At 32.4% G+C, this 115,010-nt stretch overlaps 7 protein-coding genes and 1 pseudogene across 12 annotated transcripts; 3 read left to right on the top strand and 5 right to left on the bottom strand.

Moving 5' to 3' along the window:
* The first annotated feature begins 3,572 nt into the window (after positions 1-3,572).
* LOC114420682 (BAG-associated GRAM protein 1-like) lies at positions 3,573-7,371 on the top strand. The gene is made up of 9 exons (XM_028386514.1): positions 3,573-3,626; positions 3,906-4,003; positions 4,446-4,533; positions 5,019-5,123; positions 5,621-5,749; positions 5,969-6,015; positions 6,145-6,226; positions 6,389-7,168; positions 7,264-7,371. Exons 1-8 carry the CDS (start codon positions 3,573-3,575, stop codon positions 6,539-6,541), a joined length of 756 nt encoding a protein of 251 aa, XP_028242315.1. The 3' UTR covers positions 6,542-7,168; positions 7,264-7,371.
* Positions 7,372-21,677: 14,306 nt separating this feature from the next.
* Positions 21,678-26,819, bottom strand: LOC114419643 (transcription factor bHLH153-like). Of its 2 annotated transcripts, none has more exons than XM_028385380.1 (7): positions 26,623-26,819; positions 26,312-26,492; positions 23,914-24,039; positions 23,354-23,419; positions 23,010-23,069; positions 22,472-22,519; positions 21,678-22,163 (listed from the first exon to the last, which is right to left on the bottom strand). In XM_028385380.1, exons 2-7 carry the CDS (start codon positions 26,351-26,353, stop codon positions 22,008-22,010), a joined length of 498 nt encoding a protein of 165 aa, XP_028241181.1. In that variant the 5' UTR covers positions 26,354-26,492; positions 26,623-26,819; the 3' UTR covers positions 21,678-22,007. The 2 variants fall into 2 exon arrangements, with proteins under 2 accessions (XP_028241181.1, XP_028241180.1); XM_028385379.1 differs by having other exon boundaries at positions 23,004-23,069.
* A 15,670-nt stretch (positions 26,820-42,489) lies between these two features.
* On the bottom strand, positions 42,490-47,068 carry LOC114419645. Its single transcript, XM_028385381.1, has 7 exons — positions 46,598-47,068; positions 45,977-46,048; positions 45,821-45,885; positions 43,930-44,065; positions 43,761-43,844; positions 43,231-43,326; positions 42,490-43,107 (listed from the first exon to the last, which is right to left on the bottom strand). The coding sequence occupies exons 1-7, from the start codon at positions 46,862-46,864 to the stop codon at positions 43,102-43,104; spliced, it is 726 nt and encodes a 241-aa protein (XP_028241182.1). The 5' UTR covers positions 46,865-47,068; the 3' UTR covers positions 42,490-43,101.
* A 2,511-nt stretch (positions 47,069-49,579) lies between these two features.
* LOC114419646 (eukaryotic translation initiation factor 2A-like) lies at positions 49,580-55,241 on the top strand. Its single transcript, XM_028385382.1, has 13 exons — positions 49,580-49,755; positions 49,833-50,187; positions 50,795-50,981; positions 51,668-51,902; positions 51,994-52,062; positions 52,540-52,641; positions 52,854-52,894; positions 53,392-53,525; positions 53,845-53,908; positions 53,997-54,093; positions 54,171-54,292; positions 54,488-54,510; positions 54,609-55,241. The coding sequence occupies exons 1-13, from the start codon at positions 49,716-49,718 to the stop codon at positions 54,691-54,693; spliced, it is 1,554 nt and encodes a 517-aa protein (XP_028241183.1). The 5' UTR covers positions 49,580-49,715; the 3' UTR covers positions 54,694-55,241.
* Positions 55,242-57,039: 1,798 nt separating this feature from the next.
* On the bottom strand, positions 57,040-63,032 carry LOC114419647 (something about silencing protein 10-like). Of its 5 annotated transcripts, none has more exons than XM_028385387.1 (16): positions 62,785-63,032; positions 62,530-62,618; positions 62,245-62,323; positions 61,345-61,484; positions 61,089-61,235; positions 60,791-60,903; positions 60,498-60,585; positions 60,123-60,302; positions 59,413-59,583; positions 59,225-59,302; positions 58,930-59,069; positions 58,724-58,850; positions 57,945-58,204; positions 57,751-57,811; positions 57,591-57,659; positions 57,040-57,475 (listed from the first exon to the last, which is right to left on the bottom strand). In XM_028385387.1, the coding sequence occupies exons 1-16, from the start codon at positions 62,900-62,902 to the stop codon at positions 57,344-57,346; spliced, it is 1,992 nt and encodes a 663-aa protein (XP_028241188.1). In that variant the 5' UTR covers positions 62,903-63,032; the 3' UTR covers positions 57,040-57,343. The 5 variants fall into 5 exon arrangements, with proteins under 5 accessions (XP_028241188.1, XP_028241189.1, XP_028241186.1 ...); XM_028385388.1 differs by having other exon boundaries at positions 58,930-59,066; positions 59,410-59,583; XM_028385385.1 differs by having other exon boundaries at positions 59,410-59,583.
* A 1,159-nt stretch (positions 63,033-64,191) lies between these two features.
* On the top strand, positions 64,192-75,739 carry LOC114420683 (DNA polymerase I, thermostable-like). The gene is made up of 16 exons (XM_028386515.1): positions 64,192-64,226; positions 64,557-64,827; positions 64,940-65,162; positions 65,806-65,885; positions 66,803-66,841; positions 66,975-66,993; positions 68,660-68,713; positions 70,332-70,459; positions 70,552-70,620; positions 71,640-71,725; positions 72,537-72,646; positions 73,245-73,295; positions 74,288-74,346; positions 74,572-74,616; positions 74,738-74,812; positions 75,149-75,739. The coding sequence occupies exons 1-16, from the start codon at positions 64,192-64,194 to the stop codon at positions 75,266-75,268; spliced, it is 1,464 nt and encodes a 487-aa protein (XP_028242316.1). The 3' UTR covers positions 75,269-75,739.
* A 667-nt stretch (positions 75,740-76,406) lies between these two features.
* Positions 76,407-83,481, bottom strand: LOC114420684 (annotated as a pseudogene).
* An 808-nt stretch (positions 83,482-84,289) lies between these two features.
* Positions 84,290-103,807, bottom strand: LOC114419648. Its single transcript, XM_028385389.1, has 15 exons — positions 103,375-103,807; positions 102,417-102,819; positions 102,151-102,328; positions 101,926-102,065; positions 91,766-92,597; positions 91,499-91,599; positions 91,042-91,186; positions 90,898-90,966; positions 90,717-90,762; positions 89,172-89,641; positions 88,271-88,350; positions 87,224-87,359; positions 86,529-86,718; positions 84,955-85,037; positions 84,290-84,824 (listed from the first exon to the last, which is right to left on the bottom strand). The coding sequence occupies exons 1-15, from the start codon at positions 103,463-103,465 to the stop codon at positions 84,717-84,719; spliced, it is 3,072 nt and encodes a 1,023-aa protein (XP_028241190.1). The 5' UTR covers positions 103,466-103,807; the 3' UTR covers positions 84,290-84,716.
* Positions 103,808-115,010: the final 11,203 nt, after the last annotated feature.

A 115,010-nucleotide genomic window follows, 5' to 3' on the forward strand; every position in this document is an offset into this window, starting at 1 on the left:
ATTATATTCATATAATTGGTTATGTAAGTCATTAGAACTTTTGAATTTCATAGACTTGATCTCTAATTGACAACATAATCAATTATACTTATAATATAATAGGTATGACACTAGATTGAAATAACATGTCACATAATTAATAGGTTATGTATCCACTAAATTGTTAAAAATTAGATACAATTGATGTCAAGTTTGTAATATAATCAATTATGTTAATAACATAATTTCTGGTCAGATGAAATTGTATAATTAATTATGTAATTTGCATAATCGATTAACAGTATAATTCTAAAATAAAAACTTTATGACCTAATGGGTAGGAACCATTTTATTAGATGGGGTAAAATAATCATTTGCTCCATCTCTATTTTAAAAAAAAATTCTTTTTATTATTTACTTACTATTTTAATTCAAAACATTCATCTATTTTTCACTCTCTCTTATTTCTTTTCATTTTTCACATTTTCATTCATCTTTACCGAACACTACCTTAGTGAAAGAATGCCGATTTTCAATCTCAAACTTTTTTATTTTACCTTTTAAAAAGGACTTTGCCGCCACTAGATTTTGTATATTTTATTAATTAAGAAACAAGCGGTGAGGATGAAAAGTGCACGTAAAACCTTAACTAAAAAATGCCCGTCAATCAACAGGGTGTTGTTGCACATGACATATAGTTGGACGCTTTTAATATGTTACTAGTTTAACCTCTCAAATCAAAGTGACACTTTAAGTTAAGATCAAATAATACGGCGTATCAAGTATAATAAAACCTCGCTTTTATTAACTTAATTATAAAAAATATGGGATATGTATGTAACTAAAATAGGATATGGTACACGTAGGGATTATGATAACAGTGTAATAATTATGATAGAACATGATTCAATGGTTAAATTAATAAAATTTAATTTCTATCAAAAAATCATTTGAGTTTTGACCAAGTTTAATTCCTAGTATCATTTGATCATGTCTTATTCCCCTTGTTTCGTCAACAAATTTAATTATTAAACCTGAATAGACAACCTTTCACGATTCAAAAAGGAAACATTCAAGTGAAAAATCAATTTGATTAGAAAAAGGAAAAGGATAAGAAGGAGAATTGAAGAAGAAATGGATTTGATTCAGAAATTCACAAAACAATTCCTCTTTTCCTTCATTTTATTTCAGTTCCCTACCCAACATCTAATTATCTGTGTCCTGACCAAGGTTTACTTCATATTTTTCCTGTTTCGAATCAATGGAAAAAGTCTTAGCTGTTCTGTTGCTGCCAAATCGAACACATTATTCATCCCATTTATTTAACGTTCAAAGTTTTGAAATAAAACTAAGAAATACTATAATTAGTATTTTAAATTTTATAAAGATTATTGTGTAATTTTTTAACATACGTCTTATTATTTATATTAATTATATTCTCTTTTATAATAAATTGTTAAAAACATAATAATAAAAAACATTGAATGCTTAATTGTTACAGTACTATTAATCAAAATAAGACAAATTTTCTTTTACGTCAGAACTGAGTTGTGGAGGTTGATAACTAGTGTAACAACTCAATGTCCCTTGTGTTTGCTCATCATGCTTTTTTTTTACCACGTTATTATGGTCATGTCATGTCACTAGTGATTGTTACATAGGAGTCTTTCAAATCTTTGAAGCGAAATTAAAAAATTAAGATTTATTTTATATTAAAAAATATATAATAATAATAAATAGAAAAATAAATTGTGTATCTTGATGTGCGTTCTAATACTATAAATATTCACACCGAAATCAATTATCAACTCTTTGATGAATAGAAATTAAACTATTTTCTTACTTTTCAGGTCTAACAAACTTTTCTAGGTTATTTCTGTTTATTTATAACTTTAGAGATATATATGATATATGGAGTTGAACATTTTTTCAAAAAATGAGAAATTTTATTTAAAATAATTTCATATATCTTTATCTTTGTATTTGAAAATAAAAATTATTTTATATCTTTTTTTTTCTCAAGAAACTTTATGATATAATACGATAATTCTCAAATAATCCTGACTAATTACTAATTACATGATCTGATACATTTATATAGCAATAAAATCTTATTCTTATTTTATGGACAATTTCTACATTTATAAAATAATACTCTATGTTTATATTAATTATATTTTTGGTGTTAACAAAGAATATATTAATATTCCACTAAAATATTTATTTAATCAAATCAAATTCTCTAATTTAATTATGAAATAAATTATTTTCTTTTGCAAAGATTAAAACACCCGTTTGTGTGTAATTTCGTATATTTAATACTAAATTGGTAGTAAATTAATAATAATTAATTTAATAAAGTAGGCATCTAATAACATTTCTTGATGTTCGGTAGCATGTAGTAACATCTTTTGTCTTCAAGAACCAATAAAAGAATAATGCAACATTTATTTCTATCATTTACAACTCAATGTTTACTCTAGAGTATAGTATTACTATCAAACTCTAATAAGTTAATACATTATATATAATCAATGAATGACTTAAGAAACTATTTTCTTCTTTCATTCAATTGTCTTGACCAAGCTTAATTCTATCATAGAGCTTAAACTCATTATCTAGGGTTAATGAATTCTTCTTGATTAATCATTAATTCTAGAAGTATTTAATCGTATTCAATATTCATCCAACTAGTGTCATAAGACATTAGGTGTTTGAAATTAAAGTATAATTATTATGATAATCTCATGTCAAAGGAAATTATTATATTTTTGCTTGAAAACTTCCTATTGACATAACAAGGTAATATTTAGAAATTCTTCATTGAGTCAGTTCAATTATCAATGATGATATTCACATATACATCATTTATATATATAATTTATTAAATGAGATATATTAATTTTTATCCAATAAAAATTATTACATATATATTGATCTATCTAATTATTGATGTCCTATTCATAATAATCCTATGGTCAAGAATAATTTAGATTAAAATTAAAAAGAATTTGTTTCTAATTATCATAATCTCTATCATGATAACAAGTTTTTAGTTTTAATCAAGAATTTATCAAATTAATAATTTAATAAATCAACGAATATGATAATGAAATAAAGAATAATTCTTTAGTAGTGAATTAGATCTTGAGCATACACATTTATTCCCAACAATTAGACTAGCCATACAAAAAGTCAACGTAACACTAACTTGAGGACCGTGAATTAATGTCTCTGCCTTTGGCACGCACAAAGTGTGAGTTTCATTCATTTATGCTTACTCAGTCTTAATGACTTCACCACTCTCCTTTTCTCACAAGGCAAAAATCAGCATTCACTATATTCATTCTCTGTCTTTCTCCTTCTTCTTTTTTTCATATTCTATAATTTGGATTCTATCTTGTCTCTGCTTCCAGTTCGTTAGGATTGTGGATTGTGATCACTAGTTCGTTTGCGTTTGTTGATTGTCAATAACGAAAAACATTTAAACACCGGTCGGGTTTATAACTTTGTTGTTCGAAAAAATTCATGCTAGTTGCTTCATGGAGCAATTTATAATTTGTTGACATGCAGTTGTGCACTTATTTTTGTAGATGGGGCAACAGCCTAAAGTGGATTCTCATACCAGTTTGGTCTATCTGATTAAGGTATTTTGTTTTTCTACCAATGTTTACTCTCCGAGCTCTCCTTCCCCGGAGAAAGAAAGATTATTAGGTGATCCAGGATCATCATGATTCCAACTAAATTGAAAAACTTGAATACATGTGATGTAAAGATTGTTAGAGACCATAGACATGTGATGATCTAGACTACCTGATAATTTCTCTAAAGAAGAAAACTTGTCTTGCACTAAGGTTTTTGTGTGTGTATAAATGCATTGGAAGATATTGATGATATTTGGATATCTTCTTAAATTCTCTTTCAAGGTAGAACTATTCACTGCTAAGGATCTCGTTGGTGCTAAGTTAATTGGCAAACCAGATCCTTATGCTGTCATTACATGTGGCAATGAAAAGCGATTCAGGTTTGTTGATCTAGTTTTTTTCCCTCCTTTATTTGAATTTATCTCTCCAAGAAATGGTGGAGCCAGAGGAAAAAAATTGTTAAGAGTTTTGGGGGATGCTTTAGAAAAGAAATTCTATATTCTTATATATAGAAGAAACACACACACATATATGTGAGTAATTTTGCAGAGATTTTGTATATTAAATGGTATACGTGTACAATCAGAATTGACAATAAAGGAGATATAAGGTGGATTGGATGATTAAGGAAGAAGGAAAGAGGGAAAAGATCGTGGGTTCAATCCTCTCTACTAACAAAAACTAACATTTACCGATAAAAAAGAATCGCAATAAAGAATGTGCACTGTCAGAGACTCAGCATGTTTTCTTCTTAGATACAAGTTTTTGCTCAACATTGTTCATTGTGTCCTCATAAGTTGATATTCTGGTGTGCTGATGCAGTTCCATGGTCCCTGGTTCAAGAAATCCAATGTGGGGTGGGGGCAAGGGTGAGGTGTTCAATTTTTCCGTTGATGAACTTCCTGTCCAGGTAGCTGGCTTATCATATATGTTTTGATTTGGATTTTGGAGTAATTATACCAAGTGTTTGCAACTGCTGAAAATGGTTTCAGTGGTTTGTGAGGTTTAATTCTTATCTTAGCAGACTGATGTTGATGTTCAAGCTATTATTGCCATTAAGCACCAAGATTTTATCTTCTAAGAACTTGCTTAGTATTCTTTCTTTCTTCTTTTTTTTTACCTGGATTTATGTTCTCTTAGAGAACAAATAGTTTTATCTACCTCTTAGCTGTACATTTCATGCAATAATGTACATTTTTGGCAGTCAATAATGCTTTATGTAAACTTTTCCATCTATGAATGAATTTTATCTCATTGGCAATGCAATTTATTTACTACCAGCCCTTTGTCTCGAAAGCTCTGGTGTGTGTTATTTCAATGTCACGGTACTATTAATAAAAGAGAGAATGTTGGGGTAGCACCTATTCTGGAAATGATGGTGCAATCTCATCTCAGATGGTTTGGGCATGTGGAGAAGGGATCGGGATTCTCTGCAGTCGGAAATTACCTGCATTCATGCGGTCAACTAATGGTGATCATTTGATGAAGATCAGACGGATGGTACTTTAACTCATAAGTCAGACTTCTGACTTGCAACTGCGTGAATGCGCCAAATCTACCATCTGAATTTGTAGTTTTGTGTTTTCATAATAAATTTAATGCAGCAATACATTTTCTTTTCTAAATTCTCAGACAAAGAAAACAGATGAGAAGAATAATGAAAACAAATATATCTATGCAAATGTAATAATCTTTTGAAGCTAATTATTGTGATCAAACATAATATTTTGAGCATACACTTGGATTGATATCTATAAAGGAATATCAGAATATTTTCATGCCTTTTTTTATTATCAGCAAATGTTAGCTTGTTAGAATGTTAGTTTTGTTAGCAGAGAGAAATGAACCCGTGAGGCTGCGACCTTTCCCCTCTTCCCTTCTTTGTTAACCATCCAATCCACTTCATGCCATACGTCAGTAAAAGCTTCTCAATTGACAGATTAAATCTGTTATGTAGGTTTTCGTTAAACTGACTTCTTTCCCTGCTGGCGTAGCAGATCAATGTCACAATTTATGATTGGTATAAATGTCGGGATAATGCTATTCTTGGTTCAGTGACTGTTCCACTTAAAAGCAATGGTCAAACTGGTCCAGTGTGGCATACTTTAGATAGCCCATCAGGGAAGGTAATTCCTGCTGTTAGAAGAAATTTTGTTTGGTTTCAAAGTTTTTGTTTGTCTTGTTTTTTTATTATTGGCAAATGTTAGTTTGTTAGAAATGCCGGCGGGAGATTCGAACCCTCGACCACTCTTCCCTTCCTTCTGTTACATAGTTTTGTTTGTCTTGTAGTTCTAATACTTTTTTATGTCGAAAAATATCATTATTAATATGTAACTGAATGTCAGGTTTCTCTTCAAATAGAAACAAAAAAACTACCTGCAAATGTTTCTAGGTGAGCCTTTTGGTTTCATATTTGTTTTTCAAAAAAATGTGTATTATGTTGGTCCAAGATATTTGGGTGCTGTTATTATCATCATATATTGGTCTATTTCTTATAGTCATTGATTGACTGGACTGATAGGATACATTGTTATGGAGAAGCCACTGTAGTCCATCAAAAGCCAGGGCCTCTTCAAACTATATTTGATCTTCATTCTGACGAGGTTACTGACAGAAACTAAACTTGTTTATTTCTGGTTATTGATTACCAATGTGCAGTTTTTTTCATAGGTCATATATACACAGAAATAAAAGATATGAATGTGTGCAACTGTACTTTTGTTCTATAGTGTTTGCAGATCTAACAAGTGAAGTATATTTATCAGGTTATTGATCATAGATATATTTGTGCACTTGAGACGTCATTCTTGTACCAAGGTGATATGTATGTCTCAGCATGGAACATTTGTTTCTATTCCAATATGTTCTCAAAGGAAATGAAGGTCAGATTATACTTCTGTTTTGCCCAGGTTCAGTAGTCAGTGAACACCATAGCATACATAGTTTCTTGTATGAGGTTGTTGATCAATCACTCCTCTTGGCTGTTTTAATTTTAATATTTTCTGATAATTTTTCTGAGAGAGATTGATAAAAATTGGAGTTGGAGTAACTTAGATTTCATGTGAAGTTTCTGGTTTAGTGAAACAGTGGTATTATTAGTCATAGGGTCTTGCCTGGACCTTTATTTACTGAAACTGTATCACTTCAGAAAAAATAAATATTCCCTTTATTATTAATAGGTTTAAATATATTTTTAGTTTTTCAAATTTAGAAGTTTGTTGTTTTTAGTCCCCAAATTAAAATTTGTATTTTTTTGGTTCCTCTTGCAATGAAAAACCGTCACGGGACTAAAAAAAAATATTTCGTGAATTTGAAAAATTAAAATAACAGACCTTCTAATTTGAAGAACTAAGAATATAATTAGGCCTTAATACTTATTAATATATAATTATACATGACTTTAGAAAGAAAAATAAAAGCCCGTTCTTACTTATCAACACTGACAATCTGTTAGTAAGTGCCTTTTTATTTTTCTACATTAGTTATAATATAATTTTTTTTGGGACATTTGCCTGGTGGTTATTCCATTTGAAGATATAGATGAGGTACAATGTCTATTGCTTTTTCTCTTCCCCTCCGCACTAAATATTTCAGTCAAATGAAACTTACATCTAGTGTAACCATTCTACTTTTTCTTAAGATTCAAAGGAGTGAACTTGCATTGATTAATCCTGCTATAACAATTATTCTTCGCAAGGGTGCTGGTGGACATGGTGTCCCTCCTTTCAGTCCTTTGGGAAGTCCTGATGGTTAGTAATTTGTTTGAAACACTTTAGTCATTTATTTTCTTGGAGGAGTTTTCAATTGTACTTTATGATACAATTCAATGCTTGTCCAGATTTTTTTCATAAAAAGATTCAATCAAATTAAACTTGAGCGATTGCATCAGCTTACTTCCTCTTTTTGTGTGTCGTACTGTGGCTCTACATGTTTTCTATACATATCACAATGACTATATCCTTTATTGTTGACTGACTTTCATGTTTACATAAATACTGGCATCGTACTGTATTGATGGTTCTCAATTTGTTCAAAATATATAAGAATGATACTGTCTTTAATGTTATTCTAATATTGGTTATATTTCTCTTACAAAATAATAGTGAATGTTCTTATTTAGTGAATAAAAGTGAGCACTACATGTTATCACAGATGATGGCCTTTGTCAGATGATTTGATTAGATCTGTATTTTTCTTCTTTATTTCAGGTAGGGTCGGATGTATGTTTGCATCATTTGTGGACAGGAATAAAGCATTAGAAAATCTACAGCGTGCATCAAAGAATTTCCATGAAATTTTAGAAGCTGGGAAGGTCACAGCTCTTGCTTAATCAATTTGTTTTTTTGTTGTCTATTTTACAAGTTCAATTATAGAGATTTATATATATACTTTTTGAATAAGTTGCTTCTTATTATAAGATCTACAAGAGATTCAAATGTAGAACTACGTGCAAGTATTCGGAAAGATTAACTGTTTTTGGATCTGATTCTTTTTCTATCTTTTTATTGTTTTAATTTTTAATGAAAAAAATTCCCTGACATTTTTGGATAAATAGAGAACGATTTCAAGCGATTTAGTGTTTTCATTAATCATTATACAGGAAAATGCAGAGCCAGAGCTACGTGCACTTAGCGATTCTGCCAGAGGAAGTAAGGCACTGGATAAGGCTCTTGAAGAAAGCATGCCAAAAACTGGAAAACTTCAACCTTTTATCAAAGAAGAGGCTTTAGTTGGTATGAACGATGTATGCATCTTTTTCTCCTTTTATCTTGTCTGTTTAACTATCACCTTAATTGTTTGTATATAACTAGTATCCTTCAACAGGAAGTTCTTCCCTGCATAGATGAGCAGTTTTCTAACTTATTATTGAATGATGATGGTTCAAATTTTTCTAGCAAATCGTTCCATATGGAAGGATGCTAATCTTGTAGTAAGTTTTCTTCAATTACTATTGTGATTCTTCTTAAAAGATGTCAATTTCTCAAGTGGTTTATAATGGAAATCAAATGTGAAAGAATAAAGCTTACTTATTGTTGTATCACCCGAGACTGCTATTAATTATTGTGCAAGCTAGCTCCAATTTTTATCCCCAAAGTTCAAGTTTAGAGTTAAACTCTTCCCTTGATTCTTCAATTAAAATATATCATTCACAAAAGGAATGCATTTAGGGATAATGTTTTTTATGTTCCTGGTAAGCACATCTAAGAGTTCTCATACTAGTGGTTACTAGATCTTATTAGAGTTGATGCTTTCTAACCCTTGTATGATCTTTTCTCTCCTTTTCCTTAATAGATTATTATTTTATTAAAAAAAGGTAGTTTTCTTGTGTTGATAATGTTGTCTATAGTTTTTTTTTTTTTAATGTTAATAATGTTCTATTGTGTATCTTGTCCATCGAAAAATCATTTGTGACACCCTCAATCCCAACATGCATATAAATAGAAAAAACATATATAAAATATGGAATTTAATTAAATCAATTTTATTCAATAAAATCGTAAGTAAATCCACGTGGGTAAAAGGTCCACATTCGTTTCACTATTAAAAAAAAACTTCTCAGAAACATTTTCAACTCAAAACAAGGTCTTTCGAGTTGAAAAAAGTTTAGTTAAGCAGCTGAATCAAATAAAGTAAAATGACATGTTTGAAACATCATGCAATTAAAACAAAAATTCATGCCCCCAACGTCACATCCTATCAGAGCATTGTGTCTTGATGTCTTCCAACACAAGGTTCCTTAAAGCAATTCACCTAGTCATATGCTCCCCCAAACACAAGGCTCGAGATCATCACAGAATTCAAACACAAACAACGCACGGGGAGTGAGTTATCACATTCCTAAACAGGTAGAGATAAACGAATGCATATATATATATATAGTAGAAGTATCATAAGCTCAACTTAACACAATTCGTTTCATTTTATCACTCATTGCATAACATCACTTGTTCCAATGATTTAATCACAAAATCATATTCCACACTTTTACATTAATCACGTGTTCAAAACAAGATATGTCAAGTACAACACAACTTCTCACACTCACAATTCATTACCCACTATCACATAGCAAATGACAATGATCATTACACAGACATTATGCAACAGATATACTAAGACTCAATCCTATATACAATATGGTACCATGTCAGTGAAAAAAAACACCAAGGCGCCTAAGAGTACATAACAAGACACGCCACACAATGGGTATGTCAAGTCATTCTCACTAAGTGAAATTATAAGGTGACCAGTCAAGGTCACTCTGTTTTGCGAAAATGCTCCAATCATATGGGATCAACATAGGCTTAAAGGAGCACTCAAATCGAGTGTATTTACCCCCAAGGCCTAGACTCTGAAGAATCCATGAGAGTCTCACCTTCCTGATTCAGGTCCAATCCCTAAAACAACTTTTGCATGCAGACACTGCTCATAAATTATACAATACCCATGACTTCACGCTTATTTTCAAACACGTTTAACACAATGCACTACAATTTAACACCTTAGATTCTTAACTTAGAATCCTACACTTTCCTTTTAATACCTCACGCATTGCTCTACAATTTAACACCCCAGGTTCTTAACTTGCAACCCTACACTTTCCTTTTAACATCTCCCGATTGTGCTATAATTTAACACCTCAGGTTCCTAATTTCAAACCCAACACTTTCATTTTAACACTTCGCGCATAAATATTTTTCTCGAGGTGAACACCAATCAGATTATTGTATAATTCATAAGTCAAAACACAAGTAATACCACATCAAATATTGACCACACACTTATTCACAACCATATATCATGTTCACAATTTAACATCTTCCAACATCGCAATCCACCATCACATGTTTACATGTATCTCACAAACTAACACATACTCAACTTACCACTTATACTCAATCTCAATCACAATTCATAATATACAAATAGTATTACATATATAAACACACACAATATATAAATAACTAAACACATAAATATTTTAATCATGAATTTACAAAGTGAAATATAATCAAACAAAACTGCACCAAGGATTCACTAAAACTTTTGAAGGACCTTATATTTAAATAGACTTTGGCCAATTTAAAAGAATAACAATATGAAACAATATATAAGCTCATACTAAATATTAAAACTAAAACAATAATCGAAAATGTCATTCTGTTAGCCTATTCTAATTCCAAACTATATATAAAATACCCTAAAAAGTACGAATAGGGAAAAAATACAAAATCAATATCTTATTCCCTCTTACAGTAAATCACTCCTTACTTAATTTCATCAATTCACGCTAATTAGAAAAGAATCAATTTCTAGGTTTCACACTCAATACAAGAACATATCAATTTCATAACAATTTCGCATCGGGACATCAATTGGTTCGTCAAACACAGTCAATTCGCGAAGAAAAGAATAAGAACAAAATTGAAATTCATAAAACAATCCAAAATTTATCCTTTAGGGATCCCTACACATGTTCATTTTAATCCTCAAGCATGAGTAACTCATCCCTTACTTCTAAGTGGACTCACGTGTGTAGTCCAACAACGATAGCAGCTTCTCTAGCGATTTCCTAAGATTCCTCAAGCTTTTTCTCTGGTTGTTTTGTTAGGATTTTCAAGCGTTAGAGAGAAAAAGAAAGGATTAGAGTCTCAATTTTATTGTCTCCGTGCGAGGGATATTTCTCTCTTTACAAACATTATTTCAAAAATCCCAACGGTGAAAATGTGAAAATTTGAGTTCCATAGGTGGTGTCCAAATTTCAGGATGATCCAACAGTTAACGAATCCAAGATCATAGTTTTACTGTAATAAATTTAGGTGTATGCGAAAAAAAAAGGAATTTTGAGAGAGGAAGGAAGAAGAACGAATTTATGAGGAAGTGAGAGTGTAGATAAATATAAAAATTGACCTAATATGTTTCTATTTATAGTTAGAGTATTCTGAACTTATTATTTACTCTATTATTTTATTTTATTATTTTATAAAAAAAAGAACTCTATTTTACTATGTCATTAAATAAATAACCAATTAAAACATCTTTTTATTTTTTTTAACATCATTTTATTCTCCTTATTTTCTAATATTATGAAATCTTATTTTAATTAACAAGAAATATTTTCTCTTATTTATCTAATTTCTAAAAACTCTATTAAATTTTTTAAAAAAACTCTTTTTATTTATTTTTGAAAAATGGAATGTTGCACCATTGAGCTCTAAATCATTCTTAAAGTTTTCACCTATAGTTTTTCTTTGACTCCACAATACCTCTAGCTATAGAATTTCTATCAGAAGCGCAAAAAGACAAAACTTGGATTAACATTGCAGAAATTTTGCAAATGTTTTAAGTTGACTGGAAAATAGTCATTGCATTTGCAACTACAAGGTTTTCTAGGTCTAGGTAAAAAAATACTCATTATGCAATTGATGAGTTACACTAAGCTTGTGGATGTGAGTGTAGCATTTTCATTGAAATGAAAGAATCCAGTAAATTACTATTTGAATTATCTACCAAAGAGTAATAGGCTAATAGCTTATTGAACTTTTGGTTGATGGCTATGCAGATTGGAAACTAAAGCATAAACTAAAATAGCCACAATGGCTTTGAAATCATTCTTGAATGTTATTTAAAAGCTGTTATGTAGCTGCATTCTCTTTACAAAAAAGCAGTTGTGAAAATTATACCTTTTGTGTATTCTAGGAGTTAAAATAGTCTCTCTTTTTATATAAAAAAAATGAATTTAACTTGTTTTTTATCTTCTTTTTTTTCCTTTTTGTTTGTTGCAGGACTGATAATTGGAAAGTGAGCATATACTGCAGTTCCTGCGAGAGAAGGTGAAGTCATTGGCAGCTGATTGAGAATAACCCATTCTTTGGCATGCTTTGAACTCATACTGTGTGATTTGGACATATGAATTAAACTTGCCCTGGTTGAGTGACCTGAATAACATAAATGATGATAAGTCAGTTTTAGATAATTTTGAGTTTTGTGACAATTGATTTCAATACGACGGTTACTTTTTCCAGATTTTATTGCAGCTGTAGAATGATGTATTAACTGTAGTCTTCTAATGTTTTTTTTATTGGTGACAAGAGAGTTGATCAGTGATAAAGTGTGAATGGGTCATGTATTTAAAAATAAAAAAAACATATGAACTGTGATGTGATTTTCTTCGAGTAGACTACACTGGCATCTCTTAAATTTTTGAGATTACACGTAACCCCTTTAGTTTTTACTATTTACTGTTAGGAATTAATTCCTAATTAATTAATTAATATGGGTTACATATTATATTTATCATTTATATTAGTTATTTATATATATGAACTTAATAAAAATGATCTAATTTAATGAGCTTATTGGACTATCATCAAAAATTAATATGGGCTTGATAAGTCAAAACCATTTTGACCCATTAGGGAATAATAGGAACGATTTGGTTGAGGAAGAACACAAAACCAACGGTTTCTCAAACTCATCAATTTCGCTCCTTATCATAGATCCAGGTATTTTTTTCACAACCCCTCTTGATAATCTAATGTAATGTGTTTTTGATGATTATTAGTATTTTATTAAGATCCCTAAAATACCAAACAAGTGGTACCAGAGTCACCATTATTGTTAGATTATTGAGAATTAAAGTTATTTGATTTGTGTTATATCTGTATTATTTTATTACATGAACCCTAATTTTATTTTGGGATTTTATCTTTGCAATTATAATTATGATTGTAAGTTTCGGAATTTTTTTTTCTTTTCGATCACGATATAATAATCATCATATGCGCATTCATGTTTTGCGTTCGGATTCCATGAGAAAAACTATTTTTTCTCGCTTCAAAATAGTCATCCATTTTTATTTCTCGTTCACGTGTTTGTTTTTTTTTTTATGGTTGTTGGTTTTGTTTCCTTATGCATGCCATGAATACATGCCATACATGTCATGACATGATATACATGTGATACATAATCTTTGACTTTATTATATCATCATATGAAAATCCATGTTGTGTATCGTTAAATGCAATTTGGCTTTTACATTTTTTTTCCTTGTTTTTATTTGTGAATTATGTGTATTAATTGGTAATTCTCATTATGATTTGGTGTAAATTCAGAAATTACAAACCCTCAAAATTATTCTTTTTTTCATCTCTGGTAATTTTGATTGAGTTGATTGAAACAATATATTGTTAAAGCAATCTCTATTGCGTAAATTAATTTAATTAAAATTGCATAGATATTAGTATAAAATTATTTATGCGAATTGTGCTCAGCCCAAAAGAAGACACAATTTGGCCAAATAATTTTGTACTTGTGATGATAAATGTGTAACAATTATAAGGTATTTTCATGTGAATTATAGTCGGTTCAAAGAAAGGCTATGATTTGACAGAATTTATTGTCAATATTTGATCATTGCATTGAGAGTACCAATTACAAATTGATTTCTTTGTCCAAAGACTATGAATTAATGTTGTGATGGGTATCTTGTGATAGGTTTGTTATGTGAACTATTTTGCACATGTCTTGTTATATATATTTTTTATATAACTTATTGGCTTATTTGTGAGCATGTAATTATTTTTATTTTTTATTATTATTATTCAATTTTTGTTGCTAGTGTTGCAAATGTATCTGCTCAAGTGAACAGTATTCCTATGTTGAATGGGACAAATTTTAAGGTCTGGAAGGAAGCCTTAGAAATTATTCTCGACGGTATGAATTTGGATTTGGCACTGAGAATGGAACGACCCACTTCTACTCTGGAAGCCTCCAATGAGGTAAAAATTGAGAAATGGGATCGTTCCAATCGAATATGTATTATGATCATGAAGCACTCTATTTCAAAAGTGTTTCGGGGCTCTATTTCAGAGGGTGAAAATGCAAAGAAATTTATCGATGAAATTGAACAATACTTTGCCAAAAAAATGAGAAGGCCGAGACGAGTAACCTTTTGGCAAAAAATGATAAGGGCAAAAGTAATATAAGAGAGTACATAATGGAAATGTCTAACTTGGCATCTAAACTGAAAGTAGTTAGAGCTTGGTGAAGATCTGCTCGTGCATTTAGTTTTGATCTCACTTCCTGCACACTTTGGGAAATTCAAGGTGAGTTATAACACTCAGAAGCACAAATGGTCCCTTAATGAGCTTATATCTCATTATGTGCAAGAGGAAGAGAGGCTGCAGAGAAACAGATATGAAAGTGCTCATTTAAGTTCCACCTTTCAAATAAGAAAAGAAAGAAAACTAAAGGTGCTGCTGAAGGGTCTTCTCAGCAAAAGAAACCAAAGAAGGATGAGGAATTTACCTACTACTTCTGCAAGAAGTCTGGACACATGAAGAAAAAGTGTCCCAAGTACGCCACATGGCGTGTAAAGAAAGGTAAATCTTTTGCTCTTGTTTGTTTTGAAGTTAATTTAGCTTTTGTACCTAAAGATACTTGGTGGGTAGATTCTGGTGCTACTACTCACATAAGTGTAACCATGTAGGGTTGCCTGTGGAGCCGACTGCCAAGTGATGATGAAAGATTCATATTTGTTGGCGATGACAAAAAGGTTGCAATGGAAGCTATAGGAACTTTTAGATTACAGTTAAAGATAGGATTTTATTTGGATTTGTTTGAGACTTTTATTGTACTGTCTTTTAGACGGAATTTAATTTATATTTCTAGTTTGGACAAATTTGGTTTCTCTTGTTCATTTGGAAATAATAAAGTTAGTCTCTACCAGAATTCGAATTTGATTGGTTCTGATTCCTTAATTGATAATCTATATATGTTGGATGTTAATTGTTCCTATAATGAAATGCAAACAAATTCACATGGCACAAAAAGGAAATTAAAAGAGAATTCAGCCACTTTATGGCCCAAACGCCTAGGTCATATCTCTAAATAGAGAATTCAGAGACTTGTGTCAGATTAAATTCTTGAACCTTTAGATTTATCAGACTTTGAAGTCTGTGTTGAATGCATAAAGGGAAAACGAACAAACATAAGGAAATTAGGTGTCGAAAGAGCTAAAGACATCTCAGAACTGGTACATACGGACATTTGTGGTCCTTTTCTAACACCTTCTTGGAATGGGCAACAATACTTTATCTCGTTCATAGATGACTACTCTAGATATGGTTACCTTTATTTGATACATGAGAAGTCTCAATCCCTGGACGTTTTTAAGAGTTTCAAGGCTGAAGTTGAACTTCAACTTGGAAAGAAAAATTAAGGCTGTCAAATCTGACCGTAGTGGTGAGTACTATGGTAGATATGATGGATAAGGAGAACAACGTCCAAGACCTTTTGCGCTTTTTCTCAAAGAGTGTGGAATTGTTCCGCAATACACTATGTCAGGCAAACCTAGCATGAATGGTGTTGCAGAACGACGAAACCGAACTCTTAAGAATATGGTGAGAAGTATGGTTAGTCATTCTTCCTTGCCAGAGTCACTTTGGGGAGAAGTCTTAAAGACCGCAGCTTACATCCTTAATAGGGTGCCGAGTAAAGCAGTTAATAAAACCCCTTAAGAAGTTTGGACTGGAAAAAAGCCAAGCATTAAGCATTTGCATATTTGGGGTTGTTCGACTGAGGCATAGCCTTATAGGCCACATGAAAAAAAGCTGGATTCAAGAACAATTAGCTGCTATTTTGTTGGCTATGTTGAACGCTCTCGAGGCTATAAGTTTTATGTTCCCACTTTAAGATCAATATTTGAAATGGGAAATGCAAGATTTCTTGAGGAAGTTGAGTTTGGGAAGGAAAAGACCATAAGGAAAGTTGTCTTTGAGGAAAAACATGTTATTGACAGTGCTCAAGTTCTCATACCTATTGTTGTTCAAGAAACAACTCCAGTAATAGAAAACAATGTTCAAACTATTGTTGATGACATTGTTCAAGAACAAGACAACGATGAGGTTCTTCCTCAAATACCTACACAACAACCTCAACAATCTCAAGAAGTGTCATTAAGGACATCTAATAGAGAGAGGAGAAGTGCAATCCCTGATTATTATATTATCTTTCTCTAAGAACATGAGGATGGCATTGGTTTAACAGAGGATGATTCGATTAACTTCTGTCAAGCCATGTGTAGTTCTAACTCTCAAAACTGGATCAATGCCATGAAGGATGAGATGAAATCTATGCAAGACAATGACGTTTGGGATCTTGTCGAATTGCCTGAAAGTGTGAAACCTATTGGTTGCAAATGGATATTTAAAACCAAAAGGGATTCAAAGGGCAATGACGAGAGATATAAGGCTCATCTAGTCGCTAAAGGATTTACCCAAAAGGAAGGCATTGAGTATAAAAAAATAAAAATAAAAACCTTTTCTCCAGTATCTTCAAAGGATTCTTTTAGAACAATAATGACACTGGTAGCTCATTATGATTTAGAGCTACATCAAATGGATGTTAAGACTGCATTTCTAAATGGTGACATTGAAGAAACAATTTATATGATGCAACCAGAAAACTTTGTATTAGGTGACTCAAAGTCTATGGTTTGCAAACTAAATAAATTCATCTATGGATTGAAACAAGTTTCCCGTCAATGGTATTACAAGTTCCATCAAGTCATTACCTCATATGTTTTGAGGCAAATGCAGTTGATGATTGTGTATTCCACAAGTTTAGTGGGAGTAAATACTCATTATTTGTGTTATATGTCGATGATATACTGCTTGCTAGCAACGATATAAGCTTCTTACAAGAGACTAAGAAATTTCTGAGGAAAAATTTTGAGATGAAAGATCTTGGGGAAGCCTCTTTTGTATTAGGAATCAAGATACTAAGAGATCGCTCTCAAGGTATCCTAAGGTTGTCACAAGAGAGTTATATCGATAAGGTCCTAGATAGATTCGGCATGAAAGATAGTAATTCAGGAGATACCCCGATAGCTAAAGGAGACAAATTTAGTCTCAAACAATGCCCCAATAATGACCTTGAAAGAATAGAGGTGCAAAAGATTCCTTATGCATCAGCAATAGGAAGTCTAATGTACGCTCAAGTTTGCACTTGTCCCAATATAGCATTTGTTGTAGGAGTTCTGGGCAGATATTTAGGTAATCCTGGAATGCAACATTGGAAAGCAGCAAAACGTGTGATGCGTTACCTAAAGAGAACAAAAGGATACATGTTCACTTATCAAAAGCCTGAGAATTTTAAGATCATTGGGTACTCAGACTCTCATTTTGTTGGATGTCAAGATAGCAAATGCTCCACATTTGGATACATATTTATGCTGGCTGGAGGAGCTATCTCTTGGAAGTCTGCTAAACAAACTCTCATAGCTTCTTCGACCATGGCTGCGGAGTTCATTGCTTGTTTTGAGGCATCCGACCATGAGATATGACTGAGAAATTCTGTCACTGCTTTGCGCGTGGTTGACGGCATTGAAAGACCATTAAAGATTTATTGTGACAACAACTCAACAGCTCTTTACTCCAACAACAATAGGAGTGCAACCAAATCAAAGTTTATTGACATCAAGTTTTTGGTTGTTAAAGAAAGAGTTCAAAATAGACAGATTTTCATAGAACATTTAAGGACTAATGATATGCTAGTTGACCCACTTACGAAAGGTTTGGTACCTAAAGTTTTTCATGAGCACACTACTCATATGGGAGTGACTCCTTATAGTACCTTAGTTTAGTGGGAGTCCCATTTATGTTCTATCTATGCCTTATGTTTTTCAGATATTTGTATAGATTGATTTTCTATAAAATAAAGTTGAAGGTTATCATTTCATGCTGAGCTTGTTTTGTTTACAATATTTATATTGTGTTTGGATTGATCTCTATAAAGAATAAAGTTTGGACTAGTTAGAAATGAACATGAATGAGATCACATTGTATGTTATTTTTATGTCGCTTATCCATATTTGATCTATGTCATCAAGTATATGTGACATTGGTGATCATTGTGGCTCAATCACGTTGGACTGTGAGGAAAATTGCAATGGTTATGTGTTACTATATAAGATGGACCAGATTGTTTAAAGAAAGTCTAAAAGTAAATAACATACGATTGCGCGCCTAAAGACTTTTGCAATATAAATGATTGAGGTTAATATGAAGCTCAAGTGGAAGATTGTTAGGAATTTTATAATTCCTAATTAATTAATTAGTGTGGGCTACATATTATATTTGTCATTTATATTAGTTATTTACATTTACGGGCTCAATAAAAGTGATCTAATTTGGTGAGTCTATTGGACTATCATCAGAAATTAATATGGGTTTGATAAGTGGAAATCAGTTTGGCCCGTTAGGGAATAATAGAAACCCCAACAGGTTAAAACCTAAAGCAAGATTGTGGTCCCCAATACACCAAAATCAGAAATTGTATTCTCTTCTCCCATCTGATTGAGGAAGAACACAAAACCAACAGTTCTCGAGACTCATCAATTCCGCTGCTTATCATGGATCTAGATATTTTTCACAACCCCTCTTAATAATCTAACGTAATGTATTTTCGGTGATTATTGGTATTTTATTAAGATTCCTACAAGACCAAACATTTACAACAACTTCTCTTGTGGGAGTATAGGATGTCATGTCTTTCTAACAATTAAGGAGTGTGAGTGTTTTTCAAACAATTAAGGGAAATTCTTTCTAATTAATCAAAAGAACAATTAAGGAGAATTAGTGTAGGGTAGAACAAAACAACTCAGGGAAATTAATGTAAGGTAGAACAAGGAGGAATTTCAAGGGAAATTTAATTTAACTAAACTTCAGGGAAGTTAGTGTAATGTCATGTTAGTAAAATATTCGAACTCATCTATCTTCTTATTAGGGATGTTAGTGTAATTTATTATTTCTCTGTTAATATTTTCATTATCGTTTAATTCATGCTTTTTGATAAATTGGTGGGGCTGGACTCCTTCTAACCAATCATATTGTCCACTTTTGAACAAATTGTAGGTTTTTAGTTGTAGCGTTGTATTGCGTGTTGATTTGGAAATAGCCTTTTGGAGTGTAATTCATGTTGGCCGTTACCTAATGAAAGATGCTTCATCTGAATAACATATTAAACTAGGTTGAAGCAAATTTAATAGCGAACGGGGTTTCATTCATTGGTATTGAAGGATTCCCTTTGAGAGGCTTAGGATCTTTATTGTGATTATAAAGTGTAAACCAGCTGAAGTTTGCAAAATCCTCCTCATATATCATTAAACACTTATTTGACCACTTTTTTTTCCTCTTTATATCAAATCATATTAGGTATCATACATATTTCTCTTTCTTTATCTTCTAAAATAACATTGGTTATTCATAAATTTTTATTCAATCCCAATTGCATCTTTAATGATGATGTTGACAGTGAGTGACAGGATCCTAAAATTTATTCTTAAATATTTTATATATTTCAATTTCAATTTGCTCACTTTAAAAAGCATACACCAACCTAAGACCTAATGGGGGAGGCTATGGGCCACTTGACTTCAAGAAAAGTGAAGGTGAGTTTCAATCTCAAGTTTTTTTTTTTTACTTTAAAAAAGGACACTGTCCTAACTAGTTTTGTATACTTTATCAATAATAAACTAGAGAAGCCACCAGTATGAAAGGAAAAGTGCTCATAAAACTAACTAAAAAATTGCCCATCAATAAAAAATGATCGAAATGTCATTTGGAGGGAAAAAATAACAGCATGTTGGTACAGGACAGTTAGTCGGACACTTTTTATTATATATATATAACTTAATTTAACCTCTCAAATTAAAATCGCACTTTAAATTATTTTTTTAGAGGAAGAAGTTTATTGTATTTCATTCAAAATAAGATCATTTAAAAAGGTTCGAATGAAATTAAAGACACGACGATTAACATAAAAAGTTGATGCTCTTGCAAGAGTAAGCAACAACATTAAAAGATGTCTACATTTAGACAATATAAACACGAATTCTATACAAAGTATCAAATCTTATACCACCTTTACTAACTTTTTTATAAAAAATTTATGTTGAAAGTTAAACTAATTCTATAAAATTTCATATTTTAAAAATTAATTGATACTTTAATATACAATTTTATTTCTTACGTATTAAATAATAATATAATATATTTTTTCACTATTAAGTAACTTATTTAAAAATTTCTTAATTATTTAAGATATGGTATATGTAATAATTATGATAATATAATCTGATTCAATGGCTAAACAAATAGTAACATTTAATTTCTATTAAACTTATTTTAATACTTAGAATTATCAGTAAATTATATATATTTTTCTTGAAATTTAAGAAAATTATATATGTTTCTCCTCCTTTTATAAAACATACACATATTTTCTAATGATGTTTAAAGAAATTATACATGTCTTCCTTCTATTTATAAAACCTACAGAAACTCCTTAAATGTTGTTTAAACATTTGATAGTAATAAATCATATGTTAATAATTTTGATTAAAAAAAGTTTAAATATATTTTTAAATCTCATAAATATGAAAATATTTAGAATTCATGACTACAAAAAAATTTATCTATTTTTCATACTAGCAAAATTTAAATGTTATTTTTTATCCAAAATTAAATTCAAATATATTTGAACCTACATAAATATTTTTGTAAGAAAATGTCAGATTTTTTAACTTTTTTACATCGTCCTTTTAGTCTTTTTTTAATTAAAATTGTTAATGCACATTATTTACTATGGTTAAATGATTAGATAACATTTAAGGAAATTTGTGTGGATTTTTTAAAAAAAAATATTTGTAATTTCTTTAAACCTCTAGAAAGATATAATTTTCTTAAATCTCAGAAAAAATATAAATATATCTTAAAAAAAAGAGAAAAGACATTTATATTTTTCCTAAACATTAAAAGAGATGTATGTGTAATTTACTTTAGAATCAGTTGATCATGTTTTATCCCCTTGGTTTCACGCTTCAAAGAGAAACTATATTCAAGTGAAAATTCTGCGACGATACAGCTAACTATTTTGTTATTCTCTAGATACACCAAACACAAACAGCATTGATAAATGCAGGTTCAAAGGCACGTTGATGAAATAAAATCCGATGTGTAAATTAGCACAGTGAAACATTGACATTCGTACTTACATCAAATCTAGAAACGACTTTCATTAAGCTAATCAGTACATGGAATCATTATACAACTAGAATTTTTCAAATATACACTTAATAATCAACACATGGAATTAATTAGTTAAGGGCACATATGGCTAATTGGAAGCTTAGCCGCCCCATCACCCGTTTAAAATCTTAGAGGTGTGGGACAGCTTCTTGACTAGAGTTTTTTTTTAATGCTATAACTATTATATATATATATAGCTACTATGATTCCATCTAGATGTATGATCATAATCATTTTCATGCTAGTTTAGCAACTTTAGCAACCTTTTAGGCTGTAAAGGTGAGAAAATTATTCAATGAAATTGGGAGACATCCTTCTCAAATTTAGGAGAAGTAGTAGTCTTAATGGGAGCCCAGATATCTGCACCATTGGTCTCAGCAACTCCAATAGTAAATGACACAGGAACAAGACATAACCCTCTACTCCTCAGGCTGCATGGCTCCATACCCTGAAGTAGCAACAATTCAAATTATAACCCAATTCAACACCAGGAATAACACTAGTCACATAAAGAGAAAATAATTCATGCCCCAACATCTAAAACCATAAATTGACATACGATAAATTTGTTGACTTTTACAAAAGGACCTAAAATCATGATTTCTGATTGGTTAGTGCATAGAAATTAAACTCGTCAATTAAATTATACTGATTACCACGGGTACATTCATGATTGTAGAAAAGCTATCCAGCATATTATATGAAACTTAATCCTACTCCATGGTGGATTGGTGGTAGAGTTCATGTTATGCTCACCTGCATCTTTGCTGCTGGTGAACTTTCAAGGTATGGAGCACTAAGCAGCTGTTAAAACAGGAAGAAAAAAGATATGCATAAGTTCAATGTCTTACTAAACATAATTTAGAATCTGCAATAGTACAATGTCTTTCTACAAGCATGCATGTATTTCAGCATATGAAGTAACGATAAACCTAGTCATTGATGATGTAATGTGCATTTCCACTTCATGACAATTTTCTTTTTACTTCATCCAGTCCTATTATACTGCCATTCTATATTACCACGTTAAATTTTTTAGTTGGGCAGGAATGACCAAGGAGAATAAAAGAAACCAGAAAACAGAAACAAATTTAATGAAAATGAAATGTCTTATTTCATGTCTTGATAGGAATAATATATTATTCAAGTATGTTATTACAAAATTTACATCAGGACCGGAGATCATACATAATTTAGGTCCAAGTACAGGTGCTCAAGGCATATGAAACCAAATTAAAAGAAAATTAACGGTGATAATTTCAGCATAATGTAGCAAGAATGGCCAAACCTTAACTTGTTTATGAAGGAATCCTATGTATTCCATTGCCTCCTTTAGAACAGAAGATGTATCTGTCTGCAGTGAGAAGTCTAGAAACTTTAGACTCACAGAAACTTTGAATAATTCATTTGATCGAAAACAATAGCAGGTAAGATATCATATGACTCAAATAAGCACTTTTTAAATTCCTTTGCTATTCAAGCCAAACAAGCATGACAAGTATCTGATATATCTTACAGAAGATAATCAATGGAGCTTTAAACAGGAAGCTAAGATAAGTTGCACTAAACACCACCGGATATAAAACAAGTATTTGTAAGCTGTTGAAGAATACATTGTGTCTGGAACGAGTTGTATACCTTTCCATATGGTGAAACAAGCTGCTGAAGAGCAACAATTCGTTTGCCAATCTTTTCCTTCCTCTCCTATTCACAGAAACAATAGAAATGTTATATAAAAAAAATATATTAAAAAGGAAAGTTTGACTTCAATGGAGAAAATCAGATATCATAATTTTGAGCATCATGGAGAGTTTCACACAACAGGTTGGTTGAACACTTTTAAGAGAGAATGAAATATCAAGTACATTGGGAGTAGACATTGATCTCAACCTGAATAGGCTTAGGCGATTAGCATTAAATTAGACTTGATCTCAACCTGAACTTAGTTTATAATTACTTACATAGAACAAATTGAAAATAATCATATGCAATCCATGATATGAACCACCAATATAATGAGTCAAATCATTGGTTATATACTATGAACCAGAGAAGTTTAATAAAGAAGAGGTACCTTATCATGTTTCTCAAGAAATATTTCAAATAGTAAAGCTTGGATGTCTATAAAATACATGAGTGGATACTGAAAGAAAAAGAAAAAAGAAATATTAACAACAATAAAAGGAGAAAAAAGAAACCTTAGTGCTGATCGATAAATCAGCCTTTTGCCTTTTGGAGGCAATAGAAGTATAACTGCTTTGGTCAACAGAGCAGGGGCTCCTTTTATGTTCCATCATCTTTCTAACATCTATCCCCTCTTCTCTCTGGTGGCATCAACAAAGAAAAATCTTGTATGAGAATGATGAGAAAAAGGAATACAGATTATAAAAGAAACTATGAAACCATCAACACTTTCCATCACTAGAGTAGCAAGTACCAAGTGATCTAAATCAGTTAAAAGGTGAGAGTTTATTTTGTTCATAGTTGTAAAACACACAATCATAGTGCATATGCATATGCAACACACAATAGAAACTCACTTGTTACCAAATGGGTCACCCCTATGGTGAAGTCATGATGGCAATCCACTGATTTAACTAAACTAGCTATAGATATATTTTCAGTTACTTTTAAGTTTGAAATATGTTCAATAGAACTTTGGAGAAGTCAAAAGCCACAAATTGAGGAAGTATTGAATGCAAATTGGAGTCAATGTGGGTTGGCCCCACTGGCTCCATTGTTACAGTCTACAGCTTTGAATTTTTTTCTTGGCCTTCCTAAGGGGATGAAAGGGTGGGAAAATCTATTGAGTGAGCACACACAATTCTTTGAATGAATCTTCCATCATCACCCTCACATGTTTTTTAAAAAGGGTCCATGGTTGCAATTTCAGCTGCAACATAAGAATTTTGGGTTCACTATGATCGCAATTGTGGCCGCATCAGTTACATTTGCTCACAATGCCAAAATTTTGTTCAAGATCGCGATCACAATTTAAAACCTTGTTATCCCATAAAAAATGGAAAATTGTGAAAAATAATATTATTATCTCCTGAAAAAAGGAAAAAAGTCTAACAAATGCCTTAGTTTGATGGAAACTTATCAAAATATAAACACCTCCAAGGGGAAAAAAAAAATTCCCCCAATATGGTAGTGTTTGCTTTTGCTCTAGGGTCCTGCCTTGAGTGCAGCATGTAACACACAAAAACACTTACATTTGATAGGACTCAAATCATCCATTCATATTCCATGTCCTGTTTTCTCTCCCTTCGATTAATAATATAACATCTCAACAAAAAAAAAAGCAGGAGAGACAGAGAGTACTACTTTCTAAAAGAAAGAAAAAAATTGTTTAATCACCTGTCATATTTTAATTAGAGAGACAAGGAATTAGAACAAATGATTTCAATCCATATGTATGTATTGGACTTGGCATGCAAAAAATAACTAGTACTAGTTATAAGATTGATTTTCACATTATTAATAATAATATATATCATAAACACATAACAACATGCGATGCTTAGTCAGAATAATAATGCTGTCAAATCAAAGCCAAACAAACGATGTCATCACCGTTACCCTCCCCCGTAAAAGAGACCATTAAAAAATATTAGATAATCTCAGAAATACAAACTGGTAACAGCTACACCACAACCCAAAATCAAAAGTGGCCCCATAGTCATGATCCATGGAAAACAATTGCCAAGAAAAAATGAACCATCCATGCATAATCATATTCAAACCACATAAGGCACAAAAGCTTCTTCTAATAAGCCAAGGGTCATCACTAGTCACTGTCACAGACATTGATCGCCATATTCCTCGGTTAACAACTAATCACACTTTATCAATAGTCCAAATATCTTAATCTAAGAATAGTCAAGATTGTGATTTTTTTAGTTACCACACCAAAATTATTGTTTAATTACTACTAATTTCTTTTGTTTTTGGTGATTTAGTTTCACTAAATTATTAATTAATTTCTAACTTTGTGATGTTGTCAAATGTCAAGAACCTCAAATGTGTGTGGTGGCCCACCATTTGATTTTTGACAAAAGAAAAACACACTATGTATACACACATATACACGCATTCACATACACACACATAGACCTTGCTGAACGAATCTAACTTGCGTACAAAATCTCCCCAACCACCTTTGTTTAATGTTAAAGGATATCTTAATTGATAACATGCATAAGGACACAGGAGTAATTAATTAATTTACGGAAAAAGACAATGATTGATTAATCCAGTGAGAGAATCACACGGTGTGGTTTTGGGCTTGGGTTTTGCAAAATCATAAATAAAGTAATAAGCCCAACCACTCATTTATTACAATATGTACTTAGAATAAGAACAATTCTGATCATAATTCTCTAGGAATTGGAGTGCAAGGATGAGGATTAAAAAGTTGAAACAACATCAATTTTGAACACAAATTCTCAAAATTTCCCATGACACCATCCAAGCACAAGAACAACATTGAGAAAGTCCATTCACTAATAGCCTTCATGAAAAGTGTGAGCACAAGATAACACTTGAAAGACCAAAATAGACAAATGGTACTAAATTTTAGTTTAAAAAACTTACTGAAAACATAGAATCAGCATTGCAGAAGGAGCTGGCTATCATCTATGATGATCCTTTTGAAGCTAAAAGCAGAAAATGGTTGAAACCAAAAGAACCCTCTTCCTTAGGCAAGTGATGGCTGCAAAAAATGGTTTGATGGGTGTCTTCCAAAAGTTGTAAAGCTTGAGACTTTAAGCAGTGCCTGTGATTAGAATTTCATTTTAATACTTTGGAGTACGAAAATTCAAAAACTTTATAAAAAAAAAAAAAGTAGCATGCAGTGCTACAACAAAAGCACAGGCACATATGGGAAAATAAATGAAGTGACGTACAATTAAGTCCTTGAAAGAAAGAAAGAAAGAAAAAAAAACTAGTGGAAGCTCAATAATGGAGGAAGAGAAAGTGTGGAGCAGAGAAAGAAACAGAGGTGTGTGTGGCTTCTTGTGGAGAAGGAAGAAGAGGAAGGAGGAGCAGGTCAATGTCAATGTGATTTTATAAAGCTAGAAAATGAATATAATACAATAATTCCTTACGTAAGAGTTTTTAAATGTATATTGTCATTAATATACTTGACAGCTAATATCCAACCAAGACAACATCTTGGTTTTTCGGATTAATGTTTATACATGTATAAAACAGTTTTATATTTATTATTTAATTATAAATTATTAATTGAATTATTTTAAAAATTAATAAATTTATCATATATAATTAATTATAATTAAATAATTATATAAATTTTTTACGTTTTCAATGCATAATTTTTTTTTCCACTATAAACTTTTTGTATAAATTTTGTATATAAATACTATCTCAATTTTTTTATCTTTTAAGTTTATTATGGAAAAATCAAGAAATATGATAATTTTTTTATTCTATTAAAATAATTATTGATTTTTTTATTTCATCCAGCTTTCTCATTTCAGAATAAATGTATGTATTAATTATTTAAAGATAAGAAAATAGGTAAGAATATATTTCAAAAATAATCAATGTAATCTTCAACTTTATAAATAACAAATAAATAAAAATATTTTTTCTTAGAGAATATGATAATTAAAAAGAAACAGGAAGAGTATAATATATTGTGGTTAATAGAATACAAACGGTTAGTGATTAATGACAAATGTAAAAATTGGTGAATTGTTTATGAATTCATATATGTAAAATGTTTAATAATATTTTTAAATATAATTAGTTGTTGTATTTTTCTTTTCTTTTGAATAAGACAGGATACGAATAGCGAAACTAATTATTTTTCAAACTAGTAACATTGTTTTTAAAGCAATCAGCCTTGGGGCTGAAAATAGGTGTCTCTATTAATTAATAAAACATTTTTTGGAAACTAAATTTTATTAGTCTACGTTAGGAATCCCCTATCTTTCCCGAGAAGACAAAAATTTGTGACATAACCAAGAGTGTTCAGTTCATTTATAAAATACTACTGTTATAATTCAGAAATTTTGTTACATAATCTAATATTTTTTCAAACAAAAAATATATAAAATTTATTAAAAATGATAATAAAAATAAAAAATAGTAAAATTTAAAAAATAAGTAAATAAAATTAGTAACAATTTATTTTTTTATCTTTTATAATTATTTATGTTCATCTTTTAAAAAAAATGAGAATAAAAAAATATTTATTTAATATATTCAAATAATAAAATTTATTTTGTAGAAATAATTACTCTCATTACCATGCATATAGTTCAAGCACTGGTTATAGGCAAATTGACCATATTGGGTTTAATTTACAAACTATTTCCCAACAAATGTCTATTTTGAAACATATTACGGGGGGATTTGTTTTGGTAAGCATTTGGTCAACATGATCAGAGAATCCGTTCACATGACACCTTAGAGTGCATTTTGCCATTGGGATTCACGAAACAGTCAGCATTTCGCCATTAGGGTTGGTGAAACAATTAATATTTGAAAAGGATTTTTAATCAAATCTCTTAATTGATGCTGATAAATATATTAAACGATTTCAGCATCAATTTTGCCAATGAGGATGACGAAATCCACTATCAGTATCAGGATAAAAAAAAATTCAATTATGATAACAAATTTGGAAAAATTAAAAATTGTTTATAATTATAAGATAATTGATGCTAATAAATGTATTTATTTTATAGCATAATTGATGCTAAAATCGTTTAATCAAATCTCTTAATTGATGTTAATAAATACATTTACTTTTTTTAGCATCAATTAATATTTTATTTTATAATTGAAAAGGATTTTTAATCAAATCTCTGCTAATAAATACGATTTCAGCACCAATTTCGCCAATGAGGATGGCAAAATCCACTCTGCCAAGCCTGTTTCGCCAACCCTAATGGCGAAATGCATTTCAAGCTACCACGTAGATGGATTCGCTAATCGTGCTGACGAAATGCTTACCAAAATAGACCCCATGCAATATGTTTCAAAATAGATTCTTATGAGGAAATAGTTTGTAAATGAAACTCAGTGACGTTATAACATTAACAAAAAAGAAAAAAAAAACTTGTAAGGTGGGCCAAGTTTCTAATAGTTTTTTGCTTTTAAAAAACGGTATTGGTATTATTTTGTAGATAAGCAATTTGTGAAAGTTATTGTTTTATAGTAAGTTTCTAAAGTATTTTAATTAAGTAAAAATATTAAGAATGTACCTAACAGTAATTTTTCCTCACAAAACTATTATTGAAGCTTTCACTTCCGTTTTTAAAAGAAACACTAATTCAAATTTTAAAAAAGAATAACGCTAAAGAAGGTTAAGATCTCTAATAACATGATATTAATAAGTATCATAAAGGACACACTATTAATCACGTGTAAATAAAGCATCCCACACCCAACATAAATAGGTGTGTATCACAAGACTTACAGTCACTTTGACTCAGTTATTCATCAATTCTTAACTCATTAAGATAATCAAGTTGATTTTTTTTTTTCTTCCTCACCTGTGTTTTTTTTGTAAAAGGTACTTTACTCGAGATATAGACAAATATTAAATGAAATTGTCTCTCTTTTTTTTTAGAAATTTAGGGCATAATTCATTGCTATAATTGAGTCGAGTTTCATGCATGAACTTTAGATCTTGTGTTTTTTTCTTTTTATGTCAGTTTAGATTATGATGAATTAATTTAACTTTATATAATATTATAAATTATTTTAAAAAGTTAACATTTTAAAAATTGATTATAAATTATTTTTTACAGAATAAAATATATATATTATCTTTACATAGATATAATCTTTTTCAAAAAAAATTATATTTCATAAAATATCCTAAACTATGATTACAAAATCAAGAATATACCTAAAATATTTTTTCCATAAATATCTTATCATTAAAGCTTTCACTTTTGCTTTAAAAGAGAAATCAACCCATCAAAAAAAGAAACCAATGCAAATTATTTTTGAAAATACTTTTATTTGTGGTAAGGAGGATTAAAGTCTATAATAACAATATTGTGTCAATAAGCGCACACTACCAACCATTGTCGTATAAGAGAAGCATGCATGTACTTAAGATCGTATCTATCCTATCTATTGGGATATCTTAACTTGAAGAATGAAGATAATTGAATTAGATTTCGGTCTTAAACTTAGATCTTTTGTATTTGAGTCAAGTTAATTAAGATTATAATGTGAGTTGTTGTTGTATATTAATTTTAACCCATTCTATTCTAAAAAGTAATTTAATAATTCATACTTTCTCATATCCTATTTATAAAACTCAATTACTAAATTCATTAGAATTTAATGAATTAAGGAAAGTGATTAATTTACTAGATCACTATAAATTTATCTTAATTTTATCTCTCTTCTAATTATTTGTCATTACAACCTCTCTTTTAATTAGTTGGATTTTAATCTAAAAATAATTAATAAAAAAATATCATGAGTTAAGTCTCATAAGGACAAACATTATTTTTAGTTTGAGTCTTATAAATAGAATAGAAGGGAGTAAAATTTTTAACTTGTATTTATATTTCAATTTAATATTAATCTTATATTAGCATGACTTATTTTAAAATATATTCAAAAATATTCGTTAGCTCCCATTTTAAACCTTAAAACTTAATTATACGTAGCATTTAATATTTATATTTAAATCTATATTTTTTGTTGAAAAAATCTATATATTATATCTAAATATAAAGTCAACTCCTGACTTAATTTTGTTTCTAACCATAATCAAATCATTGTTTAACAACAACAACATTAATAATATTCCCTTTAAACTATCCATGAGAGATGAGACCATGGAGCATTTCAAGTCCCATGTCATGTTTTGTATATGTGTACGTGTGTTGTTGGGGAGACCCTTAATAGAAGGTACTGTTGTTGCTTACGGATGGGACTATGACCCTTCGTGTTCAAATTTAGCTTACACATGTCTAACTAAAAATAAGGTACCTGCTTCTGCCAAGCCAGTTTCAGAAATAAGGAAAACCCCAAATTCAGTGACCAATTTTCATAGCTGAGCCAATCCACAAGAGTCATCCACATTTTTTTTAAAAAAAAATTGGTCTTTGAATAGGTTGTAGCCATAGGTTACTACTTATTAATATTGATGACTAATATTATAACTCATGTAATCAAGAATGCAGAATCATATCCAAAACTCTATTTTATGTGAAGAATCTCATCTAAAACATTTAAAGTAATTAAACAAACATGCATTAAAAGTGATTATAATATTAATTCTAATAATTAACATTGAGATTTCATAAAAAGTTTAAAGAAATAAATAAATGAATATTCTTTTATATTTTAACGCGTGAATCTAAATTTATTCAACTATCTATGTGTTTTATATCATCAAGAAATACAAGTATTGTTGTAATAATTGTTTGTTTTATTTCTAATATAAGCATGTAACAATATCTTAAATAGTAATCAAGCCAATGATTTTCCAACAAATTCATGTTCGGGTCTGTTTCACTTTATATAAAGATCCAATGAAGTTCTGGAGGAAGCTGAAGTCTATGCTCTTCTGGAGGCTTCAAAATGGTTACTGGAGCTTGGACTTGACAATGTGATGAATTAATATATTTTTATCCTAGTTCATAAAATGTTAAAGAATATGTTGAAAAATTTATTACTAATACCAGTTTGGATAAAAATTTATTTTGGTTTTTAAAAGTATAAAATATTGTTGCAATGGTCCATGAAATAAAAAAAAACAAGTTTTCAAGATATCAAATAAGTTCTTAAACTCAACTATTTATTATCACTTTGATGTTTAAATATATATTAATATTATCATTTAAATCATATAATTTTTAAGTTTAAACTAATGTGATTGACAAATGATATTATCAAATACTTTTTAATTTTTTATTTTCAGAAATTAATATAATAACTTTATACACTTTCAATTAATTACCATTTTGTTAAAGGACAGTTTCAAGTACCTAAACAATGTTTTACCCTGCTTCTTTCATAAAGATAAGAGTTTAATTTTAAAATTTTATACTAATTATAATTATTTTTCCTTGTGTTCATGTTAAGCAACAAGCATGAGTAATTAAAAAGAGCTTTAGTCTGTTTTGGCGGGAAGCCGGTGGGGTGTCATGTCAGAGCAGTTTTTCAGCATCGGATACGCTCTTTCCGACACCCGGTCCCACCCTCTTCTCTTTTTGTTTTTGGCATTTTTCTCTCTAGAACTAACCTAATCCGTGACCCCATAATCTTCACGCGCGCCTCCGTCTCCGTGCCCCCACGCGCGTCCCGGTTTCCACGTGTTGCCACCAGAGCGATTCGCGTGCTAACAACAACTTTCTCAAACGTCGCGAGGTGTTATCTGGGAAGGTGGGCCCCACGAGACGCTTCATGTTTCTACGACCGTGCGCCTCAAAAGTCCACGATCAAACCATTTTCGTCTTCCTTTTCTGACCCTCCCTTTCGTGTGGGACCCACGCGCTTTTCTTCTCTTTTTTTTTTTCTTTTATGACTTGCTTGACTTCTCTGTTTGTTCACTCTACCTTCTTCTCCGGCTCTTTTTTTTTAACACACCAAAAATAAAATTATTTTCTTTATTTTATAATCATTCTTGTTTATGAAAAAACATTTTAAAATAATTATTATTTTAATTTTTAATGTAATATTATTAAAATTATTATTTTTATTTATATTTTTTTAATATTAATAATATTAACTACAAAAATAAATTAATAATGATAAAGTTAATTTTATAAAAATTTTATTTTTATTTATTTATTAATTTACGTAAAAACAACTTGGAACCACAATTATTAGAATGAAACGGCAAAAACAAAAATTAAGTCGCGAAAAGTTTCCTTTTTTTATTGGAAGTGTGTATAGTTGTCTCCTTTTGTTTTTGCCTCGTGCTTTGTTAATTTATGATTGTTAGTAGTGGGTTTAGCTTAACCAACCAGCCTAGTTATTATTCAAATAAGAAAGGTTGAGCGGATTAGTCTTTTGAAAAAAGTGAAACTGTTGGCTTTTAAAGTAAATAGAGTATTAATGATGCAAAGATTCAACGACTTAGTAAATATTTACTTTCTTTATTCGTTTTTTTGTTTGTGACATTCTATATTAACCGCGGGAGAGAATTTGTTCTACAATTTTAAAACGCGTCATTGATTAATAATTGTTTGTCAGAGACGAAAAAAAATATTAATAATGATGTTTTTTTATATTTTATTTGAAAAAATAAAAAAATGACAGAAGAAAGAAAATAAAAACTAGAGAAACAAAGTTAATTTCTAAAAATATAAGTTTGCTTCTTTTTTTTTTTTCATTTTCACCTACTAAACAAAGTACTAAAAGTATCACATCTAAGTTTTGTTATACAAACAAAACTTATTTACATTTTATTTGATGGTTTTGGCATTATTTTAAAATTAAAATGGACTTTTACCTTAAAATTAAATTTTTGATATTTAAATGTCAACGCTTATTTTCCAGGTTATTAAGTAAAAATCAAATTTTAATTTAAAATAATATTAGAAACACTTAAGATGTTGCATCAAAATTTTATTTGTATTGAATACAAGATAATTATAATATAGTGTTTATGCTAATATAAATAACATTAAAAAAACATCTAAAATATCTGTTTGTGGTTAGATAGTAGGAGTACATAATAGGAGAGTCTTTGAAAATAGTTGATGGACATTCTATTGGGCGGCTAACTAACTTGCCAATTAATGTCCAATTGGTGTCATACCTTTGGACCATATGTTTGTTGTATCATCTGCTTGTTTTGGTTACATTATTAAAAGAAAGAGAAAATAAGGGTGCTGCATGTGAGAATAATTTGTTGCATTTATCCATAATCAGATTAAATAAAACTTGTGTAAACTATATATGAATCAAATTAATGGGTTGGCCACTTGGCCTCATCATCGATTCTATTTCACCAAGTGAGCATGAATAGTTCATTGGTTAAGAAAAGTAAATTCTAAAGTCAAGTTGTGTAAAAAGAGCACTGAAAATTAAACGAATCTTGGTTAAACAGGAATAAGATTAATTATATACAAAATAAGCTTAAGAAGAATTAAGTTGACGATACATTGTACATTGTAGATGAAAGTTGAGAAATACTTTACACTGGTTGCAATATTTTAAGCATCTTAAATGGATCGTATACTCATTTTGATTTTGTGATGTTAAGGACAATTTGCATTAATTTTAACTAATTCATGCATGGTTGGGATTTTTCAAAAGCAATAAAAGAGTTGTTTCTGCTTTTGGTGTCTCGGAATACATAAATAATTGTTTAAATAATCTCTAACGTTAATTCAAACATATTGTTTACCTCCTTGTCGAGGACTAACACTTGATCTCTCAAATCAAAACTAAATAATTTAAAAGGATAATCAATTTTTTTTATAAGAAAATTTGTGTTAAGATAGTACTACTATTTGTCGGATAGGCAATAATGGTTCACCATTTTCTAAATTTTGCAAAATAACATACAAACTTTGAAATTAATTAAGAAGGGAATGCTTATAACTGAATTCTTATGATTAGAATGTTATAAAAATATAAAAATTTACCATTCCATTAAACTCAATGGGAAGTGATTATAATTTTATTAAATAGTAGATTTTTTTTAATTTCTCATATATATATATATATATATATGAGACAATTTTATTCAACAAATGTGAACATTTTCTCTCAACTGAAAATATTATAGTCTTGATTTTCTTACGTTGTGGTCTGTTGAGAGACTAATTCATTCTACCAAAACTAACTAACTCGTTGATATCATTTGTAGATATTTAACTATTTATATATCTTAAATCCATGATCCATCACCTGTCTAGTTCATGTGAAAAGAAAAGAGAGAAAGAAAAATAAAAACAAGAGGGGAAAAAAACAGAAGCTTAAGGTAAGATGGGATTCATAATATTCATTTGATTATTATTCCGAGCTTAGGCTTAATATTCTTTAGTTGGTGGTTGATCCATCACGCTTGAGTCACACTACGGATTAGAAGGCAACGGGAATTATGGCACTAAACCAGGAATCTTAAAAATAAAAAATAAAAATAGAATCCAATTTCTAGTTAAATTAGTAGAAAACGACATGAAATCTTCGACACTATATTGCTATATAAAGTCCAACTATCCTATGAAGTATGAACCCTCTGTTTTCTACTCGTTAAGCTGTATGTTTATGAATATGATTAGAAGTAGGAACGACGTTTACCTACCCACAAACAATACCACCAATTGAATAGAAACACACACACTTTTTGCTCCCTATCCTCCTATATGATATTGATAACTAATTGAATTGAACATATCATATATATATATACACACACACACAAGTATCAATTCTTTTATAGGAATACGAGGAATTAATCCAATATCCAATTTAGTAAAATAACATTTAATAAGTTTTAAAAAAAAATTAATGTGATCATATAATCAAATAATATTATATAGATAATTATGTAACAAAAAATTAAGAAAAGAGATCAACTTATACCTGTATAAGTTACACTTACTCTAAAATCATTTACTAATTTTTTAAGCAAACCATATTCATTAACTTTTAATTAAATACTTTTATCATATAATTCAGTGTTAAATTCAAAGAATATTTCAATATAGATCATATTTACAAAATATTATAATTTAGCAATTAGATTGATAAAAAAACCATTTTATGTAAAGTTATTGAAGGTGTAAAATATATGTATAAGAGTAAGAAGCTAAAAGAAATATAAGGGAATGCACAGATTCTGGTTCTTTTTAATCTCAAAATTTTAACCCAAATAATACAAATAAATTAATCATTTACTTAAATAATATATTTTCAAAAATATTTACATAAATGATACATTTTACTGTGACATATGAGAAATCAGTTCTCTAAACTAATTTCTCACTTGAGTCTTTATAACATTATTTTTTTAAACTATGTTATGAGATCAATTCTCGAGAACTCATTTCATAATGTTTTTTTTTTTTTGTAAAAAGACAATTTTCTTAAAAACAAAATTATCTATTTTTTTGTTTTAATTTTTTATTTTACTAACTTATATATATTAATTTATAAAAAAATATAATTTATCTAAAATAGTATTTAAGAAAAATGTATATATTTAAATACTCAATATAAATATAATTTAGTTAAATATTTATAAAAATGCATATATTTAAGTGATCTAATTCTTTTACCTAAACAAATTAAATAAATAAAACATGTTTAATTTTAATAGTATGCATTGATGATTGATGTAAAATTATGAGTACTTAAATATAATTTATCTAGAATAGTATTTAAAAAAAATCCTTAAATGAAACCAAGTTTATCTAGATTGAAGAAGATAGAAAAAAGGAAGAATTAGATAAATAAAGCTTAGATAAACATCATAATCCTCTAGAACTAACACAATTAAAGTAGAGAATTTTTTTTAAAAAAATAACAGAATTCCACTGATGAATTGCAAGTTTATTCTAAAAAAGTAACATCAAGTAGTTTGCGCAATGACTACCTAGATTCATCACGCATTAGAGCAATTATCTCATCAGTTGTTCTAGTTTTCCTTGGTTTGTGCAGTAGGACAAAGATTTCATTAGGAGAACGTTCAAAAGTTACATTCAACTCAATTGTACCTTTGATACTAAATTTTGGATAGATGAAAAACATTTTTCCTACATCATCTTTGTGTTTGAGCTTCATACAGTCGTATGCAACACAACCATCACCTATATAGATTGATTGACCGTAAAAAAAAAATCTATTACAATTCTACTACCTCCGTTGGCGTCAAAAATTGTTTTTCTTAAGACAGCAAGCAATATGTCCTCATTTATTGTGATGACTTTTGGATTAGTAGGACATTTAAACACCACCCCTTCATCTGTTGGAATCATGTCACCATCGTAATACACAAGAGTGGATACATTTTCCATATTTTAAGCAATAGGGTGAATATCAGACAAAGGTGTTGAGTTGTATCTAACCCGCCTACTACTATATATATTGGGTGATCTATTGTTCTTACGTGACTAATACCAATGGCTGAGATCACACCAACAATATAAATGGTTTAGATTGAGTCTTAAGTTTGGTTTGTGATATTCAAAAAAACAATGTTTAAATAAATCGTCCCGTAGAAATCATGGTGCAGTCACATCGTCTCAAAACAAGCAATGTGAGGTCAAATTGTATAGGGGAAAACAACATGAGGTCAAATCGTCTTGAAGAAATGAATGTTCAATCAATTTGTATAAGAAAAGTACAGTGCTTAGTCAATTAATGCATTATTCAGTATTCATTCAATTAACAAGGGTAAATTGACAATCAACATAATAAGACACAATTAACAAGGGCAAGTTTGTGTCCACCAATTCCATATATGGGAGGTTATTTGTTTCTTGTCGCTTGTCGACGTACTCATCTATGTACTTTTGATTCAAGTTGTTCATTAGGAACAACAGGTTGTTCTTCCTAGATGAAGTCATTAGTGGAAGAATTATCGGCAATACTTTGGTGAAAGGATGCAAACGAAGGTATGGGCATACTTTGCATGTATGCATAAGCAGACATCGGTGTTCAAAGATTTGTACCCATGAGATTGCTCATAAATTCTTCTCCGCTAGCATTGAAGAACTGCTGATTGTACTCATAATCTTCTTAATGATGATGAGGTTGTGGCGTGAATTCATATGATTGAACATGTGGTTGTAGTCTTTTATTATGCATGCTGACAACGACTGGTGGACTTTGTTGTGGAGAATGTTGTTCAGTTTCCATGTTTGGAGCTAAACGAGATGTGACAACAATGTTTACATAAATTGCAAACTATGTTAGGCAAATTTTTGAATTTGCTCGATACCGATTCATGTAGTGACTCATATGTTCAATCTTTCCTAGAATTAGTTGGCCGATTAACATATTTGTATCTTTCCTTCCAAATTGTAATCCACCATTGATGTTTCTCTGCCAAATTTGTGTCACTATGTCCTTTCATATTAGTATGATGAACTTTGTCAAGATTATGTGGTGGATTTGGTATGTCTTGACAAAGTTCAAATTGGAGCATGCCCCTGCTAATTTGATGTCATACAACCACTGGTAAACAAATTAAAGCCACACAAGCAATCCATATTTGGGAATACTTGTATGCATTTTCTGACAGAAATGACTCAAAACCTCTATAAAGCATCCAATGGAACTGAAAAAATAAATTGCATTAGTAATTTTAAAAAAACAATGTGATTGACGTTTGAATAAATGAAACAAAAACAAATGGTTCAACCTCCTTGTTACGCATGTTATCGAATCTTGACCTATAGCCTATCACATCATTGTGTGAGATTCCAGAAAATTGTAGCCTTCTGTCGCTCCATCTAGTGAAATATAACATGTTAATGTCAAATATATCACCAAAAATGGACTTTGTTTGAGTGTGAAATTTTTGTTTATCTAGTTGCAAGTGAGTATGACAGTTGGCGCTCGACCCTTGATTGAATGAACGATATGTGATACCATGCCAAGACTATATCAACATTATACATCTTTCCATTTTTTGAATGTGGGATAAATAGTCCTACGCATTTCTCTATACAAATGTGCTAGACATGTTGAACCCTAGTTGTACTGACCAGCGCGATCAAGATCTGCTAATAGGAATAGATACATCAAGTGAACTTTATTCCCTGACTTGTCTCGCATTAACACCCATCAATCAGCCCTAAAAGGTATGCCTTACAATAGGCTGCTAATTGTTGTTGTGTGGGTTCTGCTGGGAGAGTCAACATGTTTTTTTTAACCATTTTAGTTTAGGTGATGATCCCACCAGTGCATTCTCTGGGGGAACAATACCTATATATTTTGTGCACATTTGTTCCCAATCATAATATGTTGGGCCAATAACTGGTCTTCCATCAATGCATAAACTCAATTAAATAGTAACATCTTCCAAGGTGATTGTGCACTCACCATCAGGAAGATAAAATTTGTATGAATCATGTCTCCACCTTTCAACCAAAGCAACCACTAAAGCATTGTCGATTTTAACTTGTTCGAGCTTTGCAACATCTGAAAATCTAACTTTAACCAACAAAGGTTCAATTCTAGGATCTGGAGAAGGCATAGCCTAAGCATATGACTGGATTATATCGTTTATTACCTACAAAAATTAAAATAATAACAACATCATTATGTGTGAATCAAACATAATTAACATTCAATTAAATAGAATGTATTATGTACTTCTCCAAATCTATGAAGGTGTTGTTTCCAAAGAAAAGGAGCAGTTGTAGATGCCATGGTTTAGGCTTTGTTACTAACATCAAGAAAAAGTTAAAGAAAGATATATGAGAATGAAAGAAAGTGAGTTTCTGAGTTTGTGTATATGATGGCAATACATGCATTGTATTTATAGAAAAATCTAACAGTAACATAATTCATTTAGTGGGATCTTGGTTCTTCAACGTGCATTGCTTCAATCGGTGATATTTAGGTCGTTCATTTTATCTGTGGGATCTTGGTTGTTCAATGTGCATTGCTCCGATCAGTGATATCTAGGCCTTCATTTTATTGGTGGGATCTTGGTCGTTCTTTTTGAAATGTATGTGACAAGTCATTAAACATTATAAATATGGTACAATAACAATGTCATAAAAAAACTAATTATCAATATGGGTGAGTGTCAAACTTCTTTCTCTTCATATTAAATATCATTTCATTTTGTATTATTCATAATATTAAAATTGTATGTTTATAACTACTCAGCATATGCAAAGACAGAGCATACGTTCAATCACTACTACAACATTTTGAGGGAGGAAGCAGATGTTGATCGGGCAATTAATTGACTCAGTGAGATTCTGCTAGAAAAATGGACTCTCGCATGGGATGGTGGCCAACAATAGGGGTACATGAGCACCAATTTTGCTTATTCGATTAATTTGGTAATCAAGAAATCTGTCAATAGGTGTACCAATAAAATCAGCATATCTAAGGTGTAATGCATTGTTCAACAAAAGAGGGAGAAAAGCCACAACAATGCTTGCATCTGGCCAAGTTTATACGCAAGTACTAAGCAAGGCCATCAAAGATGCACAAAGAAAGGAAAACGCTCAATTCTTGAGTTCAATCAATGCAATAGACAGTTCTTGATCCAGGAGACGATAAACCTGAGAGAGGATCGGCCCACTAAAGATTTCACGGTCAGATTGGATAAAAGGTGTGACTGTGGCAAATTCCAAAAATTACACATGATTTGTTCTCATGTTGTTGTTGCTTGTAAGCATGCTCACTGTGAGTATAGGAACTACATACATCTTGTGTAACGAAGCGTATTGGTCACCATGTCATGAGCCAATAATTTGCCTTGACCCAAACAAAAAAAGAAATTCTAAGGGTGGTTTTGTCTCTTCTCGCATCCACTCCAAAATTAATATCTCAGAATCGTGTCAACCAAAGTGATGTTTCATGTGTCGCATCCTAGACCATTCAAAGAAAAACTCCCCCCACCATGTAGGCCTAAGCCAACAACATTGAATTTATGTCATGTTCTTTGTATTTTAAAATTTTTGTTGTATTGTTTCAAATTTAAATATTTTGTTCTATTGTTGATAATTTTAAAATATTTTAGTTCAGTTCAACTTGCTTAATTACTTTTAAAAGTTATATTATTTGTTGTAGATTTTATTTTTAGGCTTCATTTAATCTATTTAAAAGTTTAATTTGATATATTAATCTATTTACAAATCTATTTTATATTAAATTTTTTATATAAGTCTAATTTTCTTTATATTGGACAATAGACTCAAATCATTAAGAAAAATAATACAAAGAAATAATATCGTAGGAGTATCATCTTAAAATTGTTTTTTAACATCACTTTCTTTTAAATCAACTTTATTTCATTTTAAACTACAAATATAATTAAAAGAAATAACAAAAATAATACAAAGTCTTCTCATATTGTACATTATTTTCAGTTCAAACAATTTAAACATAAATGTAGATAATTAAAAAGAAAAAAAAATTAAAAACAATTTATGAAAACAAAAAAATTAAAAAAGAAATAACAAAAAATAAATATCGCGTTATGAAATTAGTTCCTCATGATTCCTCGGAAACCAACTTCTTAAGGTTGATTACAAAAAAAGTTAAAAACACACGTTATGAATTTTGGGGAATCAATATCAAAACATGCGTTTAAAAAAAACCTCAATTTAGAAATCAGTTACCGAGAAACCGATTTCTAAACTAAGACAAAAAAAATGTTCACGTTAAGAAATCGATTACTCAGGAATCGATTTCTTAACATGAACATTAATTTGTATCATTCATGTAAATGATTTTTCAGTTCTATTATTTGTGTAAATAATTAATTTTTTGTATTATTTATGTGAAAAATTCTTCTAAGCTCTGCATAAGCTTTTTAAAAGTAATTTATTTTTATATTTTATTATTTAAAATAAGTTATTTATAACTTAAAAGAACTTTTAAGCTTGATTATAGTTTTAGTTCCTAAAATTTGGAATAAATTCGGTCTTGGCATCCAAATTAAAGAGAAAAATATATATTTTTAATCCTTAAGCACTAAATTTAAGGGACTAAAATGAATTTTTTAAAACAACTTTTAGTCTCTAAACGATAAATTTGAGAAACTAAAACTGTATTTTTTTTTTCAAATTTCAAGGATTAAAATGATTTTTTCTTTTTAAATTTAGAAGACCAACATCGGGCTTCTCTTTTTTAGGAGAGAAAAAAAAACCCAGACTAACCACACTATATCATATGACTATGTTGATAGTTATAAGGTTATCGTAGTTGAGGGTAGAAGTATTAGAGTGATACGGAATTAGGAGATATTGGGTTTCAATACCCCCACTAACGTAACTTACTAACATTTAACATTTGCCTATAAAAGAAAATCATATGACTATTTTTTTTTAAAAGTATCTTCTTGAAAAAATCCATGACTTGAGTTGCATGTTTTATTTTTTCTATTTGTAATAATATCTAGAACAAATTATAGCAATAATTTTTTAAGTTTCGTGTAATTACAGGTAACCCCACTCTTTTATTTTCTTACACTAATCTCTCTTTAAGTTTGAAAACATTACATTAACACTCCCTTATATATTTAAAACATACACGGATACTTTCTTAAACCTTACACTAACACTTCTTATAAGGGAACAAAAGTAATACCTAAAAAAGCAGAAGATACTTGTGCAATTACAATAAACACTTCCTGTAATTGGTTCTAATATAATATTATCTTGTGAGAAAGTCTCTCTCACTACTAAACACATCCCCTCTCTAGATAACCACTTGATCTTAGTGAAATGATACTGAGATAGGATAACGACAAGAAAGATTACTAGAGATTCTCTTCCACCAATATGAAAAGTAAAGTATATGTCATCACATTAGGCAAGACCCAATTATGAGTTCAATGAAGCATGTAATTTACTCATGAAAATCGAATAACCATATTCAGAGGTCAGCCATAAAGTACCTATGTTTTTCCATATAGAAATTTCATCCTACTGCTTATACTTGACTCTACAAAACAGTTATCTGATTCCTATACAAACTGTCAAACCGTAACACCCCCAGCTGAAAAATAAATAAATAAATAAATAACTACACTAAATTCACTCAGGGTGATATTTTTTTTATGTAAGAATTAAATAGTCAATATTCTTAATGAGAATTACTTTGTATGATATAATTGGTCCTCGTCATCAAAAGAGTAGAGCAGTAACATTAGAGATTTTTATAATGTTTACAAATTATCAATGGAAAGAAAATAGTAATTTCAATATACATAAAGCTTCTTACACTAAGCAAAACTATAAATTCTAAATATTCCTACTACGACAAATCCTTTAGCTCAGATGATATATCTGCTATTGCAGAACTTTATTCATGATTATGCCAATGATGATGATGAGAAATAGTAAATTGGTGCATCGTGTTTGATGAGCGAAAATTTAAAGGCCTGAAATTTTGATACCATTCCTATCGCTGTAAAACATATAGAAACTAACAGCTTTTTGCCCCTCATAAAAATTTCTGACTTCCACCCCTATCTAAACGCTAATGTTCACGTTTGTGTGTAGTGCACGACACTAGAGACATGCTGCTACTTTATTCCTTTCCTTTTCCACAGGAAGAAATAGGAGCAGAAAATTGCGTAGAAAGATCGCTTCATTTTGTGATATTTTACCATGGCATGGTCTATGCATACACACAACTTCAATACATTTGACAAACAAAAGCATGTAGCATCTATATGTAACTGCTCGATTTTCGTGACAGCCAGCCAAGATAACATCTATGTTCTGCATCACTCAGCCCTGCAAAAGATATATCTTATATGAAGCAATGAACCTGAACTTCATTTTTTTTTCTACCTACAATATATATATATATATATATATATAATTCACTATGCTCCAATAGCATCATTAAAGCCATACCTGTCTTCTCCTACGGTTCTGTATGGCATACCAGGAACGTGCCATTGCAAAGCATGGCAAAAGAACACCAGCAAATTGAAGGAGTGACACCTCAAACTGCCATCAACCATACCAAGTTAGCATTTAGTACGCAATAAATCTAGAAAGAACAGATGATATGAAAGAAAGACTGAAATCATTTGAGTCCAGAGTCAGCACATTGTTTCTTAATCAGAATTTTGATCTACTATGGTGAATGACAATATTAGGTGCTCTCCCTCCTCTCACTTTTCTCAAATCCCAAAAGTGGCCTACACTTTTCACCTAACTGTCTTATAACTACCATATATTCACAATAACTCCAATTACAGTTATTCAGTTACTTGTTATTAATACTGGTGGTTTCTATTACTATTAATAGCCATAATGTTCCAATTTTCATCTCTCATTCCTATTCCTCCTAACATAGACCCTCCTAATCAGAGGTATCAAACACACATGAGATGATGTGGACATGCTGAGAAAGGAAGTTGTCAGAACATGCTACTTACATTAAAGATTATCGATGCATCTTGCCCAGTTACAGAGTTCTTTGTGACCATTAAAGCTTCACGTACAAGCAAAATCATCAGCATCTGTATAATATTATTATCATTAGCCATATCAACTCTCAGAAAGGATGAAACAACACATGCTTTAATATTAAATCTGTTTCCTTACAATGAGAGTCACAGAGCGAAGGAAAGCAATGCTACTGGTTTGTGACATGGCATAATCTTCATATTCAGTTTGCAGCAACTGCTGCTCTGCTGAAGCTAGAGCCACACGGAGATCAGCATTGTGCCCCCATTCTTGCCTGTATATGGGAGTGATATAAATCTTAATCGAGGAAAAATTGATCATGGATATGAAAAGAAGCATTAAAAAAAGGTGAGGGCCAGAGGGATATAAATAAATTAACAAAAGCTTTACACATCTTGAGTTGGGAGTAGCAATAGCAATTGGGATAAAAATAGTGACACAGACCCTACATTTGGAATAGTGGCAACAGCTTGCATCAATTAATTCCTATTTTTTTGAAATAAGGGAAGAGGGTTAGAGCCTTAGAGGGTAGACAATTAGGAATGACCAATATTAGCTGTTAATGCCAGGACAAGGATAAAATCTTGCAAATTAGCTCCAAGGAATGTCCCTCAGATTTCTGATGAGTTAACAACATTCCTCATGAACTCAGTACCTGTTGATTGAGACTGAGTTTTATCCAATCACAATACTGAGACTGTTCTGACAACAGAAAATGAGAGATAGCAAGCATCCAAGTGACATGGATGACCTACAGTTAATTGTTAAAACATCTAAAATGGAAAGCCAATACTTATGTTACTAAGACCACTAGCTATGATGCATAACTTAGTTAAGTAGAAAATAATCAAATTGTGGCTGGCTGCATGATTGAATTGAAAATTGACACTTCAACCATAACAAGATAACCTTGTTAAACTTGCAATGAATAATATCTAATGCAAAAACCAAGTTATTCATTATCACCTCTCCAGAATTCATTGCTGCAGATTGAGGCTTTATAGTTTTTGGAGAGAGCAAGATATCTATATATTTCCAATGTAGGGATATTGTGCTAAATGCTTATCCAAGGGGAAGGTGCAGAAATTGAGAAGACTTTGAATTTTCATATCTAAAGATGGGATGAACCATAGAGCAGAATTGTGAATGATCAAAAAGGTATCATACATGATTCTTTTTTTATCAGGTGTATAAGAGTTTATAGAGAAGTAAGATGAAGGAGATTTTAAAAAGTTGAGGTATATGAGTTGATTTAACTTATGCGAGAAGTTTGATTTATTTTACCTTCTTAATTCATTTTATTTTCTACTCATATAAGTGTTTGTTGAGAAGTTTATCCAAATTGTCTCCTAATATATTTGTTGATATGATATGCAATTTCTGGCATCAAAATTTAGAAAATAATTTGCAGGGAAGTAATTCTAGACAGTTTTAAAATGCATCCAATTTTGTTAGTGCAACTTCTTTTCCATTCATCAATAACAATTGAGTTTGGTTAAAAACCAAATTCTCAGGGATATTCACTATAAGATCCCTTTTAATTTTCTCCAATGTCCTTGGTCTAACCATGCGAGATCATTTTATTCCAAAGCCAAATCATTTATTGGAAAGTCAAAGTTCTATAAAATTCCTTTACCATAAAAAACTTCGTACCCCATTGCCCAGAGGCTCTTCGCTATGCGAAGGTATGGGGGAGGGATATTGTACGCAGCCTTACCCTTGCATATGCAAAGAGGCTGTTTCCGGATTCGAACCCATGACCAACAAGTCACCAAGGCACAACTTTACCGCTGCACCAGGGCTCGCCCTCTATAAAATTCCTTTACCATATTGAATCAATTTTCTGTACCTAGTACAAGATCATTTTCCTAGTCATATCTGAGACACAAGAATGAAGAATAAACAGCCAAAGGCTTACATAGAAAATTTCAGCTCACAACTCGCAGGCATTAAGCAAAACCTTTCATAAGATGGAAATTAAGAAAAAGTCATATATAAATCAGTTAGTCCAATACATGTTCAAAATTACCTAATATCATTCGTCATAATTGCATTGCTTCTGACCGGTGGAAGAGAATAATTTGGTGAAAATGCCTAAAAAGAGTGAAAGGATAACTCATCATTTCTAATTTAGGCAACTCTTGAAGGAAAAAAAGATCATGAATGAATTGAAAAAAGCCCCAACCTGATTACAGATTTCACATATTGTATTTCCTTTCTTATTGCACCATCTTTGGATACACTTTCTATGAGCAAACTGCATGCCAAGAAATAGTGAGCAAACAAGTTCATAAGCCAACTTGAAGTCAAAACTCAAAACCACTACACCAGACCAGTATCCACAAGGAATCACAAAAACTTCACTGAACTCCCAACCCTCTTCCTCTTCCTCTTGTACAGATGCAAGTGATGCAACACGAGTCAACATGAGATGAAACAATATAACATGATCGTGAATAATTGAAATGCTTTCAATAACAGCAATTGAACTAATTCAAGAAGCCATTGCATTGAGGCAAGTAAAGACTAAGGACACTACATGCCTGCAGACTCGTGCTACTTAAAAGGAGGGGCATGACAAGTAAAAACAGAATACCAATACAGAGAAGGGTATCAACTCATAGTCCTATAAGTTGCTCACTAATATTAAAACTTTCTCACTTTTAAGAAACATGACAACCCCGACAGCCACTTGGTGTTCCTAATTCTTAACAAGTTACATTATTTCCAACATGTAGAGGTAGTTAGTTATTTTGGGTACTGGGATTGAGAGTGAAAAAGAGAGAAACTTTATGAAAAGGACCACCTTGAGAGTGCCATTGCAAGAACAAGGTGCCTCCATGGCTTGTGCTTGGTCTTCTTCCTGGCATATTCTGCACTCAACAACAACAACAACATCATCATCCTTGTTTGAAGATGAAGAAGAAGAAGAAGAGGAGCACACTTTTCCACCATTGTCAGAGACGGGGATTATAACTGGGTCAACACCATCACAGTGTTTTTCATTCACTGATCCAAAACAGGTCGTGGAGGCTATGATCCGGTCAATGCAGACAATGAAGTCGTTCACCATTTTTTGAGTGAGAGAGACAGACACCGTGGAGAGGCTGTAATGTAGGTTTTGTGTTGGGAAAAAAAGAGAGAAGGGAAAAGGACAAGGGAAGAGTGGTGCAGTGAGTGTGCAGGCGTGGGTTCCAAAAAGGTAAGACCACTATCAAATGCCAATGGTACGTTGACGGAATTTACGGAACAAACCGCTTCTCTGGCTTGTCTACGCAAGGAAAATAGCCTTATGCTTGATATGGTTTTTTTTAATATATTTTTAATCCTTATATTTTCAGTAAAAGAAATATTATAGTCATACTCTCTAACTCACTTTTTTGAGCATATTTTTTTTTCATTTATTGACATAAAATTTAATCAGATTCACGTCTTATTTAATTTAATGACTCTTGACCTTAACTTTGTAATTTTTTATATATTTTAACTAATAAGAAAGTATGTGTTAAAAAATGTATTGCTAGCCGTGCTCTTTTAGTTAAGTTTTGTTTTAATTCTAATAATTTTAAATTAATCAATTTGTTACTTATATTTTTTGTTCACATAGGAAGGAGGTAGTGTCCCAAGGCTCTACTTAGCTCATGAACATGAGGTATAACATGGAGCTCACCTCTATTTATATGGAGCGTCTCACGATAATACTTTACATGTGCCTTATAATATTAACCCTCGAGGGGCACACGTCTCTGTACATACAATCTTATTGGCTCCGCATACGGTATTAGTGCATTGATGTGCACCTTAGACATGTCATATACATAGTGTACTATATGTCTTATCGCCATGTTTAGTCATGACTCAGATGACCATTAGAGATGGGTAGGATCTATTGCTGGCATTGGTGTGAGTCGATCTCTTCGAGAGAGTTGATTAGGGTGATGGGTAGGTTTTTTGTCTTTAGCATCATCGGGTCAGCCTCGTTAAGAGAGTTGACTAAGACGATGTACAATCCTTCAAGCATTAAGCCTTGTGCCATAAATGCTTATGGGTAAGACAATTCTTTAGGATGAGTCGACCAAGACGATGTACATTTTTAAAAATAGGTGAATTTAGTTTTTATTTGGTTCCTTGGTCGTCAGTGATCAAAAACTAAATTCACCTATTTTTTTAAGTTTAGAGATCGAATTGATTGATTTGAAATTAGAGAAACTTAAACCAACTTTGATTGAAAGTTCATGAACCAAAAACATATTTTACCCTATTTTTTAATCAACTATGAAGTATTTACAGATTTTGTTAATAAGTAAATTTTATTAAAGAACTTGATTGACATCTTTAATGAGGTCTCATCCCTTAATAACATTTTTTTCGGACACAATAGTCAAATTGAAATCCTATTTAAATAGATCGAACTCAATTTTATTTGGACCAACAAGTTATTGATATGTCAGGATGATATTATTATTACATAGGAGACACTTGTTTCAAGTCATGTTCTTTTATTCTCAAGAATATGAGGGTAAGAATAAATACTTTCATGATTGTTAGAAGATTATGACAATATATTCTTAAATATATTTTACTGTCATATTGTAAGCAAACTCTATTCCTATGAGAAGGAGATGTGTATATGATATTCTTATGGGAATAGAAGTTATTTATTTTTTATAATAACTACCTATTCTCATAAATTAACAAATTAAAACCTAACATTTATTGAAAATACTACCTATTGTCACGATATTTTTCTACCTATTTTTTTCAATTTTATTTTTTAATTAGATAAATTTTAACTTTATTTATGAAATTACTAAATAATAATCAAACATGTTAATGAGAATAAAATTCTTAGATATATTATTTCGGAAAACATGATTTATGAGAATATAAAATTATACTATGAATCAAACACTACCATAAAAAAATTATACAATAATGTTAGTTGTTATTATTTAAAGATTACAAGACTAAAATTTAAAGTTATAAAAATTGAAATAAAAGAAACACATGGGGAAGGAGGTTAAATAGTGTATTAGTGAAATCTCTCATAAAAATTATTTTTGAAGCAAAAGTAATTTTGTTAAAGAATCATTACTTATTTTTGTTTTTTGTTTTTATCCGTTGGATTTGTATTAAAACATGTACTGGAACAATTTCAACTACCAAATAGACCACTCAATCAATTTGACACAAGTTTGAAATCTTTAACGAGAACAAAATCAAATTGCGGTATTAAAAAAAAAGAGGTATTATTTGTGGTAATTTTTAATTAGGATAAATAAACATTTTGGTTCATGAGAGTATGAAATGGTGCTAAAGTAATGTTTTTAAGATGAAAAATTTAAATTTAATCTAAATAAATCATGCCGACAATCTAATGACAAATTGATCATTTAATTTTATAACTTAATGTCAAATTAATTATTAAAAAAATATAAATTATTATCAAATTGATACTTGATTAACTTAATAATAAAATTGTTTCACAAATTTAATGATGAGACAAATCAATTGCACTCTTTATACATTACTAAAGTTAAATTTTTCCTTTTTCAAAAATCAATATCTCATCGGTTCATGTTTTTTGAAAAAAAAAGAATATTTACCCTTTTAATTATCATTACGATAATACTATTAACAAAATAAAGAACTATTTTTTTTAACTCAAAGGATCAAATAGCATATAAAAATAAGATAAATGATTAAAAATATATGATTTCACCTAAAACGAATAAAAAAATATTTTTAATTTTAAGCACAAAATAAATTTGTAAAAAGCATAAGTGAACTGAGTTCCCTTCCTAGAATAGCAGAGTATAGTAGCAGTAGCAGCAGCAGCAGCTTGTCGCGTGCGTGCCTCTCCGGCGAGGCCGTAACAATCCACAAACAACAAGCTTTTAAATTTCTCCTTCGTTTCGCTTCCAATGGCATCAAATAGCCATTCACCATCTCTCGAGATATTAGGTATCTATCGATTCAATCGTTTTTCTCTCTCTCTCTCATTTTCTCTCTAACTTTTGATTTCCGTTTCGTTCTCTCAGTTCGAGGACCAGAGGATTTCTCGCTCTGGACCGGACCCCCCTTCGCGAACGATCAACCAAGCGTCAAGCTCGAGAAAGTGAACTGCATCAATGCGAAGTTCAGCGACGACGGATCCAATCTCATGGTGACGAAATCGAACTCGCTGATTAGCGTGTACGATTGCAGCACTGCCAAGGAGATTAGGGTTTTTGAAGTGCCCAATGTCGTTGCTGCGGCCTTGTCACCCAAAGGAACTTACTTGCAAACCTTCCAGAAGCCTTCGGGGCCGCAGGAGAAGAATGTAACGCTGTGGAGCATCGAGACCGGTGCTGCGGTTTACCAGCAGTCGCAGAAGAACATGACGAAAGCCAATTGGTGTGTGATCATTTCGTTATTTGTGGAAACCAAAGTGTTCTTAGTTCTTACCAAATTTATGCTTCTGGTTAACATGACCTTGCTTCTGTTTAGATAACCTTGCCCGTTAAGGACCTGTTTGGGTAAACTTATCCAGAAGAACTTCTAGGAGAAGAAAATAAGAAGATAAAATGAAATAAGCTAATTTTAGCTTATTGATAAGCTCATTTCATTTTTTTCTTCTTCATAAGCTTACCCAAACTCGTAGGATGAAATAAGAAGGAAAAATGAAATAAGCTATTTTCATAAGCTAAAATTAGCTTATGCATAAGTTAAAATCAGTTTGTAGAGAAGCTAAAGGACAGAGCTTCTATAGATTAGTATAGGAGAAGGAAATAAGAAGGACAAAATGAAATTAGCTTTTTCCATAAGCTAAATTTAACTCATGCATAAGTTAAAATCAGTTTATGGAGAAGTTAAATGACAGTTATAGATTTGTATACACATGAGCTGATTTTAGCTTATAGGAGCAACTGATTTCATTTCACTTTTTTTAATTTTCTTTTCTTATAAGTGTTTATAGAGAAGTTTGTTTAAATAACTGTTACCGTGTCTGTCTGTTGTTCAGGCCTGCGATTCAGTTTAGTTCTGATGAAGCTACTGTGTGTCGGTTGGCCACTAATGAGGTACAATTTTTTGATACTGGGGATTTTTCGAAGGGAGTTGTCTGTCGGTTGAGAGTTCAGGGAGTTGCTGCTGCTGAGCTTTCTAGTTTACCGGGATCTCATGTAGCTGCATTTGTTCCAGAATCCAAGGTTTGTGTCTCTCAATTTAATTCTTATCGTGGAGGCTTAGTTCAGTTTTTTGCAAATAAATCAATGAATGGTAATTTGGTATTAGATAATTTGGCATGCTGTTTGTTAGGTTTTTAATATATGAAATATGAAATTCTATGAACTGCTGATACATAGAAGTTGAGTATTTGGAGGACAAGCATCTTTCATTTTCTTCTAAATTCTTGGCTGACAGAAAAATTGTAAATAGGGTATTTATATGTTGTATACTGTTATGTAATTACAATAATTAGGGTAATTGTAAAACTATACATGATATTTTCCACTGTGTCGTTAAGACATGGATTCCGATACATGTTTCTCATTTTTCTTCCTCTCTATAATTTTCAATAATTGGTGAACATTCAAAGAATGGAATTATTGATTATTGATTTTTTTTTGGGGGTTGTTAGATCAGATTGGTAGCCTATGAATGAATGACTGATGACTGTGTCTTATGAAAATATGTTGCCCTAAACACAGATCATATAATAGGAAATCTAATCTGAATTTCTTTGCATATGCAGTCTTCTTTGTTCATTATGTCTCATTAAATAAAGGTTTAAATTTCAGGTTTATGTCCTGTGTGGCAGGCATCTAGAAATAATGATTATTTATCACACCTTTTCAATTTTGATGGGAATATTATGAAGTTTTCTACCTTGTAGGGGATTCCTGCTAGTGTACAGATATTTGCTTGTGGAAATGCGTCTCAAAGTCAACCTGTTGCTCGACGTAGTTTTTTCCGATGTTCAACCACCCAACTTAAATGGAATCATGGCTCAACTGGGCTTCTAGTGGTGGTGCAGTCAGACGTTGACAAAACTAATCAGAGTTACTATGGAGAATCAAAATTATGCTATCTGACCACAGATGGGATGCATGAAGGACTTGTGCCTCTTCGTATGTTCTTGCTGCTACTAAAAGAACTGATAATTGGTTATATAATGTCTATAAGAAGGGTAATATTCTATTTTTTTAAACAAATTGGCAGGGAAAGATGGGCCCATTCATGATGCTCAGTGGTCATATTCTGGCCTGGAATTTGCTGTTGTATATGGGTGTATCCTTTTCTCTATGATATATACAATATGGATATAAATAGCATGCACTAAAGTTACCACTATTTGATATTTGCTGAAGATCTGCTAACATGGTATACTAGGCTAGGTAAGGTTTGATACGTTATACAGAACAGTACTTATGGTAAAGTCATGAACCCCATTTTGGCTGAAAAGCACATTTATTTTGAGATGATTTTATATTCATGATAGGAAATGCTTTCAAAAATACATTAGAGCTGCTTCTTTCTATCTTCTCTATTTGAAAAACCTAATCCCTCTTAAAATATGGTTTTTGATATGCCATAATATACCAAACTGGATTACATATTTTCTGCATACTTTTTGATGCCTTATGAGTTGTACATTTTTAAGAAGTCAGATGATGAGTAATTTATGTCCTCATTATATTAATCACTCTTTTAATGGTTTTTTTTATAGATCTCTTGAATGTTTCACTTTTCCTTAACTTGTTTTAGTTATGCCTGCTAAAGCAACTCTGTTTGACAAGAAGTGCAATCCTCTACTAGAGCTTGGAACTGGTCCTTACAACACTATTCGCTGGAACCCAAAAGGGAAATGTATCCTCTGCTGATGAATTGGCATTCTTTGTATTTAGTCAAATAAATTTTAAACACTTACCTGACATAAGATTTCTTTCTTTTCTTTCTCTTTTAAATTTTTAAAGGCCCTGTGGCCTGAGGGTTTTTGGTTGGGATTGGAAATTTGAAGTGGCTCTATATTCTTATGACATGAGCATCTAAATATGGGCTCCTTGATTGTTAGCTTCCAGTTTTGTGTTTGGCTGGCTTTGGTAACTTGCCTGGTGATATGGTATGTTCTGACTATTTGAATCATTATGCTCTGTTTTGATTTTTCCTTTCTGGTGGAAAAGATCTGATTGTAATGACTTATCTAGGGTTACTGATTAACCTTGTTGAAAAACAAATTATGACTTACAATCACTTTTAGAGTATAAGAATCACTTAAAATGTTATATTTTTTGTGCCTTTGGTCTTTAGTACTGAGTGAATTCCTTGTTCAATTTATTTTGAAGAAATAATCACTTGATTTTGATAGCTTCTCAGAAGAGCTTTGAAGGAAGTGATTATTTCCCAAAAATAGTGGTTCCCAACGATTCACGTAGCATTTTTTGTTAGTTATTAAAACAATAATTGAAGGAAATAAGAAATTGCAAGTATCTGCTGTACTTCCATGTCTCATGCTCAAATGCATGCAAGATTGCAAACACATGTTTCTTATGTGAACTTCATATGTGACAATTTGGAACCACTAACAGATTTCATATGTTTCGCACGTTTATGTGCTAGGTATTTTGGGATTACATAGATAAGAAACAACTTGGAGCCACTAAGGCTGAATGGTCTGTGACTAGTGAATGGTCTCCGGATGGGTGTTATTTCATGACAGCTACAACAGCTCCAAGGCTTCAAGTTGACAATGGGTATGTAATATTTGGTCATTAGCAGGATCTTGAATTACTCAATGCCTAAAAATATGCAATCTTCTACCCATGGGCACATTATTTTGTTGTTAAGTGTACAATGTCATCCTGATTTTCTGTTTCCACTTTCCATTGATTTGATTATAATTAGTCAATGATTACTTTGAACAACACTTATGGGCTTTTATAGGACGATAACTCAGATAATTTATAGAACATTTTACTGATTGTTATATTATATGTTGATTTCCACTTTTTTGGTGGTCATAGTCTTATTCACACATTTTTTTTTGTTATATTTTATTTTCTTGTATTGAAGGATCAAGATTTTTCACTACAATGGGTCATTATACTTCAAAAAGATGTTTGATAAATTGTACCAGGTCAGTGGTGTCTTAAACTTTTGCTGATTAATTGTTTCTTTGATCATTTTTCACAGATTTTATTGAATCGTATGCAAACTATTTGCAGGCTGATTGGAAACCAGAGTCACCCAGTAAGTTTGGTGATATTGCTGAATTAATTAAGTCTCTAAATTTGGTACAACTTGAAGATAAGAAACCATCAGGTTCGTTATGATGCTTATAAAATTTCATTTAGTTGAGTTATATTTTCTGCTCATTGAAGACCATGAACTAATTTCAGGTCAAGGACCACCAAAGTCAACCCAGACTTCTACAAAAGCCTCCTCTACCAACCCCCCAACACAAAAACCTGCTGCATATCGTCCTCCACATGCTAAGAATGCATCTGCTATTCAGGCAGAGGTACACAATGCAGAAACTATGCTGTCATTCTTTCTATTTTTAATTGTCAATATAATTTTTCAGCTATTAAGCATGGCATAGCATGTAGTCAAATTGTTCCAGTATATCTTTATGCATCTTGTCTTGAACCCTTGGAGCTGAGTTTCATTTTTTAGTTTATGTCTCTAATGATGCTAAAATGATTTGTATTTGCAGTTGTTTGGAGAGACTCCTGCAGAGTAAGTACCTTTCCTCCTCCCCCTTTTCCTTTCTTTTATTCTTAAGTTCTTATGATTTATATTCTGTTATTAATGACTATATTTGTTGATTAATTTAGACCACTGAGCAAGAATGCATTACGAAACAAGAAAAAGAGGGAAAAACAGAAGGAGAAAAAGGCTTCTGATGCCAGTTCTTCGTGATGGAATCAATGTTCTTCCTAATGCATTCTAAATTGCTTTTCGACTACTGCACTCGTGCACCTGAAAATTTGAGGCTTCAGGTTTTGCTTTACTAGGTTTTAATTGTATTATGTCCCTGGCAACCAACTTTGGGAAGTTTTGATTTGCTCAGATTTTGAGGTTGCTTGAAGTCGTGTTGTAGGTTTATGCTTTCAGCTGGGATATAAAAGGTGGGAGAAGATAAATCTCTTTCTCATGATAAAAGAAGTATTCATTGTAAGAGAAGTGAAATTATACGTAGGTCACAAACATTCTTTTGTTTCCGGTTGGGATATAAAAGGTGAGAGTAGAAGATAAATCTCTTTTCTCCTCCTGATAAAATATGTATTTGTTGTAAGATAAATGGAATTATAAGTAGGGTGCGCACACGCGTGTGTACGTACATGCACAAGATTATGTATAGACAAGACGTAATTTCTAGTACATACACACACGTGTGTACGTACACACGAGCACCAAAGTATGTATGGACAAGACAAAAGTATGTATGGACAAGACGTAATTTCTAATACATACATACAAAGTACAATAGTAAAAAACAAGGGCAAAACTTAAGTGTAGCTTTTAAGTTTTCTAGTGTTTCTCTTCAGAATTTGAGTCTCATCTCAATAATCCATGCAATAAAAGTTAACGGGAAAAGTTTTAATTTCCAGTTGAAATAAGTATTTATTGCAAGTGGAATCATAATAAGTAGGGTGCGCTCCCTTTTTTCCTTTAACACACGAGTACAAGACTAAAAATAAGGACAAATTTTGGGTTCAGTTAGTTTTTTTTTTTTTTTTTGACTAGTAATTCTTCAATCAATCTGAATTTTTATTAGATATTACATATATAAAGGTCAGCAAAATGTTGGTGTGAATCGTTAAGGTAAAATTTCAATTCGATTGAGATAAAGTGCAAAATATTTTAATACACAAGTTTTGTCCTACAATTAAAAAAGACTTAAATGTTTTTGTCCCTATAAATATGTTTTTTTTTTAATTTTAGTTCCTTTAAATTCTTTTGTTTGTTTTTAGTTCATGTAAGTGCATGTCTTTTCAATTTAGTTCTTGTAAGATTTTTTGATTTTTTCTTTATTTTTAAGTTTACTTTTTTTATTCATTTTGGTCCTTATAAGCACATATTTATGAAGACTAAAAATAAAAAAAATAAAATCTTAAAGAGACCAAAATTAAAATTGTGTAAACTGACAAGATGAAAAATGAATAAATTTCTTACCAGCATCAAAACTTAAAAAACCCAAATTTACTAAGACTAAAATGAATAAAAAAACTTAGATGTGATTTGCTTTTTATTTTCTGTTTTTATTTTTTGTTTTCATTTTCTAAAAGTTGTTTTCATTTTCAAAAGATTAGAATTTTAAAAACATGTTTGGTTTGACTTCTTGTTTTCTGCTTTCAAAAAATAAAAACACTGAAAATGTGTTTTCAAAAGAAAATGTATTTTTAGATTTGCTTAAAATTATATTTCTTGTCACCGCATTTTCATTTTACCTAAAATAAGGTTCCTGATTTCAACTGAAAACGAGATTTTATTGTTTTTAGTTTTTTGTTCGTTTGAGAAAAAATATTTTCACTGAAAATGTTTTCAAAAATCCAATCAAACACATTTTCATTACTTTTTTTCTATTTCCAGTAAAAATGAAAACAAAAAATAACCAAACCAAACACCCCCTTACATAAACTAAAATTGAAAAAATTTGAACTTCGGAAGACTAAAAACATTTAAATTTTAAAAATAAGCTTTGAAGTAAATCCAACAAAACTTATTATAAAGAATCACATGAACAAACCATAAAACCCTCATGCCTGATCTTCCATTGTTATTGGTTCGACTAACTTGTATACAATGAATAATATAAGAAACATTCTACCGGAGCACTCATCCTGGGACTGCACTTTCTCCTATATTATCTTACAAATCTATGGCATTCAAATTCCCTATTTAGCAGAAAGAACTAAGAAGGCTAGGATGAGCCATTAAAATTTACTTAAATCTCATGGTTAATACAAAAGAAATAAACCTCAAAAAATAAAAAATAAAGCTAACGTTAGTGCTATATAGAACTATTCACTGTGTAATTGTCATTCTTTCTCTAGTAGTCTCTTTTATTTTTTTAAGCTTCCTCTAGCGTCTCGTTGGTTGGCTCTGCTAAAGCCTAAAACTAGAACAGAACATTGAATGACAAATGATTCAAACAATAGTTTACTAAAATGGTATTCAGTTCTTGTATTTAATTTTTCGTTAAGAAAGATCTTAACGTATGTCTGTCAAAAAATGTTATTACTTTTTCTCTAACACGCTTAGTCAACGAAAAATCCAACACTATTATAATTTTCGCCTGTTAGAATTCATGTAAAGCTCATTCCAGCACTCTGGAACTCTTTTAGTGTCACTTACAAAGTTGACAAGTAAAATACTAAAACATTACTCTGAAAATACAGGATCAAAACTGGCAAAATTGCAAATAACTTAATATGCCATATATGCTTATCTCCCAAACAAACACCTACAGGCTATACTTTCGCCGAAGCAAACAAGATACTTCCATCTACGTATATGATTTAAAATTGGATAATTTTGGAAAGATATTGTAAAGCTAATAACAATATCAGCTCTTGAATCTGATGCTTCTACTGATAGCCGCATTAATTCCAGAGGATTCTCCACCATAAGGAGCAGTCGGCCTCTTGATACTCTGAACTTGCCCCTTGCGGTTCTTAACAGCCTTTTGATGCTTGAGCTGCACATTGGGATAGCAAGATAAAGACAAATGTCAAGCAAGAAAGACACCAGCTAACCAACACAATTTGAGGAGTTTGTTAACCCCAAAGAATAAATGCTTCTAGACAGAGTACCTTGTAATTCTTTCTGGGATTCTTTTTTGCCTTGTTGCGATTGCGGGTTAGTCCCCTATTCTTCTCAATCTACAGCATATTGGCAACAAGGTAAATGCTTGCAATTTTGTAAGAAATGATGAACAATTCAATTGAAAACCATAGTAGATTGAGCAAGAACCTGAGAAGAAATATGGCGCTTTCCTTCTACAATCTCTGGCAATGAAGAGACTGAAGTGTTCCTGCAACAGCAATCAATCTTTATTACCAAATTGAAGATGGTCGCAACAATAAAATTGAAATAGCCAAGTCATATTAAAGCATAATATATCCAGAACAAGTTACAAAAGAGCCAAAAGGCTAACAAAACTTCACCTTGAGTAAGTCTCAGCTTTTGCTGCAAGTTTTGCAGCTCGCAGTTGTTCCACTTGTTTGTAAAATTCATTTTCTGAGTCCCCACTTCCACCGTCATCCTCTTCATCGGTAACCTCATTAGGTCCAAGATCAGTCATCTGATCATCACCATCATCATCCTCAGTCCTAATTCCAGCACCAGCCAACACCCGAAGCTCGTGTTTCCTTCGCCTTTCACCAATATCATCTCTCTTTGGTAAATCATCATCACCAGAAACCACCTTACTCAAAAAAAGGATCAGTTAGATGTTTCAAAAGCAGGTGATATAAAGAGTGAATATTTTGTAGCCTAAAACAATGGAAAGATTTTATTTCTTTTGCATCATGAATAGCACAAACTGCAGATACTGTACAACCTTTTACACAAACAAAATGAACTAACATTGGCAGCAGGCCGGGTCATAGCTCAATAGTCAATCTAGAAGGGAGAAAGAGGGAAACTATTTCAAAAGTAGTGGGGCCCACTAGTACTATTTCTCACCTATTTCTACTCATCTCTTCTCTATTTCTCTTCAACCAAAACCTTTACTTTTCACTTTATTCCTCCCCTATTTCCACTCCCTTTTTATTTGCATCTACACTATTTCTCTCCTCTCTACCAAACAGGGCATAAGGGATCCAAGTCCTTCCATACAGTGGTTAAAATGACATTTTAAAGTAGCCTACAATGTGCACGCCACTATGAATTGCAAAGGGAATCAGACATCAAATTCATCGTGCAAAACTTTGAAGTTCAGTACCTTGGGCTTCTTCATATTTGCATTAAGGAATTGTGAAACTTGTTTTGAGCCATAACCATTAATCAATCTAGCTTCCCCATTGGCATCCATGGTATCATCATTAAAATCATCATATGTTTCGAGCTGGCTGTGAAATTTGTAAGTGGCTAATAAGTTCCAACATGCTTGAAACAAGTAGTGTAAAGGATAGAAGAGTGAAGCTATACCCATTAACTGGTCTCAAACGCTTTAATGCATTACTAGGCTTTGGAGCAATGGAGCTGTACAGACCCTTGTTTTTCAGTTTTTCCTCGAGGGAAGCTCTAACTTTTAGCATTTCCAAACTCTGTGCGCCAATGTGATCCTTCTGCCATGTTAAGGTTTATTTCAGTCAAATTAATAACCTTTTACACCAACAAAAATAAATCAAATATAAAGGTACACTCCCAGTATACTATATTGAGATTCAATAGAAACAAAGTAAAAGTAAAAAAGCATCACATGCCATGATCTATAATTTACCTGAGGTTTAACTTTTCTTGTTTTCTGTACACCATCCTTTGAGGATTCCAATTCTTGTATCTCAACTTGCTTGTTAGGCTGCATCAGTACATAAAAAAATGTTGACCATTGAGGACATTTTCTAAGGTTGCCATTTGGATGACAGATAAATATAAAAGCCAAGATTAACAAGTGATGAATACCACCACTGTTTCTTCTGTTGATTTGGCAGAGACAAGAGGCTGCTCTTGGTTTTTAACGATAGAATCATTTGTCGTTGGAGCGTTCTCAATATCTGAATTTAGTACTGTTTCTAACCCATTATTTTCTTTAAGAATGTCCTCAAGTTCAAATGGAAGTTTTGTGTCAAGTTGTTTTATCTGTTGAGAGAGGCACACATTAAAAAATTGCAAAAACCAAGGAAAACAAACTTCATCTCAAATCCAATATTTGTGTGCAATTGCACATCAATGGTGTAAATGTCAGCAGATAACTATGCACAGTTGATGACATCATGTTAGAGAGTTCATATTTCATACATTAATCTAGCATGAATTATACCAGTTTGTATACTGTGTAAGCAAGGCTACCAATATAGGTGTATGCAATATAATAAATCATCCAATATAAGCATACATATTTCCAATAAAGTTAGTTGAAACACTGATTATCTAACAAAACAGGACTAATGAAGCAATGTCATTGGCATATATTTTTACCCTTACATCTACTTCCAGGTTATTGCATTAATGGACAATCCTGTATACAAGAAAGCTAAGGCATGAATAAGTGATATTGGGGCTCTCCATCCGGCCAAAGCTCTTTATGTCACTATGCTAACCATATTCATAAGACAAATGATTTTGGAAACTAGATCCTTATAGTCACAGATATTTAGCTATTTTGAAAATAACAAAACCTGATCCAATAATTTCTTGATCTCTTCAAGGCGAGCTATTATGGGATGATCATGGACTGGCTGCCCTTCAGACTTGAGGAGAAGGAAGAACGTTATTGCTTGGCAATAGGACAGAAAAATAAGCTGCTTCAACTCAAAATAACGCACTTCTCCTTTCATAACTATTTCCCCCTTTTTAACCTTCACAAAAGATAAAAATAATGATAAAATCAAAGGAAAGCCTCTTTAGATATATTATTGATAGATATAAATTGATTGACTCTACTCCTATACAAAATAAGCATTTTTTTTTTATATTTATACAGGCCAAACTCTTTTTACATGGTTTGCATGACCATGGATCAGGGAAAAAAGAAAAACCACAAGAGGAACAACCTTGCTTAAAAATGGGTTAATTTCACATTCGAGTTGTCTGTGCACCTCATTTAGTTCTGACAACCAATCAACTAATTCTGGAGCAGACCTGCAAGGAGAAGATAGTCACTAGTCAAGAAGAAGCATAGGACAATGACAGCATTGACATAGACTTAAGATAAAGACAACATCCTAACCTATATAAAACATTCTTTTCTAATGTCAGATATTAAGCTAAAGCAATGCATGAAAAGGTAACATCATAATTTATAACTCATAATCAATAGGCTTAAAGATAAAGACAACATCCTAACCTGTATAAAGCATTCATTTGCTCCTCCTTTGACAAAGCATTCAGTTCATCAACAGTGAAAATTATATCTCTATCCAGTGATTTTATTGCTTCGTTTCCTTTATCAGACACATCCTGTAAAGATATACAAGTTTACTACAAGTTTGATGACAGATACCATACCTCTATACCTCAAAATATATGCCTTCACCATATGTTGAATTTCCCTATTATTCCTTCCACCATTATGTTTTTCCTCTAGTAATATGGAAATTGACCACACTTGGCAATGAACCAATGAGATAATCAGCAGCACTAACCTTCAAAGTTAATTTTTCGTTATCTTTGTCTTCACTTATATCCACAAGGTCATAGTCTTCCATTGTTAAGGATTTTGCCTTCTCCCTTTGTATTTGTAATGCCAATTCTTCCTCTTCTTTTGGGGCCTCATCATCACTTGATTGTATCTTAAACCAAAATTTTACAATTACTTAACAGAAACAATAAAATGCACCAGAAAAATCTACAAATTAATGGTTTACATATGGAAACATTTTTTTTTTCATGTGTACTCACCTCAAAATTTCGATTCTCAGCACCGTGTGAGAATTTTTTCCCACCTAATGTAAGTTTATAATCTTCCTCATCATCAACATCATGCATTTCATCATCTCCTCCACCAAACTTTGCCCGTAAATATTTCCTTTGCCTAATCACTAAGCACAGCATATACATAGGTTTAGTGAAACTACATCTCTTGAATAAATTACACTTCAAAAATTTGCACAAGTAACAAAGGCATATTTTAGGAAGATTTTTTTTCATAAGCCTAAACTATAAATACATGCTTAAAAACTGAGAATTTCAACAAACACAGCAGGAATGCATAATGTACAATACGATTTAGCTAAATTTTTGTCACCAACATGGGAACATATGATTCCATTTATTTCTATAAATTATCTACAACTATTTAAGTCCAAGTTTTCACTAATTTTTGCTTGATTTAAGACTAACTAACCATTTTCAAACCAGCCATAAGGTTTGATAAAAACAGATTCATTATAGACTGTGCTATGTACAAAAATATATACTAACAAATGGAAGACTTGTAAATTTGTGTCGTTCTAGTTGCTATTTCAAAAACAAGTATAAAGATTAATGATAACCTTGAAGTTATTTAAGGTCAACTGCATATGGCTGAATAAACATCAATAGAAGTTGTAACAAAAAAGGACCGTTTAACATTCAGATTTCAAAAATACCAGTATATCTATCCATTCAGGAAATGGAGCAAAGTACACAGAAGAGCATGCATTGTGATTCAATATCATGGTACAGCAGTCTCTTTGACTACAGCACTTGGATAGGAATGATACATTTGCATAAAAAAGATATATACACTTTGTCTTGACTAATAACCTCAATTATATATGTATATCTATATCTATATCAAATATAAAATATCATACTTACTCTTCGCCACATCGTCATCCCCATCATCATCATCATCATCTTCGTCATCCTCATCCTCATCCTCATCTTCATCAACATCCTTCAACAGATATTTGTAAGAAAAAAAAATGAGACAAAATATACAAATGAAATAAAAATTGTCATCAACAGTCCTGTTCCAATTGTCAAGCAAACAAATTAAACATAAAGATTTAATGTTTCAAGTTTCATTGAGTCAAACAAAAGGATTTACAATATTAAAAAAAATAAGCAATGAATGAGCTTATAAGTTATAGTAACCAAAACCTGAACATCAAAAATAGGGAGCTCCTCGTCTTCCGATTCTTCAGCATCATCATTAATGTCAAGGGGGACAATGTCCCTCTGCTTATGAACTGCAAAACCCAAAGCATCACACAAGTGAGTAACCAGCAAGCAAAAATCATAAGAATCAAAAGTATAACAAATCAAAATGCTGGTCACAGTAAAAAAAAAATCACATAAATAATTATAACTGGAGGGAAAAGAAAAGAATAATAAAAAGGAAGAAAATAGATTTACAGGCATCAATTTCGTCGTCCATGTCGTCACTGGAATAAGTAGCATGACGAGAACTTGTTTTACTTTTAGAGCTTTTGGTATCTTTCTTCTGATAATTTGTACTTCTTTTCTTCCCCATCCTGTGTTCTCTGTTCTTCACCACCAAACCCTAGAACTGCACCTTTGTCTCTTCACACTCACGAGTCTCGCACCAGTGCAGTGAGGGCGCGAAAGGTGAGGGTTTAAGGCCAGAGAATGGGAAAACCTAGCAGGGATGCGAATTAAGAAAAAGAGAAAAGAAAAAAGAGGTGGACAATTACCTAACGCACCCCATTTTGTGCTTGGTGCACCCCATCAGAAATAATAAAGCCCTTGAGTGGACTCTTTTACCCTTTATTAATTTTAGCATGAACCCCAACATCTCTAACTTTCATTGTTCCAGCGCTTTTGCCTTCTCCCCTATTCTCTTTTAAGCTTCTTTCTTACTCTCCCATCCTCCCAGCGTCGCCACGCTCCTAATTTTTGTTGATCCCATTGCCACTGCACCCTATTCTCCCTTGTCTGGTTTGCACATCGTGCCCCCACAACTTTCGCTGTATAAATTTAAAATTCTTACCTATATTATGGATTGATCAATCCGTAAAAGCATATACATTGCAGATTGTTGAATCTGTAATCAATAGTATTAATAAAACTATTCAACAACCACTTACTCATCCATGTGTCACCACCTAACTCCTTTGCCATGTGTTATACTGTTATAGTTTCCTATACTATGGCCTCACTTATTTTTAAATTTTTGTACTTTCTTTTACTATACTTTCTCTCCTGTTTTATCACCATGCAAATATACAAATACCGTAGCAAAAACAATTTTTTCCTGTCACTTCCAACAAGCTTTGGTACAACTTTATTTTAAAAAATTAAAAAGAAAACTTATAAAATTAATCAACAATATTTTTGTTACTTCTATCTATTACTCACTTTCTATTTCTTACTCTTTAAAAACCCTGCAATTGTAGGGTTCTCATTCTAGTTGTATTAATAACATCACAGAATAACTAATCCATAATGCGATCAATACAATTATGGATTGTGAAATCCAAAAATCCATAGTGCATATGTTGTTACAAATTGCTGAATATGAAATGCAATTTTTGATATTATGAATTTCACAATTAGTAATACGAAAAATACATTATGGATTCAACAATTCATAACAACATATACATTACAGATTGCATAGTCCATAATGAATCACTTCATTCGACCTTTCCTTCTTCACAATCCATAATACACTCCAGAATTTGCATCTAAACCCCTCACCTTGTTTTATTGCCTCTCCTTACACTCATGTGTTGCACACTTCACTTGAAGACTCTCTCTGGTGGCAACATGCGCAAAGGAAAGAGGGGTGCGTAGATCTAGATGGTGACAGCATGCGCAAATTTGGGTGGTGCGAGGTGTGTGCGCGAATCTGGGTGGTGTTGGGTGGCGGCACATGTGGAGGAAATATGTGAGAGCGGTAGCAAATCAAGACAAACTCTGAATACTCGATATGACCTCAAAATAAGAAGGGTCAAACGGGGGTAGTGGTGATGGTTTAGGGAGGAGGAGGGAGAGAGGAAGAGGGGCAAAAAAGGGGTATTAGAAAGTTTTAAGGTGCTTCAAGCAAAACATGGATGTGTTTAGTAATTGCCGAAGAGGTGCAAATATAATGGGCCACCCACTGTTTGGGCCCAGACCATCCCAAAATTGATATATTTGATATTTAGCACCCGGTTCCGACACAGGAACAGCACAAGGTTCGTTTCTCTTCCATTTCTCTCGCGGTCTCTCTTCTTCCATGCCGTGACTTGCTTCAACGTCTATGCTGTGACTGTCACTGCTATAGCAACAAACCTCACACAAATGGCGTGTTGCTATAAGTACCATAACCTATTTCTCCACTCTCATTTCTTGTTGAGAAAGCTTCCGTTCCCGAGCCACGTCTACGCCACGAGTTTCTCTCGCAATCTTCGAACCCCGTGGCTGCTTCGTTCTTCGCGCGCGCCACTCTCTAAGGTAACACACTCACCTATTATATATTATCATTACACGCTGCACTGTGCTGTGTTTTCATTCTGTTGAAATTTCTCTTTCTCTTTCCTTTTTTTTGGTTTGCTTTTATCGTTAGGGCTATTGTAGTGCTACTTCAGAATCGCCGGGAGCTGTTCCCGCGACTCCGCCAACCGCCGCGGCGACGTTGGTTCCCGGCGCCGGAATCGGAACCGCTCGGGCGATGCAGTTAGGTTCTGCTGTCAATGCGGAACGCGTGACGAACAGCGATCCTTTGAACGGCAGAGTGATGATCATTGACGGTACTTCGATTATTCACCGCGCGTACTACAAGCTTTTAGGCACGTTTCGTTTTCTTTACTCGTTTTAGTTCACGCTGAATTAGAATTGTGTTGTTCACTTCCTTTTCTAGGGCGTGGTGAGTGTTTTATGGACCACCAGCTACATCGTTATCTTATCCAATGGCTTTTTAAACTTGTTATGTTGGCTTCGTTTCCTCTGAACTATTATTAAGTGAACCCTGAATTCGTGAGGCCTTGTCATGATAGTCTCTTTGGAATTAGAAAAATGTCAAATAAATCTTTGAAATTAAAACTGCTGCCCTAAAATTATTATTGACAGTAGTTTTAATTTCTAGGATTTATTTGACAGTTTTTTTATTCCAGAGACTACTATGATAGCGTCTTACAAATTCAGGCACTAAAAGGAGGCTCTACTTGAATTATCTTCTATTTGGAGTGTATTTGCTATGTTGCTATAGGTTTTGAAGAAGAGGATTTTAATTGTGCCACGTGTTCAATAAAACTTGTACAGTATGCTTTATTGTGTAAATTTTGCTGTTTGATAAAATTAAAAGTTGTTTTGGATAATTGGCTTTCTGTTGTTCGCTCTCTTTGTTTTTTATTTTTTTTTTTCATTTTTTGATTTGGGGTTTTGTTTGAGGAGTGTAGCTGATTGTTGTTAATCTTTTTCATGGTGTGATAGCAAAGTTGCACCATGGCCATCTAACACATGCTGATGGAAATGGAGATTGGGTTTTAATGATGTTTACGGCACTATCGCTTGTAAGTTATCTGTATAGACGTGTATGTAGATGTTTGATTTTTTTTATTTTTTATTTTCTCATTTTAATTTGTAGAATTCATAAACTTTTTATGCTCCTGGCATCATTTGTTTGTCATCTTGGTGATTTGTTTCTTTCTTGTTTCTACATTGGTATCTGAACAATAAAGCTATAGATGAAGGAATTTTGCCGCTCAACAAGATTACTCTTGAGTTTTATGGAAAAATATGAACAACTAATTTTAATACCCATTGAAAAAAAATACTTTGGGATAGACAATGAAATATAAGATAGTTTGAAGAGCAATTGTTCCAAGCACGGAAAGGTAAAGGGTATTGGCTTGCAGTTTCTTGGGGTAAGCTGATCAGTGTGTTTAGAGTATAAGATTAACTTGTTAAGTCGAATTGCTAGTTTTTTTATTTTTTATTTTTAGTATGCCTATAAGTATAATCTCTTACATTCTTATATTATTGTCACCTGACTTACATTTATTGTCGTGTGGGCATTATTGTTGTACTATAATATAAATATAAGCGCCTTTATAATCATTTGTCTAATTAAATAATGCTGTTTGTTGTGTCAGCAAGTGCAAACACATGGTCTTATAAGAGCTATAATTTAAACTTTTCTGCAGCATTTTTCACTTGTCTTGATTAATCTTATAGACTTAATGAGCAATAATTTTAATTTGCACTGAAGAAACTTTGTAGTGGCATTTTCTTAATCAACAAAGAAGAAAAATAATGCAGATTTCTTGGAAGTTATTCAAATTGAACCACAATTTTTTTTTAATTGACAATGCAGTATTATATAATGATTTTAATTGCGGTTTAATAATGAACACACATATAAGTTTCATTTTGTTTAACTGATTTGTTGTTTTTATCTTCTAGTTATTCTTGGTTATCTTTCTTGCAGATAATTGATGTTTTGGAATTTATCCCTTCCCATGTGGTGGTAAGTTATTTATGTTATAAAGCATGTATTTCCATACAAAATTTCATTGTCACTATTTTTTTCCTATTATTTTAATCTTATTCTTTTTGTCGTGTTTACAATCAGTTAATCTTTTGGTTTCTTTTGCATGCAGGTAGTGTTTGACCATGATGGTGAGTGACTACCTCTATATTTGCTTGTATGTTTTTCTAATTTTTTCCTCTGATATCCTCTATGCTAAAAAAGTAAACTTTTTTTTAATCATTGTGATACTTCTTTTCTCTACTATTTTACTTTTTTTGGGTGTATGCAGTATGATTACATTGATGATCAATTATGAAATTAGTTTTGATGCAGCATTTTGCTGTGCTCCTTATGTTTTGATTGAGATAGTATTGGTTTCCTTGACTGAATTTGGATTGCTCTATTTACAAAAGGATATAAGAGAAATTCTATTGACTCCAATGACAATAAAAATGCTGGGAGGCAAAACATGGAATACAAGGATAGCATGATGGGCATAATGGATGAAGCCCTAAATTAGAAATGTAGTGTGAATGAAACAGAAGAATGGACACCTACATAACTTTGGTACTGTTTGTGTGGTCTTAAACTTTAGGAGATCTGTTTAGTTTGGTCTGCATTTTCAAATGATTCCTCCGTAAGAAAATTGAATTCATATTACATCGACTTGTGAAATTAATGAGAAGCTTTTTTTTAAAAAAAGGAAATAGAAAAGGAATGTGTCAAACTGGTTATACAAATAAAAATAATTTGTTGTTATTTTTTATATTGTTAAGTTTGATTAAAACTGTGCATCTTTTCAGTCTGTATTCCAGATTGGCCTTGAAGAATTCTTTTTGTCATAATATTTAACCTTAAAGTATAACATCCCTCCCCCATACCTTCGCATAGCGAAGAGCCTCTGGGCAATGGGGTACGAAGTTTTTATTTAACCTTAAAGTATCCTCTGCTAGCAATATTGGTCATACACTATTTACATTTGTTTTCTATGAAGTATATAAGGTTTCCTGTTGAGCATAAGACTAAAACATCCTTGTGCTACCTGCCTCACTAAAACATGGAATATAGACTTATGCCATTGCTCTATTTCTGCTGGACTACCTTTGCAGTTCCTGCCAAAGTATTAGCCTTTTGTTTTAACATGACAATAGGAATTATGTAGTGAGATGGAGTTGAATGCTTTCATATTTTTGCAATCTTCTTGAGTTTCTGTTTTGGCATATCTTGTACTAATGGATTCATATCATGGTTTACCATAATCATAAATAAAAGATCAAATATAACAGATTAGAAGTAATTTGATGTCTAATCGTTAGCATTTAAGGAAAACAGCATCTTATCTTGTACTAATGGATTACCATAATCATAAATGAAACAACAAATATAACAGAAATTAGAAGTAATTTGATGTCTAATCATTAGCATTTTAGGAAATAGCAGCCTTTAGTTTGATCAGAAACTGTAGAGAAAGGAAGATTTTTGCACCTGGAAAGCATAAATAGATAAATAAACAATAAAGTAGTATTTGCTGCATGGTTTCCCACCAAATTCTTGCACTGATAATCTAGGATGTTGTATTTAGGTGGAACCTATCATGATCTGTGAAGACAGTAACATAGGAGGAAACTATGTTCAGTCATGTACAAATTGCTTCTCGAAGCTGTTGATGTACTGTAGTTTCTGGGCATATTAAGGATTTGAAACATATCATTTTGCGTCTCTTTCTTCCTAGCAGCTAACTTCATTTCTCAGGTTCATTGGCTTGTAAAGCCGCTCTCAAACACAATTTTAATAGAGAAAACCTTTTCATTTCAGGAATTCCTATTGGTCATACATATAATTCATCAAAAGAAAGTTTTACTGCAAAAGGTATGTTTTTTTGAGTTTCAGTATTTGCATGATGAAGTTGGAATATGAGAACAGTGTCAGGATTTGAATCTCATTCTTTTGTGGTTATATACAGGCAAGAGTGGAGTGGAGTGGAGTGCTTAATTTCTTTTAAAAAAATAATCTTTCTATGCATTTTTTCTTAAATTATTTGGCTTCCACAAATAAAGTGCTCTTTTACTTTGTCCACCCATCCCAAGTAAAACTCCTCTAGCTCCTAAACTCTCTATATAGGTACCCTTTCACATTCATATGTCTGGATTTCATTCAGATGATGCACTTTTGTCATCATAAGGATGGAGGTAATCCAGATAATGATCTCAACTGTTTTGGGAACTTGTCAAGAAAGTTAGGCTCTAGATTTTGGAGAATATAATGCTTTGGCTATATTTCTAAGCCAAATTAAAAAAAAAATCTAGCTTTTTCCCTCTATGTTGGGTTGGCTAAATGGATCAAATGACACCATAGTGTTCTAGACTTCTAGTGTGAATCATCAATCATGTCCATAGACAAAACATTCAGTATATTCTTTTGTTTGCCTTTTACTGCCCAACACTTAGTCTTTACAGTGTTGCGGGTCTTATAGTTATAGTCGTAAATTTTTTCCTTAAGCTTGAGTGGTACATACCTTTTTGTTGCAAATAACACTCAAGGCACTCCTCTTCATTCACCCTGCTTGCATCCTATGGTTTACATTTCTCTCTATTTCTGTCTTTTGTTTAATGGATCCATGGTACTTGAACCATGAGATTTCTGTTGAGGTATGGTCTCTAACTTTTACCTCTAATCCAGGATTGGTGCGCCTTTGCTAAATTTACATTACATGCTTCTACTTAAACAAGAGCCATGTGCTTCCAAAACCCACCTCCACGTCAAGAACATCTCATTGATCTCCCTGTCAACTCTCCACCTAGGACTATATCATCTGCCAAAAAACATGCATCATGGCACTGCTCTTGAATATGCTCTTTAGTAGTAGTACAAAGATAGGGGCTCAATGTTTACCCTTGATGCAGTCCTATAGTTATTGGAAAATCTATTGTTATTTGTGACCTTAACTTATACCAGTTGTGATCCCCTTGTACATAGCCTTGTTTGCTCAAACTAGGCAATATGAAGTCCTTTCTTCTCTAGGTCCCTCCACAATACATCTCTTGGCACCTTATCTTTCACCTTTTCCACATCAATGAAGACCGGATGTTTGTCTTCCTGGGCTGTTGTAAGCCAAATTAAATATAAATATGTACTTCCTGGATTGTTCTGTTGCATCTTTATATTCCTTTCTCATGCTTCATTTGGGGACCATAATATCTATCTGCTTATAATCGTAGGCTGTAATAATGTGGTTCTGCATGGCCCTGATCTTTTATTCTGTTCATATTTGTCTCACTTTGATTTTGATGGGGCTTCAATTCAAATCCTACTCGTCTACTTGGGTAGTTAATATTTACGTCTTACTGTGTTTTTAGAATGACTAACTGATTAATTTCCCTATTTAAGTAAGTTTTACCTGTATTCGTTGATCATGTCTTACTTCAACACTTTGCATTACAGCTTCATTATGTTATGTATCTTAATTTCATGTGCACTTTATTTGAAGGCCAGAATTTTCGGCACAATCTATACCCTGCATACAAGAGCAACCGTCCTCCAACTCCTGATACCATTGTTCAGGGACTTCAATACTTCAAAGCATCCATCAAGGCTATGTCCATAAAAATCATCGAGGCAAGTATAAGTTGTGGATTTATATTGGTTACAGATTTTAAGGGTGTAATATAATATTATTGATACAAATTCATTCAATGATACTATGATAGGTTCCAGGTGTAGAGGCAGATGATGTGATTGGAACATTAGCCTTAAGGAGTGTTGATGCTGGGTACAAGGTGATCTCCTTAATGAATTTGAATATTACTCTGATGCACATTTTCAGATTTGAGAAAATATTGTTCTCTTCAAGTCTTGACCAAATGAAAGTGTACAATTATGAGAGTACATGCAAAACCTCTCTCTGTACTGCAAGCATTGTTATTTATATAATTGTGTTATTCAGTTTAATAACAGTGTTATTGTTAAGATCCCACATCAGCTAGGTATATGGTCAAAATATTCCATATAATTATAGCCCATGTGAGCTAGCTTTTTGGTTTGAATTTAAGCCCAATCTGTATTCTGTTCCCAATGCAATTGCCCCCATAACTGGTAATGTGCCTCCATCCCTGGTCCTAGGTGTGAGAGTGGAGATCCCATGACCATGTATGTGGCCAAAAATACATAATGACTAGGGCAATCCTTTCCCCTTGAGTAAGCTTTTGGGGTTTAGTTAAGTCGCAATTCATTCTTGATTCTAGTAGTTTTGTAAATATGCATTTATTAATCAATTGAAATGTTAAATCTTCTGGGTTTTAAACAAGATAATTACATTGTTTCATAAGTATCAATGTCATTTTAGTTAAATTGAATGGGAGTAGAAAGGACAAGTAGTGATATGGAAGCTTTGATAAGGAAGGTTAAAATTTGCATAGCTGAATAGTTGTGCAATCGAATTACTTTTGACTACCTTCCTGTGGTTTGACAGTTGAAGATTTTCCTTGTCCTCTTTTGTCAATTGCCTCCTCCTGGTAGTAATTATTATTTAGTATTGGTGAAAATACCATTGATTTTCTGTTTTGTTTGATATGTATATTTGTTAGTCTGTTGATGATATTGAAATTTCTGCCAATGTTTATTATGGTTTTTTCATGCTAATTACTAGTGTGATTGATAAGACTTGATTGAATTATGATGGGGCTATTTTGCTTGAATAAAATTATAAATAACTTGATATTTATGCTTTCTTTATGAAAATGACTTCAATGGCATTGCTAAGTCAATGCTACAAATGTTTGTCTTATCTTGATGATAGGTACGAGTTGTCTCCCCCGACAAAGATTTTTTTCAGATTTTATCTCCTTCGCTGCGTCTCCTTCGAATTGCTCCACGTGGTGATCAGTTAGTATCAGACATAATTTCCGCTTTTATGTCTTGTGCTGGCTAATGATACAGTGCCATAATTGATATGATAGCACTTTATTTCTGACTTTAATATAATGAGAAATAATCAAATAAACATTTTTTTACCTTTTTTTTCCTTCTCACTTATCCTTTTATACATGGATAATCACATCACCAGAGGAAAACAATTGAAAAAGAGATTCATTTTTTACATTTGAACTCCCTGGTTCTGCTATTTTAGAGTGTGGACCATTATACCTTATTGGCGATGTAAATATTATGCTAACACATGTTGCTCTATCTCTTAGTATTGCTTATTGAGTGCTGCATGAACTTCTTTCATAAACTAATAGTGAAAAAACTGTATTACATGGAACAATACTGGTGTTGCATGCTTGATAACAATTCAATAATATGCTTCTTCATAAATCAAATTGAAACAAAGTGCAACAAGGCTGCCACAGAAAGATTTTCAAAATTTAATAGCCTTATAATATTTATAATAACAATAATTATTATTATTTACAGTTGCAATTTACAAAGTAGTTTATTCTTATGTTTTTGGACTTGTCGAGAATCAGTAGGATTATTCTGTAATAAATGTAGATTATAGGCACATAATATTTGATTAAGAGGAAACCAAATATCCTCCATTTATTTGTAATTTTTGCAATAAGCCTATGTAATCTCTCATTTGTGTTGTATTCTGACCCATGGTTTACAGTCACAATATGCCTCTGTCCTTTCATTTCAATAAGACTGTTTCTATTTTTTTGATACATTGGACTGTTTCTATTTTTTTCAACAGGATGGTTTCATTTGGAGTTGAGGATTTTGAAGAGAGATATGGAGGTCTGAAACCATCCCAGTTTGCAGATATGATCGCACTTACTGGTGATAGATCTGATAATATTCCAGGTTATTTTGTGCTCCTCCATTTCAAATGTTATTTGCTGAAACATGAGAAATGAAATAGAAAAGGGTTATTAAGAATCTGAGAAGCTTTTCAAATTTGTCGATATGCATAATTTCTTATTAGTCACCTATGAAATCAATGGGTTTAAGACCTGTTGGAATTAGAATTATTATTTTAGTATTTAGTCTTGTGTCAGGATTTAGTTCTTTAGTTGTACTGGTATTAGGTCAGTGATTTATTACCACATCATAACATCAGAATCTCATTATTAAAATGTGTCTTCCCTTCTTTCTTTTCTATCTTTTCTCCTTAATTTCAACAAGACCAATATCCTACATCATTGTAGAAAGTCACTTATTAAATATGATAACATTAATTCATTCTGTTGCAGAAGGAATCCCATCCTCGGGCCATTCTTATATTTGGAAGGAGTCCCATCTTAGTGTTGGAATCACCATTCTATGTATTTTTATGTGACAAACTATTGAATCATCATTTCCTTAGAATGATCCTGTACCAAGCATGCTCTTAGGGGTTAAGTTATATAAGCTTCTGAAATTTTAACAAATATTTAATACTTTTAATACTTTATAAATACAGGAGTTCATGGAATTGGAGATGTTCATGCTGTGCAATTAATCAGTAGATTTGGTGAGGTTTATTAACTTTCTCTTTCTTTTTCCAAAAGGTTACATTGTGTTAAGTTGAGGATTCTCATCTAGTGTTGGATTCATTGGTAAAACATATTCTGGCATCGTGAGAATTCAATATTCATCAAGTGCCATGGTCTGTGATTTGACTTTTACAAACTTAACTATGAGAGTCTGTCTTCCTATCTAATAAGAGCTGGCATTTTTATTTGCTTATGCCCAAATCAAGAATCTAAGGAGACATGGTAAGGGAAAACAAAATGTGAGTGATAATAGATTTGTTAGGCACCCCCTATGCTGGACCATGGGAGGAAGGTGAGGGAGGGAAAGAGGGGTTTTCACCATACTTATTACTGAATTCTTAAATAGCAGGTAGAGAAAGTAGACATAGCAAAAGTGAGGTCTCTCTTGGGTTGATAAAATGCACAGGGAAAGGAGAGAGGTTGGACAAGAATTTGGTGAGGTTTGGGCTGGAGTTCCCTGCCATGTGCTATGCTATCTGTATTTTCTTTTCCTGTGAGAGTCAGAGGTTCTGCACCGAGTTATCATTGGAATTACTTCTTTCTGTAATGAAATACCTGGGTTCTTATCATAATTCCTTTGCTGTATCCTTTTCAAGTGTTTGGTTTGGCTGGAAAATCACAAATTGACAGTACCTTACTACCTTTATTGCACTGTCCAGAAAAAGACAGTGCAAGTTTATTGACTTAATTAGTTTATAATGCTGCAGATATAACAGTCCTTTCTTTGATTGTTTTCCCTTGTCAGTTTGGTTCTTGTTCTACTTATTGAGTGTTTTAAAAACTATTTGAATTACTTTTAAGTTTTATCGCTTGGGTGCTTGGTTGGCATCTGATAGTATAGTCATCCAAATAATTTAACTTTCTTGAACACACTGGAAAAGATTTTTGTTTGCAGCTACTTGGTCTTGTACCTTGAATATTTTTTAATTTATGTATGGTTGTAAGCATATTTCTTCACCTATATGAGCAGGCACATTGGAGAGGTTGTTGGATTCTGTGGATCAAATTAAAGAGGATCGCATTAAAAAGGTATTCCTGATTGATATTATGCTTCGCATGCAAGTTTGCTCACATGATGATTAAAATGTTCTCATTGGAATTTATGTCTAGTTCAACATGATTAGTGAGGTTTCTTGTTGCATTTAGTATCTGAATGTAGGCAGTTCCCTACTTAAAATTATTGTAGCTCACCTTCATATTCTACATTGACACTCAACACTAATATTGTGCTTACATTTGTGATTTTCCTTCTAGGCCTTGATCGAAAATGCTGAGCAGGCAGTCTTGAGCAAGGAACTGGCAAGCATCTTAATCTCTAATATTTATTTCTCTCCTCTTTTTTCTACTTTTTCTCAGCATCTATTTGTCCTGTTATCTATACAACTTTGTCTTCATGTGTTAGTACTTCAAATTATGACAGGCATTGTTGCGTTCTGATCTTCCATTGTACATGGTACCGCTCGCTATAAGAGATCTCTCGTTTAATAAACCAGAGGTTTGTGGCATTGAAGGCAGTTTAAATTTTCGACTTGTATATTTTTTAATTAGTTTTTAGCATGGTCTTTTCAGTCCAATTACAGAGTTTATTTATTATAAAGCTAATATATCAGTATCAAGTTTTTCTGCCATAACAAGCATAACCCATGTCGCTGTCATAAACTAGCTGGTTGTTGCCATTAATGCTGTGGGTAGTGGAGGGGAGGGGAACCTTGTGATCAAAAGATGTTAAATACAATATTATATCAGTACTACAAATGTTTTAAGGTACCCTATTATGTTTTGACATTGCTCAATGCATGTATTTTAACTGGTAAAAATAAATCGTGTACAGGACAATGGTAGCAAATTCAACAGCCTTTTAACAGCTATCAGTGCATACGCAGAAGGGTTTTCAGCTGATCCTATCATCAGGAGAACAGTTCATTTGTGGGGAAAGTTGGATTCAAGATGAAACTCGTTGAGTCATCAGGTTTTCTTGTATAGAGGGGATTCTTTGAATAGAACATTTCAATACTTGAACAGTACATAACACGAGGGTTTTCAAGTGTATATAGTAAAGCAGAGCGAGTTGTTCTTGTGTGGATATCTATGCATTCCTGAGATGGCTCTGCGATCTTCATTGTTAATTTTTGGTAGTTTGACACAAATTTCCATTTTTGTTAGGTAAAAAGTGCATTAGAGTAAGCACTAGGAAGAACAGAATAGTCGAGTCGTAGTATTTGTCTAGATAGCTGTAGATTTTAGGAAACATGTTGCAGAAATTTGCAGAAAGTGCACTCGTACTAATGCGTTCCTTGGTGAAATATAGAACGAGAAAAGTGACGGAGAAGCTTTTATCTTTTATCTACATCCACATTCTTAGTGTCAAATAACAGAATGATTATGGGATTTAATGCTTTTATTAAGAAACAGTAATTTGGCACATGGTTTTGGAAACGCAATTGGTATTTTTTTAGGATTGATTGGGATGATTGCTTCAGTCTTTGATTTTGAAATGTGGACTTTCGTTCAGCTAAAACCACAAATTATGTGATGTGCGATTGTGAAAGAATAATAATTCAATTGCGTTTAATCATCAAATTAAAATAGTAAAACATGGTGAAATATATAAGCTGTTTAAACTTGGGATTAGAGGGAAATCAATCTTTTGTCCAATTCCCTTTTTTATCCTTAATTATTAAATCAAATACTGATGATTTTATTATTCATAAGAGAAATCATTAAATAAAACATATATGTTATAGTATATTCTATTTTTGCTTATTCCCTTAAAACATGTTATATCAATGTATGATATAATTGATAAATAATCTTAATTGTGATCACAGGTTTGATTCCTGATTTCTTTCTGCATATAAAAAAATGGATCGAAAAATTAGTCTTTGACTTTTGTATGTGGGATATCTTGGTTCACCCAAAAAAAACCATATGCTATAGTCTATTCTATTTTTGCTTATTTCATGCATGGATGCTTTCTCTTTTCGGTGTGTTGTGTTGTTTATGGGTGTCACGCAAGTAAATAGTGTTCGATACCGTTTCGTCCAATCATGCAAATTGTCTTTTAAAATAAAGCTAATATAAATCACATTTCAAAAAAGGATCAACAAACATAATTTGTTTGTTAATAGTTTGTATACACCTTTCAATAATCCATAAAACTGCCTATGAATTATGTTACCAGAACTTTGTCAAAACCCACGGCTGAGGGCTCTATATAAGCTTGCATTGTTAAATGGCTAAGCTTGTATGTTTCTCAAACAAAAAACTAGTAATAACTTTCTTCATACTCAAAACATGATGTCATTATCTTCATGTAGATGTTATGCCACTAAGCTCTATCTTCTTTGATGCCCTTGTGCGAGTTGGTCTATTCGATGTGGTATCTGCAGATGCCTCGGATAAACTTCAGGAACAATATTTTCAGCATCTGAGCCTTCCAACTCAGTGGCGAGCTTTAATCAGATTATGAGCCACAGATTTGAAACCCAGTTTTAACACCTTACAAACACAAATTACAAGGGAAGAATCAGTTCCAGCACCCCCAAGTAACAAAAAGAACAAAGAAAGGATAAGCGCATGTTTGTTTTTCAGTTGTAAACAGATGTTTGGAGCAAAATGAAGTTTGTAAAAGCATCCAGACCCTTCCTTTTGCAAAACTAAGTTAGTGAACCATTAGATTTACTTTGGAATTCATGCACCGCATTTTGAATTAAAATCCAAACATGCACTAAGAATTTTTCTTTAAAGAATGTTGAAGCAAATATATGTAATAATTTATGATGGCCTGAAGTTTATTTTTTCACATGCACCAAAGAAGATAGAACAGACACAACAAAAATCTAATCCTACTAAGTTAGATCAGCAACATGGATCACATAGCATAGGACTCAGTTAAAAACTAAGAACAAAATATAGGGAAAAGGCTAATGTTATATTATGCAACAAGATTATCATATCGAGAATTCGAGATTCAAATTGTGAATTGTGAATCATTAATCATAACTAGTATTGAATCATAAGATTTAGGGACATTGAAAAGTAACTTCAAATACATCCTATAGAAATAGATAGCCAACCGAATCACATCAAATTGTATGATTCAAATCACAAATCTAAGATTCTAATTACTATGTTGTGCAATACTAACCTACTGTATATTTTGCCAGTAGACATCCAACCTTTTCCCCTGCGGCAAGGACTGTAGTGGCAAATATCCCGACAAGGAGGCAAGTCCATTTTGTGTTATGGTGGACTTCTACCACATTTTCTCCATATCTATAAAATAATAGTAGAAAAAAATGTCTAGCATCAAACTTGACAGAATGACAGTGGTTGACACAACACAAAGTTATACTTGTTAGTTTTAGATGGAGGCATGGAGCCATATTTTTTTCAACACAGTTGGCTGATATAATAATAGATGCCATCATTTTTTAAAGTTCTGAATGAAAAGTCCTTTTCTCAATCTGAACCTCAGCTTAAATAATGTTACCTCATGTACAGGCAATCTCCCCAAAATTGCCCTAGGAGTAATTGGCATTTGTTGCAATGAGTATGCTGGCCAAGAGTTTTCTACCTGCAAATAAGCTAATGATTATGAAAACTTTGCCCTGAAACAAGAATCATATGGGCGAAGCGCCAACTTTATATGTTAACTGGCATTACGAAAAGGAACTGAGTCTGTGTTCTTCAATAAAAAATGTGTAAAACCATTTTCACTAGTTAAGGTACCACACCATTCAAAAGGAAGCAAAAAGCAGTAGCTAAATTGCAAAGCCTTCTCATTCCAAGCTTTCATCTGATTGAGGTAACAGTATCAGAACACGTGATGTTCTAGATCAAACATAAAACATGTCAAATATACCAAGCATGTTAAAGAAGATTTGCTATCTAAAATTGAAACATCAGGGAAAAAAGTTTCAGGAAATGAAATTGGAACTAGATTATGTTTAAAATAAATAAATAGCAGGGAGAAGACACGGGAGTGTTCTAATGTAAGCATATATGTATCTTCTTTTAACAATACAAGCTTCTAATTGCTTTTGCCAAAATAAATTGTTTAGGAATAGAAACTAATAAACCCTACAAGGAAATAAGGCATATCCCAAGGAGCATAGTGAATTAATCAATATACAATGAATATTACCTGCATTGATGACATGCCTCTCCTTTGATTGGATCATATATACGGTTCCCATCTTCATCATATCCATCTACATACAATTCCCAAGTACTCTCACAGTCTCCCAGAAGCTTCTCCTGCTCTTCAGTGTAAACTTCCGGGTTTGTACCTTCTGGTATAACAATATCTACTTCATCTTTTTCTTTACTTGCTGACTCACGAAGAGGTCTCTCAGCATAGTTAATTAGTACCAGACTCATTATTCTGCAAACCAATGAAATATTTCAGATATATCTAAAAGATTTACTGAAACATCATGTCAACACAAATGATGAAATGTGATAATGACTAATGAGCATATAAATAATGCCATTTTATGTTTAGACAAAACTTAGCCACAATTCCTCAAGCAATTTTATGTTCTTCAATCAAAACTAGAGTTTCACCTTTAAATAACAATAACAAAAGTTTGCATTGAAGTTCAGCATATATTACCAAAGTAAAACTCCGATTCTAATTGAAAAAACAACACCAAATTTACTTTAAAAAGTGTATACTAGCTTAAATACAAAATCCCTAATATTAAATTTCAAAACACTGATATACAATATCTTAGCCTAGCCATGTTCACGTTCATGTCTCGTTTGCTTCCAAAATGGAAGTGGGTTTCCACTTCCGCAGAAAGGGAAAAAAAAAAAGGTGACACCTTTGGGGAAATACTAACAAACCAGAAAGAAAGTTTGCTCCTTTTCACGTTCCATTGCGATCAAAACACTTATAAACGAGGAAATTAAGAAAAAAACCTGGAAGAGCGTCTCAGGGATGAACGATGTAACGTTCTTTTTTTACGTAAATAAATTTTAAAAAATAAAATTTTAGGAAAATAATAAAAATTTTATAATTAAATATTTAGAAGAAATATTTTTATTAATTAAACAATAATTTTAAGGTAAATAAAATAAATATATCTTCTTGTAAAATAAAGATGAAGTTTTATTTATTCACTTGATAAGAAGTAAAATATAATTTATTTTTTTTATAAAAAAGATTAACTAATACTTAGTTTACATATTTATCGTACGTATCTACACTCCCTTCTCTCAAATCTTATCTTTTTTCGTATACACTCAACCCCGTTCTAGTAAAAGTATAATTCCGGACTTGTTGATCGTTACATTGTCGTGAAATTTGAAATCAAGTTTGAAACTCATTTTCGCACATTCTCACCGTTGTGATTTGATTTGTAAAATAACGTGAGGTGAGAGAAATGTCTCTAGCATCATAGCTTCTTTTTTTTTTCGTATACACCCAAATATGTTTCAGTAAAATTTTGATCTCAAACTTATTAACCGTTGGATCGTCGTGAAATTTAAACACCAGGTTCAAAATTCACTTTTGCACACATTCACCGTTGAGATTTATGAAATAATGTCCGTAGAGAGAAACATCTCTCGCACGGAGATAGTGAAATAGAGAGTTCAATCCCTTCTCCTTTGCTCTAACGCTTGGAAACCCTAACAGAGCAATCAAAATTTTTTGACAACTGCTAGAAATGCCGCTATCGCTTTCAGACTACACATGTGAGCCCGAAGGGATGAATTTATTGCAATTGAAGTTAGAATGAACGTGTGTAGGGATCCTTAGAGGTTTAAATTAGGGTTTATTTTAGGATGTTTGTTGAATTATAATTCTTCATTTATGTTTATAGTTACGATATTGTTGTGTTTGATGGACCAATTGATGTTCTGATGCAAATTAGTTGATAAAATTGAGTGCTCTTGATGTTTTCGTGTTTTTGACCTATGATTTTGATAATGATTATATGAAATTATTTGAGGGGTTTTACTCCTCATGTTGTAAGAAGCTGTTTTTGTATAAATTGTTTGTATTTTGGATAAAATTTACTAGATTAGCATGATAAATTGTTATATTGAGATCGTGAAAATGTGATTGAAATTGTGAGATACATGTGTATTGAGATATTGTATTTATTGAGTTATGAGATATGAACTGTGCAATTACACAATTGTAAGACTCTTTAAGGGCGACAAATTTTTGCGTGGCGAGTACTATGATGGGATTCACTATGGAACCCTGTGACACCCTCTACCCTCACAAATATAAATAAATAAATAAAAAATCATACAAAATTTATTTAAAAGTTTTTAAACACATTGCATATAGGATTGAGTCTTAGTGTAACTGTTGCATAACACTTGTGTATTGATCAATATTGATTGTTTGAGTGATATTGTGTTTTAATGTGAAAATGAATGAGACGTGTTGTGTTGAGATGTGATGTTACGAGACAAGTGGTGAAATGACGTGAATTGTATTTAAGTAAGTTGTATTTCATTTATATGATATGTATATCTACATGTTGTCTTGTTTCTCTCTATTAGTTAGGAATGTGATAACTCACTCTTCGTGTGTTGTTTGTGTTTGAATCCTGTGATGATCTCGGACTTTGTGTTCGTGAGAGCAGATGCCTAGGTGGATTGCTTTAAGAAACCCTGTGTTAAAGGATGTCGGGAAATAATGCTCTGATAGGATGTGGGGCATGAGTTTTTGTTTAATTGCATGATGTTTTGAGCCGAAAATGTTTCTGACAAGTTTTATTTGGTAATAGTGAAGTGAATATGAACTTTTTACCCACGTGAACTCTTTTATGTTCATTGAATAAAATCTCATTTTATGTAATTTCGTATTTTCATGTATTTTATTATATAAATATGTATATCGGAGTAGAGAGTGTTCCTCTTTTGTTGGGTTGGTGGGTGTTCCTCTTTTGTTTCTTAGGGAGAGAGTTTTTCTTTGGGGGTTTAAGATTGTGAGAAAGGTCGAATAAGCCAAGCTTCGACATTCTCTCTATGTTCTCTTTGATCCTTTGCTCTCTGACTTGCTCGTAACCTTCATTTTTTACCCTTCTTCACTTTCACTCTTGGAGTTTTCATTGTTATCATCATCATCTTCATTCTTGGATTTGATGTTTTGTTAGGGTTAAAAGAGAAATATAGAGGAAATAATAGAAAAGAAATAATGTGAAAAATGTGGATTGTTGGATGAATAAAAATAGGAAAAAATTGTAAAAAAAATCATTACTTGTTTGTACAAGTAGAAAAGAGAGTGAATAAATAAATAAACAACATAAAATTAATTTTGTAATAATTAAATATAAATTTTTACTCCATTGTTTTTTCATAACACAATTATTTTTTTTATTTTTTATATTATTACAAATTTATATACATTTTTAAAAATTTTAAAAATATAGATAACCAAAATATGATTTCCAAATTATGACAAAAGATAGATTTTTGAAATGTTGGAGCCAAGATTTTGGCGCTTTCTCCTCCTTATTTCCCTTTCAGTTAAAATGCCACAAAATCCCTCTCATTTTTTTTTCTTTTTTTCCCTCAGTTAAAATGCCACAAATGTTGATTATTGATTTTTTTTTTGTGTGTACATTGCTGATAACAAGGTTAAAAAATAGAACTTTTTACAAATTATTCAAATCCCACCACTGAACGACTCTAGTGGATTTGTTAATTATTGAAATGAAACTTTAATTTTAATAAACATTTGATAATATTTTTATGAATAGGTATAAGCAAATTTACTACAAGAATGATAAGAGATAAATTTAGATATTTAACTACATGTGTGACCATATACTAGGAAAATTCATTATAAAAAAAACACCTTTTTATGCATTTATAAAAAGTACTTTAAAAACATAAGTTTTGTCGGACTGAAATTTCAAACTGAAACTACTAATTTTGATTAAGTAATTTGGAAACTATGAGTATGATGGCTTAAGTAAAGTATATAAATCGAATTTTGCATTTGATAAGTTATGGACCTGAGCTTTTGCTCATTTTGTGAAATAAATGTAAGTAATTTATAAATGATATTTCAACTAAGAATTTCTTTATCTTAAAACATGGTACTTTTTACAAATTAATTAAGTTTCAATGTTTTTCCTCTCTTTATTTCTTATATTTAGTCTAAAACAATGTATTTTTAATCCCTCCGTAAAGTGTTTGTATGGAGTAAAAGTAAAAAGTATTTTTCTTTTACTTCCTAACATTCACAAATGAATAAAGATTTTGACTTAAGGAAAAAAGATTGAAGATAGATTAATGCAAAAAATGTATATTTTCGAAAACTAAAAACACATTTAATTTATTTTTAGTATACAAAAATTTATATAGTGATCAAAATAAGTCATAATGTAGCCATTTTTTTTTATCTTTATCTTTTTGTTTTTATCACTTAACCTAAATGAAACTATGTTTTCAACTTTTCACCTAATGTCAGATTTTTCTTCTTCCATATTTTCTGTTTATATTTATTGTGTTTAAAGGGAAAATACTAAACTATAATTTTTTAATACATAATTTTAAACAATGCTAATTAATTAAATCATTGATATTAAGTTTTTAAATACAAATAAAATGTTAAATACTGCTAAAAAATTAGATTAAGATAAAAATATCATAAGATTTTTTTTACTTAAATATGTTTTTAATCCCTAATATATATCCGAATTTTACGCTTACTTATGATATTTGAAAAATTTTGTTTTTGGTCTCTGATGTTGGTTAAGTGATAAAGTTTGTTAAATATTTGATATCATAATTTGTGGCAGCTCAAAACTGTTAGTATTTGTTTCAAAAATTAAAATTAAAATTTCTGATGATTAAAAACCGTTAGAATTAATTAAAGTAAAAAAATAAAAAATTGAAACTCTCTTATGAGTTGTTGCACTAGTCTTTCACCTACCATATTCTCTTTCAATCTTCATCTTCCAAAATAGATCTCAAATCAATTAAAAAAATCTCACAAACACTCTCATTCTTCCTAACATCCAACATTTTGTTTCTCCAAACTCACATTTTGAACCTTAATATGTGATGCAAACACACAATTGTGGAGAGGGATGATGGCATTGCATGATGGTTTCGATGGCACTAGTAAACACAAAACTTTGGCTCATTAGTGACAAGGGCCACTACGACATCGTTGGTGGTGAATGCCATTGTGTTTCCATCACAATCAAACATCATCCATGACCCTATTGTGCTCTTTCTCAATGAATCAACTTTCGTGATCTTGTTCATGCTGTGACCACCACGACACCACTGAACCTTGACCCAAACCCCACAACACACAACCTAGTTCTAAAACCCAAATCAATAATAACCTAAATTTGAGATCCAAATCAAGGGCCTAGACATTTCCTTGAATGTACTCTATTTTGTGTTGATCTAGAGTGACTGTAGTTTTGGAACAGGTTCATGATTGAGGCTTGTGATAGTTTGGATGGGTTCACGATGCGTGAATGATCGTGCAATGATGCGATTTCCTTAGTTTTCATTTAGGAGGAATAAAGAGAAGAAGGTGGAAGAAAGAGAAGTGAAAAAGAAGGATGTAATAAGAAAAAGAAAAAAATTATTTTTAATTTGTTTTTGAATCAAATACTAATGATTTTGAACCACCACAAATTGTGTCATCAAATATTTAATGGACACAGACATCTAAAACAAAAAATTTCAAATATCAGGAACAAATGCAACAAAAAAAATTATTAGGGAACAAACTCAAAATTCAAGTATATATTAAAGATCAAAAATATATTTAAACCTTTTTTTTATATTATTCATTCATTTTTCTTGTATTCGAATGTAAAATATTAACATCATAATTTTGTATTACACAATTTTAAATAATGCTATAAAATTAGATTAAGATAAAAAAATATCTTTCGAAAAATTGCAATCTATTTTCATTGTATTTGTACAATTAAAAGAAAAGATTAAATAAGAAATGAAAACGAAAAAAAAGAGAGGCTTATGAACAGTGTCACTACAGTAAACTTCAGGTGCAAGTTGTCCCTGGCCAACCCTAACTTAAAATAAGTATTTATCCCATAATGGTATCTATTGAGGAAGCAAAAAGTTAACCAAATAAAAAAAAAATCCTCGTATGAGTCGTATCCCAACGATGAACAAATAAAAGAATACTCACTAGATGCATTTCTCGAGTCTGTAACAATATACAAAATCCCCATGACAATGGGGTATGCCTTGACTTGACAAAGCATAATGAATCCCACAAAACAATTGTTTCTGTACACGCCCTAAACCTATGTTTTATACAGTTGGGACATAGTTACAAAACCATTGGTCGATGCTTGTGTTGGTGAATACCAAAACGTGTTCTTCCCAATTTCATTCATATATGCTGGCCATACCACATGTCATATAGAAGAACTCTATACAGGTTGGTGAATACTCTCCACAACATTCCGAATCTCAGGAAAGATGGAGACAAGTGCAAGTTCCAAAATTGCATAAGCAAGTTGCTTCACACATATATTAGACTAAAACACAAGAAGATGATAGAATTATTAGCAGAAATTTTTTCAAGTGGATAAGAGAAAGATCATAGCAAACACAAGAAAGAAGTTTGGACCAAGTGAATACAGCTATGGTATGGGACAGGGATTTAACCTGACTAAAGTAGTATATATCCCGGGCGCAATGTCTGTACTGCTTATGGCCGATTAAGCTGACTAGAGTTGTTGGAGCTCCATCTGGTAAGAATGGAAACTTTATATGTCAAAGTCTGGGAATGTAAATTCAGGCAATGGCACCCGCTGTTCTCACTTAAATCAACATAAGATTCTAAAAAGACTGAATGAAGAACATGGAACATGGAACATGGAAGTACCATAACATTCAAAGACCTTCTACAGCAACTATGCCATTATAAATTCCCCAGAATATTAAGGGCCAACAAATTCCATAAGTGGGATGTGCATCTAAGTTATGTAGAGGGAAAAATAAATGTATGCTGTAACTTTATCTAACTTTCTCGTCTACCTCTCCAATCATTGTAAACTTGCAATTACACTGATCCCATTCTTTAATTAATTACGTGTGAAGTGTGATTATGTGAAGTTTAGCTGTTATTCAATTTTAATCTAAATAGCACTACTAATTTGATTAGAATTTATATGAATTTATTTGTTTTTAGCACTATGAAGTAACAACTAGATTAACAATTTAAACCTTTGACAAACTATTATATTACTTTTTTTTTGTATTCAATTTGAAAAAAGGGTATATTGAAAATGTCTAATAACCAAACAACTAAATAACGGGGAGTGTGACTACAACAGATAAACTGAGGTGTCAACAGTACAAATTAGTGAAAGATAACAGCGTGTTTGAGCACTAATCTTTGAAGAAAGAGGAAATCAACACAAAAGAAGATTAATAGTACAAAATGATGGGGAAATTAACACTGTCACACACAGTATATAACCTTGGCAGTTAAAATGAAGAAAAACATCAAAGGTTATTTGTGACCTTAAAGTACCTATAAAGCTCAAAAGAAAGTTTTATCGTATTTATATATGACCAGCTATACTTTATGGTAATGAATGTTGGAGTTTGGGATAACAAGATAAAAAAAGTAGGAATAGCAGAAATTATGTTAAGATAGATGTATGATCATACAAGAAACGATAGGATACAGAATGGGAAAATATTGGTGCAGCACCTATCCAGAAAAGGCCGACAGAAAATCACTTAAAGTGGCTTTGACACATGCAAAGAATGTCACTAGAGACAACGGTGAGGAAAGTAGATCACATGAATTTTAACGGTGTGAAAAGGGATAACGGAAAACAAAGGACATAAGAGAATTATCAAAAGAGATCTTATGGTCAATAATATCTTTGACAATTTGATTTTTAACTGACTTCAATGGCATCATATGTTTCATGTAACTAACCTCACCTAGTCGGATGAGACTATTGTTAGTGTTGTATAGAGGAAAGAAGATTAAATAATGTAAAACACTTGATAGAAATACAAAATTGGTACCTAGCATATTCTGAAACGTGATTGGTGATAAATTTTCTCTCTTATGGTTAACTTAAAGCGTGATTAGTTAGCTTTAATTTAATCAAAATCCATACAAAATACCAACGCTGTTAAAAAAAACTTTGAAGTGGAAGAATATCTAACAATCAATCTCAAATTAATCAACATAGGGTTCTACAGGAAATAAAACTAACCAAATAGCAGTTTCTTGATGTCACTTGCTCTACGAGCAGCCTCGAGCTCTTGCTCAAAAGATCCTGACTCAGATTTCGTGATGTTGCTTCCACCAGATCTGCTCATTGTTGGAGAAGGTTTTTTATCACTGTCACTAATTATCTGGGGAGTCCCTACTCTTAAAAAAAATGTACCACCGGGCCACAGGACCTGAAAGCATGAGCACACATGAAAGATTTGCACAATCCAGTGTAAATTATTCTATAATTTTTATTTTTTTCTTATTGCCTGGAGATAATTCCATCCAAATTTGAGTGGTAACTATAATTTATAATAAAGAAATTTCCGCACAAGAGTTTAGCCCTTCATCAGCAATCTTTGACTCATCAAGACTAGCAATTAGCGAATTGACTTTCTTTTGACCAAACAAAAACATAAAAGATAAAAAGGACATGTATTGATAATTAGATATCACTTCCTAATGCAAAATTTTATTTAATCGTTTGAAAACTCAGAACATGATTAGCCCATTACAACTATATCCAGTGCTTTAGATGCACTATCAAACAGAAAAATAGTTATTTTTTAATCAGGCCATAGACAACCAACTAGGCCTAGTTTTTACTACTTTTAATTTGTATTAAAAGCTTCATTTCTGTGAGTTGGCATACAATGCATCCGTAAAAGATGTTTAAAAATTAGGTTCAATTCTTACATCTTGGACCCACCGAATCCCTTGGGAAACAGTTTCCTCTCTCCGGAGCCAATGAATCTGTCTCAGAAGCCAATCATCAATTGCATCTTCCATCACCAACTGTAATATCTGTTTTGAAATCCAATAGACCTGCCTTCTGCATGAACATAAATGACAACATTAGCAACTTTTAAGTCTTAGAAATTAAACAAATTGACAGTGTAATGATACTTAATATTTTGTACGGTCAGAGACCATTTAGCTTAAGAAACAAAATTTAAGGCATGCTATAAATGATGGTTATAATAAAAAAAGAAGCTAACATGAGCAGCTTAATTGGTAAATTATTCATTTCAAATCAGGGGATAAAGGAACGAAAGTGGTAAAGGGTAACACTCTAAAATTCTATCAATAAATAGAGAAGGACTGAGGGAAGCAAGAGTGGAAGCCATGGGTAAAAAGAAAAGTCCTTGATAATTATGGGTATAGTATTCAAGTATAAATTTGAGAGAATTGATGTAGACCAAAAGTCTAGATAGGTTTATAACAAACAGAGAACCTAAGTCTACATCAAAAGTCTTTCTTCTTCACCTCGCAGAACCTTAACTTGAATATTAAACTCTGAATTATCAAATAGAATCTTTATATGCTCCTGGTTTTTTATACCAGAAGAACCTGACCATTTGCAGTGTTTGACAGAGGAGGGGGGAGATGGATCCCTTCTGGCATTTGACACATCGACAAAGCATAAGTTGAACAATCGTCACTATGCTGTGCTAAATTTTAATAATGAAAGGGTGCAAGGATCAGTCTCTCATTCAAGGAACCTGATATTCTAAAATCATGAGCTGCTAGGTGCAATGCAAGTTGAGGAATAATTTTGTCTCTAACAACATGCAAAATCACATGGTATATTAAGATAACTTGTAATCTAGAAAAACACCTAAAATAAACATCAAAAGAAGCTTCTGCAAATTGGTATAAGATTAAATTTTTTGGAAGTTACAGACATTATTTCTAGAAGTTACTGACTTGAAAATTACAGAACAACCAAATAGATTAGTATACCTTATCCAGCCTCTTTTATTAAGCTGAAATATGTTGTCAACCAAATCCAAAATGGGGACACTAACATTAGGCGGGGCCCACTGCAAAGAGAAAAATATCAAACGTATTAATGTTCATAATATGTCTTTTAAACCAGAGAAAAAGAAAGGGTTCTCATCAAAGAATGAAGAGAAAATGAAACGATCCTGACAATATTCTGTTTCACAAAATCCTAAGTAAAAATTCAGTCCTGATTTCTTCTGGTTCTCAAACCATTATACTTCCCCCTAGAAGGAGAGAAAGGGAAAATGAGAGAGGAGCTACAGTAGATCACCAAGCATGTTTCCAAAATGTTTTTGAACACCAATATGTTCGATTCATGCTTCTCGTTTTTACTTCATGATAGAAAAAGTTACAGAAAACTTTCTTTTCAAAAGGTTTGGTACATATTTGAGGTATCAGGATCTTGAAGAACTGAACAAGTCTATGAAAGCTAGGATGCCTGATAATAGCTCAGCTTCTTAAAATATTTGGTGGATACACCTATGGCAGACACAAAAGCCCAAGAAAGTAAAACCAGCTTTTAGCAAACTAATGAATAAACTCAGTAAAAGTACAGAATCTTTTCTTCTTACTTTTTAAGAAATTACTATTTTTTCAAAAAGGAAGATAAGAGAGCAACAGAAGTATTATGTTCTATCGTTCTATGGTTTGCATCATGTCTCAGACTCAGTTATAAATGCTATTCCCAGCTTGACCAAGTGGGCAGTATTCTAGCCAGCATCTTAGTACCAAAAACAATGACCTAATAAATAAACTAAGCATACAGCAGTAAGTACTAGAGCAAAGAACCGAGTTTCTCAATCAACAGCTAAAGTGCAATTTGTAAACCAGAAAAGAAAACTCAGCTGACTACACAGACCTCAGGTGGCACTCCAACTGGATCCTCCAAATTACCATGAACCAGAATGAAATTTGTAGCAGGAATATCATTGCCAACCCTAGCTTCAACCACCATATCATGCTTTCTATCAAATTCCAAGTTGCTGGACTCTTCATCACAATTGTTTATTCGTGATGAGTTGCCCTTTGAGATCAATGCATTGTCAGAATGCAACCCACTATCTTGTGCTACTGCTCTATCAATATTCTCACGGTCAAAATTGTTCTTTTCACCTTCCTCATTATCAGAGCTAAACACACTTTCTGCAGTACTTTGCCTCGGAATGCTTTTGTCAATTTCATCTGCATTCCAGGACAAATTCCATGTGGTATTAGATGTAGCAGATCCCTCATTGATGAGGGATGATGAACCAACAACTTTTCGCCTTAAACCATCTGAAACCCCTTTAAACTGGCGTACAATATCATCCATAGCATCATCTACATTGACTGTTAATATAAAAAATTAAAACATTGAATTTGGAATCAATAGACCAAAAATAAAATACAATAAAAATCTAAATTTAAAACACCTTTTTCAGATTAGGATTAAGTTAAAACACAAATACTAAATACCATAAAAAAACAAAGGACTGGTTTTAGAATAAGAAAATGACATTTTTTTTCCTGTAACACAATCATCTTATAAGTAGTTACATACCAATTCAGTCCATATTACAAAAGGTATTAAAAAGCTCTTCATGCAAAACATTTTCTATCATCTAGGGATGAATAATTCATTGACAGAATTTTCTACAATAAACACTTTTGACATCCAATGAAAAAACTGCAGCTATAACAGACAGTCAGACATAGAAGAGCCACATATAATTTCAACAAAAAAGTTTTATCAGATAATACAATGCAATAGCTAACTAGCCCCTATCCTGCCCAATCAACCCACAATAATGACAGAAAAGCTTCAACCTCATGGGCTTGAGTCCACAAATAACACAGAAAAGACACACGTTGGTACAGCAGGAAGCTTTTTCTACCACTTCTATTCAATTTTTCTTTTTAGGGATAATTAAACTAACTTACCCTAAGGTTAGTGGTAATTACACCTACCCTACTTGATTAAAAAGTTTCAACTACATCCCTTATTTTTTATATTATTCTTATGCAACGACGCTGACACCTTTTACCTTTTATTTTTAATAAGTTACACCTGCATCCCTTATTTTTTATGTACAAACCATACACATAGTACCCTTAAAAATAGCAAAGCAAGGGATGTTAAAGGGAAGTGTGTGTAATTTATGAAACAAGCGAAGTATAAGTGTATTTGCTGCTAACCTCAGGAGAGGTCGCCAGGTTGGTGTAATCAATCCTTTGTTTAATTGTTTTTAAATGGTAATCAGACTTTCAAAAGTTTAAGGACTTCAAAAATTTTAAAAACGGAATTGCCAATAAAAATTCCATTAACTCAGAAGATTAACAGGAGGGGCCACCATACATAGAATAGCTATAGCCTGAGCATGGAATATGACATAAAACCAAAATGTCAGAACTTAGAACCAGATACCTGCCAAGGTCTTCATCACCGAAGGAGATTTCCCAAATGAGTAGTTCTTCAGGGGTAAAACAGAACAAAAATAGTTTGTTAGATCTTAGATTGTCATTTTTGACATCCAAAAGTACGAAGAGAAAATTATGTAAAGTCCCTTGTCAGAAGTTATGATAAGAAATACCAAGCAAAAGCACACCTTTGAGGAAACACTGAAGAAATCCCATACTTCATGTTGTTCGGCTACATTAGCTATTGACAGGAGATCCTGTAGCAAGATGTAATTAATAAAAATAGTACAAAGGGAAACTTAAGAACCTTTTTTAGATAAGGAATAAGATACCTGGAGATATTTATCAAGTTGAATGCAACGTTGATGTACAAAGGCATCATCTGTGCTTGAGGAAAATATCCTTTTAGGAGGCAAATGCAATGTGTAATTGGGAATATCTTTAAGATGCCGATGCAACCGCTCAAAATTCCTGTATCTGAATATCACCAAGAGAAATTATGGCTGAGTCAAAGCACAAATATAAAGATGGAATAAAACAATTTTGAGACTTGAACATATTTATTCTCTATGGTGAGTAGTTAAACTCAATAGGGAAAGAGAAAGATTAGACAAAAAATACAATTTAGTGATCCTTGCATTTTATTTATGGTGAGATCTTAGAACTTGAAAGTAAATAAATCACACCTTGTATAAAGCAAGTTCTAATTAAATTGTCTGTATTAAATTTCAAATTTTAAATGTAAATTGTTTACTACTGCTATTATAAAAATGTATGAAAGAAGTAAACCTTCTTTTTACAAACCAAGTTTTATTTTGTGCATCAGTCACTGCAATTGAATAAACAGCAAAACATGTGGACCCAATTTTCTCAAAATATGCTCCCACAACCTGCAATATTTGAGTAGACAAAAACAACAATCAACGAGTACCAACAGAACTCAAATCCATTCTAATTTATAAAAGGTTATGCCAACTTACCAAAGAGATTCTATATCTATCATTAACAGTATTTAGAATACTATATCTGAAAACTATTACAGCCAAAAGTGCATACCCGGCACCGGAGCTTAGGAACTAATGGCCCTTCTTTCCTAACAATCATATCAGAAGAACTCTTTCCCCGAAATCCTTCACTGTGCCTCTCAAATTCCGGGTTGAAAAATTCTGAAATTATGGAGTCTTCTTTATTAGATAGGATTCCTAAGGAAGAAGCACTACTCGACCTCTTCAGCGGGCTTTTATAACCATCAGAAGCAAGATCTCCCACAATAGATAATTCTTTGTCAGGGTTTTTAGAAGATTCTAAACTTTTTGCATCTCCAACATTTTGCAGGGGAGCTGAACCCATGACAGGCAATGGTGGCAGAGAAGACTTCCCCTCTGCAACTTCATACTTTCCACATTTACTTGCTGATGTTTCCTGAGCCAATTTTCTATGAGGCAGTGAACTGTCTGTAGATGGACTCTTTGCAGGAAGATCCTGAGAGCCAGTTTTGATAATTTTGTTCTCTTTCCTTTTGTAATTCCTTCCCTTTGTCCACATGTTCTCAAGATTCTCAGGCATAAGAATTTCAGTTCTCCTCTGATTTACAACCTCCAACATTCGTGCCCAATCAGCAGGCCTGACTTGTGAAGAATCTTGATGGAGAATGCTATCTTGTAACAATGTCCCTCCCTGATCACTCGTTTTAGCCAATATCATACCAGTTCCTTGATTTAAAGATGGATGCTTATTAGAGGCTGTGAGATTGTTGTGTCCACCCTCACTGGCAACAGAATGACCATGATGGTGACTTGCTACATTAGTTGACTGATCACTGCCCATCCCTTGCGTACCATCATCATTAAAGAGAAGTAGAAGAGATTCAATCAGTTCATTAATATACCTGATCATCAAGATAAACATAGTATCATGAACAGGAATTGCAAAAATTATAAAGAAATGCAGTTAAAATGCTACTCCAACTTTTCCAGTCTCGTAGATGACTGAGTGACCGACCATATAATGTATAATTAAGAAGCAAATGCTCTACAATATTTGTGCATAAAATATTTTCAATTTTCACAATTAAACAATATGCTTTATCTTAGAATGTGGGCTTTGGCCTAACTCAACCCCAAAAGCTAGCTCAGAGGGTGAGGGTTGCCCCCCACTTATATACTTTATCTTGACACTATCTCTAGCCGATGTAGGACTTCAGTTTTTTCCAACACTTTACCTTTTTAACTCTACATAAAACAAAAAATAACAATAACCATATCCTACTAGGTAAAGTTGGCTACATGAATCGCACATCATTTGGCTTAGTTAAAAACCAAATTCTCAAGGATAGTATTCACCATGGGATTTCTTTTAATAGTTTTCTCCAATGTCCTTCTTGGCCTCTCTCTAACTCTTTTCACATAGTTAAAAATCATACAATTTATTCTCTTTGTCGGTGCCTTCAATGACCTTTACACATGTTCAAACTACCTTAACCAATTTTTTATCATCTTTTTCTTAATAGGTGTCTATAGGAGTATACTTACTTGGTCTACTTTTCTTTTTGTTTTAACTGATCTGTAAAGGCTAAACTACAGTTAGTAGTTAATCTATAGTTAGTTAGTTAATCTGTTAGGACAGCTGTGTGACAGCTATCACTAACAGACTCAGGTTAGTTAAAAGTTACAGTTGAGTAACTGTCTATATAAAATGAGGTGTAATCTGCTTTCTCTTGGGTTGAATAAATCAATAATTTAACCTCACTTTAGTTCTCTGCAATTCTTTTAGATTCCTTTATGCTATCACAGAGCTAGTGTTCGATCCTTAGCTTTTCTTCATGGCTTCCACTTCTAACAACCCTCCTCTGCCACCGCTGGTGACCAATGAAGTTCCGGTGCATAATGCAACTCTGGTGAACGCGATTCCGGTCAATGCAGACGCTGCTACGCCAGTCGCCGTCACTTCCCCTATTGCAACAGCGAAAGATATCTCCCATTTGATCTTGGAAAAACTCACGAATTCCAACTATTTGCTGTGGTGTCAACAGGTTGAGCCTGTGATCAAAGGCCACCGTCTTCACTATCTCCTCATAAATCCACAAATTCCACTGTGATATGCTTCTCTAGCTGATTGTGATGCTGATAATGTCTCTCCTGAGTTTCTGCTTTGGGAACAACAAGATCAACTTCTGCTATCATGGCTTCAATCCATGATTTTCCGGTGAAGTTCTCGCTAGACTCATCAGTTGTAAGTCCTCCTAGCATGTCTGGAATAAGCTTCATTGACACTTTCAATCTATCATTCGTGCAAAGAAGAAGCATCTTCGTAATGATCTTCGTAACATTTCGCTAGATAATCGTTCGATCTTTGAATATCTAATTCGCATTCAGACCTTGATCGATTCGCTTTCATCTATTGGAGATTTTGTTCTGGCTATTGAACATGTTGATATCGATCTTGATGGACTACTGGATGAGTTTGAGTCACTGGTTACGCTTATCAGTTGTCGATTGGAGCCTCTCACTATTGATGAAGTCAAAACTCTCCTTGCTCATGAGATTCGCATTGAAAAGTCTCACAAGAAATCGATTGCTTCAATCAATCTCACTGAAACATCAAAACCTAATTTTATCCCCAATTCCCCGCAGCAGATGTGTTCCACCACTACTGCAGAGCCACAAGCTAATGCTGCTCAGACTCAACACAGTGCTGCTCTGAACACTGATTCAACCTACAACAACTACAGTGGAGGTAATCATTTTCTCAACAATGGCCGTGGAGGTGGCCGCAACTCGTGGTGGCTGCGGTGGTGGTCACGGCTATGGTGATGGCCGTGGGGGTCATGGTGGTCAGTTCTCTAACATTCAGTGTCAAATCTGTCATAAATATGGACATGAGGCTTCCTACCGTTATTACAGGCATGATGATAACTATGTCCCTACTCGACCAATGAACTGTCCAAACCAGAATCAGTACTCCAACTCAAACCAAAATCCCAATCAACAGTGGTATTCTAACCAAATCCCAAACCAATATTAAAACCAGTACCCAAACCAGTATCCCAATAACCAACATTCAAACAAATATCCCATCCAATCTTCCAATTCATATCCTAATTAGCATTCCAATCAGCCTTTATATCAGAATGCCCCACCTCAATACAACAATCCTCCACCCAAAGCCCATCTAACCAGTGCTCAATCCTCTTCACAAAACTGGTATCCAGATTCAGATGCATCTCACCATGTTACCAATGTCTCTCAGAATATTCAACAGACCACACCCTTTTTTTTTTGGTCAGCAACAGACCACACCCTTTGAAGGACCAGATCAAATTATTATTGGTAATGGTCAGGGGTTAAACATCAATTTCTCAGGTGTAACTTCCTTTAAATCTCCTTTTAACTCTCAAATTCCTCTTGTTCTTAATAACCTGTTATTTGTTCCTTCTATAACCAAAAACTTGATGAGTGTCAGTCAGTTTTGTATAGATAATTTGTGTTTTTTGAGTTTCATTCTCAGTTTTGCCTGGTCAAATCTCAGGTCTCTAAAGAGGTCCTGCTTCAAGTGTTGGTTCGTGCTGATGGCCTTAACCAATTCCTTAATCTGCTTCAGTCATCTAGACTGCCACTCAAATCTCATATCACTGTCAATACCATTTCATCTGATGTTTCAGAACCTGTCTTCAAATTCTGTTTTGAATTCTGTAAAAGGAGTCAATGATGCTTCTGTTGTAAATACAGTTTCTAGTGGTTCTACATCTTTTGCCACTTGGCATTCTAGATTAGGACACCCTTCTGTTGATACTATGAAACTTGTATTCAAACTTTGTAATCTGCCCATTATCAATAAAACAGGTTCTGACTTTTGTTAACATTGTTGCATTGGTAAATCCCATAGACTTCCCTCCTCCCCTTCTCTTAGTGTCTATTCAACTCCATTTGAACTTATCTATACTGATTTGTGGGGTCCCTCTCCTATTATGTCCAGCAATGGTTACAAATATTATGCAACATTTGTTGATGCCTACACAAGATTTACTTGGCTGTACTTGTTCAAAAGTAAATCAGACACTCTAGCTATTTTTAAACAGTTTCAAACAATGGTTAAAACTCAATTTAACCTACCTATCAAAGCTGTTCAGTCTGATTGGGGAGGTGAATATAGGCCTTTCTCTAAGTATCTTCCAGATCTTGGTATTATGCATCGACTGATTTGTCCTCATAGACACCATCAGAATGGTGTTGTAGAGAGGAAACACAGACACATAGTGGAAACAGCTTTAACTATGTTGTCTCAGGCCTCAATGACACTTGACTATTGGGATCATGCAGTCATTTCTAGTGTTTACCTAATAAACAGACTTCCTTCCTCAGCAATTCAAAATGAAGTGCCTTATCAAAGACTGTTTCACAAGCTACCAGATTACAAAGTGCTTATAATATGTTGAGGGGGGAAACAATAGAGGAGAGTCATGACGGAGTTTTTGAGGAATTATGAAAATTAAAGATTCCAAGCAAAATTTCAGTCTTCGCATGGAGGTTAATTAGAGATAGATTGCCAACAAAAACAAATTTGCAAAGGTGACAGGTTGAGATTAATGATATGCTATGCCCTTTCTGCAGGAACATGGAGGAGGATGCAGCCCATTTATTTTTTCATTGCAGCAAAATCCTTCCTATATGGTGGGAATCTTTGTCTTGGGTGAACATCCTAGGTGCTTTCCTGCAAAATCCAAGGCAGCATTTCCTCCAACATGTATTTGGTTTGGCAGATGGAATAAGGGTTAACAGGTGGAAGTGCTGGTGGTTGGCTTTGACATGAATCATATGGCAGCAGAGAAACAACATACTTTTTTCCAATGACACCTTCAATGGCAACAAACTGTTGGATGATGCAACATTCTTACTTTGGACATGACTTAGAAATTTGGAGACTGATTTTGTAACCCACTTTAATCAATGGTCAAGTAATCTTATAGAAGGTTTTGTTTATCAGTCGAGGGTAGCAGTCATAGGACATCAGTAGGTTATAAACTCATATATGTAGACAGCTTTTGGTTCCTATCGAGACTGTATTAAGTCTGATACTTGGAACCGATTGCATGGACAATCACAACTATGTAATCTTTGTACCTCTGGTACTCGGATATATATATATATATATATATATATATATATATATATATATATATATTATCTTTGCTGATAAAAAAAAAAAAAGCTACCAGATTACAAATCCCTCAAAGTTTTTGGATGTGCCTGTTTTCCTCTTCTCAAGCCTTATAGTCAACACAAGCTGGAACCAAGGTGTCAAGAATGTATATTTTTGGGTTACTCTCTTTCTCAAAGGCTATAAATTCCTTACTGCAGATGGTAGAATATACATCTCCAAAGATGTAATTTTCAATGAAATCAGGTTTTCCTTTCCTTCCTTGATGGGTGAATCAGATCAGACTAATTCAACCAGGGTTAATCATCCCAACACTTTAACTGTGCTACAGTCTCCTCGTCCAGCTGCCCCAACACCCTCTGCTACTAGGCATGGCAATTCTCCCCGCAACTCGGGGATCCCCGCGGGGACTGCCCCATTCGAGGCCCTGCGGTTGTGGAAAAATTCCTCGCGGGGACGAGAATGGGGATGAAAAACCCCCCGTAGCTAATTCGGGGACGGGGACTATGCTCCCCGCAGGGTCCCCGTATTCCCGCATATATAAAATTTTACTTACATACCCTCATAACTTATAATATGTATAACATAAATATAAGGCTTAATATAGTATTTTACTAGTAAAAAAAAATACTTTTAGTAAAAAAATACTTGTAATGTTATGCTAGTTTTATTGTTTTTATTGTGTAATACTGTAACATTAATCTGTACTTGGATATTTTTTTGATGCTTTTATGCTTGTGTGATTTTATTACTATTATTATTGATTTATTTTGGTATTTTTAGTCATGTTTTAAACTTAGAATTAAACCTTAAATCTATTATTGTTGAAAAATTGAGATAAAACAAAAAAAATTATATTTTTTTTATAATTTTTTACATTTTTTAATATAAAACGGGGTCCCCACGGGGAGTCGAGGAATGGAGACGGGGCAAAAAATACCCCCACCACGGGAGCGGGGACGGGAACGGGGAACAGGGTAAGGTTCGGGGACACCTTGCCCCGCGCGGGTGCCATGCCTATCTGCTACTGCTTCACAAACAGCTGTAGCATCTGTCAATTCACCTGAAGCTACAACACCAACCTTATCAACATCTAATTCTTCTCCTTTGCCACAAGGAAATTCTGAATTACCTAATACTCCACCGGCAACAGTATCTTCTGTTTCTTCAGATGCATCATCCAATGTTGAGGTCACTACTGCTGAGGTATCTTTATCTTCCCCTGCCACTGTTTCTGTAGCTCCTGTCCCTGCTTCTCAAAATGCTCTTGTCAGACATGATAATGTGCACTCTATGTGCACAAGAGCCAAAGCTAGTGTTGTCAAGCCTAGGCTTCATCCTACAATTCTTCTTGCTCATTCTGAGACTAAGTCCACCAAAACTGCTCTTTCCAATCCTACTTGGTTGGCAGCAATGAAGGCTGAGTATGAGGCTTTGATGAAGAATGGCATGGGACTCTTACTGATCTACCTCCATCTAGGGCTCCTATTGGCTGAAAATGGGTGTTTAGGGTGAAGGAGAATCCTGATGGCACTATCAACAAGTACAAAGCAAGGCTTGTAGCAAAGGGATTTCATCAGAAACTTGGTTATGATTACTATGAGACATTTTCTTCTATAATCAAACCAGTAACTGTTAGAATTCTTTTGTCTCTTGCTATTACTCACAAATGGAGTCTTCAACGGTTAGATGTCAACAATGCCTTCTTAATGGCATTCTTGAATAGGATATTTACATGACTCAACCTCCGGGTTTTAAAAACAGCAACAAGCCACTCGTGTGCAAGCTGCAGAAAGATATCTATGGCTTAAAACAAGCCCCTAGAGCTTGGTTTGACATGCTTAAGGCTACTCTTCTTCAATACCATTTCAGGTCAACCAAGTGTCATCCTTCCTTATTCATTTACACTGAACCCAGCACTGTGATCTATATGTTGGTGTATGTTGATGACATTATTGTCACAGGCAACAATCCTACTTTCATTAAATCCTTGGTTACTAAATTCAATTCTGAGTTTTCTCTTAAGGATATAGGAAATCTGGACTATTTTTTGGGTATTGAAGTAAGACCTCAGCCTAATGATGCTCTCATTCTAACTCAGTCCAAGTATATAAGAGACCCTGTTGACTAAGACCAAGAAGGATGAAGCTAATTCCATCTCTTCTCCAATGGTTGGTGGCTGCAAGTTAACTAAGTTAGGCTATGAGTCCTTTTCTGATCCCACCCTGTACAGATCTATTGTGGGTGCCTTACAGTATGCAACCATCACTCAACCTGAAATTAGTTTTTCTGTCAACAAGGTCTGTCAATTTATGTCTGATCCTACTGAACAACACTGGGCAGCAGTAAAGAGAATCCTCAGATACTTGGCAGGCACTATTAATTTTGGACTCAGCTTTCTTCCTTCCTCCACTGGACCTCCATTTTCTCTACATGCTTATTGTGATGTTGACTGGGCTTCTGATCCAGATGACAAAAGATCCACTTGAGGAGCAGCAGTTTTCTTTGGCTCCAATTTAGTCTCTTGGTGGTCTAAAAAGCAACCTGTGGTTGCTAGGTCCAGCACAGAAGCTGAATATCGTAGTCTGGCCTTGGCTACAGCAGAAGTCACATGGATCCGATCACTATTGTCTGAGCTTCATATTCCTCATGGAACTCCTATTACTTTTTGTGACAATATGAGCACAGTAGCTCTTGCTCACAATCCTGTGATGCACTCTCGCACCAAACATATGGAGCTTGATTTAATCTTTGTCAGGGAGAAAGTCATTGCCTAGCATCTTCAAGTTGTTCATGTTCCAGCTGTTGATCAAAGAGCTGATATTCTTACAAAGGCTCTCATTCCTTCTAATTTTACTACATATAGGACCAAGCTCAGAGTGGTCGAAAAGCATTCTGCCAACCCCTCATGAGCTTGCGGGGGGTATAGGAGTATATTTACTTGGTCTACTTTTCTTTTTGTTTTAACTGATCTGTAAAGGCTAAACTACAGTTAGTAGTTAGTCTATAGTTAGTTAGTTAATCTGTTAAGACAGCTGTGTGACAGCTGTTACTAACTAACTCAGGTTAGTTAACAGTTACAGTTGAGTAACTGTCTATATAAATGAGGTGCAATCTTCTTTCTCTTGGGTTGAATACAATCAACAATTTCACCTCACTTCAGTTCTCTGCAATTCTTTTTGATTCCTTTAGTGTCACACCAATATCTTCTCATATACAATTATTTTTTATCCTGTGCCTTCTTGTGAGGTCAGATATTTATCTTAACATACTCATTTTTGCTACTCTTATTTTCTTCTCATCCTTTTAAAGCCCAATATAACACTGCCAGAGTATAGTTTAGTTGGTCAGATCCCAATGCAATAAAACTTCTCTTTGTACTTGTATTTCAGATCACAAATAATCTCTGGCACCCTTTACCATTTTAACCACCATGACATCATTTATTTCCCCATCATTTTGTAATATTAATCCCAAATACTTAAACTTAGAAACATATGGTGTGACATCTCCAATTTTCACCTCCAAGTCACTTTCCTCTAGGTTCTTGCTGAATTTACAATGCATATACTACGTCTTACTTCTACTCAAGTGAAAACTATTTGCTTCCAATGTTTGTCTCCAAGGCTCAAGTTTAAAATTAACTCCATCTCTTAATTAACTATATCATCTGCAGAAAACATGCATTTAGTAATAAACTTTTGTGTCTCCCTGGTAAACACATCTAAGACCAGATTAAACCAGTAAGGACTCAAGACTAAATCTTGATGTAAACCTATCCTTATAGGAAGTCCTTAGTTTTATCTCTAGAAGTTTTCATACTAGTAGTTATCCCATTATACATGTCTAGTATAGCATGAATATAAGTCATGCAAACACCTTTCTTTCCCAAATCCTTCCACAACAATTCCATTGACACTTGATCATATGTTTCTTCTAAATCAATAAAAATAATATGCAAGTCTCTTCCTTTGCTTCAATACCTTTCCATAAACCCTCATAGAAGTTAAAGAGCTTTTGTTGTAGACCTTCCTGACACAAATCCACATTGTTTATCCACAATCCTAGTCTCTTTTCTTAATCTATGCTCAATCATTGTTTCTTATAATTTCTTAGTGTGACTCATAAGTTTTACACCTTTGTAATTTAGACTTTACACAATTTTGAATATCTCACTTGTTCTAGCAAAGTGATTCTACTCAATTCATCTAACATTTTCTTAGATCTCAAAATCTCATTAACTAACTTAGTGAGCCAAACGATACAATGTTCTCTTACACATTTCAAACTTCAGTAGGAATACCATATGGACCAACAACTTTAGCATTATTCCTCCTCTTAAGGGATTCTTTCACCTCTCCAACTTAAATTCCACAAAAGTAATCTTTTTAACTCTACATATAAATCTTTAAATTTAGAAATTTCTCTTGGATAAAACAAGAGGGTTTAACATATGAAAGATGTGGAAAACCCAAAACCATTGTTTAAAAATGGAAACACAATGATTACAATTAGTATATGCCAGACTTAGTTCATAAATATCTCAACCCATGTGCTAATACACAAGTCCTTATATTTTGTTTTAGTCCTTATATTAAACTTGATACTGTCCCTGTAGCTACCCTTTCACTTCTCAGCCTTCAACCTTATGATCCATAACCTCACACTTTTTTTCTAGTCTAATAGTTTTAAATCTACAACTTCATAAGCACAAAGCCAGAACGGAACAAAATCACTTTACACATGCTTGATCTAACATAAATATGAGAAGGTGGACGATAAAATGTATTCATACTCAAGGCCATAACACTGTTTGAAAATAATCATCATTCTGTCCTCTATTTTGCAACTTCCCACTTTCAACCTACTTAACTAAGTAAGCCCTAAATATAATTTCAACAAATAATAGAGAGAAAAAAAAACTAACTTTCTAAAAAAACACACAATACTTTAAATCGTGAATGGACTAATCCTTGCATAGAGTAGATATTGCTATGATCCACCTCCCCAAAATTGAATTATCACAAAAAAAATACAAGACAAAATATTCAACAACATACCCAGGGCTTGCCAAATTCATAATAGGTTGCATTACCAAGCAAGTTAATAATTCCCGAGATATAGAACGAATCACAGGACACTGAGCTTCTCGTTGTCTTAGTACTGTAGCTAAAACAGCACTCATTAGCCGCTGAAGAACCTGACAAAAAAAGCATTCATGAGATAAGACAGAAGACATAATTCTCAAAAGAAACAAATATAACATCAAAACACTCCACTCACACCTTGCACTCACTCTCAGGAGATATTAGTGCTGGATGAAGCTCCTTAGAATTCAACAGATGGAATTTTAATCTGTCATCCCGCTCCTCAGAAGATAATGTTTTCATAACATCAACACCAATAGTAGCTTGATTTCTTCTGAAAAGTTCTATGTGAACACCTATTAAATCTACTAAATCCCTGAAATGTAAATGAAATATAAGAAAATTAGTAGTTTATAAAATACTTTCTCTCAGGCAGCAAATACAGGAGATGGAAAACCAGATACCTTGTCAGCAAGTCAACCAGGTTTATCTCTTTAACCCTTCCTGATATTTCAGCTAGAACATCCATGATTATTGCCCGTATCTGTTCTGGAAACTCCTTATCTGGAGTAATCTCTGAGTACCACAAATCAACCACAAAATCCTTCAAAATCTTATCAATGAAATCACTCATTGCAGCCTCCACAGCAGGAGAATCAATTTTCCTCTTCCATTTCGCAGGGGGAGGCAAACTAGTGAGGCGTGGATCATTCAGAGACAACTGCTTTTTCTCCAAATGAGATAGATAGGTCTGCAGTCTAGGCTGTGGAACCTTCCAACGGAACTCCACCCTATTGAAAAGAATGCGCAGCCCCACAACAAATAGGATCGACATGGGTACATTCATCCACATTGATTTACTAGTATCTACGACACATAATCACCGTACAGAACAAACATGAGTACAAAGAAAGGAAAAAAAAAGCAGATCAATTGAATGACAATCATAATATATTCTCCATTTTGTCCCTTCTTTCCTATTAACAAAAAAGACAAGATCACAGGAACTCCTCAATTGAAGTCATAACCAAAACAAAACCATAAACAGCCACATTAGATAGAGTAAGCCACTTACACACTAGCAAACAAACATTTTTTGTTATTCGTAGGAATTGAACTCGGGTACCTGGGGTTTACAACAACTCACGCAGACTCACCCACACTGTTCAACCAAGTGAGCTAAACCTTCTAGGTCAACATACAAACATGTAATGAGTTCAGTTCATCTATAAGATTCCACAACCCAAAGTCATAGCCATTAGTACCAATGAGCTGAAGCAGCATTAACAAAGGCTAACCAAGCAAAATTGGTAAAGCTGGAGCTACCAATTTAAAAATTAAATCAAAATTGAGAGTGGAAACACGAGATTCATCCACTAAATTCACTAAAACTAAACTAATCAAAGGAAAAGAAATACTTACGAGTTAGGAAATAGGAAACGACGAATATACAGAGGGCCCACCAGAGAGTGCGGAGCTTGGCCTCTTGGATCAGATCATTCACACTCTCCATAGCCCACCGACCGATTGGAACAAATCACGCTCTGTGTTGCTCTGTTCCCACTTCGATTTCAATTTCGATTCCTTTGGGAATTTGGGTTTTCGATAAAACAACAATAGTAACAGCTGGAATTTGAAATACACCACCACCACCACCACCACCTAAATCCAAATGTTTATAGTAATATTCTTTGTGACTTTATGAGTTGGTCTCTCCTTAAACAATTAATTGGACATAGGAAGGATCGAAGGTGAAGGTGTGATGAAAAGATAACGTGAGTGGCATATGGTGAAGATTCCCTTCCCGGGACCAAAGTTTCTAAGCCTATGTATTGGAAAATTATAAATTGCAGTTCTCGTTCTGGCAATAATAATTCAGTCCTTGTTTAATAAGTTTATATTGTTATGATTGTTATGCTGTTAGTATTGTTTTACTTTTTCGTGTTTTTCTTTTATTAGGCTAATTTTAACTTCAATTGATAGTTAGGAACTAATCTTTTACAAAATGAATTTTGTCTCCTCTTTTCTTTCTAGTGACCACAATCCACACCAAACAATTTGTTAAAGTCAAATAGAATTATTTTGAGTAAATTACAGTTATAAATATGGTATCCTTAAATTTCTCTCAATATACTTTTGTCTCTACACTAATTATCTTAATTATTTAAAAAATATTGTTATAGTAACACCCTTCATTAAAAATAAATAGTTTCTACATCACACTAACCTTTTAATTGTTTAAAAAATATTAAATCATAAATATTAAAAAAAATAAGAAATTCGTGTACAATCCCAAAAGATTTCAAGATGTATTAATGTAATTTATTTAATAATTATAAGACTTAAATATATTTTTATCTTTGATAAATATCTATTTTTGTATTTATTCTTTAATAAATTTTTGTTTTACATTGAGTCTTTAATAAATAATAATTTTATTTTTATCCTTGATAGATTTTTTAATTCATGATAAATTAGTGAATTTTATGTTTAGTATCCAGCTCATAAATTTTTTCATTTGTTATTATTAGGAACAAAAAATAAAATTCATTAATTTATTAGAGAATAAACACAAAATTTATCAATTTATCAAGAACTAAAACAAAATATTAAAAACCAAAAATAAAATTGTTGTTTTATTATAAACTCAATAAAAAAATTATTATAAAACAAATACAAATATCGTCTATTTATTCGGGATAAAACATATTTAAACTTAATTATGAATAATAAAATTTCTAATGCTCACTTTAAACTTAAGACACAATACAAAGATTAGAACGATTTCACATTGATTAATTCAGTGTTTGTTTCTTCTAATATCTTTTAACACACATAATTAAGAAAATCAAAATTTTGTAATTATTTTAGTTAAAATTAAAAAGTTTAACAATGGTTGCTCTTTGGAAGAATATTTAAAAACCTGTTCAGCTCTCAGTGAATCTGTCATTATAGTACATGCATGAATCAAAGGTAGCTCAAAGTCGCAGTGCACCTCATGGAAATCATTGCCCACAAAATCGAAGAGACCAAATCAAATGGACCAAGCCAGTTGTGGTTATTTGAAGAGTAAATATTTATTTCAGTCTTTCAAAGAGTCAAGCATTGACACTTCATTCCTTAAAAGATAAAAAATTAATTTTTAATTCCTTAATGTTTAAAAAGTGATAAAATGGTCCTATTGTTAACTCTCCACCATTAACTCTCACGATTTTTTCTACATGACACTTTTGAATTAAATTTTCATGAGGGATGTATATGTGTGTTGCTTAGTCAGAGTAAGATGAATTTAATTGTCTATCATAAGTGGATGGATTATTTGTTCACTTCGGAGATTTTTTCTATTCCTTCCCCTAATTTTTTATTTTTGCAATTTCAACTTTTCTCCCAATTTGTTTCCACACATAATTCATCTTCTTCACCTAGATGCTGGAAAACGGGTTTAATTGACTCGCACATTGCAACCATTTTTGGTGACCAAACCAGGAACATGGGGATGCATTTTAATCCTCCTATGAAGGATAAAGAAAACTCAACCAATTTCGCAAAAGGTTTGATAAAAAAAAAGGGGGAAAAACACAAAGAACAAATTGCATTTGTGCAACAATACGCTAGATCACTTTTTTTTGGCAAATTCTCTTTCATTTTTGAATGAAAAATCAAGTTCTAGCATAGGACTTGCTCAAAATTTCTTTATCTACAAAAGCCCTCAATTGATTTTCAAAAATCGTTGAGCAATGAGCAAGAAATCGAGAGAAAATGAAAGAGGAACACTCTTGGCTTGCGCAACAGTTTCACGAACAATTGTTTTTTGCAATTACTCAAGTTTAAGCATGAGTTTTGCTTGAAATTGATTGATCTACAAGAGCACTTGCTCAATTTTACAAAAAAGAATTCAATGGAGTAAAATCAAACGCAAAGGGGGGATCCTTTTTAACCTTGTATGTTAGGAGTAAGCTTTTGGGATCCAATTTTTAACCTGTTTCAAACTTAATTGCAATAAGTTCATGGGAGGGAGAAGAATATATATGGAAGAGGAGAAAAGAGATGATGGGAGGGAAGCTAAGATTGCAACACTAAAAAAAAACAGTGGAAGGAAAAAATAGAAGAGATCTTTAAGGGTGACAAAATAGTCCATTGACTTTTGGATGACAAGTCTATCTTACTCATTCTGCTGATTAAGCAACACATGTGTACATTTCTCAAGACAATTTGGTCCAAAAGCGCCACATATATAAAATCATGAAAGTTAATGGTGGGGAGTTAATGATAAGATCATTTTGTCGTACTTTTCCAATATTGAGGGACTAAAAATTAATTTTTTATCTTTCAAAAACTAAACTATCAATGTTTAATACTTTCAAGGATTGACATGGGTATTTATCCTTATTTGAAATGTAATATTGATGCTTCAATCTTCACTGATGTTGGTGTCTGTGGGGTTTCGTCTCGTGTAAGAGATGTAATGACAATTTATCACTGCACTCACATCTTGGTTTTATGGTGTTTCATTGCCACGCGAAGCTAAAGCAAATTTTTTTACTCACGATCCTGAACTGAATAATTGAGTTCGATTATAGGTACTTTTTTTTTTCTCAACTTGATTGCAAGTATATGGTAGATAATGTGGTTGAACTAATATTTTCAAATAATGAGTTTGGTGAACTTTTGAAGCAATGTCATGAGAAGCTTAGATTAACTCAAAATTGTTCTACAAGGTTTGTTAGTAGGCAAACAAATTAAGTTGTTCATTGCTTAATAAGATATCTAGATTGTATGTTAGTCTACATGTTTTTTATTTGAGTCCTAGTTATATTCAACCTTTGGTGATAAAAGAAATTCAATAAGCATATTTACATAAAAGAAAATACTTTGTGTTAAACTTTTATTATTATTATTAAGGTCTGGGTTTTTAAATGATTATTTCTCCGGTCTTTTCAAGTTTCTTCATTATTGGACAAAGTGCATGTCACCGAGCTCTACGGGATTGAATTCAGCTTGATGTTACTGGTAAAATTGTATAGTCTACTGTTTAATATTAAAAAAATTGAGCAGTTTAACATTCAGTCTTTTAAAAAAGTGTCTTAATTATGGAAAAATTATTTAAGAGGAACAAACAGAACTAAAATTGATATTACTTTTTTTTTCTTCCAATTCATTAACCAAAAAAGAACAAGAAAAAAATCCCACAAAATTTATATATAATCAATTAATCATATAAAGTGTTAATTTGTGTAATTTATAAATAATAAGAGCATTATATACAATTTTTTATTTTAATTTAAAGAAATAAATAGTTTCTATAATATTTTATTTTTTAGCGTTATTCTCTATAATTATTTGTTATTAATTGTGGCTTTAACTTATCATGTGATAACACATAAAATTATACAATTTAGTATAGTCCATGTAAATATATCAAGCTTTATTTTAGTCTCTCTAATATGCCTATTATTTTAATTCCTAAATCAACAACGGGGATTGTAAATAAATAAAACCTCCAATGAGGATGAAATAGGCCAAGTTGGATTTGATTTTGGTAGGCCTTAATTAGTATAATCTTCACTAAAAATATTGGCTTTTATTATTATTATCTCTCCAAATGATATGTCTCATGGTTCTTATTGTGTTTCTTTTAGGTGATGGAAACTTGGCTCCTCCATTCTGCTCCTACACCCATCAAAATAACATAGCACTTACATCAAATTCAAAACCAACAAATTCTGACATTCAAAACTCTAACCTTCTTCCTAATCGAAGGTTCGACCCGATGTTGCCCTGCCCGGCAAAGTTGATTGATGGTTATCGGTGCGAACAAAAAGAAAGAAAAACCAATGCGTCAGAACTGGAACCTGACGAATTATGGTTTTAAACTAAGAATTCATTGGTTTACCACCTGATCGTGCTTCCATACACAAATATATATACATGAAGTTACGCTCCCTATGGAAGAAAATTAAAACGACAACAATAACAATTGAGAAATCTACTTGCCTCCACTACAAGACATTATTGAGGCTTTATGGTTCCAATTTACACCTTCGAAACTGTATATCATTGTTGCCTTCGCTAATGCACGAATGCAGAAAGTTTGCACAATTAGTGGAGGTATGACTAAAAGAGCATTCTGGATAATAAAAAATATAAAAGAAAAGGAGGTATGAAAAACAGTTGCCATAAGACAAGGCTTGAGTAAGACCTAGCAGACCTTTTTTGAAGATTTTGCATAAAAGTCTAGCTTGGCTTGTGTTTGTTGTGTCCTGCAAAGTATTTCAAAAGTTTCAAGTCTCACATTGAGTACTTTAGTCTTTCTCAAAGAGTTTAAATATCTACATAAGATAAAATAGGTTAAACTAGCTAGCAAGAATCAAGGGTCTTATAGTGTCCTATACACTCAATCACCATGATCAACAATCTTAAAAGGACTTATTGGCTGATCACATGGAGGAGAATGAGCCTTAGGTGTGAGAAGTTGAAGGCAAACATTGTAACTAATGTGAGCAAATGGGTGGTAAAAATGATGAATGTCATGTTAATTAGTTCCTTTGCACCTAGCAACCTTTGGGGAGAAGCCGTGTTAATCACCTATTTCTTACAAAATAGGATTCCCTACAAGAAAACTGGCAAAACACCTTATGAGTTATGGAAAGGTTATCTACTCAACCTAAAATACCTAGGAGTGTAGGGGCACTTAGTCAAAGTTATGCTAACAGACCCTAAGAAAAGGAAAATAGGATCTAAGACTTCTGAATGCTTGTTTATCGGTTATGCAGAACATAATGTGTTTCCTTTGAAATCTAGGCAACCTACAGGAACCGATAGTGATAGCTTCAGGATCAAGCCAGAACAATCCTTAGAAAACCATAATGAGTTCATGGCTGAGGACCTAAGAAGAAGTAAAAGACAAAGGAAAGAAACATCCTTTGGAGATGATTTTTATATTTACCATGTTGAGGATGACCCTCTAAGTTTCACAAAAGCCATTAGTTCTTCTGGTGCACTCTCTTGGGAACAAGCGATTAAGATAGAAATTGACTTTACTAAGAAGAATAACACATGGACCTTAGTAGACCTACCCCAAGGAGTGAGACTTGTAACACCCTGTTTTTCGTAAAATAAATAAAAAGAATTTTATTTAAAAATTAATGGAGTTTTTAGAAATTAAATAAATGAGAGAAAATGGTTTTTTTAATTAAAATAAAAGTTTCATAGTATTAGAAAATAAATAAAGTAAAATGATATTTTAGAAAATAAAATGATGTTTTAATTAGTTATTTATTTAATGAAATAATAAAATAGAGTTCCTTTTTATAAAATAATAAAATAAAGAAAAATAGAATAAATAATAGGCTCAGAGTATCGTAATTATAAATAGAGACATATTAGTTTAGTTTTTACATTTATGATATGTTTCTAAGCTCTCTCTTCCTCTCAAATTCGTTCTCCCTTCTTTCTCTTCCAAAACTCTCTCTTTTTCTTGCATACACCTAAATTGGTCCCAGTAAAACTACAATCCTGGACTCATTAATCATTGGATCATTCTAAAATTTGGACACCACCTTTCGCTCATTCTCACTGTTGGGATTTTCGAAATAGTGCTTGTATAGAGAGAAATGTCCTTCGCACGGAGACAGTGAAATTAAGGCTTCAATCCTTTATTCTTCTCTCTAACACTTGGAAACTCTAGCAGAACAACTAAAGGAAAAACTTGAGGAATTTTAAGGAACCGCTAGGGATGTCCCTATCGCTGCTGGACTACACAAATGAGCCCACTTAGAGGTAATGAATGAGTTACTCACACTTGGAGATTAAAATGAACATGTGTAGGGATCCTAGAGGATAAATTTTGGGTTGTTTTATGAATTTCATTTATGTTCTTATTCTTTTATTCGTGAACTGATTGTGTTTGATGAAACAATTGATGTCTCGATGCGAAATTAATATGTTCTTGTGTTGAGTGTGAAACCTAAAAGTTGAGCATTTTCTAATTAGTGTGAATTGGTGAAACTAAGTAAGGAGAGATTTATCGTAAGAGGGAGTGAGATATTGATTTGTATTTTCCCCCTTTTTATGCTTTTTAGGGTTTTTTTTATATAGTTTGGAATTAATATTATAATTTGGAATTAGAATAGGCTAACATAATGACATTCTCGATTATTGTTTTAGTTTTAATATTTAGTATGAATTTATATATTAGTTCATATTGTTATTCTTTAAAATTGACCAAAGTATATTTAACTATATGGTTCTCCGAAAGTTTTAATGAATCTTTGGTGCAATTTTGTTTGATTATATTTCACTTTGTAAATTCATGATTAGAATATTTGTGTGTTTAGTTATTTATATATTGTGTGTGTTTATATATGTAATACTATTTGTATATTATAAATTGTGATTGAGTGTAAGTGGCAAGTTGAGCATGTGTTAATTTGTGAGATACACCTGAACATGTGATGGTGGATTGTGACGTTGGGATGTGTTAAATTTTGAACATGGGATATGGTTGTGAATAAGTGTGTGGGTAATACTTGATGTTTTGAGTTGTGAATTATACAATAACCCGTCTGGTGTTTACCTTGATAAAAGTGTTTATGCGCGATGTGTTAAAAGGAAAGTGTAGGGTTCTAAGTTAGGAACCTGAGGTGTTAAATTGTAGCACAATACGCGAGGTGTTAAAAGGAAAGTGTAGAACCTCAAGTGTTAAATTGTAGCACAATGCGTGGGGTGTTAAAAGGAAATTGTAAGGTTCCAAGTTAAGAGCTTGAGCTGTTAAATTGTAGCACATTGTGTTAAATGTGTTTGAAAATAAGTGTGAGATCGTGGGTATTGTATAATTCATGAGCAGTGTCTGTATGCAAAAGTTGTTTTATGGGTTGAACCTGAATCAGGAAGGTGAGACCCTAATGAATTCTTAAAAGTGTAGGCTTTGGGGGTAAATACACTCGGTTTGAGTGCTCCTTTAAGCCTATGTTGATTCCATATGGTTGGAGCATTCTCACAAAATAGAGTGACCCTGATTAGTCACTTTATGATTTCACTTAGTGAGAATGACCTGACATACCCATTGTATAGTGTGTCTTATTATATACTCATAAGCGTCCTAGTGTTGTTTTTCACTAACATGGCACCACATTACATATAAGATTGAGTTTTAGTGTATTTGTTTCATAACGCCTGTGTAATGATCATTGTGACTTGCTACGTGATGGTGGATAATGAATTGTATGAGCGTGAGATGTTGTGTTGTACTTGAGATTTGTTGTTTTGAACACCTGATTAATATGAAGGTGTGGAATGTAATTTTGTGATTAAATCGTTGGGACAAGTGATGTTACACAATAAGTGATAAAATGATGCAAATTGTTCTAAGTTGAACTTGTAATACTTATAATATATGTGTGTGTGTGTGTGTGTGTGTGTGTGTGTGTGTGTGTGTGTGTGTGTGTGTGTGTGTGTGTGTGTGTGTGTGTGTGTGTGTGTGTCTTTGTTTATCTCTATCTATTTAGAAATGTGATATCTCAAACCTTGTGTTCGTGGGAGCATATGAATAGGTGGATTGCTTTAAGAAACCTCGTGCTGGAGGATGTCGGGACACAATGCTCTAATAAGATGTGATATTGGGGTATGTGTTTCTGTTTTAATTGCATGATGTTCCAAACATGTCATTTTACTTTATTTTATTTTTCTATTTAACTTGATTTCTTTTGTTAACTTGAACGACCTTATTTTGAGCCGAAAATGTTTTCATACCCTTAATTGATAAGTTTTTAATTTGGTGATTAACCTGAACATGAACCTTTTACCCACATGAGCTCTTTTATGTTTATTGAATAAAATCATTTTATGTAATTCTGCATTTCCATGTATTTTGTTATATAAATATGTATATCGGGATAGGTGTCACAAAACCAATAAGGTGTAAATGGATCTTTAAGAAGTACAACCCTAATGGATTTATCGATAAGTATAAAGCTAGATTAGTAGCTAAAGGGTTTACTCAGAAACAAAATGTGGATTACTTTGACTCCTTTGTCCCTATGACTAGGATTTCCTCTATTCAAGTGTTGATAGCTTTAGCTTCCAAACATAAGTTGGTGGTTCACCAGATGGATGTAAAGACTGATTTTTTGAATGATGATCAGGAAGAGATCTATATGACTCAACCTAAAGGGTGTGTTATACTTGGTCAAGAGAACAAAGTATGCAAACTCTTAAAACCCCTATATGGACTTAAACAGGCACGTAAACAATGGCATGATAAATTCAACCGTGCTTTGCTTGATGATGGTTTTTCATATAGTGAAGCTGATAAATGTGTTTACACAAGATATGAAAATAGTGATTGTGTGATTATCTTTTGTATGTGGATGATATGTTGATCTTTGGTACTTGTATTGATATAGTCCTTAGGACTAAAGCCTTTCTTTCTTCTAAGTTTGACATGAAAGATAGAGGAGAAGCAAGTGTTATCTTAGGAGTTAGAATTATAAGGAAGGGTGATAGTATCAAACTATCCCAAGGACATTATGTTGAGAAATTTCTTAAGAGGTTTGGTTACCATGACCTTAACCCAGTGAGTACTCGTTATGATGCTAACTCACAGTTGAAGAAAAATAGAGGAAACTTTGTTGACCAAACTTAGTATGCCCAAATTATTAGGAGTCTACTGCATCTAATGAACTTTTCAAGACCAGACACTGCATATGTAGTAGGCAAACTAACTAGATATACTCATAGGCCTAATTAAGACCATTAGGAAGCTCTTGTAAGACTCATGATATACTTGAGAGGTACCATAGAATATGATATTGAGCATAGTGGATTTCCCATTGTACTAGAAGGGTACAATGATGTTAATTGGATCTTTGATTCAGATGAGACAAAATCCACTGGTGGTTATGTGTTCACACTTGGCGGTGGTGCAGTTGTATGGAGATCAACAAACAATCCATAATTGCAAGATTAACAATGGAATCAGAGTTTGTAGCTTTGGAGTTAGTTGGTAATGAGGTTGAGTGGTTGAAAAACTTTTTAGCTTACATTCCTTTGGTTATGAAACCAACTCTGTTAGTGTTAATGCATTGTGAAAACTAATCAGCGAGAGCCATCGCAAGAAACAAAACCTTTAATGGAAAAAACATATACAATTGAGACATAACATGATAAAGCAATAGCTAAAGGATAAAACAATTTTCATTGACTATGTGAAATTATAAGGAAATTTGGTAGACCTTCTAACAGACCCCTAAGGAAGAAACTGATATGCAAAACATCGAGGAGAATGAGACTTAAGCCACTTGAAACAAACATGTGATGGTAACCCAACCTTTGCGATTGGGTTCATATGGGTAAGAACAAGTCAATTGTTAGTTTTGCTAGCACTAAAATTAAATAATTTTAGTGCATTCCTATGGAGTGAGAAAGTACTAGATACACTGCATTAATGAGAGGTTAAGCTTAAAGCTTTTAATGAATTTCATATCCTTTTATGGGTGGTCTTTGATTTGCAACATACACTTGATGAAATCACCTATATGGGAGTCTAGTGGGGCCGCTTGCATGAGATCATGGCAAAATCTCTAGAGCACTCATGAACACTGGGCTCGCGCATGGCCTATTATTGCAAAACTACGATAATGGTAGGAATTGTGGGGGTTTAATGTGATTACTACACCAACTACGCTTAGTGTTAAGTCCTACCAGTTTAGGACTGGTTCATATAGCTTGCTACACCAGGCTTGAAACATTATATCCTAAATGAGAACCTAAAAACTTTCTTTCTTCTCTTTTTATCCTTTTCAAATCCCTTTTCAAAAAAAAAAAAAAGAAATCCTTTTAAAACCTTTTGAAATATGTGGGGGATTGTTGTGTCTTGTGAAGCATTTCAAAAGTTCCAAGTCTCGCATTGAGTAGTTTAGCCTTTCTCAAAGAGTTTATATATTTACATGAGATAAGATGGGTTAAACTAGCTAGCAAGAGGCTTGCACACATGAGATCGGGCTAAGTGGGTTCAATGTAGTGCAAATCATCTGATTTCCCCCACCCCATGCGAGTGCAAAAAATGGACTGCTGGAATCTTTTATGAAATTATTTTTGTGAAATTTTTATCTAGAAACTATTTCAATTTGAAATGTTTATTTGAAAATGTCAAGTTTTAATGTGACAAATTTGGACAGGATGAGATTACAAAAAAAAAAAGTGATTTATGGCCTTAATTATTTTCTTACTATTTTTATTTAAACGTTTTAATTACCATTTATTATCTTTTAATCAGATTTAATTTATGACCATTTTATAATTAAAGCCTTTTAATAGCCATTCATTTCCTTGATTCCTTAACATTTTCGTACTCCTTGATGCTTTGAATTGTGTTTCTTAAAAAAAATTGCAAGCCTTTTCACATATGAGACTTATCATCTTATAGAACATGTTTTACAAAGCACGTGATATAAAGTATAGGCTATAGTTTTGAATAAGCATTCTTTTATCAAAAATCATTTTGAAAAGCAATTTTAACAAAAATCATAATTTAAGGTTAGATATGAATAAAAAAGAAAAACGATAAAATAGAAAATTTTATATTAATTTATTTCAACCATCGAGACTACGTCTAATTTTTGGCAAACCTACTAATTTCTACTAACTTTCACAAAAATACAATTATTCTTCCCTCAAACCACTTCTGGCTTTACCCTAGTTTTACACTAAACTCTTCAAGATAGTCGTGTTAAATATTCCTTACAGCAAAATGACTTATTGCTTCAACAGATCAATCTGATTTGTTTTAAGGTTCGGGTGCACACTAACTATAGCTAAAGTTTTATAGATGAATATATATGCCAATAAAGCTTATAATGGATTTACAAGATATTTTGAGAGCTCGAATTTCTAACTTGGAAAAGTTTACAAGAAGTTTGAATGCTTAAGTACGTTCTCACGGTAAGTTCTCTAATTGCAACACTTCAAATCTTCAACTATTAATAACATTCTTCAAGAAATAAGCGTTATCTTTAAACAACTTTTTTTTCAATTAGCTTCTTTATGTGTTTCTGAAGTAT

This window comes from Glycine soja, chromosome 7, assembly GCF_004193775.1.
Source record: "Glycine soja cultivar W05 chromosome 7, ASM419377v2, whole genome shotgun sequence".
NCBI lineage: Eukaryota > Viridiplantae > Streptophyta > Magnoliopsida > Fabales > Fabaceae > Glycine > Glycine soja.

Bases quoted from the DNA above. Each gene is read 5' to 3' on its own strand.
- LOC114420682 (XM_028386514.1), top strand. From the start codon at position 3,573: ATGGGGCAACAGCCTAAAGTGGATTCTCATACCAGTTTGGTCTATCTG. The intron at 5,124-5,620 runs GTACTTTAACTC...CTGGCGTAGCAG, and splicing joins TGATGAAGATCAGACGGATG to ATCAATGTCACAATTTATGA. The intron at 5,750-5,968 runs GTAATTCCTGCT...ACTGAATGTCAG, and splicing joins TAGATAGCCCATCAGGGAAG to GTTTCTCTTCAAATAGAAAC.
- LOC114419643 (XM_028385379.1), bottom strand. From the start codon at position 26,353: ATGATAGCCAGCTCCTTCTGCAATGCTGATTCTATGTTTTCA. The intron at 23,070-23,353 runs GTATACAACTCG...TTCTCACTGCAG, and splicing joins TTGTTTCACCATATGGAAAG to ACAGATACATCTTCTGTTCT. The intron at 22,520-23,003 runs GTTTGGCCATTC...CTGTTTTAACAG, and splicing joins TCCTTCATAAACAAGTTAAG to CTGCTTAGTGCTCCATACCT.
- LOC114419645 (XM_028385381.1), bottom strand. From the start codon at position 46,864: ATGGTGAACGACTTCATTGTCTGCATTGACCGGATCATAGCCTCCACG. The intron at 43,845-43,929 runs GTAAGGAAACAG...AATATTATACAG, and splicing joins TTCGCTCTGTGACTCTCATT to ATGCTGATGATTTTGCTTGT. The intron at 43,327-43,760 runs GTAAGTAGCATG...GGTTGATGGCAG, and splicing joins ATGCATCGATAATCTTTAAT to TTTGAGGTGTCACTCCTTCA.
- LOC114419646 (XM_028385382.1), top strand. From the start codon at position 49,716: ATGGCATCAAATAGCCATTCACCATCTCTCGAGATATTAG. The intron at 52,063-52,539 runs GTATCCTTTTCT...AACTTGTTTTAG, and splicing joins ATTTGCTGTTGTATATGGGT to TTATGCCTGCTAAAGCAACT. The intron at 52,642-52,853 runs GTATCCTCTGCT...GTTAGCTTCCAG, and splicing joins CTGGAACCCAAAAGGGAAAT to TTTTGTGTTTGGCTGGCTTT.
- LOC114419647 (XM_028385383.1), bottom strand. From the start codon at position 62,902: ATGGGGAAGAAAAGAAGTACAAATTATCAGAAGAAAGATACCAAAAGC. The intron at 60,904-61,088 runs GTTAGTGCTGCT...ATATCTTTACAG, and splicing joins ACGAAAAATTAACTTTGAAG to GATGTGTCTGATAAAGGAAA. The intron at 60,586-60,790 runs GTTAGGATGTTG...TTCTCCTTGCAG, and splicing joins CAAATGAATGCTTTATACAG to GTCTGCTCCAGAATTAGTTG.
- LOC114420683 (XM_028386515.1), top strand. From the start codon at position 64,192: ATGGTGACAGCATGCGCAAATTTGGGTGGTGCGAG. The intron at 71,726-72,536 runs GTTAGTATCAGA...TTTTTTCAACAG, and splicing joins ATTGCTCCACGTGGTGATCA to GATGGTTTCATTTGGAGTTG. The intron at 74,617-74,737 runs GCAAGCATCTTA...AAATTATGACAG, and splicing joins CAGTCTTGAGCAAGGAACTG to GCATTGTTGCGTTCTGATCT.
- LOC114419648 (XM_028385389.1), bottom strand. From the start codon at position 103,465: ATGGAGAGTGTGAATGATCTGATCCAAGAGGCCAAGCTCCGCACTCTC. The intron at 102,820-103,374 runs GTAAGTATTTCT...TATGTGTCGTAG, and splicing joins CGTTTCCTATTTCCTAACTC to ATACTAGTAAATCAATGTGG. The intron at 102,329-102,416 runs GTATCTGGTTTT...TTTACATTTCAG, and splicing joins CTGGTTGACTTGCTGACAAG to GGATTTAGTAGATTTAATAG.